The sequence below is a fragment of the Protopterus annectens genome, chromosome 1.part2 (genome assembly GCF_019279795.1).
Source record: "Protopterus annectens isolate FY-2018-M chromosome 1.part2, PAN1.0, whole genome shotgun sequence".
Taxonomy (NCBI): Eukaryota; Metazoa; Chordata; order Ceratodontiformes; family Protopteridae; genus Protopterus; species Protopterus annectens.
In genome coordinates, this window is record NC_056727.1 from 739,462,961 (window position 1) to 739,607,139 (window position 144,179).

The 144,179-nt window shown below is 37.8% G+C and overlaps 1 protein-coding gene across 1 annotated transcript; it reads left to right on the top strand.

Moving 5' to 3' along the window:
- Window positions 1-18,196: 18,196 nt before the first annotated feature.
- LOC122791075 (gap junction alpha-4 protein-like) lies at window positions 18,197-114,882 on the top strand. The gene is made up of 3 exons (XM_044058853.1): window positions 18,197-18,444; window positions 59,126-59,195; window positions 113,823-114,882. Exons 2-3 carry the CDS (start codon window positions 59,180-59,182, stop codon window positions 114,851-114,853), a joined length of 1,047 nt encoding a protein of 348 aa, XP_043914788.1. The 5' UTR covers window positions 18,197-18,444; window positions 59,126-59,179; the 3' UTR covers window positions 114,854-114,882.
- The last annotated feature ends 29,297 nt before the right edge of the window (window positions 114,883-144,179 follow it).

Here is a 144,179-nt window from a genome sequence, read left to right on the forward strand (position 1 = left end):
TTTAGTACCAGTCGGTACACATTTTATATCTTAACATTGTTTATAATGAATTAAGTAGTATATAATTGAGTCAATATGTTTTATTTAAAGTAAGTATGATTTATAGAATAGTCAGACATTAGTCTCATAATGGGTAAGAGCTGTACTACAGTTTAAATTTCAATCTGTATATGTATTGTAGTAAATATTAGAATGAACCATTTTAGGCACTAGCACTTTAAATCCACTAATTATTTTAAGTAATTGGTACATCATGTGATGTAAAGTAATATATTTAAATGAGATTGATTTAGTTATCTGGTTGTTCTGAAGAAGTCATTATTTGATGAAAGCGCTCAGCTACAGTATCTGTTTGTGTGGAATAAAAGACATTTTTTATCGGATGTTCTTGGTGCTGGTGCTTTGAGAGAATTCCATCCTTGGAACAGTTTTGGGGACTGTTTTCGTTTATTTGTGGTGCACTGTTCCAGTATTCTTGCTTTTTTGTTCACATTATTGTACATAGTTATAGACAATATTTCTTTCAGAATAGAAATGCCAGGTGAGAAAAATTTGATAACTGTTATTGTATTGCTGTTGAAATAATATACAAACAGTAAAAATCAATTATTAAAAAGTACTTGTACGCATTTACAGATATTTCCACCAGAGTGGCAATGCAGGGTGACAAACAGAAGGGAGGGGGCAGAGAAAGGGTAGGGAGGGGTGGAAGATGGAGTTGTTTGTTAGTAGAGGGGAAGTTACAAAGATGGAGGATGAGAATGTGTTTAGTTGATCTTGCCTGCAGTGAAGTAGGCACAGTCAGATTTGCTGAGGAGGAATTGCTTAATTGATATCTGAATGCAGGGAAGGAAGTAGGAGGGGAACAGCCATACTTTTGCTACAAGGCTGGAGAACTATAACTTTACAACCACTTGACTATACTGGACCTTCTCATTGTTATACAATGCAGAGTTTGGCACACTCCATTGTAATGCCTGTATTCAATTAGCTTTATTTATAAACTTACACTCTTGGAATACACTAGATTTTCACATTGCCACATAATGCAGAGTTTGGTACAGTCCGTGAGCAATCAATATCACAGTCTTGCATGACTGACTGCTTCAGAGAAGACGCTACTAATAAATGAGCTGAAATGCACCTGGGAAGAATTATAGCCTTTCCTACTCTTTGAAACAAGACTCTATTGATGAGAGTTCTTGAAAATAATCTAGCCTTGACTCAAAGTCACTGAAATCAGCCACAGAAATCAGATTTTTTAAAGGCAGACTAATCTATCTAATAGTCTAGTCACTGCACACAATCCACCTAACGCTTCCTAATCCAGACACTTTTATTAAGCCCTTTCAATCCGTCTGTGTTTGGATTTGTGAAATAATTCCAGACTCCCTGTAGAAAAAAATGACTGGAGATGACAATCTGGTCAATTCAAAATCTACAGTTAATAAAAAAAAGTTCTGATGGGTGTTTGAGTCGTAAATACTACCTAGCACATACCCTGTGTCATGCAAACACCTTAACAGTATTGCATTTCTGCACGCCACATCTGCAATCTGATCCTGTTATTACACACTAACACATTATGGTCAACAGAGCTACCACAACCAGAATGTGGACAGTATTAGTATAATGTCCACTACGTTAAAGCCTTTAAACCAAACATACTATCCAGGAAGATATGAGTTAGCTGCAAAAATCATACCTCAGGAGCAGCAGTATTCAGGAATATCCTGACCCTGACCACTTGCATTCTGCATTACACAGGACTGTGTTGCAGGATTGATAGTAGGATAAATATTCACTGGTTCCCCCATGCCACTCTTTCACTTTCTAATTGCTTGGAAGGGAGAACATTTTGGAAAGATAAGTTAAACATAACATGAAAGAAAGTCAGGTTACCATACTCTTTGAACAGCCAGACTTTTGAGATCCTCCACCCCACAGCATATAAAATAAAATTACATAATGCAGGTCAGAACTTTGAATGTAAAGGTGAACTGTTCCACAAAATGAAATGGAATCAGGTATTTTACACTATATGCCCAGGGGGTAATGAAATGGAATCAGGTATTTTACACTATATGCCCAGAGGGTAATAAAATGGAATCAGGTATTTTACACTATATGCCCAGAGGGTAATGAAATGGAATCAGGTATTTTACACTATATGCCCAGAGGGTAATGAAATGGAATCAGGTATTTTACACTATATGCCCAGAGGGTAATGAAATGGAATCAGGTATTTTACACTATATGCCCAGAGGGTAATGAAATGGAATCAGGTATTTTACACTATATGCCCAGAGGGTAATGAAATGGAATCAGGTATTTTACACTATATGCCCAGAGGGTAATGAAATGGAATCAGGTATTTTACACTATATGCCCAGAGGGTAATGAAATGGAATCAGGTATTTTACACTATATGCCCAGAGTGTAATGAAATGGAATCAGGTATTTTACACTATATGCCCAGAGGGTAATGAAATGGAATCAGGTATTTTACACTATATGCCCAGAGGGTAATGAAATGGAATCAGGTATTTTACACTATATGCCCAGAGGGTAATGAAATGGAATCAGGTATTATACACTATATGCCCAGAGGGTAATGCAATGGAATCAGGTATTTTACACTATATGCCCAGGGGGTAATGAAATGGAATCAGGTGAAATACATGTAGCACTTGGCATACTTAGCATGATGAACACATCACCATGATCCAAAAATTTAAACAAAAGTGACTTTGAGGAGTGCAGTGTCAGTCAAAAGCTTATACACCTAGCTTGTTCCCAGACTGCGACATGTTTAGCTAAAGAAACTTGTTATCCAATCACCGCTCTTAAAAAAGGATGCACTAAGTCAGGTCAACATGAATGAAAAGATTTTTTATGTAAATGCCATCCAAACCTAATTTTGGGCACATGTGTTTAGAAAGAATGTTGTGTACTTGTCAATACAAGGGAAGATCATTTTTGCAGCAGATATATTGCAATATTTGTCTAACACAAGACAGGAATTTTGCCAGATCTGAAATTAAACAGCTCACACATAGTAACATCTGATGTATGTCTGATGGGTGTTAATGCTAGGAGTATTAGCAATAAAGCTCTTTATTGGAAAATTTGCCACATTCCCACAAGATTGATGTTGTTATTAATTGTGAAACATGGTTAGGGAACAATGAGTGGAAACCAGTTCTGTCAGGGTATAAATGTTTGTACTGTAACAGACATTCTCTGCCGCAGTGGTACGGCGGTAGCGTTGTTACCTCACAGCAAGAGGTTCTCCCGTTTGATTCTCGGCTTGGCTTGGGAGTGCTTTCTGTGTGGAGTCTGAATGTTCTCCCCGCGGTTGGATAGCGTTCGAAAGACATGCGTACATAAATGGTTGTGCCTTCGGTGAAGGTTGGGTGTCGATCTGGCACCTCGGCATTTCGTAAAAAATCTACTGCCAATCATTAGCGGACCGGAGTTCCATTGTGGCGACCCCTTACCGGGAAAAAGCCGAAAGACAAACAAACTTTAACAGACATTCTAACAAAAAAATCAGGTGGAGGTGTTATGATAGGGATTAAAGATTGTTAATCGATCTGTATTTATTACATGTTCAATGATAACACCATCACTGTTGATTGTGTAACTGTGACAATAAAGACAAATCTGGAAAATATAATATTTGTTGGAGTGTATAAACCACCCAAGTCAAGTGCTGATGACCTAAAGGAATTCATATAATTCTTGTATGAAACACAGGAGGGAAAATAATAGTCACTCGGGACTTAAATGTACCATAAACAGACTGATATGATACTGATTCAGCAACATGAGTAAGGAAATTATTTACAATATATGTTCAGGAACAACAATTGCTTCATATTGTAAAAAGGCCTACCAGGGAATGGGACATACTAGACAGTGTTTGTGTCCATAAAGAAAATACTGTTACTTCATGTCAAGTTTTACCACTGTTGTTATGCAGTGATCATAAATCTACCAAACTGAAATCTAAACTAAAGTACAGAAGATTAATAACAGTTTACATGTGACCAAAACAGTCAGCATGTAAAAATAATTGGAGTGATGCATTCAGTGGAAAAACTGCAGAAGGAATGTGGGAAGTTTTGAAAGAGAATCTGTTTGAGTGCAAAAAATCAAAAAAGTTTAACATTAAGATCTAGGCACACACGATCATGAGGATGTATTTCCACAAAAATAAGATACTTGATTAAGGTGAGAGACAAAAGATATAAGAAATAGAAAAGAAGTCAAACTATAACTTTGAAAACTGAAATAAAAAGCTGGGTAGACAATTAAACATAGTGTAAAACAAAATCAAGAAAAGCATTGAAGAAAATGTATATAAAGATATTGAGCATAATAGGAAACCACTTTATAGATACATAAGATGTGGTAGCAGTAAAGACATACATCTGATAAACTGTGTAGTTTCTAAATGTTTTCTGAAATACAACCGTCTATAAATATATATATATATATATATATATATATATATATATCTTTACAAACTTTTATGCAAAGTAGTTTGGACCCATAAAGGATGTGACAAATTGTCCTAGTAACATCCAGATAACTTCAGATACTGCAATTAAATTAGATTATATTGAAAAAGAACTAAGCAAACTGGACCCAAACAAAGCACAGGGAGGAGACAGAATTAGTAATAATGACCTGAGAACACTTATAGGATCATAGGATCATACTAGATTACTAAGCTATCGACCTGGTTTAAGCCTAGTGTTTCAACCCAATGTAATACTGTAAATGTACTAGTCAATACCCAAGATTGTATTTAGTGATGACTGCCTATGTCCAGGAGGGTTGTGGGCGCTATCCCTGGTAAGAATTTACAGTGCTCCATCCACTCATCCAGGTTCCTCTTGGACAGTGTCATAGAGGTGCTCTGTTTCAATGAATTGGCAGCCTGTTCCAAACAAGTGGCAGTCACTGGGAGATAAATCTGTCCCTCCAGCATATCCTATTTAAGTCGCAGGCCATATTTAAGTTCCTGGAACAGGTAGCTATAGACCCATTTGATTTATGGATATGCAGTAAGTTGATTATGTTTTGGTCAGAGATTGCTCTGTAAGCCAGGCATAAGTCTTCCCAAAGAAGTCTGTATGATATGGAGTACAGTGACAGGGATTTTATTTGGTCTGTGTAGGGCACATGCTGGAGACCCTTGATTTTCTTTGTTAGAAACCTCTGAGGTGTCTCTAATTGCTGTAGATGCTTAGTACGGTACGTACCAAATGGGGTGTTATAGTCAATTATGGCCTAGATAAGTGCCAAGTATAGGGGGTTATAGCTTCTTTTGCTCTTGAGCTGATGCCTTTACTGACCAAGTGAGCTACATGGTGGTCTACCTGTGATCCCAGGTCCCTTACCACTTCATGGGTACTTAGGGTATTTTTATTTATTTGCTAGTGTGAAAGGACATTGTTTGTGCTGAAGGGAATGATGATGCATTTACTTGCATTCAGTTTGAGACAGTGAATAATACACTAGTCACTGGTCTGTGTGAGACTATCCTGGAGTATACTAACATCATATGGGGATTAAAAGATTGCAACTAGCTTGCAGTCATCTGCAAACTTGGTTAGCCACAACCCTTTAGTTTTAACCTGAACTTCTGAGAAGTGTATACCAAACAGTAGGGGGCCCAGCACTGACCCCTGTGGCACCCTGCTGGTAAAAGGTTTGCTGGTTGATGTGGAGTCACCCACTTTAATAGTGTGTGTCCAGTTTGTGAGCCAGTTGGCAAGCCATCTTACAATGAAGGGGTTTACATTCAGTTCCCTAAGTTTATCGGTAATGTCTGAATGTGGGATTATGTCGAAAGCCTTTGCCAACTCAAGGTATGCTGTGTATACAGATTTGCCCTAATCAATGGCCTTGGTCACACTTTCATAGAAATCTACCAGATTTAATAGGCAGGATCTGCCCTTCGTGAAGTCGAATTGGGTAGGATCCAGGGTTTGGAGGTCACCTATGTCTTTATTTATGAGGTCCATAATGATACGTTCCATGGCCTTACAGATGAGGCTCGTCAGACTTATAGGCCTGTAATTTCTTGGGTCTGTAGCTAGGCCACCTTTGTGGAGGGGAATAACTGTAGCTGCTCTCCATTCCGCAGGAGCAAAGCCTATGGTTAGGCTATGACTGAAAAGGGTACTTAGTGGTGTTGCTAGTTCAAGTTTTAACCTGATAAGAAGACAACCTGGGATGTCATCTGGTCCCATAGAGACCATGTTCTTTGCCTTGGACAGAGCTTTGATGACCTGTTCTTCAGATATGTAAGGGGGGGGGGGTTTGGGGGAGGGTTTTTTGTAAGTTAGGAGAGGAGACGGGAGTGAAATTTTCACCAAACCTATCTGCTAGCAGGTTCACTATCTCTGTGTGGTCAGTGTGTGTGATACTATTGGCCACCAGTTCTGCCCACTTCAACATGAATTTACAGTACGACTATAGCTGGTACTCACTAGTTCATTTAAATGTGTGGAGATTCCTCAGGATTGGAGACACACACTTGTTAAACATATCTTTAAGAGAAGGGGGACTAGGACAAACTCAGAGTCATACAGACCCATGAGAATACTTTCATGATGTGAAAAATAAAGGATAAGGTTATTTTGGATTATTTATTGTCAAGATTTGGACTTGAAACCCAATCTCAGCATGTATATGTTGAAAATGGATCTATACCCACTTGTAACATGATATTCTTTAACTATATAATAAAAGCTATAAATGACAAATTGTGCTTTAATGTCATTTATAGAGACTTAACTTCAGCGTTTGATATGGCCACATGGAAAATGCTGATCAGTAAATTAGTACAGCTAGATATCGATGTGATCTTGATAAGATGGATAGTTGCATGGCTCAAAATAGGGAATGGCAAGTAGCATACAGCAAAGGGACAAGTGAAATTCTTGGTTACAGTCAGGGTGTCCCATAGGGTTCTGCCCTAGTCCCACACGTTTAAGTTGTATCTTTCAGATCTATCTTTTGCATCTGAGGTGTTCTATAGTCTGTATGCAGATGATATGCAGATGACTTGAAAATGGTATGCTTATAAAATAAGTTGACTAAATTTACCATCTGGGCACAGGAGAATAAAATGGTGATAAATACATCAAAAACTAAGCATATGAGATGTGAGAGACATAGATTGAAACTTGAATATTTAATGCAACACACACAGATTGATACTGTAGATTCAATTAAGGACCTGGGTATGTGGTAGATCCAGGTTTGAGTTTTTCTAATCATATTAACCAATTCATTAATTATAGTTATAGAACTATAGGTTGTATAAAAAGATTTATAGTCTAGGAAATCAGAAATTATGAAATCATTGTTTGTTAGTTACATTATACTGAAACTTGAGTATGGAATAACAATATGGAAACTTCATAAATAAACAACCATGAATAAATTGGAAAGACGACATCAGAAATATTCAAGGGCATCTATAGATGTGAAAATTGAAGTTATTATAAAAGACTAAAATCTATGAACTTGTATAGTGCCTCATACAGACATTTAAGAGGAAACTTTATTCAGGTTGTTGAGTCTTTCGGCTTTTCCCGGTTAGGGGTCGCCACAGCGGAACTCCGGTCCGCTAATGATTGGTAGTTGATTTTTACTTGCTGATTTACCAGCCCTGACCCACAACCTTCAACAAAGGTACGCCAATTCACGCATGTCTCCACGCAGAAGACGCTCTAGCTGAGAATCAGACCGGACAGCGTCTTACTATGAGGCGACAACGCTACCACAGCACCACCACCGTGGGTGAAACCTTATTAGTATATAGGGCATTTAGAGACTGTTTAGAGTTATCAAAAAGGAGTAGATAACCATCAGACAACATGTGTAGATGATTATATAGGAATGGGAGGTGTACTATTTGGTTCTCTGAGAGAGTAGCTGATGCACAGAACAGACTACTAAACTGCATTAAAGCAAGCACTCATGTAGATATTTTAAGAACAACCTAGACAATTATTATGGAATAATTATTTTGGTATAATGGCAGGCTATAAAGGCATTATTGCCCATATCTGAAATATCTGAATGAATGTATGTATGCATTTATGTATGTATGTATGCATGTATTTATGTATGTATGTAACCTTCAATGATGCCATCATCACTAAGCTGAGAGCACAGCTAAAAACAAGAATGACTGCTTACCACAGTATTCTGAAACATCTCTCAGTGAGGCCACAAGCATGCCCAGAAGAAGGGCCAAAGCTTCAGCCACCACACAGTGCTGTCACAACTGAACCCAGAAATCATACAATGTGATCTCTTATCCACTTTTCATGCCAGCTATTCGGTGTATAACATGGCACATGCCTTTAGTCACCCACTGCCCTCCACACAGCACCAGGCACAAAGAATTACTGTTATTTACTTACAGACTATGACACTGTGTATAACTAAGCAGACACACATCTATCCCTACATGTTAACTCACTCTGTCTGCAGGATGCATTCTGAGCATTCTGTAAGAGAAGGCAGTGTCATTCCATATACTGGTTCCCACATGTTTGCTTTTTAGAATTTCCACCCAGATAATAGAACAGTTCTGTACACAAGCATTATTCATTTTTAAATTGGTAAGACACAAAGAGTTTGCAGCACAGGCTAATTTGTCCAATTGCTGCTATTTGTGAGTAAAACACTTATGCTGAAACAATACCTTGTTTCATTATTTGTGGTGCTTTGGAGCTTAGTGAGCCATTTCATGGTTTTGTGACTTTTTCAGTGGCTGACTAGAGTCAGGGGTTGTGGCCACCACTGTTTGGGCAGTTCTGCCTCTCAAATCTAAATAATGGAACAACAAAGGTTCACAAAATATTGATCTTATAAACATAGAAAGTGGGCAGATTAGCTCTGTAAATAAATAGCATGTTTGCATTGGCAGTTATTTTCAAAGATTTAGCAGAATATCACTGATGTTGTGAAGAACAGACCAGAAATGTGAGGCAAAAGTAGACATTTAATGAAATTCCAGATATTTGAGAGGAGTGATGCCCCAGAAGGTATTTACCCATTTTTGTCTTTTGCTTTTCCATCCTTGGGGGGATTGGGGTTGTGGCTAGCGGAACAGTGTTTATGTGGTCAACAAACCATCCCTGGTGTTTCACTATGATCATGGCTTCCCATGTTTACAGGGGTATATGTATAAAAAAAAAATATATATATATATATATATATATATATATATATATATATATATATAATTGCATGTAAATGAGGGGGTACACGAGAAATGATTTCAGGATTCAAAGAAGTGTTCTGCCTGAGAATCCTATATGACAACAAACTTGCATGCACAGAGGTTCTTGGATTTTGTAAACATAAACTCCCTGGACCAGATAGTCAATACACCAACCAGGGTTGCAACCATACTGGATCTGGTCCTCACTAATATGGAACATTACGTTCTAGAGACTTTAACATTGCCAGTAATATAAATAGGACCTGCTGGAGAGATATGTATGTATCCCAGAGACTACCCCATCTATGGAACAGGCTCTCCATCCATGTGAAGCAGAGTTCCTCCCTAACCCAATTCAAGTACAACTTGGACAATTGGATGGGAAACCAGAAATGCATCCCTGGTCTGGTACATAGAGTATGTCTCTAATGTACATAGGTAACTTGTAAATGCTTCATCTCCCAGGTCAATGTTTGCACTTATCAAGGGTATCAGAACTTGTCAGAGATTTGGGATGCATGGCTAGGCTTAAAAAGGCCCTTGTGGTTGTTAGCCTAGTAAACATATATGAACATATTTATGAACCTATAAGTATTGCGGAGTGTAGGCGGGTAGCGCCATAACAACTGGTGAGCTGTACTATTTTCTGTGGAGTCCTGGGGGAACTGAGGAATTATACATTTCCTGTTTTCCTAGAAAAATGGCATTGGCTTAGCTCAAAGGGTGGGTGGAGATTGAAGCTTGTCTCTGCAGGGTAGCATTTATGGTAAATTTTTCACAGTTTGTAACGTGCTGTTTCCCCTAACTAAATTCCCACCTTTCACCACCAGCAGCTCATGCTTTTGTATGGGTATTCAAGCACGGGTTGCATGTGTATAAATATTTATATGTGTATAAAATCATTTTATAAACACACACAAATATATATATATATATATATATATATATATATATATATATATATAAAATTAAGATAAAATATTAATATATAACATTACTTTGTTAAACTGAAAGGGTTTCAGCTATTTTCAGTCCAATTGTGCCACAGCACTATCAGGGATTTAGTTGGTCAATACTTTTGGGGTTACTGGTATCACTTCTTTTGTACAGCACAGAAGCATTTGCCTTTGGTTAACAAGTTTCTGAGTTTTTTTTTATTGTCAAGAGGGGAAAGGTTTTCTTTCCTTTTTTATATTGTCTTATTATCTTGTAGTTTTAGTTTTGGTTGGCTGGCTGGTTGGTTGGTTCATAATGAGGGTGTTCTCAGTGTGTGTATACACATGCATGTGTGTGTGTGTGTGTGTGTGTGTGTGTGTGTGTGTGTGTGTGTGTGTGTGTGTGTGTGTGTGTGTGTGTGTGTGTGTGAGTGTGTGTGAGTGTGCGCGCGCGTGTGCGTGTGTGTGTGTGTGGATGCATGTGTGCATGTGTATATGTGTGAATGAGTGAGTGTGTGGAGTTTGTAGGGGACCCTGAAAACACTTCGGGTTTTTATTTCAAAGTCACCTATAATAAAAATATAAGTGTTCCCAAATATTTTATAGCTATACTCTCTCCACTTGCAAAGATTATGGAAAAATGTATTCATAGACAACTCATGCACCACCTAATCCAGAGTCACCTTATGGCAGACACTCAGCATGGCTTCCATCCTCATCACAGCACTACTTCAGCCCTCCTAGCCTTTACCAACACCATAAACCATAATCGCAACAATAATTATATATCCTCAGCCCTCTTCTTGGATCTTTCCAAGGCATTCGATATGGTTGATCACCAACTTTTAATCCACACCTTGCAAAAATTCTGTCTAGATACTGGAGACGTTCAGTGGTTTCAGTCCTACCTGAATGGTTGACAGCAGGCTGTCTCCTGGCAGAACAAACTCTCTAACCTTCTACCTAACACCCTGGGAGTATCACAAGGCTCTATACTAGGGCCCTTGCTGTTCTCCATCTTCATTAACGACCTTTATACTGTCATCCCAAAAGTCAGCTGTATCCAATATGCTGATGACTCTACTCTGATTTGCTCAGCCACATCTCCAGTAGAGTTATGGTCAGCTACCCAGACCACCTTTAATACAATAGAAAACTGGCTTTCTGAACATTGTCTGATCCTAAATCCCAAAAAAACTAAAATGCTGTTATTTTCACCAACACGTAAGTCTACCGCTTTCACCTTTACCATACAATCAAATGATGGCACAATAATCTCCCCTGACCCCTCTACAAAACTATTAGGTGTCATCATAGACAATAACCTAAAATTTGACCTACATGTTAACCAAACTATCAAAACCATCAATAAAAAACTAGGGTCACTTTACAGAATAAAAGCCTTCCTATCCCCTCCAGCTAAAATTGCCATAGCTCGCTCTCACCTTCTTTCAACCCTTCTGTATGCATCCCCTCTACTCTTGAATTTAAACAAGACTGTCCTTAACAAACTCTCAATTTGCTACAACCACATTGCCAGGTTTGCCACTGGGCTGCCTTTTAGGACACAGCATTGCATCAATCTAAATCAGCTTGGGTGGCTTGAACTACCCAGCCTAATCCAGTATAACCAACTGATTAGTAAGGTAATAAAAGATGGAAGAGAGTTCCAGGATCTACTTACAGAGTTTGCAAAGAGAGAATCACCGGCTGTGTTATTAATTTTGCTAGTCTGAATTAGTAGTTTGTTAGAGGATTGAAGAGGTCTAGGATTGTTATAGGGGGTGATAATATTTTTAAGTGCAGGAGTATTGTCCGGATTATAGAGGATTTTATAGCCCATAATCAGTTAATATGATATTGCATCCGTGTCTTCTAGCACACAGTAACATGGATTAAATTTTCTTTTGTTCCTTTTTAGGAACTTATGGCAGTTATTTATGATGTTCTGAGTAGATGGAGGGAAATAACTACAAAAGATGAGGCCTTGTTTGGAGAACGTTTGGCTGAAAGGCTTCCAGAGGCTGTAGAAGCTGGCCATGCATTGTACATGGAATATCCTGACCTGTCCAAGCCTTTGACATCATTCTATATGCTGGCATCATAGAAAAGCTAAATACTTTAAACATTGACCCATAAGTGGTAAGTTGGAAGACAGAACCCACTCAATGTAAGTTGCAGGTACCTCTTTAGAAAGTAATAAAATGACCAGCAGTGCCCCTCTCCACAAACCACATGCAATCAAAATAAAAATTTGCACCCTAACTTGTAAAGTTTGAGGAGAACATGTTTAAAGAATTCATTCATGTTTAGAGTCTAAAGTCATAGTGGGTCCTTTGTTCTCCTGTGCAGAGACAATTTCTTTCACTGTGGTCTATTTAATACAGATGTTTTAAGACCAGGAATGGGTGGGAAAACAAGTTAATTAGCTTAGCGGCCTAACGGATCATCTCTGTATAACCTTTGCCCCTCTTTCCTTTCCTGGGCCTGTCCAAGGTTCAGGAAGTTGGAATCAAGCTGTGAAGAATACTGCACCTGGTTAGTGAACAGGCTTTGCCGAGAGGGCACTGTGGCTATGTCAATCAGAGGAGAGGGAATATGACAGGAAGACCGTTCTGCTGCCTGGTTTGACTGTTGGGATTACTGAGGTCTCTGAGCAGTTGTTTATACTGAGTTATGAGTTGTTTATCTAATATTGGCATTGATACTGAAAATTTCATTCATGTTACATATGGTGTTTCTTGTTATCTATTAAACTGGTTGTAATTGTCCTGAAGAGCCTCTGTTTATTTATTTACAAGGAGTGAAGCAAAGTCAAGGGACAATAAGCAGTTAGCTGTTTAGTGATGAAAGTTGTGCATATTCAAATGAGACCCATGAATACAGGTTCAAAATCTGTGAAGTGGAAGGGTGCATGATCCTAAATTTATGTGAAGAAGTAACTAAAGTCCGCAAAACAGTTTTAAGCAGCTTCATGCTTAGGAATATCTACAGGAAAATCTGTTAAACTCAGTGACCAAGTGTCCAGGAGAAACTTTCTAGAAGAGCAAAGTATGTGGTAACCATTTTTTCAAGATATTTCACAGATCTAATAGTCAGAGGATTAGAGGTAGTACCAATGGTAACTTAGGCTTAGGCTTAAATCACAGGATCATAGGAGGTTACTAGGCTAATGGCCCTGGGGCCCTTACAAGCCTAGCCAAGAGTTTATCCCCAAAAATAAACCTCAGTCAGCACCTGTCGCCCCTGCCATTGAGGAACACGGGGGAACCCGTGGTACAAATTTGTGGTTTCCCATCAACTCATCAAGGTTGTGCTTTAAGAGGGTCAATGAGGTACTCTGTTTGACGTGTATGGGAAGTCTATTCCAGGGACAGGGCAGCATCTGGGAGACAAACCTGCCTTTCCAGCAAGTTTTGTTGATGTCGCATATGAGATTCAGGCCTTTCAAGCAGGTAATGCACGAGGAGTTGGATTTATGGATATGGAGCATCTGTAGCAGGGCAGAGTCTGAGATTGCCTTGCAGGCGAGACACAGATCACCTCTGAGCAATTTGTATGATATCAATTAGAGTGATAGTGATTTGAGCCTGCCATTATAGGACAGGTGTTGTAGGCCACGGATTCTCTTTGTGAGGTATTTCTGTGGCCTTTCCAGTTGGTGCAGATATTTGGAGCAGTACATACCAAACAGAGGGATATACTCAATTATTGGTCTAATGAGGGAGGAGTATAGAGAGGTAATAACCATCTTTTTTCTGGATGAAATCCCTTTACTTATGAGATGAACCAATAAAAGGCTTTTCTGACCACTGCCGCTACATGATGGTCGAATGTGAGATTGTTATCAACTTGATTACCCAGGTCTCTCACCACAGGTTGTGTGTTTAGAGGGTTGCTGTTGATGTGATAATCAGTAGGGGCCATGTTTCTGGTGAATTTAGCTTAAGGCCATGACTTTGGCACCAGTCATTAGTTGCTGTGAGACCCTCTTGCCGTATGTTAACATCATTTAGGGAGCCAATGACAGCACCCAACTTACAGTCGTCTGCAAACTTGGTCAGCCATAAGCCCTTTGTCTTTGCCTGGACCTCTGAAAAGTAAATGCCAAACAGTAGGGATCCCAGGACTGATCCCTGGGGAAGTCCACTAGTGACAGGTCTGCTATTGGAGGTGGAGGTGCCTATTTTGACCTTGAGAGTCCTGTTGGTCAGCTAGTTGGCCACCCACCAGCTAAAATAGGGATTTATGCCAAGTTGTGTTACCTTTTTGATGATGCCCGAGTAGGGAATTGTGTCAAAGGTCTTGATCAAGTCAAGGTAAGATGTATGTACTGACTTTCCCTCATCCAGAGCCTTGGTGACAGTCTCAAAGAAGTCAACCAGGTTCAACAGGCAAGATCTGCCCTTGACGAATTCAAATTGGGTGGGGTCAAGTGCTTGGAGATTGCCAATGTCCTTGTTTATGAGATCCATAATAATATGGCTTTACACATTAGACTTGTCAAGCTAATGGGGCAATAGTTTCCAGAGTCAGTCGTGGCATCACCTTTGTGCAAGGGGATGACAATGGCAGTTCTCCACTCTGCTGGAATGAAGCCTATACTTAGGCTGTGGTTGAATAGGTGCTCAATGGTGAAGCCAGTTCTTGCTGGAGATGGTGCAGAATACAGCCTGGGGTACTATCAAGTCCCATGGAAGCTGTGTTCTTTGCCTTGGATAGGGCCTTTAGCACTTGATCTATGGAGATGTGAGGTGCAGGGCAAGTATCGAGGATGTTAAAAGGGTCTTGGGTGGGACAAGGGGGTAAGGTTTGCACTGATCCTATCTGCTAGCAGGTCGGGTAAGTCAACAGGATCGGTGTAAGTGATACTGTTAAGTACTAATTCAGAACAAACCTGGGCTTTGCCATGGAGGTTCCTAATCTAACTGAAGAAGGCTTTGTGGTTTCCCATTGTTTCAGAGGCTAGATTCGATTCATAATTGGCTTTGGAGTTTTTCACTAGTGATTTAATTTGCTTGTTGAGGCTAAGGAGGGAGTATTTCCAATTTGGAATTTGTTCCTTTTTACCCTTGAACAACAGTTTATTCCTTTTGTTGTAAAGCCTGTTGATAGAGGATGTCCACCAAACAGGTTTGTGTTTCTTTGAGGAGCAGGTTTTAGTTCTGCTGGGTATGGCTGAGTCCATGTAGTTGTACAGGTGTTTGTATACTGCAATGGCATACTGTTCAGCATAGTTGTCTGCATCCTCTAAGGGGGGCAGTGGTGTGAAGCTACAGATACCCTCCCTTAGGAGGTTGTAGTCAGCTTTTGAGAAATGTTTTGCTTGATTATGGCTGGGGCAGGGGGGGGGTTGGGTGAGACAGAAACTTTGAACAAAACAGTCCAATGATCTGATCTCACCAGGGAAGAACATACTATGGGAGTGGTGCAGTGGTCACCCATGATGGTGAGAACCAAGTCCAGAATGTTAGCTCCCCTTGTGGGGGATGAGATGAGCTGGTCTAGTACATTAGAATTAATGAAGTCAAGGAATCATTGAATGAGTGCATTAGTGCAGGAATAGTTCACCCAGTCTATGGTGGGGTAGTTGAAATCACCAAGGATCAGGGTGTTAGGCAGTACCTTTATGGAGTCAAGTAGATCCAGGTAAGAGGAGTGGGTATCCTGAGTCATGGAGAGGGGTCCATAGCTGGCTATAACTTGGATGGGTGTCTTGCCAACTGTCAGTTGCACCTGGAGTAGTTCCAGTGCATCATGCTGGCAGACCAGTCTGGAAGTGTGCCTGTCCTTAATGAAGATAGAGACTCCACCACCCTCAGTCTTCCCAACCTCATTTTGGGGTCAGAATGTGTAGAATGAGGTATAATCTGATAAGGCAAGGGTGCTCTCCACAGCCCTGAACCAAGTTTCTATGACCGCACAGACATGATGGTATCTTCCAGTGCAAGGAGAGCCTCCACTGAGTGCATTTTCAGGTTACGTCTCCTGGCGTTTAGCAGCATGACCTTCAATTTGCTTTTTCACAGACCTTTCATATTGGAAGATTTATCTTTTGTAACTTGCCTAAAAAAGGCACAATGGGGAGGTGAGAGCCTTGGCCAGGATCTAGAATCCCAGTGGTGACAGGTGGAGGACATCTCTGGCAAAGCAAGGAGGTCTGTCAACCATGTCATCCCAGGCAGACAGATACTTGACCCCCTTGGAATGACACCAGAAACTAAGCCAATTGTTGAAGTCAATTAGATTTTGTTGGTATTGTGGTAACATTCTTGGTAAAGCTAGGATGCTGCTTTGGGCTAGGGTCATACCTGCCTGGGACACATACTCTGAGAGCTCAATCATGTATCTCTTCATATAGTCCAGGGAGGTACATTTCAAGTCATTCATACCAACATGGACAATGACAGAATCATACTTGTACTTGTGGAGAGACTTAAATGTGTGCGGGATGTGGCAAATTCTGGCACCAGACAGACAAGTGACTGTGACTTTCTCCTTGTCAAGCGTGGTGGTAATAAATGCAGCAGAATAAAAGCACTTGAACACTTAAGAGCACACAGCAAAAATAAGGTGATAAAGTAGGAAGAACACAATTACAGTAAAAGCAGGTGAATAAAGTGTACATTTTTTAGTTTTTTTTTTTTTTTGAGTGGATTGATATGCCCACCTGACGGCATTTTTGCATTTGTAATATCTCCATGTTAATAGAAGGCAATGATTCTTTTAAGATGAGAACTTATTTTTACATTTTTCATTAGCTAAAGGAGTAACTAATTTTGGCTAACTTCATTCCTTTCTTAGAGCTTCCATCTTCCCAGTATTTCTTCCTGCAGGCCACTGATGCTGTATTAGCAACTTTTCAGGCATTCCATGTCAGTAGCATTGAGTTAAGGTGTCCTGCATTTCCACTGCTTCATCCATCATTGATGGTGTGGTGCAGTCTGATCAAAGCCACTTTAAAGTAGTTAGCATTTGTAACTATAAGTTCATTTGCATACTCCTCAAGCAGAATATAGCAGTTTAGCACTTGCTGCGGGTACAAGATTGCAGATTTCGCAAGGGTGCACCTGCCTTAAAGTTTCTGATTGCAGAAGTCATAACAGAGCCATACATGTGTGAATACATGCACAAGAACATAGGGACATAATAAATGGAAGACATACATCCACAAACAGCAAAGAGACCAGTTTTAAGAAAGAATTATTAGCTGTATTGAATTTTTACCCTCAGTTTGCTCAGTGAAAATTAATAACTATGTGTTAAATTTAGATTTAATAATATTAAGTCATCTGATGTGTTTCAGACTGAAAAACATTGAACACATTCTAATATGCAAGCTCAACAATAATTTATATATATATATATATATATATATATATATATATATATATATATATGAGTGTTAAAAGTTTTCCCAGATTCTTTCCAGAAGCATATATTACATTGCAGTTCAACTAAATCTATTCAAGAACTGCAAACTTCATAGGTAGTTACTAGACATGCAGCTCGGTAGACAGCTGCCCCAAAGCACTGTTAATTGACTTGCTCAAGGTCACACAGTAGGCAAATGAAGGCTAAGGAAATCAAAGCCTGTACTATAGGAAGTCGCACGGCAAATGAAGGCTGAGAGAATCAAACCCTGCACTACAGGAAGTAGCTCATTAATATTTCATACCATCAGTCCCCCGTGCTAACATATGTGAGTTATATGGTTCTTATGTCAGACGCAGCTGAAAGTGACATATCGTAATAAATGTGGCTAACATGCTGGTAAAGCTTTCCATAAAACACAAACAGTACACCCACTGGCGTGTAAAAGGAAGAGTAACTACGAATGAACACAAGTTTCAATATTAGCCTAGGATTCCTCAACTTTTGTTTACTGTACTACTGCTACTTAGCTAACAATTGCTCCATTTAGTTTTAGAAAAAATGTGCATACAGGTCCACAGAATACAATTTATGATAACAAGCAATGTTGTATACCAGTGGGCATCAGCTATGATGGATATTACGAATAAATATATTGCTTTATTGTTCTGAGTGCCAAAGCAAAAGCTAGCTTTAATCTGATGCAGCATCCTGCTTTCTATATCGGTCCAAGAGGAAGTCGTGACATCAGTGTTTCAACATCAGTGAAAGGACAGAGCTGCATTTCAGTTCTCTTGTTTAACTCCAGGGTATGGAGTCACTAACTGGGCAAACATGTAAAGCGGTAGACTCAAAAGATGCACTGGAGATGAGCTGGTAAGTAACAACTTAAATTAATTTGAACTAAACAGTGCCTTTGTTTAGTTCCTGACAAATGAATAATATATATTAAAAATAATGTAAATTAATGTTTTCACTACAAACAAATATGACTTCAGTTTTTTTTAAGGGTTAGGCAAAGAGCTGGTGTAATTAACTAGCAGACAATTCATTTAAAATAGTGAATATAACATGCATAAATGTGCCTGATAAAGCAGTAGTGTTTAAACTGTAGTTCTGCCCTGTGGTCTGACCCTTGTGAACTTGAGTACTGCTTTCATCTCCTGTTGTTATTTTTTTTATGATCACTTTTACCCTGTCCTGCTAAAAGTTGAGCAGTTATGGAAGGGATCAAAGGACCTGATAGACTCTGTGTGTGTGTGTGTGTGTGTGTGTGTGTGTGTGTGTGTGTGTGTGTGTGTGTGTGTGTGTGTGTGTGTGTGTGTGAGACTGAATGCATATAGTGCCTGGTATGTCAGCAGATAACTTTCAAGAAATCAGGGACAAATCTCAAAAGATTCAGGACATTTCCAGATATTATTATGGACAATCAGGGACACTTTTAAAATAGTACTATTAACTAGAGACATTCACCTAATAGGACATATGAATTAATATACATTTTCCAAAGTCTATAACTTTAGTTATTGCTTGCATTTATTAAATGCCATTCATCACCTTTTCTCCAAAAGTCACCAGTTTAGGAGGGATTAAGAGGGGCTATTCTAAAATTTCAGTCAAAATCAGGGACATCCCCCCAAAAATCAGGGACAGTTGAGAGGAGAGCAGTGACGTTTTGACAGTACCATCTATTTTCTTTCATCTGTTTTATGAGATGAGAAGAATACCTAAAGGTCATATCCTTTTCTTACCTGTATACTGCTTTTCTTAATTAATCAAGGCCATATCTGTCTTATTATATGTTCTGACATAGTTTTACTGAAGAACATCTTTATCCTGGTTTGTAATGATCTGCTACTGCAAACAGTGCTCATGCAGAGATATTTTGGGCTGCCATTAGCTGCAATATCCGTTCTTATCAGTTTAATATTATTGGAGTTATTGTAATGATGCTGCCTGTATCAGATGCATACAATGCCATGGTCTATATACAAGTTTAAATTTAAATGCTGACCTTTAACTGTTTTCTACTTAATACTGTTATATGTTTATGCTTGTCTCTGGTGCTGTTTCTACTCCTGGTTATATGTAAGGACATTTCAGTAAGACATACCTCAAGTTCCAGTTAGTCAGAACTTGACTTAGCCTATGTGTAGCATTCAAATGTGTTGTTCCAAATGTAATGTCATAAATGTCTGTACTGTTTTTAATCATTATTCAGCATTAAAACTAATGTTTTCATTGTGTAATAATGTATTATACTACTATCCTGCTATGTCAGCTGCAAAATGCATCCATCCATCCATAACCTCCTTTTCACATTTTGCACATGGGATCAGGGCATCACATCAAGTGACACATCATAAATGTAATGCAATGTGATGTAACATTGTTATTTCATTTTGTATATGCATTTCTTTTTGGATTTTTCCCTTAGGACTCTAATTGCATATGGTCCTCTCAGAGCTGAACTGCCTGCCCAACAAAGTATAACATAAATAAATATATATATATATATATATATATATATATATATATATATATAGACAGACAGCTAGAGGGAATTAAAGTCAGATAAATAATAAATAGAAAAGATAGAGTCCCTAATTTAGGCAAGGCATAACTCCCCTGAGATCTACTACTGATAAAGCTAAACTGCTGTGGTTCTAGCCTGATGAGATATTTAATGGCATGGTTTAGCAGGTTAGCTTTACTGTATTCCATGGCTTTGCAGATGAAACTTGTCTGGCTGATAGGCCTGTAATTCCCAGGGTTAGTGGTGGGGCTATCCTTGTGGAATGGCATCACTACTACTGGGTGTCAAACCTCAGGGACAACACCAATGGCTAAACTCAGGATAAACAGTTTAAGGCCAAACATCAGAGACATACCTCTCAGCTATACAGATTTTGGTAGAATGTCCACATTTTGGCTTAATTTTTGGTCTGTTTTTCATAAAATTGTAGTTTTCTGGCAAATTAGTGGTAAATTAAGATTGAAGTTAGAAAGTAATGACAGACACTTGAGTTTCAGACTTCATATCCTTCAAAAAATTCATGCCAATGCAAAACCTGTTATTTTATCAACTTTCTAAATTTGTAAGAGCAATATTTAAAAATTTTCTGTATTTTTTGGGCTTTGCCCCACTTCTATTTATGGCTTTGTCCAGATTTATTGCTCTAAGAGGTTGAAAGGTATGATCAGGGACAACATCAATGGCTAAATTCAGGATAAATAGTTTAAGGAGTGGCTATGATAGGGCTTTTTAGTATTGTCTATTGAACAGCCATATTATCAAGTCCCATGGAGGAAGTATTTTTTTTTAGTCTTGGAGATCATCTTTGATGGGGGGGGAAGACTGAGCACTTCTGGAATAAGTAGAATTTAATAGTCATCTCCGGAGTGAAGTTTGTACTGAGTTTTATTTGTTGGTATGTTGGCAATGTTAACCAGCTCTGAGTACGGAGTGCCGTTCTGAATAAGCTCAGGGCAATGCTGGGTGTTATTATAACCAAAGAAGGATTTTGTAGTTGCCCTTAGCTTAAGTTGCTAACCTAAGTTCATGGGCTGCCTTAGACTTCTTATTACAATTTTTTCAGGCTTCAGACAATTTTCTGATGTTGTCCTTAGTTTGAGGGTCTTTTTATCTGATGTATACTCATGGGATTTGTTTTCTTTTGTTGTAGAGTTTATTTATGTTGGTGGACCACCAGGGTAGTTTGGTTTTAAACTTATACATCTAGATCCGGTTGGTACTGTCAGTTCTTTGTGTTTATCTAAGTGGGAATAGAACTCCTTTGTGAAGCTACCTGCTGTGGCAATGTCTGGAGTCATGCTGGTATAAGTGAATTTTGAAATGTTGTCATAGAATTTGATGAGAGTTTTATGCCTGAAATCCTTAAATTCCGAGATATTGGTTATCTGCATGTTTAGAGGTTTTTAAATGTAAAAGTCACTAGCTTGTGATTTTATCTTACCGTGCAAGGAGATAATAGGGGAATAGTACATGAAAAAGCTGTAGTCACAAAGACCATGTCAAGAACTGTAAGTCTTCATGTGGGCTTGTTAACATTTTGTTCCAGGGAGTGTTTGTTTATGGAATCTAAGAACCTTTGGCCATACTGTACATTTGAAACATTCATTCTCCATTTTATTGATGGGCGGCCACGGTGGTGCAGTGGTTAGCATTGCCGCCTCACAGCAAGAGGTTCTCTGGTTCGATCCTCGGCTGGGGTGCCTTCTGTGCGGAGTCTGTATGTCCTCCCTGTGGTCGCGTGGGTTTCCTCCGGGTGCTCCGGTTTCCTCCCACATCCCAAAGACATGCTGCAGGTGGATTGGACACTCTAAATTGGCCCTAGGTGTGCGTGTGAGTGTGCCTTCTGTGGAAGGTTGGGCGCCGGGCTGGCAACTCGACACCGTAAAACTCCACTGCCATTCAATGTGCGGACAAGGTGATCCGCTGTGGCGACCCCTAACCGGGAAAAGCCGAAAGAAGAAAGAAGAAGAAGATTCTCCATTTTATTGATGGGTAGTTAAATCCTCCCAAAATAATACAGTTCTTGTTTATAAAAAAAAATCATCAAGTACATATAGGAATGTTACATGATTGTCAGGTGTCCTGTGACAAGCTATTAACTGATAGTTATTCTGGCCTAGTATGAGCTGGAGCTCAAGGAATTCAGTTTGTGGGCCCCCGGGAATCTGTCTAGAAGTGGTATGTTCCCTAACAAGTATCAATATGTATGGTAGGCGCAAAGCCCAAGAATGGACAGAGTGTTTTCTAAGCATTTAGAAAGTTTTTTGTAATTACACAGGCATGGATGCACTCCAAATGCAGGAGGGCCTCAAGGTTGGGAAATTTGTAGCTAAAACGTCCCACCTTAATGTAATCTTGTGTCGGATTTGATATGTTAGTTTCTTATGTTATATATTGTCCTTGTTCAAGGTCATGAATGAGGATGGCTAATATATAAATAAATGAAGATTTTTTTACCTCCTTTTTTAGCTGTGTATGGCATGTCTGAGCTCTAGACAACTGGGACAGCTGACATGGTACCTGTATAGTGAACTTAATGGGGAATAGAAGTTTGGAAAGAAGTTAAAATCTAATTGCAGATAATTTCACACAGACACTAAAAGAAAGTAAACAGGCCACTGCATGCATGCTTTAGAATTAAGGGGAATATATATGTAAGTATGCAAGGATCACGGCTAGCTACAGATGGCAAGATACCCTTCTGTTTATATGTAAGTATGCAAGGATCACGGCTAGCTACAGATGGCAAGATACCTTTCAGTTTACTATATAGAGGAAAGACGTTTGAAGGAAAGCAAATGCTGGTATGCTGGATAGCAGAATGTTGTACAGAAAGAGAGAAGGTTTCACAGAATAGCCAGCTTGCATGGAAGAGGTATGGTGAAAAGAATCTCAGTGAAGATTTAACAAAGCTGTAAGCAAGAACAAGAGCAAACAAAGCCAGGAAGCAGAATCTAACAAACAGGTAGCACTGATAGCTGCAGCAGAAAGGGCATCTGGTATTCCATAACTAAAGTGAATGACTGTCTGTGCATCTGTCTGCATGTCTACTCTACAAGAACATATTTTATCTTATCATTGCATAGAAAACCTAAAATAGAAAATATGTTTTTTTAGTCTCTTATGCAGAATGGATATAATGACTTGAAATAAATAAAACAGAACTCAGGAAGTGTCTGTGAGCTTCCTTTGGAGCAGATAACTTTTTTTGTGATTTAAGCAGTTGCTTTCTGGAAGTAAATTATACTAAATACAGTTTTGCTGAAGTATTCTTAAAAGTTTCAATCCTTACTACGGAGACAATTCTACAATGAAGATGTATTATATTCAAAAAATTATCTGCCCCAAAGGACTGTGATTTTGTGTCTCAGAAATATTTTTTATAATGCTGCTATTGGATCATAACTGCACATCCACAGAGGTTACCCAAACATAAGGAATGTCACACTATTTTAGTGCTTTGATAGTCTATAGTTATCAGATGAAAAAAGCAGTAAATTGAGGATTGCAGGCTATTTACTGATATAACATTCAGAGAGAATATGAATTTACATGATTTAACATTTAGGCTATATAGCTGTCCTTGATTTTCAGGAACATCCCTGAGTCTGACTGAAAATGTTTCCTTTGTCTAGACTGAAATCAGACATTTTTGTTGAGAAAAGTTGATGGACTACATTCAACAAATAATGGCAATAATTACAGTAACAGACTTATTTTACTTCACGTCCTCATATTTTGGAAACTTTCTATAATAGTAATATGCAAATAAAAGTACATCTGATTTCAAGTCTCTGTTCCAGATTATTTTAGTCCCTGCCCCAAACTCGAGAGATAAAAGGTTCAGAGCTGTTCTGCAGACCATTCACTCGTTGAAAACAACAGAAGATACTGGGAACACTAACACATACTCTTGATTCGTTCATTTCTCACATATAATAGTATCTGTCAATATTTAAAAATACTGCAAAGAGACTAACGTGTTAGTATTTTACTGCCTTAATATGTTTTCATAATGTCACTAAAATTACAGGATTGTCTCCAATACTGAGCACATCATAAAAGAAATATGTGTGGTGTTTGTGATGTTTTCAGTTTACATTATTTTCTTATTTTACTTAGTCATTAACTGGGTGAGGTACTTCCCAGCTCTTCTCAGCCACAACACAGGTAACAACAGTAAGGGTACACACACACACACACACACACACACACACACACACACACACACACACACACACACACACACACACACACACACAGGAAAAGAGGGTGATGAAAGAAACTGAAAGAGAAAACTATTAATCAACCACAGTATTTTTTTTGTAGGGGTAGTGGAAAGAAAACTGAGTGCCCAAAGAAACCCTCACAAACATGAGCACTCGACTTTTTTGCTCAAGAATCAGGGACAAAGGTACAATCAATGGGGGGGTATGGCAAAGACCCCAAATCAGGGACAAATTTTAATTCTTATTCTAATTAATTTTAAAAAGTTAACAGACCAAAAGATTTTGCATCAACATGTAATTTCTGAACATAGGAAGTATAATCCTTTAAGATCTGGAATTATTGATTGACTCCTGCTCCTAATTTACTAAAAATCAAAAGTTTTATGAGAGACAGGGCTAAAATATGTGGCAAAATCAGAAACATGCTGCAAAACTGAGAACAACTGAAAGATATGCAAAGAAAAAGTATACAAACTACATACTGACAGAGATAAGTGTTCAGGACTGAATCCTGGACCCTGCACCTCTGAGGCATTGAACTTTATATTAATTTTTGACTATCACAGGTTAGTGGTTGTCACTAAGGAAGTCTTTCAGTTCCTATTACTTTTCTTCTGCCAGATATTGCAGAAAGTGAGCATATACTAGGTTTGCCTTTATTATTTCTAATATGGTAAAACCATAACACCTGTAACAGACTCATGGATCATCCATCTTGAAAACAATTCTTTAACTGCCTACAGAAAATCTTTCTGGCAACCACCGCTGTTGAGCTATAAATTATCTGTATATCGGATGTACGATTCCCTGATTAACAAGGATTGAATGTCCTAAGCACCACACTAATATATTAGCACTCTTTTACCTGAACAGACACAGACGTTCCATGATAATATGAACTAAAATATCAGGGCACACAATAGTAATATAACTGAGATTTAAATTTGTCCTGAATAGACAAGAAGCAGGATAACTAAATGATTCCCTCAACCTTGCCACTACATTGTCTACGTTCTGTTTTGCCTCATGTTCTACAGTTATGGCAAATATTAGGGCACAATTGTTCTAGCAGCATACAAAGAACTCTGATTTAAAACCTGAACACGGCATCCTGTTTTCTTTTTTTTACTGTAGTTAGCCTTTTCATATTTAATGAGCTCCTATGTCACCAGTCTGTCTCTTCTAAACAGTTTTGATCATAAAAGCATTTCATCCATAGTTCTCAACTGCATACATTTTTGCAGAATGTCCAGATTTGTGTCTCAAATATTTGGTCTGTTCATCATAAAATCAGTGGTTTTCTGGTAAATCACGGAGAATTGAAGTCACTAAATAATGACCAGATAGTGACATATTTGAGTTTCACACTTCATATCCTTCAGAAAATGTATACAAACACAAATCGTGTTATTTTAGCAGCTTTCTAAGTTTATAAGAGCAGTATTTAAAATCTGTTACAATGTTTAGGCCTTTGTCCTCCCATTATTTTAGGCTTTTTCCAGATTTCCTGCGTTAAGAGGTATGCATTCATCACAAAATTCATGGAAAGCTAAATATTATTCACACAACATCTCTTTGTATTTTCCAACCTCAAAGCAAAATGTTGAAACTGGCATTTTCTCTTTGTCCATGCACTGTAATAAATGAGAGAGTGAATTATCCATAGCCAGAGGTACGATTCCTGGCGATTTTAGGATGTTCCCAATATTTCCTATGATGGGGATTTCCCTTTCTTAACAGCATACAAGAAATGAATTAGCCCTCTATTATTAATGTAATTTTTATCTCACTGTTTAATATTTGTGATTGATATAGTCCCAGCACATGCATGCATTGCACCACTCTTTGCTAATGTTTAATACTTATAGAATACACATGGATGGCATCAATGGTGTAACATTTACAAGCACGCTCATATCACAGACCCCTGGATTTGATTGTACATGCAGGTGAAGAGGTATAAACATGTGATAGATAAGTAGTACTCTTCTGGGGCCATGTCTCATGACAAGACTGACATGAGTACTAACCCTCCCCCACTGCAGTCCAAAGGTTCAAAACCTAGCAATGACACTTCTTGGGAAAGTATTAACCCATGTCCATGTACATTAGGAATATGCAGATTGCTCAAGCTCGTATTCTAACAGTCCAACACAAGTGAAACAAACTAGGATGAAACAACAAAAGCAGAATGCATAACATCTCTTAATACCATTTATTACCAATGATAAGCACTTTCGCCTGTGAAATAATGCTGTATGTCAAGAAATGGATTCAAAACAGAAGCTTTTTACATGAGTGATTGATGTCAGGCAGTGTGGGGGCAAGCCCCCATATAATAGCAATGTTTTTGTTCTGGTGAAGTGATTGCAAATGTCAGCCATTTGTTTACATTTGCAATCACTTTAGTTCAGTGTTTTTGTTTTAGATGTTTGTGATCATTGGTGAACTCTCTTTTTTTTTGTCGATTAAAGTTCATTGATGATGTAAAGAAATAAATACACACCCAGATACACACCCACACACGCACACACACACACACACACACACACACACACACACACACACACACACACACACACACACGCACAGGTACGCACACATGTACACACGCACACACACACGCACACGCATGCACACACACACACACACACACACACACACACACACACACACACACACACACACACACACACACACACACATATTCATAAGCAAATCATTTTGCCAAATGTTAATTTGCTCAACGGAGTATACTGTGATGTTTTTGTCTGAATGTACAGTATATTGTTATCAAACCATTGCTTTGCCAAAAGAGGCAAGAGAGTTGTTATTAGAGGGTAGGAGTACGCATGCAAGTGTTTAAGGGTTGGGGTTAGTGTAAAGGCTAGGTACAGGGGTAGTTTTGAGGTTGTGTGTACATAATTTGTGTGTGGGAAGTATGCGTGACTGTCTTGTGTAGAGGTACTATTAGGGAAAGATTTGTTTGGAAGGAAAGGTTCAAGGTTAGGGTTGTTGCAGGGGCAGGAATAGGATTACGGTTAGTATGCATGATGAGGGTGGTGCAGAACAGGACTAAGTTATTTAATTTGATAATAGTGTAAATTAAATAGTCTTGGGGACCCTTTTCAAACATAGCCTGAGCTAAACTCAACAAATTTACCTCAGGAGAGAAGCAAAGCAGTCCTGTAGAAGTGACTTTTGATATCCATGCTGAGAACCCTGCGCCCCTCTGAGGAACTAATGGCTTTAAATACTGTTAGATACTCCATTCTACCTCATTTTGTTTAAAGTGAAGCAGAGTAAGACATCCACTGTTATGTTCTATAGTGAGACTAGAACTTAACAGAGTTTACAAGTGCTTAACAAAAGCTTATTAAGCACATCTCTGATGCCAGACAGATGTCTAGCAAAACCTTTTCCTGAATTTGAGTGTAATCATGGTGCTCCATGGACTACATAAAAATAAAGGTTCAAGAAAGAAATGAAGAGAATGCTAGTAACGTCGATAGATTAGTTAAGATAAATGCAGCTTATCCAGTGCCTGTGAAATATTTCCAAGTAGTAGTTTTGATGAAATAGCAATACAACTAATAATGCAAGAACGTTCTTTTTCTTAAAGAATACAGTGTAGGCAGTGAATGAATTTGCAATTGGCTAAGAATATTTATAAAATTAAATACGTAAAATGACTGTACTAAAAACACTTTTGAACAGTCTTTAGACGTCTTTGTACATTATTAAAGATGAAAGCATATATTGCATAATAAAGTGTTTTAGGATGATGGTTTTAGGAATTCAGTTGTTTTATATCTATAAACGCTTTCATTTTCCACATTTTTCTTGGCTAACACTAGTATTTGTAATATGTAATCCAAATGATTCACGATCTGAATGAGTAGAAGAGATTGTCTTTATCTGATGTTTCATTTCTACTAATTTTTTACAGATCAGTAGGCAGAAATAGGAATGTAATCATTTAATGTGTTTGGTAGGACACAGTTGTGTGTTTTTGAATGGGAAAGTGTATGAATTACATTAAGTAGAGAGTCATTGTGGTTCAGATGATTTGGATCGATGGGTGAAGCTGCAAGTTTTATAAGACCAAACATAGATGACAGATGTTTGAGTTTTCTTATGCTGTGGGTCTAACCAGATGAGCTGGGTTGAGTATGATTTTTTTCCTTGTGGACAATTTTGAGAATGAATCTATCAGAGTGTTACAATCTGTTAAGGAAGAGAGGGACTGTATCTAAAAAGAACAAATACTGACATGGGTGGCATGTTCGCACATTAGCTGGAGAACAATCCATTTAGTATGCACTCATCAAAGTACTTTGAGTTGGTCAAAAAAATCACCCGGACTAGTTTTATTTCTTTTTTTAGCTACAGCATGGGTCCTGCACAATTCTCTCAGTCTCTGTCATACGTACACATGCACAACCAATATACACCTGCACACACATGCAGTTAAAATATGCACAAATGCACACAAGCATACTTACATACATGCATACAAACATACATACACACATTCACTTACTTTGACCTTTGCGTTAATGGAGCATATAGAGTGTCAGGATGAGGAGAGAGCTTTATAATGTATTTAAATCATGCTTTCTAAATCAAGATTAGGTCAGAAGATCCTGTTTTTTTTCTGATACTACATGGAGTATAAGGTGTTAATGCAGTGCATTGGCATTTTATACTTGTATGTGTGATGTCTAGTCTGTAAATTTGAATGAATGTTGATTAAGATGAGATGTCTTGACATAGATGGTGTGTTTTGTATAAATGGATTAACACAAAAGTAGACAGAGGGAAGGAAGAGCTGACAGCTAGATAGACAGAGTCATAGATGGCAGCCAGAAGTTTCTAAAAATCTGTTGGACAGTCAGGTTGTTTTGAAGTGTACATTAGTAAGTGCAACTCTTGTTTTGCATAGTACTTGGCTCGAATTACAATGCTATCCAAAATGCTAAAAGAAATATCAAATGCAGTGGTAAGCCTTCACCTGCAATGCTGAGAAAGTGACACTGAAGTTTTCTTAGATTTTTTTCTCAACTTCATCTGTGTTGTGATTTGCTGCACATTTTATGAAACGATCATGGCAGTCTGCCAGGGTGCTGCATGTTTGCATGCAGTACTTAGATATGGATTGTTTTAAATGTCATGGATGATCATGGAATGTTTTTCCCTTCTGACTCCATCAGTGAAGTAAAATTCGGGATACAGTCAAAATAAATTTAACTCTGAGATTTTGCAACTCACATTAAGAATGAATATCTGTGTATGAAAACTGTTGCATTTAAAAGTGATCTGCTTTGAAAATGACCTGCAGCTTGCAGTAAAGTGTGGGCCTAAAAACTCATTAGCCTTTACCATGGTAGCACTGGCTTCACCGAAATGATATAGCAGTAGGTCAGTACTTTATCTGCCTTATTCTCTGTATTCTGTGCTCCAGTCTCTGATTGGTCTAGATATTTATGCAGTGGCTTTTAAAAAATATAAATTAAAATGACACCAAATAATATTTTTTATAGCTTTCTAGTTTGACAAAATAATATATTTTTTAGAATTATGTAAAACTACTCCACAGAATGCAAATGCAAGCATTTCGCTAGGTCAGGACTTATAAAAGTAAACTCAATAATTACAGGGTTATTTTATGTAAAATGATTATGTATATGTGCATTTTTTCCTTTATATTTGTACTGCATATTAAACCATATTCTGCTTTGTATATGTTTCTTAGTTTTTTCCTTTTGTGTAATTATGTGGTAGATATAAAAGAGCTCTAGCGCTTCAGCCACTTCATGTATAACAAAATAAAGTAAAATAAAGTGAATTTCATGAATTCTGAATCTCCCATCTATATTCTGATTTGTTAAAAACGATTTAGTCATCTGAAAGACATTACCTTTTGCTTATTTATGTAAGGTGTCAGTGTATCTGTCTTCACAGTAAAGCTGTCTGGGGAGTTAAAGACCGAAACAGTGACAGAAGTTAGTGTAGACACAGTGAATCTATTTAACATAGTGGGGAGGGTTGGCATAAAGGTTATGTTTTACCCTCACAGATGCAACATACAGGGTTTGATTCTGGCCTCTGGATATTGGATAGACTTGAAGTAGTCTTCAGACTGATAGCCTATCATTTGTATGTGAAGCTAAAGTTCTTATCATTCATTGGAATTATGTTATCCTACTCCTAGAATACAATATCCAAAGACAAGCTAGAACCCTCAAATGTGGTGGAGGACTAACAGTACTATACAAAGACCATTTAAAACTTGAACATCTCGACATCCATCCCCCAGTAATTTTAAACATGGAAATACTAATCACCTGTCTTCAAATAAACCCCCATAAGAATATTATCTTTACAGCCATCTACCTTTCCCCAGGTAACAACCAATCTACTATTGAAGATCTAGTAAGCTGATGCTCTTCAACACTAAGACAAGAAATTATTATAATGGGTGATTTTAACCTTGACTAGGACACATTTGGCTCTAATAACCCCTCATACCATATTAACCTCTATGGCTTTAGCCAGTTCATTTTCAATCCAGCTAGGGCTGAAAAACATATTAATTAATAAGCATTCCATCCTTGACTGGTCCCTTACTAATTCAAATCCAGAATCTTATCTCTCAAGATGTCTTCAAGACAGCCTGAGTGATCACTTACCAACCTACCTCCTAAAACAACACACCTGTACCCCTAGAGAAATAACATACAAACTTATTCACAACAAAACTAACTTTACTCCAGAAACCTTTACCACATTTCTCCAGCTAGTCAACTGGTCCGCCCTAAAACATCTCCACCTCAATCAAGCAGTTTAATACTTCAGTGAAACATTTCTCATTATCTTAAATAGCTAGCTCTCCTTAGAAGAGCATGCTTAAAAGCCAGACACATTCCATGGCTTTCTGCTGATGCAAAAAGGCTCCTCAAACAAAGAGACAAAGTATGGCATAATCTCCAACTCTTAAAAAACTCAATTACCCTACAAAACTACTGACAAGTTCATAATTTAGTAAAAAAAACAAATCAAGCATGACAAAAAACAGCACTATATGACAATCCAAAATAGGCACCCTAATAACCCAAGGAAATGTTGGAGTGCTATTAACCAATTCCTAAAACTTTGTTAGGCCATTACTCCAAGTTCAAATACTACAACCACCTATGACAACATTACCACTCAGTTTAACACTCACTTTGTAACTCTATACTATCACTAGTAAAAGACAAAAGTGATTCCTAGTTTTCACTATCCACAAATTGTGAAACAAATCCTGATTCCTTCAATATTCAGCCCATACAAACTCACTACATAAAAAAACTCCTATCGAAACTTAAATGCTCTTCCACTGGTGCTGACCAACTACTAATGGATACCTTAAACTTGCTGCAGGTGCTATTGCTTACCCCATGTCCATCCTTATAAATTGGTCTATTACCGAGCAATACATTCCATCACTATGGAAAGTGTCCCATGTAATCCCTCTTGACAAAGGCGGCATTTCTACTGATTTTTTTAACTACAGGCCCATACCCATCCTCTCCCCACTAGCAAAACTACTCAAAAAAATGCATTCACTCACAACTTCGCAATCATCTCCTGAAAAACAACCGCTTATCCCATACCCAACATGGCTTCCAACCTAAAAGTAGTACAATGACAGCCCTAATTAACTTCATAAATACAGTGAACCAACACAGGAACAATGGCTTACTTACCTCTTCTATATTTCTCAATCTATCAAAGGCCTTCAATACAGTATCCTATGAGAAACTTATCTTTAAGCTATCCTCCCTTAACCTCTCTCACTCTACCACTACCTGGTTTATTAGTTACTTAACCATCCAGCAACAAGTAATTAAATGGCAAAATCAGCTATCCTCTTCTCTTTCTATCTCTGTCGGTGTACTCCAAGGCTCTTTTCTTGGTCCCCTCCTTCTCACAATATTTACAACTAGACTAAGCTCAGCCACCCATCATGCTACGTTGGTTCAATATGCAATATGCTCCGCTCCATCCCTATCAGTTCTACTCAGCAAAACAAAGCAATCCTTTCTGGACATAGAAAAATACCTTAATAATTCACAACTGATTCTTAACCCTTCAAAAACTAAACTTATGCTTTTCTCCAGTAGCAAAAAAATCCATGGACACTACTTCTTTAACCATTTACTCATCTAACAATACCCTATTTACTTATCTAACAATACCCTTATTGAATCTGTTGATTATACAAAGTTGTTAGGAGTCACCACAGACAAAGACCTCAAATCTGATAAACACCTATCCTTAAGTATTAAGAAAGTGCACTTCAAGCTAGGCTCCTTGTATAAAGTACTTCCTAGCCAACTCCGCCAGACATGTCATCTGCAGAACTCACCCTCTATCCGTCCTCTTGTATGCCTCACCCATTTTCACTAACTTAAGAAAATGCAACTTAAACAATCTAGAATCCTGCTACTACAAAGCAGCCAGATTTGTTTCCAACCAACCTGCAAGAACTCATCACTGCAAGGTACTGCACCAACTAAACTGACTGGAACTTCCCAGCCTTCTAACCTTTAACCAGCTAGTTTTAACACATTTTACCATTTATTACCCTGACAACTGCCCATCAATTAGCAAACTATTTCAGCCTTACTCCAGTAGTAGAACACTTAGATCTCTTAATAAATTGCTGTTAAGGTCGCCAAGTCCAACAATAGCTACAGGGACTCCTTATGTTCATACAAACTTGCCAAAACTAGGAATGGTATACCTTAAAATATACTTAACACTAATAATACTTACAAGTTCAAACAATGAATGTAAAGATCACAGGGTATTTCCTGATATATATGCCTCTGACATATTACCCTTAATAACACTTGAATTTGACCTGTACTAAACCTGATTAGCAATGCTAAACATACCCTTTATCTATCTCTCCGCATTTATTTAATGTACCTTCTACTCTCCCTAACTTTCTCCATCCCTTAACCTCCTACTTCTATACCTCTGTTGCCTGGTTACATTCTTTGGTCTTCACAAAATGCACATTCTTTTAACATTTTTACTTCACTTTGCAGAGTTCCCTGGACAACACTTACTCAATATATAGAAATTTAAATTACATTTTACAAATAAAACATTATTTCATACAAACATTTAAAACTACTGCTGTCTCAGCAAAGTGGATCAGTAAAGATATGGTGGGAGAAAAGACACATATAAATCATTAACCCAACATAAACTCAACACTGTTTGTTTGTTGTTGTAACTCTTATTTATGAAATTGGTTAAATTACATTCAGATTCATTAAAGAATTACCAAGCAGGTGTTTCAGCCTGGAGTGTAAGATCATGCAATGTCTTTACTTATCAAATTTAAGCTGTTGGCATGAAGCACAAGAAGAGGGGCATGCAAAGCAGGGATATATATCAGGAAATACCCTGTGATCTTTACATGAAATAAGCATCTCCCAGTCTGATGTGAGGGCATAGCAATAGTTCTGAAAAGAAAAGAGGAATGTCCCGTCAGCTAGTGCAGTAATATCAAGCATCGACCATGGATTTCCCTAAATGCAGAGAGAGAGAGAGAGAGAGAACTATTAACTAATCCAAATGCATATGCTTGGATGACTGAATGATGACTGGGAAAAGGACAGTGATGGGACAAAAAATGGTCAATCATCTGTGCTTTCCTTTTTTTGTCAGTCATACCTACTACTCAGACTTGGTAGTGTTTAGTACAACATTTATTTCCACTTTTAATATTTAAAGTTATCAGCATTCAAGCAACATAAAAGTATGACTTTATATCTTACTTTTATTTATTCATTCATTCATTCATTCATTCATTCATTCATTCGTGTACTATAAGCCCACTAGACATGATTACATTACTGTATATTGACCAAGGAACACTGTCCAATTCACTGACTTATAAGAACTGCATAGTACGTACGTAGAAAATGAAGAAAGTAGATTGGAGACTACAGGATGAAGCCTGACAGCAGCTTATTGCCTTAGCCCTCTGCATCTTATATTGCAGACCGTATTCTGAGGAGACTGTAGGGCCAAAAACGATTTACCAAACTGAACTGCATACCTACATGGCAGTAAAGTTCTGATGCCAGCTCAGGAAGAGATGATGGCAATGTGTCTGCTTTTAGACAACTGCAGTCCTGTTTCTGGTGTCTGGCTATATCAAAATGTTTCTTGTTGTGAAAGCCAAGAAAATAACATTGTATTTATAGCAAGTTATAGGTTCCACAACATAGTCACCCCACAGCACTGCATTGAAGTTACTGTTCCATTTCCTGAGCCATGGCAAGTAGGCACCTCTATATTGGACAAATGACTCGTACGCAGAACAAGACATAAAGGAACAAAGGCCATGACAGGATGGCTGATGTGGTAATTCTTTTTTATACTTCCCATTCTTGCCTTCCTTTGCATGCTGAGAAACAGGCATTGTCTCAAAGTACAACTTGTAGAATATCCATATATAAGTCTGTGTGGTACAGAAGGCAGAGTTGTAGCACATGTGAGTGAGCATTACTGACTCAAATGTTGCTGTCATCAGCAGGTATCCCAGTCATCCGAATCACACTCAAAATTTTGTTTAGGTAGCACTTGTGTTTCCTAAATGACAATTAAGTTTCTTTGAATCTTTGAATCAGTCATTTACACATCCAGTCTCACTGATAAAAAGAACTGCTTATAAAAAAGGTTAAGTCATTCAGGTATTCTGCTCTCCATCTTGTAAACATATGCTGTGTTCATAGCTCGTAGTCCTCTTCGGATGCCCTGTTTTTCATGCTTGTTACCATCTGCAGTTTATGCCAATCCATTCAGTGCATTCACATTCTGTATGAACATCTGCCATAACCAATGTCTGCAGTGTTAATGTTTGTTGGTGGATGGCTATACATTGTCACACAGAGTCTGGGATAGTACGACATTGTCACACAGCATCTTGGATGGCACTACATTGTCACACAGTCTGAGATGGCACTATCTTGTCACACAGAGTCTGGGATGGCACTACATTGTAACACAGAGTCTGGGCTGGCACTACATTGTCACACACAGTCCAGGATGTCACTGCCTTGTCACACAAAGTCTGGGATGGCACTACATTGTCACACATTCTGGGATGGCACTAACTTGTCACACAGAGGCTGGGATAGCACTACATTTTAACACAGACTCTGGAATGGCACTACATTTTCACAAACAGTCTGGGATGGCACTACATTGTCACACAGAGTCTGGGATGGCACTACATTGTCACACACAGCCTGGGATGACACTGGGATGACACTACATTGTAACACACAGTCTGGGATGGTACTACCTTGTCACACAAAGTTCAGGATGGCACTACATTGTCACACACAGTCTGGGATGGCACTACCTTGTCACACAGAATCTGGGATGACACGATATTGTCACACAGACTCTGGAATGGCACTACCTTTTCACACACAGTCTGGGATGGCATTGCATTGTCACACAGAGTCTGGGATGGCACTGCATTGTCACACAGAGTCTGGGATGGTACTACATTGTCACACAAAGTCTGGGATGGCACTACATTGTCACACACAGTCTGCAGCTGTACGTTTGTCTTGCTTATCAGAAAACTTCTCATGCAGAGTTAAAAACAATCTGTCTACATTTTCTTTCAGAGGAGCACACATAGCAACCTGTAGTCACAAGGGGAATATATATATATATATATATATATATATATATATATATATATATATATATATATATTGAGACTATAGTGAGAGAGGGGGAAGAGAGAGCAAGAGAAGCTTAATATTAAAACTGGGAAATATTTTATTTACAGAAACTGTTGCATGCGGCTTAAATATTTTTCACCGGGAGCACGCAGAAGCAACAGCAGTGAAGGAATTCAAGAATGCTTTATACAAACATAAAGTTGTTGTATTCGGATGTTGGAAGAAAGAAGTTAGTTAGCAATGAATTACATTTTATCCATTAAGTAAGAAAATAGGTAAAACAAGTCGACTAAGTGTATTACCGTGTTTGTTTTATACATCTAAATGATCTGAAGTTCTGCACCAGTATCCATCCCATCTGTCACTTAGGAGTCTGTTAGGCTACAGCAGATTTAAGTATATGTTGTAATGCAAAAGTACAACTTAGACAAAACAGTTGCAAATCGCTTTTCAGGTACATATCTTTTATGAATTAAGTGTTGCAGAACATTTGATTAAGCATGTTAACATGTTGCTAATATGTTTTTCATGTCTTCATCTTTTTGCATAATGCATAGTCCTTTCCGATTTGCTTTTCCCTTGGCCTGTGATGATGGTAAGAAAAGTTACAGGAGGACTCTACTTTATAAGGTCCTGACTACCTAAGTGTATCAGTATGGACTGCAAGGTAAACTTTGCAGCTTAATATATTCCCATAAATGAAAATGTATGGTAGCCTTTACTGGTTATTTTATAAATGAAAATGTATGGTAGCCTTTACTGGTTATTATATATATATATATATATATATATATATATATATATATATATATATATATATACGTGAATTCCCTTAAATATGACCGATACATCACCACTGTTCTATTAAATGCACACATGGGAGTTAAGAATTTCCAGACAAGCAATTGTTTTTTTCCTGCAAGAAATCTGCTTATCATCTCCCACACATGAAAACAAGAAAGTGTATTTTAATTTATTTTTCAGAATCACTTACAGAGTTGGTAAATACTATGACTGCAGTAACAGAATAAAAGCTATTAATAACAAAATGCTTGTTTAAAGATACTTTTAAATACCTTACAAATTTTGTTGTTTTTATTTCAATTTCCTTGGTTAGGTGAGATGTTACAGTAATTCATTTTCAAGTTACTGTCTATCCTCCCAACTTTTACAGCTGAAGACATTGAGGCAATTATTCATTTTTTGTGAATGATACAATAAGTAAGCAGCTTCATTTTATTTCTAGCAACAGCTTAGATCAATGACTTTCTACCTGTCACTTCTAACGATGGATGACCTTTGAGTGTTACTAATCTAAATGCTGTATTGAGAATGAAAACCACTCAAGCTGTATTGCAGCGCATATCTCATATGCATATATATCTGTTCTGTAGTTGCATTGAGGCTCAGAATTCTGTATAATTCATTTCTTTTGCCCACTGCTTAATGTATCTGTTTTTACATTTTCTATTTGGTCTTACTAAATGCTTGCTCATAAATAGTACAGTACAGTGAAAAGAAGAACATTGAATAATCTGAGTGCAATGAACAAGAAATCTCCAAAAAGATAGTAGAAAAGCCCTATGTGTGACAGAGTAGAATTAAAGTATATGTCCAAAATATGATAGCTGGTATGATTTGAAAGGCTGCTCCTTCAGTTAATAAGCTGTAACCATATGGGACAGATCCATTTTTTTTACTTATGCTATTCATCAACATTTTTATTATTTTATACATATGAACAAGAATGTTTTTAGAAACCATAATAAATAAGGGGGCAGGCTGATTGGTGCAAAGGGATAAAACCCTGATTGTGACCTACATGACCTAGGATCAACTAACCAGGGAACCTTGTTGTGTAGGCTTACTTAGGCCCTTGGACCAATGGCCTAGTACCTACCTATGAACCCACCTGTGGAGGACCCAGCGAAGGAAGCTGGGCATGAGACTCCACCACTGGTGTACTTATCCTCATGGAGGCAGTCAGAGTCGACCCATTGATGGTACTTATTGTAATGGAAAGTGTATGGCATGCAGAGGTAAGGGATGAGGTACTGCCAAAAAAAGGTCACAGCTGCCTTTCATTAGAATGAATGCACAAGTAAGCACTCACGCATCAACTGTATGTTTAGTGTATGAAGAAATAGCCCCTAACAATGACCTAAGGATGATACTGAGTCATAGCTAGAGATAATCATGTAGTTCTGTGGCCAGGGGACAGTTAAAGTCTAACCATTAAATGCACACAGTGTCAGTCAAGGAGGTAAAGACAGACAGGCCTTTGGGAAGGAGGCAGCTGACACTCGATGAAAAGCACATGCAGTTTCACACAAAAAGGAGAAAACTCACCGCACTACCTCTTGAAGAATGACCCCTCTGCCCACTCCCACAGCACCAATGATATCCAAGAGTAAAAAATGGACTTGAGACCTATAGGAAGGGACGAAATGCTGCAGTACAGGAGGGAATTGCATAGGAAATGTAGTCTAAATAAAATCTAGTCCATAATGGCAATGGGAATTTATATAATGTTCTAGAAAACAAATGAGTTATCACATCTGAAGTTATTACAGGGAAAATGCACACCACCACACAAATGGAAATGTAAGCTAGTCAAATTTCCATTAACATATTAGCGTGAGGAGTTAGGATTCAACTCAGTCCTGAGGCTTATACTTCAAAAATAACTGTACTGCTGCAACATAGTATATAATACAATGCTATATTATACTGTACTGTACTATATTAACTCTTTATTAACTCTTTATTTGTTGAAAATGTTTAAAGTGCAATTGTGTTGCATTCATTTAATTTTAAAGGAGAATGAAGGTATTGTCAGTATTTTATTTTTTTTTTACTTTTATTTATGCATTTATTTATTTATTCATTAACCGTGTTGATCAGGTTGATCTTTTAAGGAGAAACTCAAGGTGGTATTCATACTGACTAGGGGATATTTGGTCAGGCTACTGAGGAACTTCCTCTTCTCTTCAATAAGTGTTGTGAGATCTTTTATATTCACCTGAGCTAACATGAATTCAGGCAGATGAGGTCTCAGTTTAGCATCTAATCTGTAGGACTAATGTTATAACTTTTTTGTATAGTAACAGTAAAGTATTTCACATCATTTTCCCACTTATTGATGCGGCTGATTATGTCTCTAGGAGCATCCATTGCAGGAGCACACATTTGCGATGGAGGTGTAGGAAACATTACATGAGATAACCTGTAGAAAAGTTTTCTTTTGTGTGCCAGAAAGTATTGATCCTCATGGATTTTTCAGAATTTAAGTGAAATGGCACATGGCCATTTCGATACTGTTACAGAATTCATAATCAGGTGGGACCTGTGAAACTTCTTAGCATTGAAACTGATCGGCAATTGATGTAACATTCTAGGGGATTTTGTTTATCATGGCACTTTTAGAATGCAGGTACAATCTGGAATGCAGATACTGGCATGACACGACAACTGGATCTGTAATTATAAGTTACCAGAAAGTAAACTGATCCTTCAACAAGTTGTCCCCAGTAGTTGTCCCCAGTACATAAAACACAAATAATGCTAAGACTGTAAAGGTTATCTTTTTCAACCTAAAGTCTCCAGTATACATTATAGGACTGGTTAGAACAGAGTGTTTCTAATAAAATGGGGTGAAGATAATTTTATTACCTCTTAGGCAAGGGGCAATAATTTATGGGTTGTCTAATTGTTGGAGGAATTTTGAATGTAGAAAAGCTACCATGCTGTTTTAAGAAGTAGTAAAACTGATTATGTCTTTATCAACATCCTTTCAAATAAAGATATAATTTTATCTACCTTTTAAGCCATTCTGAACACAAATGCCATCATTCAAGACATGTAACATGGCACATTCATTCTCATCTGTTTACGTCATTTCTCACATATAATGTTCAGCTAGCAGTATGATATTACTTCATCTCTTATCTCCCACTCTGACCTTTGACCACTATCTCACCCATACCACCCATTCTCCCAAATTCCTTTCACCTTTCATCACTTATTTATTAAAATGCATTCTTTGCACATGATTTATACAAGTAAATATGTAGCACTATGTGCAGTGGTGAAGTAATCCCCTTTATACAACTATTTAAATGTGTTACTTAACTATATTACATTTCCTGCTTGAATTTTTTCAACTGTAACCATTTTTATTTCCCTGAAAGATTTTTCAGTATGTTCTGTATTTCTGGACAGAGACTGAAACTGGTCCATTGAAATCAGAGTAGTACTTCAATAAACATATTCAAATAATAAGTAAACAGATAAATAGGATGAGATGGTGGATGGTATATTTTATTTATTTTATTTTATTTATTTATTATTTATTTTACATTTGTTTACCGGGAATGTCCGACTGGATATATGTTCCAGAAAGCAGAGTATAAATACATTAGGAACAACAGAAACATTTAGAAATAAGTATAATATGCAGTTTTCAGTCGGGTGACAAACATGGATAAAACATAGTAGACAACATCAAAATCATGCAGCTTCAATTTCAGACAATAATACACAGAGTTATGGCCTAAGTCCCTTCAAGAATTCATACACTTATTAGAGTATAAGATTGAAATGCTTAGAGAGAATTTGTAGGAACAGTGGGTGGTGATTAGTCGGGGTTTAAGCAGGGACACTGTCAATGCTGTTGGAGGTGTAGTTTGAGGCTTTTTTTGAACTGAAATAAGGAGGATTAGTGAGTAAGTTCTGCCGGTAGCATATTCCAAGATTTGCCTACTGAGTTGGCGAATAGAGAGTCCCCAGCCACATTTATGCTCTTAGTTGTTTGTACCAGCAGTTTGTCAGCAGAGTGTAGTGACTTCAGGTTGCTGTATGGTTTGAAGATCTTATTTAGTGCTGGTGTTTTTTTCAGGTTGATATAGTACTTTGTGGGTTACTATAAGTTGGTTGTATTGGAGAAGACTGGGCCACTCCAGCTATCCTAGTTGAGTTAGGTTAATACAATGGTGGGTCCTAGAGGTAGCACCTGTAGCAAATCTAGCAACATGGTTGTAACAACTAGCAAGTTTGGTAAGGCTGGCTTGGTTCAGGTTAGTGAAGAGGGGAGAGGCATAGAGGAGGGTAGATAGTAGGTGGGATCGAGCGATAGTGGTTCTTGGAAAAAGAGTGAGTAAGGGTTGGATCCTGTATAGGGAGCCCAGTTTTTTGTTGAGAGATTTGATGGCTTAATTGACATGAATATCATATTTTAGGGCATTATCGACTGCGATGCCCAGGAGTTTTGTGTGAGTATCTGGGGATATAATAGTGCCATTGTTCGAACTTATAGTAAAGAATGGTGAGGAGGATTTGCAGGTGGGGGAAAAGATGAGCAGTTTAGTTTTGTTGGGGTTTAATAGAAGCTGACAGTTTGCAAACCATTTTTCTACATCACTGAAAGTATTCTGGGTTAGGGTTATAAGCTTAGTTGAGGAGGAGGAGGCAGTACATATTAAAGTAGAGTCGTTCATGTATTGGATGCAGGTGGCCTTGGAAGTGATGGCGGGTAGATCATTGATAAAGACTGAGAAGAGTAGTGGTCCTTGTATGGAGCCTTGGGGGACTCCAAGAGTAATGGGCAGATGTGTGGATAGGGTATTCTGCCATAATACTGCTTGTTGTCTATCAAACAGGTAAAATTGGAACCATTTAATGGAGCTACTATTCAGTGACAGTTCCTTCAGGGTGCAGAGAAGCAATTGGTGACTGACCATATCAAAGGCCTTAGAGAGATCTAGAAAGAGAGCTGAGGTAAGTTTGTTATTGTTTTGATTTGTGTTGATAGAGTTAGACAAGGATAGGAGGGCTGATGTGGTGCTGTGGTGTGGCCTAAAACCATGCTGAGAGTTGGCCAGTAGTTTATTTTGGGTGCGATGGCGCATTAATTGGTTGTAAACGCATTTTTCCATAATTTTGGCCAGTGATGATAGTATGGCTATTGGTCGGAAATTTGAGAGGTCTAAAGAATTCCCTCCTTTATGAAGGGGAATGTCATGGGAAACCTTCCAGAGAGAGGGGATAGTGGCTTCAGTCAAGGTGCAGTTTATTATGATCGGGACAGGGTATGCAATGGCATCCGCCCCTTTTTGTAAATATCCTGGTGGGAGGAGATCAGCTGCCAGGGTAATGGGCTTTAGTTTGTTAATTAGAGATCGGATGGTCAATGTAGATACAGGTTGGAAGGCGAAAGGGAGTGGGGTAGTGGTTGTGGAGGAGTTTTGATAGGAGCTGGTGGGGGGGGTAGTTGGCTAGCTAGTGATTGGTTGGTTTTGGTAAAAAAGTTGTTAATGATGTTAGCAGTTTCCCCTGGAGTTTTAAGGTCGCAAGTTGAGGGGGTGGGGGTGGAGGTTTGGCCAGGGTGGAGCAGATTGTTTATGCCTGCCCAAAATTTTTGAGGTTTGTTCTGGAGTTTTTGCTGAAGGTGTTGATAGAAGTTTTTTTTTTTTGTATAATAATGCGGCTTTCTTGGTAGCATTCCTTAGTTGTCAGAATTTAATATGGTCAAGTGGGTCTTTGGAGGTGCGCCAATTGTCCCATGCTTTATTTCTTGCTATGATTTTGGTTTTGGTTACTTTAGAGAGCCAGGGGGCGGTCTTGCTTTTGGCTCTAAGGGTGTGGATAGGAGCATGGAAATCTAGAATGGAGAGGAATTTAGAATTACAACAGTCTACAGCATCATCTAGTGGAAGTTCTTCAAGTATGGTCCAATTGCTTGCTCTGAGTTTGTTGTGAAAGTCAGTGGAGTTAAAGTTCTTGTTTCTGATAGATTTATAAAGAACTTGGTGGTGGTTATCTACTTTATGCTTAATGATATAAGTGAGTAGGTGGTTACTTATGGGAGTTTAGTCGTGTTATACAGGTCTGGGTGATTGTTGATAAGAATCAAGTCCAGGATACTGCCTTTGTAGTTGGACTTATTTATTCTGGTGGGTGAGGATACAAGTTGGGTATAACTGTGAAGGTTTATATGGGTGATGGGAGATTCAGAGGAACAATTGTTCCAGTCAATATTAATGTCTCCTAACACCATAGTTTCATGGGGATATCTGTTGGAAAGCCATTGGAGGAAGTCTTCTAGGGTATTTGCATTGTTGCCTGGGGCATATAAATGCAGACAGTGAATATAGATTTACTTTTGTTAAGCTGTAGTTTGCTAATTAGGGCTTCTGCATTATTGAAGAAGGGGGTTGCTGTGGGGCTACAGTGACATCTATTGTGTTTTTAAACAGAACTGCTACTCCTCCACCTTTCCTGGTGTTTTGGACTAGTCTAAGTATGTTGTACCCTGGTGGGATAACCTAATCATTTTTAGTTCCTGGTTTTAGCCAGGTTTCTGTAAGACATAGCACATCAGGCGAATAGGTGGCTAGAAGGGCATGAAGATTATGGACCTTGTTGTTAATACTCCTGATGTTTAGGTGACAGGTCAGGAGAGAGATGGGGACCTTCCATTTGGCCGCATGTTGAAGGTGGTAGTGGGCTGGAGCTTGTGGGAAGGGTGGGTTCAGGGTTAGGGTGGATGTCTCCATCCCTCATCAGATTAAGTTGTACCATGATTATTAGTTTAAGCACTTTGTTTATTATTTTATGATAATATCTAGTTTTGCGGGAGATGGTCTGTGGTCTAGTTAGTTGGTGGTTGTTAAAAGTGGAGAGGACAGGTTTGTAGTGAGCTAAGGGTTAGTCTGATTCACTCAAGGTGGGAGCAGAGATGGTATGAGATATGGAGTGGTGAAAGCCACGATAGGGCTGTTTTTCATAGATGGTGAGGAGATACAGCCCAGGCAATATAACTGTGAGGAACATAATTGGTCTCATCTTGGTAAGGAATGTGGGTGGAGAATTAAGGGGGGTTGTTGGCAGGAAGGAGTGGTGTATGTTGGTGCGGGTTATCAATGATAGGTTGTAGGAGAGGGGGAGTGGTTTATTAGGCTTAAAGTTAGCAGTAGTGGAGGCGGGTGGAATTTGGGGGCAGGGAGGGTTGTGGAGCAAGCCCCAGCGAAGCGAGGGTGAGCACAGCAGGGCTATATCAAGTTACAAGGATTTCCAGGGTATGTGAGTATGCAGGCTTAAAGAATACAACTTTACAGCATTTTACTCAGTCCTTTTTAAAGTGAGCTCCAATTTACTCAATTTTATTCAATTCTTTGAAAAGTGAGCTGTGTTGTACTCAATACTGTATTAAACAAAGTTTGTAGCTTAGCCAGACAATTTCACTGACTGTTGGGAGAAAGCAAGCTTTTACCCTGACTTTTATACAGATATTTTGTTACTTCTTCAGCAACTGTGAGATGAAGTAAGCAGGGGGAATGTGTTATGCAGGCTGTTTGAGCTGTAGAATGTTTTTTTATTACTTATTACAGCAGCCTGACTAGGGAGTCTAAGACTGTTAAGCTATCTTTTACTATGGACCCTAAGCTAGCCGTAGACCCATTTCAGCCAAGCATCTATTAACACAACAATTTCACTTAAGATATAGACCTTGCAGTCCTTTCCCTTAGTGAGGGATAGTGCAGGAATGCTTTTCTTTTAGTTTTCAGGATATTGCTTTTCAGCACAGATTGAGCCATTTGAGGTAAGGGCAGGTGGGGTGGAAAGACCTGGCAAGGTACATAGAGTCAGTGCATGGATTCTAAATGGAACATAGCTAACATAACAGCATGCAAACCGTTTTATACATTTAGGCAGGGCATGCATTAATATTAGTAGCACCACAGCTTCTGCATTACTCTATACTCAATTGCAACTATCAGTCAGAGCAGTAGTGTACAGCACAGGCAAGTTCAGTGAATTTTACACAGCTTTTCCTATGTGGTTTTATGCTATCTGTAGTTACAGCATTAACGTAGTACAGCTAAATCCACTTGCTAAATGCTAGGAAGCAACATTTCTGTTCATGAGTCTTAAACCAGCATAATAGTATATCACAGCAAACTATGTTGCCAAACTTATAATGTTAAAATTGCCACATGCAGTTAATAAATATACTTAGACTATCACTCCTGGCTAGCAAACTTTACATGTAATTCCACTCATTTTCTAAACATTCTACTGGTTTGGCGAATTAGAAAATCATTGCTATGCACACCACTTTGCTTTTTTAGTTGTTTCTCTACCACATAATCAGTGAAAAGCACAAAAAAAGACAGTTCTAGATTACCGTTTCTGTAGAAAAACAGCCAACTGGGTCCTTAGGCACTAGGGGTTTGAAAATGGTGGCTGAAGCAGTCCTAGAAGTAAACTCACATTATGGGGTGGAAATCAAGCTTTTGATTGGCTATACCAAGCTACAAGGATTTCTAGGGTCTATAGGGCTATACCAAGCTAGAAGGATATCCAGGGTCTGTAGGACTATACCAAGTTACAAGGATTTCCAGGATATGTGAGTATGCAGGCTTAAAGAATACAACTTTACAGTGTTTTACTCAGTTCTTTTTAAAGTGAGCTCCAATTTACTCAATTTTACTCAATTCTTTGAAAAGTGAGCTGTGTTGTATGCAATACTGTATTAAACAAAGTGTGTAGCTTAGCCAGGCAATTTCACTGACTGTTGGGAGAAAGCAAGCTTTTAACCTGACTTTTATACAGATATTTTGTTGCTTCTTTAGCAACTGTGAGATGAAGTAAGCAGGGGGAATGTGTTATACAGGCTGTTTGAGCTGTAGAATGTTTTTTTATTATTTATTACAGCAGCCTGGCTAGGGAGTCTAAGACTGTTAAGCTATCTTTTACCATGGACCCTAGGCTAGCCGTAGACCCAGTTCAGCCAAGCAATCTAGTAGCACAACAGTTACACTTAAGATATAGACCTTGCAGTCCTTTTCTACTTGTAGGTAAAAACTGAAGAAAAGAAGATCCCAGTCTTCCTTGATCTAAGATTTGGAGATCTGTTACAGGCTTAACATTTCTTTTCCTGAACCCCTCAGGTACTTTACCAGTTTGGCAAGTTAAGGCCTGATGAATACTTATGATGTCTTAAAAAATATTTTCTGTAGTGTAGCTAAAAGGGAGGTTGCTGTTGAGGTTAATTTACTTTTATATGGTAGGAATGTTGTAGACCAGTGTTTCTGTAAAACTCAAGACTGATTTCTAGGCTTGCTTATTTTACTAGATTTTAGTGAGGTGTTTAAGTACGTGCTTTGTAATTTAATGTCTTGCTAGCCTGTATGACTACAACATTTCCTAGTTTGAGTACAGGGCTTAAAACTAAGGCTCATCAGTACTGTTTCATTCAAATAAACTATAAGAAGAAATGTTAGCAAATGACTGTCATACTTCATAACAGCATAGGAATAAAGTGTCCATAGAGGTTGAGACAAGTAATTCACTGTCCACAAAAACAAAATTAACTAGAATAACTGTAAGATCAGAGTTTCTAAGTTGAAATGTACAAGTCATACTTCATCTTAACAAGGTTTTAAAAAAGCTGCCGAACACTTACTTACTTTAATACTTCTTTCATTAATCTGCTAAACAGTTTTGCCCCTCCCAGAACCAAAAGAGTGAAATCCAAAACTGCTCTCTGGTTTTCCAAAGAAACAATAGACCTTATGCATACCCGTGATAAACCATTGGAACTCCACCAAATACACAAAACACCTAACTCCCTTACTGAATATAAACAACTTCATAATAGAGTCAAAAAACACATTGCTTCTGACTGCAAATTCTACTACTCTAAGCTCCAAAATAATCACAATTCCAACCCCAAGAAAATTTGGAATAGTATCTCTGCCCTCCTCAGTCCTGGCAGAAAATATAATTCCTGTCCTGATCCTAGCTCTTCAGATGATATCATAGCCACCAAATGTAACTCCTTCTTCATAAACCCAGTAGCCAAGCTTACCACATCCTTCCCTCAGAACTCTGTAGCTCCTTCCACTTCTGTCACCTACAACTCTTCTCCTTCTGCCACGAATGCTTCCCACCCCTCTCCCTTCTCCCTCAAACCCATCCCTGTAAACACTACAAAAAAATTCCTCCAAAAGTTAAAACCATGCTCCAGTGCCCCTGACAGCCTTCCTTCTGACTTCCTTAAGTTAACTGCTGATGGCATAGCTCTCCCTGTCTGTAGTCTAATTAATTGTTCCATCCAAAAATCCTACATTCCCCTCCTCTGGAAAAAAGCCTTTATCATTCCCTTACACAAAGGAGGCAACAACACTGACATCTCCAATTTCCACCCCATAGCCATTTTCTTCCCATCTCTAAAATTCTTGAAAATTGTATTCACCTTTAGCTATTACCGTACCTTTTAGACAACCACCTGCTAACCCGGACACAACATGGATTCAGACCCAGACACAGTACCACCACAGCCTAACAATCCTTTCTTGATAACATTAACCATGCCCGCGATTCTGGCAATATTGTATCTACCCTTTTCTTAGACCTATCTAAGGCCTTTGATACAATTTCCCATAGCCTACTTTTTTCCAGGCTTTCTTAACTTAATTTCTCCTCCTCTTCTTTAGACTGGTTTTCTAGTTACCTTTCTAACAGACAGCAGGACATCATATGGAATAATTGTACCTCCTCCTACCTTGACACTCTGACAAGCATCCCCCAAGGATCTTTCCTGGGCCCTCTTCTATTTAACATCTTTATTAATGATTTTGGTAATTGTATCCCAAATGCTAAACTTATCCTATATGCAGACAATTCTACCATTATCTGCTCTGCTGAATCCCTCCCCAGAATCATGCAAGTATCCTAAGCTGCCTTCAACAGGACAGAGGCATGGATGCTAAACAATCACTTAGCTCTTAATGCATCCAAAACCAAAATCATGATCTTTATCCCATCTAAAAACACCAAAATAGAAAAGAACTCCTCCTCTATAGTAAGCCAAAGCAAGACTCCTATCAAAATAGTCTCCCATACTAAGCTGATAGGTGTCCTTATTGATGAACAACTAAAATTTGATATTCACCTTCAAATAACATCAAGAAAGCTCACCAGAAACTCGGAATGCTTTATCAGCACAATCGCTAACTTACCTCTTCGACTAAGCTTACCCTCTCTACCACATACCTCCTTCCCTCTCTACCACATACCTCCTTCCCTCTCTCATCTACGGAGCACCTCTACTTACCAGTCTTCAAGCCACTCTTTAAGCTAAACTGGCATCCTGTTACAATAAAATCTCCAAATTTGCTCCCACCTCTAAATCCTCCTCCCACCACTGTGACTTCTTACACTCCTTGAACTGGCTGGAGCTCCCTAACTATCTCTTTTTTCTTCAACTCTCTACTTCTCATAAACTCATTTTCAACCCACCTCAATGCCTCTCCCTCTCCTCCATCCTTACTATGCATCTTCATGATCAAACTCTCAGATCTAATAATCAAAATCTCCTGGAAGTGCACAAATCATGACACACTCCTGGGCAACTTCTTTTGTCTTTTTCCATTGCACAAAAATGGAACTCACTTCCTCCCCATATCCAAGCTACCCAGAACCTCTCCACTTTTAAGACTTTGCTCCACTCATATCTCTCTTCTGCCTGGGAATGCTCCTGCTCTCACCCCCTCCTAACTTTCACCTTATTACTCCCACTCCCACTTCCTTCAACCTTTCTCTCTCAAAATTCTACTATTACTTACTCTATTTAATACCTTAGCTTGTGTAGGCATCTGCTTGCCACATAAAATAGAATGCTTATTATCTCATTATAGTCCTGAAACTACTATTCTGGCATACCACGTAATCTTGCTACTATAACCAAATCAATTAGTTTCTATTAATTTGTGTAAAATTTTGTATTAACCTCTGCTGAGTTTGCTTTTGTAATATCCTGTATTAATTTTATGTATTACTTTTTGTCGATTTTTGTTTTGTATGTATGTACATTGGAGCCTTTCTCCCCAGGCCTCCATTGAAAAGGGACTCACCGCGGCCCAATGGACTTTCCCAGTTAACAAACTGCAAATAAATACATAAATAAAATAAAGAAGTCTTATGCTGTTAGCAACATCAGAGGATAAACAGACATGTATACAATTTCTGGGTTTGTTGTAGTATATTTCAACGTTTATTATATTTCTTTTGGAACTTGCTGTACCATGTGAGAAACTATTCCAAGAATATATGACAATGTAGTGGCGTGAGGAGCAAGAAAATAGTTTTGAATTGCTTAAACAATTAGTGATCAGAGTGCCTATAATGAAGTAGTTTTATGTGAATGATTCAGCTACATTGTAGGCTGATACAATTCAGAACAGAAGTGTTGAAGTGAATCCACATAAAGAGAATCTGGCTGTATATGGTTTGAGAGCATTTTATGACTGCTAGAAAATATATGCAAAAATAGAAAGTGTATGCATCTGTGCTTAATTGAAAGAAATTTCACCAATATATTTAGGGAAAGCAAGTTGAACTTGTGAGTGACCATAAACCATTATGGAATGTTTTTGGGTAAGACATGACCAATTTTTCAAAGAATGCTGCTACAATTACAAACACAGTACCTGAATGTGAAGTATAAGCCAGGAGGACAGTTGGACATAGGAGGTCAGTTGTGATTATTAGATATAAGGGTCGTTCATAGCTACTTGTCCAGAAATATCTGGTATAAGTTGAACTGAAAGTTAGCTGAGCTATACTGTCATTAACCATAATAAAACAAACAAAAATAGTCCTGTGCTCCACAGACATTCTGTGAAAGATCCAAAGATAAAATTGCTAAAAGAACTACGCATGAAGGTTTGGCTAAAAGTAAAAAGTGTCATTGCTAAGGACATTCTTAAGTTTTTCTTTCAAACAGGACATAAGCTGCATGTGAGTCTTGCTGTTTAATACAGATAAACAGTTCCAAATTAGTTGAGAAAAATGTTGAAAGGAATACATGAGTTTAATTTGGGTGCAGTCAACTGTAAAGGAGCATTTGAATTTGCTATGTTGATCAGACATATCAATGCAGATAGAACACACTATGCAAGAACATTATTATTGTAATTAATGCCAGAATAATAATTCAAGAAGGCTGTTGATTCCCATCTGATTCCAGGAACACCGTAACCTGGGGTTAGAACAGATCTTTCATTATATCAATAGAATATTTACATGATATGGGATGTCCGCTATTTGAAGTTTCCTGAAACTGTAAAGTTACATTATGCTACAAACCAAGGTGCAATCACTACACTGAAAGATATATTACAAGGTGTGCATTATGGCAATAACCCACGCCTGGGTGTGGGTAATGCTGGATTTACCCACGGTTGGCATGGTTTGGTCACAAGAGCGAAGCCCGAGTGGCCAAACAAAGCCAACCATGGGTAAATCCAGCATTACCCACACCCAGAAGTGGGTTATTGCTATTATACAATGACATTATTTAAGGGAAAAAAAAATTACTTTTCTTAAATAATGGCATTGTATAATGCCTCCTTGCTGCCCTTCCGCAGCTGTCTGGTATTCTGCGGCAGTTCTGATGTACTGCACATGCATATGCCTACGCAGTACATCAGAACTGTGGGCAAAAGCAACGGCGAAAGCAAGATTTCCGTTGCTTTTTACAAACTGTTTTGGCTATGTTAAATGGGTTTAACATAGCGAGACAGCTTTAAAAAAAGCAACGGAGAATCTCTGTTGCTTTTTTTAAAGCTGTCTCGCTATGTTAAACCCATTTAACATAGCAAGACAGTTTTGAAAAAAGCAACGGAAAAAGCAAGATCTCCATTGCTTTTTACAAACTGTCTCGCTATGTTAAAGGAGTTTAACATAGCGAGACAGCTTTAAAAAAGCAACGGAGAATCTCCGTTGCTTTTTTTAAAGCTGCCTCGCTATGTTAAACTCGTTTAACATAGCGAAACAGTGAGAAAAAAGAGTTATAGTAATGGAAAAAGTCCGGGCAACCTGACCTTTTTCCATTACTATAACTCTGATTTACAACGTGCACGCTGACCAATCAGCGTGCACGTTTTTGAATATTAATGGGGGGCGGTTGTATAATCTGGATGTTATCATCTCAAACAGTGGTCTTCAGCATTAAAGTTAAGAATTCAAGAAGTTTGTTTAGTGAAAAAAAGAGTTTCATCATATTGCTTTGAGTGGCAGTTATGTAGTGTCAGATGGTCAAGTTGAACGGGTAGAAAGAACAGTTCAAACAGTGAAGCACATTCTAAACAAGTCTCGGAGCAGTAACTGTGACTTTCACATTGTTTTTCTAGAATATTAAAATATTGCTCTACAGTAACAAGGTATTGATTTGTCACTTGCCAAATAACCAATGGATTGTAAACTGAAAGGCAGAATTACTATGTACATGCCCCACTGTTGAACTGTCATTTTCCAAACTGCCCATTGGTGTGCTTGCAGTGTATGAGTGAGCGAGAATGTAAATTGTGCAGCAGACTGATGCCCTGTCCAGAATGGGTTTCACAACTATGCACCCACTAGGTGCAGGGACAGGCTTCAGCACTCTTGTAACTCTGCAGTAGATAAGACTGGTTATTGTTGGATAGATGAATAGATGGTCAGATGGTTGGCTGTCTGGTTGGATAGATAAATGCCATTTCAGATTCCTGAGAATAATGTTCAAGTAACAACAAACCAGAACTCTTTCTAATTTGAAGGAAGAATGTAGGGTAAAAATTCAAGAGTTTTCAGGGGAATCAAAGAAAAGTAACTTGTTCTACTACTTTTTTCTCTTAGTCTTATTGCAAGACAAAAAGAGTTTGGTGCTGATAAATACACTTTTAAAACCAAAAGGTATTAACATCTTATTGGTTTATCAAGCAAATTTTAAAGTGCCTTTAACTTCAAGAATAATGTTTTATTCTACCTTGAAATAAGGTGTCAGATGTGTACAATGCAGCAGGGTCTTCCCCTTAGAAACAATGAAATGAATGTTAGTCTCCATCAAAAGTCTAAGACAAACAGATGTCAAGAACTGAGGATAAGTGAAAAAAAACTAAACATAACCACATTACTGTCACTGCAATCCAACAGTAATAAATCATAACAATAGGAAAATAACTGAAGAGAGAAAGACAAGGAGCTGATGTTTATTATTTACAAACCTGTCTTTAACAAAATGCCAGTCTTTGTGGGCTTCTACTTTGTATCCATCAAGTTAAATCACTGCTAGTATAATGACAGGTTTGATTAACATCTTGGACATCCGAGACACAAGCAGTGGACAATGGACATGCCTATCTTGTATCAGAGAAGGGAGAGCACACAATCCAGACACATGGTGCAGTTTAGTTTCCTTAGTGGAGACCAGTGAAACAACAGCAAAGTACTGCCTGAGGCTGGTCAGGGTGTCCTGCTAATATAAGCACCTTGCAGAAGTGAGGAGTGGTGTCCAACACTGAATCTCATTGCATGCCTCACATTTGGTGAATTACTGGACATGCACAGTGTGGAGCAGTTAAAATGCTTCCCCAGTAGCAGCAGTGTGATGCTGTCCCAGGACACTTCACTCTCTGTACTGGCCCTAAATATAATCGGAGTAAGTTTGGGGGAGATAGGCAGATCCAACAATTGAGGATAGGAACATGTGTCAGGTGATGGTTTACTGTGTGGGAGAAAGCTTAAAAAAATTAAAATAAATCAGTCTCTAGTTCTATTAATGATTTATGCATAACCCCAGTCAGTCTGTATTCATCAATTCTTCTACAGCTCTATACTATGTTCTCATCCACTCCCATCTGACTAGGGTGCACTCGAAGTATGATTTTATCAAGTTAAGTCCACAAACACCAATCAGTGATCAAAGTCTAACTATGTAAATTACTCATCTCCTTTTTAGGTAGTATGCATGAAAAGAGAAGAGTTGCAATAGCAAAGAACAAGGCATCAGAGGCTGTCTACCAGTTTCTGGAAAGTGACTTAGTAGACTGCACAAAGAAACTATATCAGGTTGCAGGGCGAAGACAGAAAGACAAAGAAGATAGTCAGACACCCTTCATAAGGGATGCCAGCAACACCCTGCTCACCAGTCCACAGGACATCAAAAGAAGATGGAAGAACTACTTCTAGTAGCTTCTGAATGATGAAAACCCCAATGAAAGTAGAAGAGGAGCCCACCATAGGAGAAGTAAGAACAGCAATAAGGAAAATGAAGTCAGGGAAAGCAGCAAGGTCAGATAAGGTCACAGCAGATATGATAAAGATGTTGGGTGAGATAGGCAAAAGATGGCTCCTGAGGGTACTCATAGCAGAATGGGCAGAAAGAAGTATCCCAGATGACTGGATAATAAACATATTAGTGCCAATGTTTAAGAACAAAGGGGAGAGTCACAACTGGGGGAAGTATTAAGTTAGCATACTACTTTCACACTACATGAAAGTTGTAAAGAGGGTGACTGATAAATGAATATGCAGAGCAGTAGAAAGTAAGATGTGAAATGAGCAGTTTGGATTCAGCACAACTAACCCAAGGTTTGCAGTGACACAGATATGTCAGAAGAAGCTAGAGATGAGGAAAGAGTCCATCTGGGCCTTCCTATGCATGCAGAAAGTATATGACAATTTCCCAAGAAAGATGATTTGGGCAGTCCTGCAGTGTTTAGAAATCCCTGAAACACTGGCAGAATTAGGGCAGGCTATCTACAAAGACCCAATGACTCAAGTATAAAAAGTGGCGAATCTGTCAGAGCGGTTCCCTGTGGGAGTGGGTGTGCATCTGGATTCAACTCTGACCTCACTGCTATTCATACTGGTGATGGACTACTTTACAAAAACAGGTTGCAGAGTACAGATCAACAAAGTTGCTGTATGCATACAATGTGGCATTACAAAGCAAAGGACAGGGGAATGGAATGCAAAACTGAAGGCACATGGGATGAAACTGAGTACAGATAAGACTGTTGTAATGAGAGCAAATGGTGGAGTTCAGAAGAAGCTGAGAGTTGAGATAGAAATGAAAATAGTGGAACAGGTTAACAGCTTTAAGATTGGGGAGGGATGGTTGAGGAGAAGGGAAGACTGAAAGAGGAGGTCAAAGTTAGAATTAGATGGGCTGCAGGCAATTGACACAGAGAATGCCAAAGTCTACAAAACAGTGGTGTGACCAGTACTACTTTGTGGTACAGTAACCTGGGCAGTAAAGGCAGAGCAGATGAGAAATCTAGAGGTGCCTGACATGGTAGTAGGCTGCACACAAGGGACAGATGAAAAAATGGGACATCAGAGCAAAAGCCAAATTAGCTCCAATTGCAGACAAGGTCAAAGAAAACAGATTACAGTGGTTTGGGAACATGTCCAGAAAAACAGAAGAAGATATGATGCAGATTTGGAACAGAGAGGAAGAATGCAAGAGGAAATGAGGGCATCCAAGAGGTGTATGGACTGTGTGAGAGAAGACCTGCAACAGTTAGGCATGAGTGTGTGAAGAAGGTAGAAGAGTGACACTGAGCAGAGAGATGGTGCCAGTTGACATGGCACCCCGACCCCATGTAGAAAATGCGCAAAAGTGGGATGTTATTGATGATGTATGAAAAGTCCATTTTGTCACTTCCATATAAATGCACTCATGATCGGTCCCTGTGATCACATTTGTTACTGATTTTATCTTTAGGCATGCTCGCACAATAGTTGTTCACTTACCTTCCCAGTCTACATTAATGACTCTAGAGATTTGCTCACATTACCAAAGACCTATCAGATCTTACTGATTTTACTAAGGAGCTGGGATGCAGTTTCAATTATGTACCTTCAAATGAGAAACAAATATTCTCTTTTTATAAGATGTAAGCTAGCTATTTCATGCCTTCTTAACAATTTTTTTAATTACTATGTTGGTTTGCAAAAATGTCTTATGTATTTTTCCAGTAAACAAACAATGCCATGTGTTTCACGGTTATATCTGATTTTGCTGATAAAGTTTCAGTTGTATTGCATAATATCTAATGTACATTTATCTATATTTCCTGTATTATACAGGTGTGGATTTGCATATTTCTTGTATGATAAAAGTACATTATATGTATCTGGTTTTATTTTTATGTATATTGTACAGTTTTTTCACTGGAGCTTTTATCAGTTGACTTTCCCAGTAAACAAAAGTTAATAAAATAAAATAATGTCTTGCACTAACTTAGGACTGCGGTGGTGGTGCTGCGGTAGCGTTGTCACCTCACAGTTAGATGTTGCTCGTTTGATTCTCAGTTAGAGCGTCTTCTGTGTGGTGACATGCGTGAATGGGTGTTCCTTCGTTGAAGGTTGTGCGTTAGGCCCGGCAAGCCAGCACATAAAATTCTACTGCCAATCATTAGCGGACCGGAGTTCCACTGTGGCGACCCCTAACTTAGCTTTTCAGTGCATTAGCTATACTGCATGAATTCCTGGAATCACAGAGAGCTAATCTCTCTTTGCAGAATTAATTCATTTTCATCTATGACACATTCCTGTATTCCTTTGTTTAATTCAATGCTGCTTTTGTTGCTGAGCTGTGATGCATTGCACTGAATTGCACTGCATGCATTGCTGAAGTGTTGCTGTGATGTACTGCACTGCACTGCATGCATTGCTGAAGTGTGGCTGTAATGCAGTGCAGTGGTGATAATTGCTTTACTAGCTGAAGGCACTTATTGGAGCTCATGTCAAAGATGGAAAGCCATCACGGTTGTTAAACAGTATCTGACTGTGTACAAGAAAGCCATACAGATATTTTACCAAATCCAAGTCAAATCTTCATTGTTTGCTGAGCTGCATGTTTTTAAAAACTGTAAAATTCTTGTACTGCTGTGCTTCCTAATGGTATGCCAGGAGCACAGTTGAACACTGGAATTTCTAAGTAGCTTCCTGTACAGAGAGCTCTGCCTGTTGACACCCTGACAGTGATGTATTTAATAATTCAACAAAAGCAGTTCATTCAATGCAATCACTGAGAAAAGGGAGGATGCAGAGGTTTGCTGTCAGGCTAGTTAACTTGTTTCCTGTTTCTTTGTTTTTAGTGTGGTTAACAGGTGGGAACATGACTATGAAAGTGGAATATACTTAAATGGAATGATACCCCAGTAATGGAAACCACTTGATTTTCCCTTCATTATCAAGCCCAGTATTCATACAACCTCTGATTTTTTTTCTCTGAAATGGACTACTTCCTCAGACAAACTTAACCTTTACTGACAAGTTTCCTAAATGTTTATGTTTTATTGCATTTTATTATATAATTCTGAAGTCATCTAACTTAAATTTATATACTGCTAGTGTTTTTAAAATTACTACTTGAACAACTATAGAGAGAGGAAATCTAAACCTGAAGGGCCTTTCCCCCAACCTAAACTTTGAAGAAGGACCTAGAATCCTTCAGCAGATAACAGATAATGTAGTGAACCCATTATTTTGGGGAATGGGCTGAACAGGCAAGTAGGGGATTCATGTCTACTCTTGATTACTAGGAGATATCACTGAGCTTTCACACTGGCTTGCAAATGATTGCACCCATAAGTGATGAGGAATGTGGAGGACTGTCAATTGATATAACTTACATAGAGCTCGCTTTTCCGGTACCCTGCCTTAGAAAAATCTAACCGACATGTGGATGCTTTCTATGCTATGCTCTACAATGGCGTATTCCAAACATGAATATTCACACCTTCTCTATTTATTTCATTAAAACAGAAAAGAAAGAAATGGACTTGGGGATCCATGCCTCTGAACTGTACAGAATTCTGCAGAATTTTCAGATTTTTGCATCATATTTTTGGTCTGTTTCTTGTAAGATTTGTTGTTTTCTTGTTAATCATTAAAATTTAAGTTGCTAAATAATGATAATACATTTGAGTTTCAGATTTCATGTCCTTCAATAAATGCATGCCAATGCAAAATATGCTATTCTAGCAACTTTCTAAATTTATAAGAGCAACATTTAGAATGTGAGCCTATTTTGGGGCATTTGCCCCTCTGTTATTTTTGCCTTTGCCCAAATTTCTGAGCAAAGAGGTTAAGAGGTACAGGGATGGCCAATTTGAAGTACATGTGGAAAATCTCAGGATTCTCTGTCTAGTGTCATAGGAAGCATTAATGTGTTTAATGAAATTAAACAAAATCTAAAATTCCTTTCCCTGTTAAATAGAAATACCCTTCTACTTTTCACTAAGCATTACTAATGGTTATTTTTTTCCATTATTTGCAGAACATGTTACTCATTCTCAACAAATTGTTTTCCCCTTGCAATAATGTTTGTGTGTTCTTTTCCCCCTTTCTGTTCTTTTGTAATAGCATGTAAATGTGTGTTTTTGTGTGTGCTTGCGTGTGTGTGTGTGTGTGTGTGTGTGTGTGTGCACTTGTTGCAGGTATTTTTCAACCTAAAGTGCATGTATTTTTCACTTATGTCTGCATTAGTATGTTTCATTTAGTATGTTTTGGTTGCTGTTACATTATTATACTGTATTTCCATGATTCTGTAAGTAAATCAAATGGTATATTGTTACTTGAATTTTCTTCCTTGTAAATGGGTCATGCAGTGTCACATATCTCTGTCAGTAAGTATAAAAAAAACATGCAAACACCGAACATGAAAAACAAACTGAAAAAATAGTGTTGAATTCCAAATGCTAATCCAAAAACCGAAACCAAATGATTTTTAGTGCTTTCATTCACTATTTTATTACGTGAACTTCATCAGAAAAAAGTATGTTCCACCCAAACATCCTTTTATATCAAATACACAGGAAATGACATCATTAACTAAAAACTTTTCATAATTCAATTAAATTATTTAGATGAAAAACTATATGTTTATATATATATATGTAAATTGCTTGACTTTGAAATGTAGAATTTACAAACACAACTTCGCTATTAGAAATAAGAATCCAACTAATTCCCTGGCTAAGCACGCTTCTAGATGTGCTGAGTTTAAAAAGTTTTAATTTTTTGTAGTAGAAAAAATAGAGAAAATTGTGTTCGGAGGGGATTTGAACAATATTTTAGAATGTAAAGAAACACTTTGGCAGTTATTTTTAGGGGCTGATCAAGCACCCGGACTAAATGAGTCTATTAATTTAAAATGTTTTTCATTAAACAAATAGACAAGCAATTTACACATATATATATATATATATATATATATATATATATATATATATATATATATATAAACATATAGTTTTTCATCTAAATTATTTAACTGAATTATGAAAAGTTTTTAGTTAATGATGTCATTTCCTGTGTATTTGATATAAAAGGATGTTTGGGTGGAACATATTTTTTTCTGATGAAGTTCATGTAATAAAATAGTGAATGAAAGCGCTAAAAATCATTTGGTTTCTGTTGTCATTGGATTAGTATTTGGAATTCAACACTATTTTTTCAGTTTATAAAAAAAAACATATGAATGAATGAATGAATGAATGAATGAATGAATGAATAAATAAATAGTGCCTAGCAGGAGCAGTGAAGAATGGTCAGATGACTTAAAACTGTACAGTTCTCTTTATCCTTAAACATAAAAAGCTGATTACAGGACTGCTGGTAGGGTATGATAAGCAGTCAGTGTTAGTTCACTCTCTATATTTTGGGCCCTACAACCACAAAAAAACAGTAAGCTATCTCACACACAGGTGAAGTATATAAAGAGATTTAAGAACATGACACTGTATGCAGTTCATAAAATAGTGTACCTGTGTGTGTGTGTGTGTGTGTGTGTGTGTGTGTGTGTGTGTGTGTGTGTGTGTGTGTGTGTGTGTGTGTGTGTGTGTGTGTGTGTGTGTGTAAGCAAGGATGTTGGGAAATAAATGACTACAGATCATTCAACCAACCACCCTATCCAGCATTGTCAAAGGATATTAAAATCTTTTGGGTTTTTTTTTTTTTTTTAAGCTTTATAGGTAACATTGAACTGATAAATTCATGGTAATCCATGGCTAGAAACACTATATTAATTTGTGCACTGCACTCAAAAATGTTTGTCTGCCTTTTTTTTTTTTTTTTGTAAGCCTATAGATACTTATATTTTTATACATATACAAATAAAAAATATTAGACAACTCAATTTCCCTCAAATCATATTTTAATGTATACTTTTTTATGTTGTATTTTAGTCTGGATTCCACTGCATTGCTGAATCGTCTCAAACAACATATCTTCAGCACTCCATGAAGCATGACTCAGGTAAAATGTTTTTTTTTTCATCTGAACACATGTAGCAGGAGGTGGTATTGGGATTACTAGACAGGTTTGGTTAAAATTATAAAGTGATATGGACGAGCCTGAGATCTTCTTTTATTCTAGGTCTAGTTATGGTGTGGAAGGACCAGTCCCCAGAAAATAAACAAACAGTTGCTAGTTTGAATGGTACTCAGAAATTACTCAGAATCATGTAGACCTTGCTGTTCTTAAATCAATTACAGAGGTGACAAACACGTTAAAGTACGCTAACCTTAGATATGCCTTCTATTCTATCCTTTTATAAAACTGGGCCTATAGCTATTCCAGTGTATGTTAATAACACGGATTATTACATCTTGATTTAAAATGTAGCATTCCTACCTGTCTTTCACAAGTTGGTAGTTACTGACAAATGCAGTAAGTATAGATGATTTCTCTGGAGATAGAATTTGCCTTATAGTCTGGAATGTTCAAAGATTACAAAGTCGTCAATTTGTGTTACTTTTATATTGTCAAAATGTAAATGGGCCCTACAACCACAAAAAAGCACTAAGCTATCTCACACACAGGTGAATTATATAAAGAGATTTATACACATGAGACTGTATGCAGTTCATAAAATAGAGTTGACACATGGCAACACAAACATACAGGTCCACGAATGACATTTCAGAAACGAGTGGCAGAAGTGACCTACCATTACAGGGTTAAAGTACCCAACATCACATAGGTAAATACTCCATGGAAGCCTACTACAACTCAGGATTGAGAATGTGAAACACATGGGACACCAGAATGTATGTGAAAATAGATCAACTTGGTCGACTTTTTTGAAACAGTCACTAAGGCCATTGATGAGGGTAAGGCAGTTCACACAGCCTACCTTGACCTTGCAAAAGCCTTTGACACGATACCCCACTCGGGCATCATAGACAAACTCACCAGCTTAAATGTAAACCCATATGTCACAAGATGGGTTGCAAACTGGCTCAAGGACAGAACCCACAGGGTCAGAGTTGCTGGAGCTATGTCAGACTCTAAGCCAGTCACAAGCGGTATCCCACTGGGCTCAGTCCTGGAACCCCTCTTGTCCGGCATTTATTTTTCCGAGGTACAGGCAAACATAGTAGGACAGTGGCTGACAAAGTTCGCAGATGACTGCAAACTGGGCGCCATAATTGATACTCCAGCGGACACAAACATCCTTCAGAGAGGCCTCATAGAAACACATAATTGGTGCCAGAGCCATGGCCTTAAGCTGAACGCCAAAAAATGTATAGTCATACCCTTTGGGAAAAACAAGGTACCCACAAATTACCACATAGGTGGTAATCCATTAAGTACGGAAGTGGTAATCAGGGACCTAGGGACCCAGGTTGACAGTAACCTCTCATTTGACACTCACATTGCCAAAGTGGTTAGGAAGACCTTCTATATTGCCCACCTTATCATGAAGGGTTTCACATCTAGATCAAGAGAGGTCATTGTGCCCCTGTACTCATCTCTTATCAGGCCAATATTTGAGTACAATGCCCCATTTGGGATGTATCTTACCCGACACCTGCAGCAGTTGGAAAGACCCCAAAAGTTCCTCACCAAGAGGATAAAGGGTCTTAAACATATGTCATATGCTGCCCGACTGAAAAAACTCCAGCTCTATTCAGTCGCATACCACCTTCTCAGAGGTGATCTGTGCCTGACATACAAGGCCATGTCCAATCCGGAATTAATGGACATGCTCCACCTCAGAAAATCCAAATCCATCAGAGCCACGAGAGCAAGAGACTTAAACCTCAACACAGAAATAAATAGGACGTGCTGGAGGGACAGATTCATAACCCAGAGGCTCCCTACACTCTGGAACAGAATCCCAATCCATGTTAGGCAGAGCCCCTCACTAACTCTATTCAAGAGAAATCTTGATGAGTGGATGGGAGATCGTAGGTTTACCCCGGGGGTCATCTTTGTGTCACTACTAGACAGAGGCACAGTAAACTAAACCCTAAAAAGGTGTAGTATTCTCATCCTAAGGGGTGGTGAAAGCCACACACACTCTGGCTAGGCTTATAAATGCCCTAGGGCAGATAGCCTAGTACGAACCTATGAACCTATGAACCTATGAACCTATGAACCTATATGCAAACAGTGAAATAGAAATAACAGTAGCAGCTATAAGTGTGCATTATACAGATGTAATATATATACAGTTGGTATAAAAAGTGTATCTTTGTATTTTTCAGAGATAGGGTGCTACAGATCAGTTATGAAGAACATATATATGAATGAGAAGATGAAGTTAAAGTATTTAGGAGTGAGGTTTGCCGGAGTTCAGGTAGACAGTACAGTAGGAGAAGAAGTGCTGTGAGGTAGTAAAAAGTTAAGAGGGACAGTCAGACGGAAGGGTGCCCCAGTGGTTAAGGTGTTTGCCTTTCTTTGGCAGCTGCTTTGAATTGTTTTGATTAATTAATTAATCTTATTTGAAGTAGAAGCCTATTCCATGCTATGGTAGGATTGTAACTATATAGGTTGCTTCCCATTTTTGTTCTAGGTTTATAGATAAATAGTAAGTCCTGGTCTGAGCTGCACAGAGATCTCGTTGGAGAATAGTTAGATATGAGGGAGGATAGGTTAGGGCAGTAACCAGGTTGATATATGATAGAGTGTATAATCTGAAACTGAGAGAGCAGAAGTAGGTTGGGTAGTTCCAGCCAGTTTAAGCATTTAAGTGAGACACAGTGATGAGTTTTATAAGTATGTTGTGCAGAGAATTTGACTACTTTATTATAGGCTGAGTTTAGTTTTGCTAGGAGTGAGGTGTTAAGGGTTGTGAATATTTGAGAACCACAAAGTAGAGTGGGTAGGAGATAAGTGTGAGAGAGGGTCACTTTGGCTTTGGAAGTGAGGAACTTTCTATTTCTATATAAGTGACCTAATTTCTGATGGGTTTTCCTAACGCAATTATTTATTTGTAAGTTGAATTTAAGTTGATCATCTATAGTGGCACCTAGGAGTTTGGAGCTAGTTTCAGGTACTATTTGAATGTTATTAACAGACAGTATAGTAAAAGTAGATTTAAGATTGGTAAGAGTTTTTGGGAGAAAGCGTAGGAGTTTTTTTTTTTAGGATTTAGGATTAGTTGGTTGTTAGTGAGCCAGATCTCAACTGATGTAAAGGCAGCTTGAGTAGTGGTAATGAGACCAGAGTAAGAGTCTGAGATGGTAATCACAGTAGAATCATCTGCGTATTGAACAAGAGATGACTGAGGACAAGAGGTATAAAGTAGATTGGTAAAGATGTTGAATAGCAGTGGACCCAGTATGAATCCTTGGGGAACTCCCTTTTTATGGGGAGGGGAGGAGAAAGTGCAGAGAGCCATTTCACTAACTGTAGTCTGTCTGAGAGATAGCTAGAAAACCAGGTGACAGTTGCAGCAGAGAAATTAAGATTAGTCAGCTTTGAAAGAAGAAGAGGGTGGGAGACAGTGTCAAAGGCTTTAGAAAGGTCTAGAAATAAACAGGAAACAAGTTTATTATTATCAGGAGCCAAGGAAATAGTGTTGGTAAATGAGATTAGGGGAGTACTAGTACTGTGCTTTGGGCGGAAGCCATGCTAAGTGGGAGTAAGTAGCTTTTCCTGTTAGAGATATTGTAGAGTTTGCTTGTGTATACATTTCTCGAGTAACTTTGACAGGAGTGACAAGATAGCTATAGGTCTAAAGTTAGAGATTTCTTGGGAATTTCCTCCTTTATGGATAGGAGGTGTATAAAATTCTTTCCAGAAAGTTGGAACATAAGACTCAGAGATGGAGTGGTTAATCAAGATAGATACAGACAGAAGGGTAGGGAGGGTGGCCTAATGGTTAAGGTGTTTGCTTTACAAACACAAGGTGCAGGGTTTGAGTCTCACAAGGGATGATTGGCTAAGCTTAAAATAGCTCGCAAGGGCAGTTAGCTTAGTACTAACCTATGAACCTATGAACAAAGCAATGGTACTGGCTGCTAGTTGGAGGAAGTAAGACGGAATGTAATCAGCAAAGATTGAGCAAGGTTTTAGTTTGGTGAGTAAAGATTTGATATTGTTAGTAGATACGGGTTTTAGAGAGAACAGTTTACATGGATCTGAACCAGAGGATAGAACACAGAAAAACATCCAGGCCCTGCTAAAATTTGCAAAACAATACATTAAGTTTCCCAAAAGCATGTGGGAAAATGTGTTATGGTCTGATGAGACTAAGGTTGAACTTTTTGGCCACAATTCCAAAAGGTACATATGGCATAAAAACAACACTTTACATCACCAAAAAAACACCATCACCATGGTGAAGCATGGTGGTGGCAGTATCATGCTTTGGGGTTGCTTTTCTTTAGCTGGAACTGGGGCTTTAGTCAAGGTGGAGGGAATTATGAACAGTTCCAAATACCAGTCACTTTTGGCTCAAAACCTGCAGGTGTTAGCTAGAAAGCTGAAGATGAAGAGGAATTTCACCTTTCAACATGACAATGGACCCAAGCATACATCCAAGTCAACAAAAGAATGGCTTCACCATAAGAAAATTAAAGTTTTGGAATGACCCAGCCAGAGCCCAGACCTAAATCCAATAGAAAGTCTGTGAGGTGACCTGAAGAGGGCTGTTCACAAGAGATGCCTTCATAATCTGACAGATTTGGAGTGCTTTTGCAAGGAAGAGTGGGCAAATATTGCCAAGTCAAGATGTGCCATGCTGATAGACTCCTATCCAAGAAGACTGAATGCTGTAATTAAAACAAAAGGTGCTTCAACAAAGTATTAGTTTAAGGGTGTGCACACTTATGCAACCAACTTATTGTACATTTTTTATTTTTTATATTTTTCCCCTAACAGATTTGTTTGTTTTTCAATTGAATTGTACAGGTTATAGGTCACATTAAAGGTGGGAAAAGTTTTGAAATGATTTATTGTGATCTCATGTTTTATATCACAAAAACCTGGGATTTTAACAGGGGTGTGTACACAGTTTTTTTTACAGAGGTTTCCTTACTGAGAGGTAGGGGGTGTGGATGTCAACAGTGATTAGCTTATGGTCAGACCTGCCCAATGAGGGGGTGACCATAGGTGTGGATCATTGATTTCCCATGTTGGTAATGACCAGGTCTTGGATACAGGAGCCCCTGGTGGGACTAAGGATTAGTTGATCCAGGGTATTGGAATTTATGAATTCCAAGAACCATTGGGCAAAGGTTTTGGTACATGAGTAGTTTTGCCAGTTAATGGCAAGATAGTTGAAATCACCCAGTATTAGGGAGTTTGGCTGTATCTTAATATTTTCCAGTATGTTTAGAAAGGTGTAGTGAGAATCTTGAGGCATGGTGGGGGATCTGTAGCAAGCTACAATTTGGATTGTAGTCTTACCTAGTGTTAGTTGCACCTGGAAAATTTCAGACATATTGTGTTGGGCAACTAGCCTGGTATACATATATATATATCTATATATATATATATATATATATATATATATATATATATATATATATACATATATATACATATATATATATATATATATATATATATATATATATATATATATATATATATATATATATATATATATATATATACATATAGGGTCTATATTACAAGATCGAATGTTTAGGTGATCGAACACCGAAACATTGAACTTGTAATATCGAAAACAAAAAATGGGGAACAGACGATTTAATGCAGGGAAAGATTTCCCTTGGCCATTCACCAGATTTTCCTGTTTTGTCTACTCTAGAGCAATCTTGGAGTTGGTATATTTAGTTAGGGGGTGGGAGGTTTGGGGTGAAGCTCCCCACTTAGTTTGGGTGTAAAGTTATTTTTTTATTTTCATGGCCAACAGACATCTTTCCATGTACTGTTCAATGTTTTTGGTTCAATATTACAAGTTCGATGTTTGTAATATTGAACCAAAAACATTGAATGGTGCAGGGAAAAATGTCAAACAAGTTTGATGTTTATGCCGCGGTGGTACAGCGGTAGGGTTGTTACCTCACAACAAGAGGTTCTCCTGTTCAGTTCTCGGCTGGGCTTGGGAGTGCCTTCTGTGTGGAGTCTGCATGTCCTCCCCACGGTTGGGTAGCATTCGAAAGACATGCATGCGTAAATGGACGTGCCTTCTTTGAAGGTTGAGAGTCGAGCTGGCACCTTGGCATTTTGTAAAAATCTACTGCTAATCATTAGTGGACCGGAGTTCCGCTGTGGCGACCCCTTACTGGGAAAAGCCGAAAGACAAACAACAACAATTACAGGTTTGATGTTTAGGTGTTCGATCACCTAAACATTCGATCTTATAATAAAGACCCATATATATATATATATATATATATATATATATATATATATATATATATATAGATATATAGATATATATATATATAGATATATATATATATATATATATATATATATATATATATATATATATAGATATATAGATATATATATATATAGATATATACTCACATACACACACGCGCACATGAATATATTTACCGTGGCCTGTACATTGGAGTCTAGGAGTGGCTGTCTGCCCATATCATCATCTAGTGCTACGTGGGAAGAGTACCTGCCTGTGCTGCCTCCACAGCAAAACCCAGTTAGCACCTGCAGCTGTAGAAAAGCAACCTTTTCTCACCACTTGCCTGTGACATGTAGCTGGATTTGAGCTCCACCTGATACTGATGAGTGGACACTGGCGTATATGGGCCACCTCTTGGCAGTGTCAGCCATGAGATAATGCTGCTGTCAGGTAAATATTGAAAATGAGCCTAGTGTTATATTGGCAAGGATGTTCTAGTCCCAATATAGGCCATGAAATCCTGTCAGTACCCTTTGACATAGCAGTCCCATATTAGATAGGCCCTGGACATTCCACTGCACTGCCCCCGTGGGCAATAAAATATAATGAAAGCTTGCCCATATGGTCACCAGGAGATTTATCATCTAATCCAAATGCCACAGAAGGGGAAGGAGAGCTCTGCACACACACCCACTTGAATAAATTAGATTTAGAATCTGGAGGCTACTAAAGAGATGTCAGGAAAAATTGGTTCACCTTAGCACTGTCTTATAATGGCAGCCATAAAGATATAGTCTAGGAATGTATTTATTTTATTTTATTTACTTATTTATTTATTTATTTTACATTTGTTGACTGGATTAATCTAACTGGATATATGTCCATTTTCAGTAGAGGCCTGGGGAGAAAAGCTCCATAAAGAAAAAACAAAGCAAATAATAGCAACAATAGATACAATTCAATTACCAGACAAAAAAAATAGCTGTTTATACGGTAACATGATAGATAACAAATCAAGTTTTTTTTTTTGACCGAACAGTCATAGAAGAATAGACTATTTAGAAGGGTGTGAGACATTCCACATCAAGGTTGTGTATGTCAGAGAACAACAGGTAATTATTTACAAGGAAGGAACACATTATTTAAAAGGTAGTGAGTCATCTCTAAGGCAGTGAGACATTCCTAAGGCCCCTGTTGGGTATGATCATCCTAACATGTAATAGTATCATAGAGGAGTGGGTTTTGTACAGTGTGAAACTAGCTAGCTGATAAGATTAAGAGGAAAACTGGATGAGGAATCTTAGTCAGGGTTGGTACAAGGACATAGCCAATGGGTTGAAAGGTATATTTTGAGTTTCTTTTTAAATAGTGTAGTTGAAGAAAAGGATGTGAGTTTACTGGGAAGTAGGTTCCAGATTTTACCCACAGTGTTAGAGAAAAGGGAATCTCCTGCTTTATCATTGGGTTTTTGTCTAGATACAAGTAGTTTCTTTGCTGAGCATAGGTTAGTAAGATTTTTATATGGGGTGATTAGACTCATGAAAATTGGTGTATTGCTTGGATGATATAGGGTCGTATGGGTAATAATAAGTTGGTGGAACTGAATTTGATTTTGCAGCTCAAGCCAACCCAGTTGTTTCAGGTTTAGGCAGTGGTGGATTCTAAAAGGGGAGTCAGTTGCAAATCTGGAGGTTGTCAGCCTGTTGAAGTTGCTTTTTGATAGATTAGTGTATATAGGAGAGGCATAGAGGAGAGTTGAAATGAGGTGGGTGTGGGCAATTGTTCTAGCTGAGGGAGTAAGGAAGGGTTTAATCTTATAGAGAGAGACTAGTTTTATGTTAACTGATTTTATTGTGGTGTTGATATGAGTATCATAGTTGAGGTTGTGGTCTATTGTTACACTTAAGAGTTTGGTGGTACTGTCACGAGGTATGACTGTGCCATTATTAGATCTGATTATGAAGTCAATTGGGGTGGAATTCTGTGTGGGAGTAAAGAGCAATAATTTAGTCTTCTTGGGATTAAAGAGGAGACAGCGCTGTAAGAACCATTTTTCTACTAATTCAAAAACATTTTAGGTAAGGGACTACAGTTCAGATGGTCCAGGAGCTGAGCATATTAATGTGGAGTCATCTGCATATTGTATGCAAGTAGCTTGAGGGATGTTTACATTCAGATTGTTAATAAAAATTGAGAATAGAAGAGGGCCCAATATAGAACCATGGAGTACACCAAGGGTGACAGGAAGGTGGTTAGATAGGCTATTGTCCCAAAGCACTGCTTGTTGCCTGTTATCTAAGTAGGACTTGAACCACAGTAAAGCCTGTGTATCCAGTGAGAGGGAGTTAAGTATATTTAGCAGTAGTTGATGGCTGACCATGTCGAATGCTTTTGAGAGATCAATAAAGATAGCAGAAGAAAGAGTGTTGCTGTTACGGTTTTTGCTAATGTGGTCAGAAAATGATAGAAGGGCAGTGGTGGTGCTATGGAAAGGTCTAAAGCCATGCTGAGAGTTTGCTAATAGGCTATTTTGAAGATGCATTTTTCCATAATTTTAGCTAAGGAAGAGAGTAGGGCAATTGGACGAATGTTAGAGAGTTCTGTTGAATTACCACCTTTGTGCAGGGGAATTATATAGGAGATTTTCCAAATGGATGGGATGGTACCTTCTGTTATGGTTCTATTTATTATGATATAAATAGGATAGGCAATTGCTTTTGTGGCTATTTGCAGGTATTTGACTGGTAATAGGTCGGCAGAGGGGATAGATGGTTTGAGTTTTTGAAGAAGGGTACAGATGAGGGATGTAGGAACAGGTTGCAGTTGAAATGAAGGTGGTAGGTTAGTAGAAGAGGAAGGCAGATTGGAAGGTACAGGTTTTAATGAGTTAGCAAGAGATTGTATGGTTTCAGTAAAGAAGGTGTTAAAGACATCAGCAATTTGTTTGGGAGTATCATGGGCTATACCTGATGGGGTTGGTGTCTTCGAGTGACCTGGATGCAGGAGTCTATTGATACGTATCCAAAATATTTGCGGTTTATGTTGGTTAGTTTGTTGAAGTTGAAAGTAGGAGTTTCTTTTATCTGGTAGTATTGATGTTTAGTAGTATTTCTAAGCTGTTTAAATTTTAAATAATCAGCTGGGTCTCTAGTAGTGATCCATTTGGCCCATACTTTGTTTCTAAGTAGAATTTTCTGCTTAGTTTCCTTTGTTAGCCAAGGAGCAGTTTTTGTCTTATTCCTAAGAGTACAAGTAGGGCCATGGAAGTCCAAGATTTTTAAGAATTTACTGCATCTAGCTGGAGGTATTTTAGGGATGACCAATCGCAGTATTAAACAAATAATTTGGGCAATTGATAATGTTAAGGTAGTACTGGCATTATAAAAAGTTAAAACTCTCTTACTACACAGTGTCTTTCACAGGGACATAATAGTCTGGCTAAACAGCTTAAAATAAAGTTTTATGCTTTGATCACAGCATTATACAAAGAATTTGGGCAATAACAAATATTAAAGTAGTATTGGCAGTAAGTAAATTAAAACCTGTATACTCTATAATGCCTTTACAGGCATACAATAGTCTGGCTTAGTAACTCAAAATCAATGCCTTAAAGAATTAAATCTTAAGTCATTGATAAGTCATAGACTGAGAGAGTTGATTCTTCACTTATGGTTATGTTACATTGCCGTCATAGTTTTTCCAGTTAGGAAGTCTAATTTAGCTATTCATTTTTGTAACTATGGAAAAAAGAGAAACTTCCTGGTCACTCATCAGATCAACAAGCCATGATCATTCAGATAGATAATACTCAGTCAATATTTTTCAAATACTGAAGCCAGCTACCACAGGAAGCCCTAGACCTGCTGCAGAAGAAGCACAAATGAGTCTGTAAATGTTGCGCTCTTAATAAATAAAAACTGTACATGTTTTATTTTTTATGTGTCATCATAACAAACAAAAGAGATAATATTTAATGAATATATGAATGTGATTGCAAATCAGTGCTGAAAAAATAATGAACTAAACTAAATATTGGATATTTTGAGAGTATGTCTTTAATTTGGGCAATCTTTTTTCAGAGGCCCATATTACTTCTCTGATCTGGAAGAGGCTGTAGGACTTTAATTTGAGAAAGACTCAGGGTCTGAGAAGCTCTTTACTATATGTACTGAAGCATATTATAACTAACCTGGTCAACAAAGTGTAAATAAATAAAAGTAAATAAATAAAATTGCAATGACAAAATAAATCCTATTCCAGGCACAAACTCTGAATGGATTATGTCAACAATTCACATGATATTGTACGTCATTAATGCACCATACATGGATAGGTTGCATTTCAGTGCTTTAGTTAATTCATATAACATCATTTATTATTAGTGCACCTTAACCAAAGAGGTTGCACTGTGGTGTTTTGGTTAGGACTCATGGTAGTAGAGATCAGTAGTGCACCATACACAGAGAAGTCACACAGCACTGTTTTAGTTAATTCATGTGACAGTGTACATCCTTAATTCATCATACTGACAGAAGTTTAACTTTAGTTAATTTATATACCAGTGGATATTATTAGTGCACTATACTCTAAGAGGTTGCAGTGCATTCCTTTAGTTAATTCAGTGACAGTACACATCTTTAGTTTATCATGTTCAGAGTGATTTAACTTTAGTTAATTCTTATGGTAGTGTATATTGCGTCTATATTAGAACATCAAATTTTCATTATTTCGAATGTTCTAACATCGACCCCTATTCAGCGAATGCTGACAACATCGAACATTCAGAACAGCAAATTTTTTCCTAGGGAAAAAATTTGCTGTTCCAAAACACATGCACACAACACAAGCACACCAAACAAACAGCAATCCACACACATACACCCAAAATCTTGCAGCTAACCCTACACTAAACTATACAAACACTACTAACTATCCACTTACCTTAACCCAAACCCTAACCCTAAGGTCCGTCACTATCGCACACTCACCTCACCTGTGCCCTAACCCTAACCCTAACTCACCTAACCCGCCCTAACCCTCACGTCCACACAGTCGCACACATACCTCCCTCGCACCCTAATCCTAACTCACCTAACCCACGCCCAATCGCACACTTACCTGAATCCAACCCGTAACTTTCCACCACTGCGCTGAAAATAGTGAAATGACAGAAACGGACAACCAAATTCTTTCCCTAGGAAAAAATTTGGTTATCTGTCGTTTCGCTATTTTCAACATTCGCTAAATAGGGATCGATGTTAGAACATTCTAAATAATGAAATTTTGACGTTCTGATATAGACCCATGTATATTATTAATCCACCATACCAAGATAGGTTATACCTCATTGTTTTAGTTAATAAACATGGCTTGTGTATCATTAGTTCACTGTACACATAGGGGTCTCACTGCAGTGTTTCCATACCCAGAGTGGTCTTACAACACTGTTTTCATATCCAGAGAGATTGTACTGCACTCCACTGTTTCCATACTCCGAGAGGTTACACTGCACTGTTTCCATACCCATAAAGGTCTCACTAATTGTATTAGTTAATGCACGTGGCAGTATATATCATTAATTGCCATAACCAGAGAGGTCACACTACATTATTTTAGTTAATATACATGGTAGTATATGTCATTAGTCCACTGTACCCAGGGAGGCCTCACTGCACTGTTTCCACAACCAGAGTAGTCAACATGCATTGTTTTTTTAATGCACATGACAGTGTATATCTTTAGTGCACATTGCCTAGAGTAATCTTATTACATTGTTTTAGCTAATATATATGACAGTGTGTATTATTAGTGCACTGTACCCAGACAGTGGTCTCACTGCACTGTTTTCATGCCCAGAATGACCACACTGTATTGTTTGGTTAATACACGACAGTGTATATTATACGTGCACTATAACCAGAGAGGTTTAAGTTTATGCACCTGTTGCACAGGTCACAATGCACTGGATTAGTTAATACACGTCAGTGTATATCATTACTGCAGAATAACTAGGCAGGTTGTACTGCACTGTTTTACTTAATCATTTTAGTAGTGTATGTTATTAGTGCACCATACTCAGGGAGGTCTCACACTACATTGCTTTAGTTAATTAATTTAACATTGAAGATAATTAGTGCACCATAACCAGACTGGTTGCACTGCAATGATTTAGTTAATACATATGAAAGTGTATGCCATTAGTGCACCATACCTCAAGAGGCTGCATTGCATTGTGTTAGGTTAATTCATCTTACAGTATAGATGATGTTTACAAGACATTGCACCATATATACCATAAGAGAAACCCAGTCTATAGACAATAGATACTATGAGTATCATTAGATTAGGGGTCAGGAGAGTTTCTGTTTCTCATACCCCTTAGTCCAATTACTGCAGAAAAGTCAGAGATAATTCATATGAAAGTGATATTAAAGATATTCTCTTCTGTAAATACTTCCAATCACAATATTGATCAGTCCCAGAACATGAGGAACTCCTGACAAACATGGGTAATCTATAAACAGGTCCTCAAACTTTCCTGTTAAAGAAACTCATTTTCAGGAGTTTCTCGAGTTCATTAACAAAAATAATAATAATAGTGTAATGGAGCATATCATTAGGGGCACTAGAATGTGAAAGAGCATTTTAACTGCTTTAACAGTTATGTCCAAATAATGCAGCAACTTGGACTACTCCGTATTCATGCTAGATTCAGATCACAGCTCTGATGAGTAAATGAAGGTCTGATTCTGCAGTCTAAGTAATAACTGAAATTCTGGACTTTGAAAAAGAAGATTACATGGATGTAAGCATTGCTCTAGTATACATAAGCAGAATTATTGGTTTAAATACAGAGACATGGAACTGACTGCAGGAATTTTTATGATATTCTTAATGAGTATACTTCCAAATAAGTTCCAGTTGAGACAACATACCCGTGAAGTAAAAGAGTAAACAATTATAGTATGACATGACAAATAGAAAAATAAGGCATCATCAAGCCCACAGATGGATACCAACAAGTGAAAACTATGCAAAGCAAAGAAAAAATACAAAAGAGACCCAGTCCAAATAAAATGATAATTAAAAGGTTGAAAGGAAGACTTGAGGGAGACTTGGCCAAAAAAAAGAGAAAGCTAAGTGTATGTATAAAATCAAAATAAAACAGGAAACATTAATGCAGTATCCCAATCAAAGAATAAGAAATAATTGTGTAACAGATAGCTTAGAGGTATTTCCAAACAAATTTAGTTCTCACTACAGAAACAATATAAATGCCACACAGTTACTGGAGATGGAAGTTACAGTAATACTCTTGACTACAGAGAGAAAAGAATATTACAGAAAATCTCACAAAGCTATTCTGTGCTAGCTGTTAAGCTCCAAATGACCGTCCATCTTTATTCTTTTGTAAAACTAAATTTAATAAAGAAAAAAAAACACCATAATTAACATAAAAAACAAAGATGCCAACAACTGCATACCAGATATATGGAAGCAGAGAACTATGCTTCTGATCCACAAAGTCAGACCAAGATCAGATTTGGAAAGTTTCATACCGATAATCTTATCCTGCAGTCCTTTGTCGTAGTTTGGCAAAAGCTGTTACATACATACAAATATTTCAAGCACAGGTAATAAAGCCCTTCTAGCCTGTCAATATACCAAAATAGTAATTCCCATAATAAGTGTTCAGGTTGTTCTTAAAAATATTTAAACTGTTGCTTGCTTTAATGTAATTTGATAGTCTATTCCATCTTTCATTCATATATAATCTTCAGCATAGTTTGTTCGATGATTCCCTACTACCTTTTCATTACCCCAAAAATTCACAGAGGTATTTGTCTCTAAATGCCCTATATACCTGAATAAGGTCTCCTCTTCAGTATCTATATATCATCAAGATTACTGAGATGAGAATATTGAAATCCCATTTCAGCGAAACAGCAGAACAACAAAGGTCAGGTAACCACTTAACCAAAAAAAAATAAAACCTAAACTGCACCACCCCTAACCCACCCAGGTGGGAGGCTCTACCCCTCACACCCTCCCTAACTAAATATACCAACTCCAAAATTGCACTACAGTTGAGAAAATGGCAAAGTGGATTGTCTTGCACAACAGGTTACTTGCCCTAGGAAGATCTTCTTTATTCCGCTGGTTTGCTGAAATGGGATTTCAATATTCTCGTCTCAGCACTCTCGTCTTCGATGATGTGGGCTTCTGACAATTTCAACTAGATCCCTATATGAGGCACTGTACAAGTTCAAATATTTTAATCTTTCATAATATCTTAAATGTTCACATCCATGGATGCCCTTGGCATATTTCATCTATATTCTTTCCAGTTTATTCATGCTTGTTTTCTTATAAGGTTACCATATTGTTATTACATATTTTAATTTGGATCTAATATAACTTGCAAACAGTGATTTCATAACTTCCAATTTCTTAGACTTTATGTTTCTTTTGTTTTATGTTCTACTGTTTCGGATATTGTCTATTTAAAAACATATTGCCTATAAAATAGCATTCCTCTAAAAATTCATCAAATACAGAAACCATACGGGGCCGCTCGCACCAATTGCCCTTTTAAAACTGCTTTTTTAATATGTTGCGGATGATGACTTTTAAAATGCAAAAACCTATTCGAATTTTACGATGAATAGTAGCTTTTAATTTGTTACATCTAAAATCTTTCTGTAAAAAAACATCTAAATATGCAATACTATTGCTGCTTACTTCATGTGTAAATACCAGAAATTCTGTAGTGGCATTTATATATAACACAAAATTCTCAATTGATTCCAAAGGGCCTTGCCAAATGAAAAATAAATCATCAAGAAAACCACTATACAATTTTATATGTTGCATATATTCAGATGAAAATAAAAATCTGTGTTCCCATACTGCCATAATTACATTGGCATATAGAGTACCTATAGGGGAGCCCATCGCAACCCCTTTGATTTGTATAAAATAGTGCCCATCATGGTATAAGTAATTATGTGTCAGAACTAATTCTAATAAATCAGCTAACGCATTAAGTTAATTTTGTGGAATGGGTATGATGTCAAAAAAGAACTCATTAAACCAAGTAATACCCAATTCCTGTGGAATACAAGTGAACAAATCCTTCACATCCACTGTGACAAACATAATGTCATCGAGCTTGTGAATGCATAAGTTGTTAACTTTTGTGAGAAAATCCCAAGAATCACGTGAGATATACTCTAAATTTTTCATTTTGTCCTTGAGTTTCCAATCAATATATTTTGCTATATAATAAGTTTTGGAACCACCAGCATCCACTATAGGGCGCATCGGTGGATTTTGCTAATCTTTATGCAATTTAGGTGTTCCAAACATTAGTGGAATCTTGGGATCTGTGACTTGCATATATGCCAATGCTTCACTAGTAATTTGCCCCTGCCAAAACATATCATCAAGAATGTAATCTATTCTAGAATAAGAAATGTTAATTTAATTTATAGAGGCTTCTACATAAGCGTCATCATATAAAGCATTCAACAACTGCTGATTATAATCAAAAGCATCCATGATGACCAAACCGCCTCCCTTGTCAGGCTGCATGATACAAATGTCATTATTAGCTTTTAATTCATTTAACACCTTTTGTTCAGAGACAGAGAAATTACTGTTATTATTGTTATAGCGTTGGTATGCTTGCTTTCCATGTTTTAAATGAAGCCTAAAATCAAGTTCACATAACTCCTCAAACAGTTTTATTTTTGGATGTAGCGGTGGATTTATTGAACTGGGAACTCTTAAAGGATTGTACTCATTACTTGGCATTTGCTGATGAAAAACCGCCAAATTCATTTTCCTGGTGAAAAGTTTCAGTTCAGTTATTAAATTCGTAATATGTGCTCTTTTCATTGGCACATAAGTGAAGCCTTTACTGAATATATTGGCGTGCTCAATATTCAAATTTAGTTGGCTATAGTTATAAATATGATAATCACCAGTAGCATTAGAAATAAGTTGATAGTTACTCTTACCTTTTAATAAATCAGCCATATTATACTCTAATTGCAATTGTAATTGCTTTGCGAGCCTGTTCTCTGCCTTCTCCATGTTCTCACACTGTTGTTTCTGGATTTGTAGCCTTCCTTGTTCCGGAAACGCTCCGAACGCCGAAGTGTTCCATTCTCTAAAGGGAACTGTTGATCATTTCCACTGGCATTATTATCTTCCATTTGCATGCCATTATCCTCTATGCAAACAGTATTCTGCTCCACCTCTTTCCTACGCGTTTGACCTCGCAATGGTTGTGGATATGCTCGCCCTTTGGAATAGTCCACTCTATCCCGCTCCAGTTTGCGAGCTTTCCTTTCCACAACTATGTTACTATAAGTGTCTATTTGAGAGAATACTTCAAGATATTGATTTTGATAAGCTATGTATTCACTTTGTTGTTTAATTTTAACATCCAGCTCCTGTATTTTAGTGTTAAGCGCATCCATTTGTATGCCATTATGTTTTATCAATAACTGTAAAAGTTCGCACCCCTGCCGATCGAATAATTGTAATAGATCTTTATGAAGCAAACTATTTTCTTGTAATCCAGTCAGATATTTCCAATATCTGAGACCTTTTGGTACCTGCTGTCTTTTTACACATTCATTAAAATAAACATTTTCATGCAATAGTTTGCGATATTGCCAGGCTAAATCGTGGAATTCATCCACCATGCTTGAAAAAGTAGGAATGGCAGGACATTTTCCTCGACCCTCAGGTTGTACTTGATTTAGCCATTGATTCAAAGGAATAATGTTATTGTCAATAATATTGTTTTGTGTCTCATAATGTTCAAGCACCTGTATTTGAGCAGGAGGAATACTATCCATGCTGTCAACACTATCCAACCGATTATTGCCGAAATCCGGTAATCTTGTGCTAGCATTATTACTGGATAATTGCTGTATTAATTGTGTTAAAGTAGTAACTGATTGCTGCAAAGTTTCAAATTCAGCCCAAGTTACTGTAGTTGCTGCATCTTGCGTGCTTCCTGAGGCCATGCCTGAAGAAAAACAAACCAAACTAACCAAAATAACAAACAAAATTCCAAACAAAGTCCAGAAGCACAATAGCAAAAACGGCACCATAGTGATAGTTTAAAATTCTTTACTGAAAATATATCCAAAAGGTAAGCACTTTCAGCTGCATAACATCAGCCTTCATCAGACAAACTTAAAATCACCATAGTGGATTTTAAATACCATTCATTTGAATCATACTGATCAGTTATTAATTATTCAATTAAATCTTTTACTTAATAGCATTTAAAAAGACAAAGTGCATATTCCAAGTTTTACTCAAAAGTGACATATGTACTTGAATATATATGTATAAACACTAGAGGAATGCTATTTTATAGGCAATATGTTTTTAAATAGACAATATCCGAAACAGTTTGTTGATGGGATAATGAATGAGGTTGTGGCGAAAAGAAAAAGTGGATTTTATAAGCCCTTGTTAGAAAATTTTGATGTTACAACCATGCATGTGCAAGAAGAAGGTACTATTGAGCAACATACATCAACGGTTGTGGATATTAATGTTAATCTTAACAAAACCATAGCTGAGCTTGATAATAGTATATGCCTCAAAAATAATGGTAATGTGGCATTCATTACGACTTATACACAGGATTCGGAATATGTCAAGAATCTTATAAATAAAAATTGGACCTATATTAAGGGAGATGTTCAGTTGTTAAAATTACTAGGGGCACAACCATCTATCACATATAAGAGAGATACAAATTTAAAAGATCTGTGCAACATCAGTTCAGGCAGACATATTGTTGATAAGGCATCTATGAAAAAATGCAATATGTGTAAGTATTGTTCATATATATTGGAATTTGAGCAGGTCCACATAAATGGCAGTTTTATATCAATAAAAGGTAGATATAATTGCAATACCTCAGGCATAGTTTATGCAGCCTTATGTATGGAATGTTCAGCTTATTATATCGGGAAAACCGAACGAAAATTAAGACAGTGAATATATGAACACGTTTATGATATCAATAGGCAATCGGATAATAATGCTTTATATAGACATATTGCCCAATACGCAACTCATAAATTCAAATTTGTAGTTCTTGAACAATTGCTTCAATCACCTAGAAAAGGTCCTTGGAAGATAATTTTGGAATCCAAGGAATACTGGTGGCAAGTTTTACTTAATGCCACACAAGCTCCAGGATTGAATGACTCTATTTCTATTTCTGATATTTTAAAATTAAGGAGTATAAATAGGTAATTTAATGGTATATATTTATATTAACAGTATATATTTGCAGCAATTTTACGTACATAATCATTTATGTTATTTATACAATGTATATGGAAGTAATAATAATTATATTCTGCAATTAAATATAAGTTATGTATATTAATAGTGATTTAGTTAAATGCAGGTGTTTATACATATATATTCAAGTACATATGTTATTTTTGAGTAAAACTTTGAATTTGCACTTTGTCTTTTTAAATGCTATTAAGTAAAAGATTTAATTGAATAATTAATAATTGATCAGTATGATTCAAATGAATGGTATTTAAAAACCACTGTGGTGATTTTAAGTTTGTCTGATAAAGGCTGATGTTATGCAGCTGAAAGCGCTTATCTTTTGGATATATTTTCAGTAAAGAATTTTAAACTATCGCTGTGGTGCTGTTTTTGCTATTGTGCATCTGGACTTTGTTTGGAAGTCTATATTAGAAGAGCGAATGTTTAGGTGATCGAACACCGAAACACTGAACTTGTAATATCGAAAACAAAAAATGGGGAACAGACGATTTAATGCAGGGAAAGACTTTCCTTGGCCATTCACCGGATTTTGCTGATTTGTCTACTGTAGAGCAATCTTGGAGTTGGTATATTTAGTTATGGGGGGTGAGAGGTTTGGGGGTGAAGCTCCCCACTTAGTTTGGGTATAAAGTTATTTTTTTTATTTTTATGGCCAACAGACATCTTTCCATGCACCATTCAATGTTTTTGGTTCAATATTACAAGTTCGATGTTTGTAATATTGAACCAAAAACATTGAATGGTGCAGGGAAAATTGTCGAACAAGTTTGATGTTTATACCGCGGTGGTACAGCGGTAGGGTTGTTACCTCACAACAAGAGGCTCTCCCGTTCGATTCTCGGCTGGGCTTGGGAGTGCCTTCTGTTTGAAGTATGCATGCCCTCCCTGCGGTTGGGTATATATACTCACATACACACACGCGCACATGAATATATTTACCGTGGCCTGTACATTGGAGTCTAGGAGTGGCTGTCTGCCCATATCATCATCTAGTGCTACGTGGGAAGAGTACCAGCCTGTGCTGCCTCCACAGCAAAACCCAGTTAGCACCTGCAGCTGTAGAAAAGCAACCTTTTCTCACCACTTGCCTGTGACATGTAGCTGGATTTGAGCTCCACCTGATACTGATGAGTGGACACTGGCGTATATGGGCCACCTCTTGGCAGTGTCAGCCATGAGATAATGCTGCTGTCAGGTAAATATTGAAAATGAGCCTAGTGTTATATTGGCAAGGATGTTCTAGTCCCAATATAGGCCATGAAATCCTGTCAATACCCTTTGACATAGCAGTCCCATAATATTAGATAGGCCATGGACATTCCACTGCACTGCCCCCGTGGGCAATAAAATATCATGAAAACTTGCCCATATGGTCACCAGGAGATTTATCATCTAATCCAAATGCCACAGAAGGGGAAGGAGAGCTCTGCACAAACCCACTTGAATAAATTAGATTTAGAATCTGGAGGCTACTAAAGAGATGTCAGGAAAAATTGGTTCACCTTAGCACTGTCTTATAATGGCAGCCATAAAGGTATAGTCTAGGAATGTATTTATTTTATTTTATTTATTTATTTATTTATTTTACATTTGTTGACCGGGCTAATCTAACTGGATATATGTCCATTTTCAGTAGAGGTCCGGGGAGAAAAGCTCCATAAAGAAAAAACAAAGCAAATAATAGCAACAATAGATACAGTTCAATCACCAGACAAAAAAATGGCTGTTTACACGGTAACATGATAGATAACAAATCAAGTTTTTTGGGGTTTTTTTGACCGAGCAGTCATAGAAGAATAGACTATTTAGAAGGGTGTGAGACATTCCACATCAAGGTTGTGTATGTCAGAGAACAACAGGTAATTATTTACAAGGAAGGAACACATTATTTAAAAGGTAGTGAGTCATCTCTAAGGCAGTGAGACATTCCTAAGGCCCCTGTTGGGTATGATCATCCTAACATGTAATAGTATCATAGAGGAGTGGGTTTTGTACAGTGTGAAACTAGCTAGCTGATAAGATTAAGAGGAAAACTGGATGAGGAATCTTAGTCAGGGTTGGTACAAGGACATAGCCAATGGGTTGAAAGGTATATTTTGAGTTTCTTTTTAAATAGTGTAGTTGAAGAAAAGGATGTGAGTTCACTGGGAAGTAGGTTCCAGATTTTACCCACAGTGTTAGAGAAAAGGGAATCTCCTGCTTTATTATTGGGTTTTTGTCTAGATACAAGTAGTTTATTTGCTGAGCATAGGTTAGTAAGATTTTTATATGGGGTGATTAGACTCATGAAAATTGGTGTATTGCTTGGATGATATAGGGTCGTATGGGTAATAATAAGTTGGTGGAAATGAATTTACTCTTGCAGCTCAAGCCAACCCAGTTGTTTCAGGTTTAGGCAGTGGTGGGTTTTAAAAGGGGAGTCAGTTGCAAATCTGGCAATGTTATTGTAGGAGGTTGGCAGCTTGTTGAAGATGCTTTTTGATAGATTAGTGTATATAGGAGAGGCATAGAGGAGAGTTGAAATGCGGTGGGTGTGGGCAATTGTTGTTCTAGCTGAGGGAGTAAGGGAGGGTTTAATCTTATAGAGAGAGCCTAGTTTTATGTTAACTGATTTTATTGTGGTGTTGATATGAGTATCATAGTTGAGGTTGTGGTCTCTTGTTACACTTAAGAGTTTGGTGGTAGTGTCAGGAGATATGACTGTGCCATTATTAGATTTGATTATGAAGTCAATTGGGGTGGAATTCTGTGTGGGAGTAAAGAGCAATGATTTAGTCTTGTTGGGATTAAAGAGGAGTCAGCACTGTAAGAACCATTTTTCTACTAATTCATAAACATTTTGGGTAAGGGACTACAGTTCAGATGGTCCAGGAGCTGAGCATATTAATGTGGAGTCATCTGCATATTGTATGCAAGTAGCTTGAGGGATGTTTACATTCAGATCATTAATAAAAATTGAGAATAGAAGAGGGCACAATATAAAACCATGGGGTACACCAAGGGTGACAGGAAGGTGGTTAGATAGGCTATTGTCCCAAAGCACTGCTTGTTGCCTGTTATCTAAGTAGGACTTAAACCACAGTAAAGCCTGTGTATCCAGTGAGAGTGAGTTAAGTATATTTAGCAGTAGCTGATGGTTGGCCATGTCGAATGCTTTTGAGAGATCAATAAAGCTAGCAGAAGAAAGAGTGTTGCTGTTACGGTTTTTGTTAATGCAGTCAGAAAATGATAGGAGGGCAGTGGTGGTGCTATGGAAAGGTCTAAAGCCATGCTGAGAGTTTGCTAATAGGCTATTTTGAAGAAGGTGGTCTAGTAGTTGACGGTGGATGCATTTTTCCATAATTTTAGCTAAGGAAGAGAGTAGGGCAATTGGACGAATGTTAGAGAGTTCAGTTGAATTACCACCTTTGTGCAGGGGAATTATATGGGAAATTTTCCAAATGGATGGGATGGTACCTTGTGTTATGGTTCTATTTATTAGGATATAAATAGCATAGGCAATTGCTTTTGCTGCTATTTGCAGGTATTTGGCTGGTAATAGGTCGGCAGAGGGGGTAGATGGTTTGAGTTTTTGAAGAAGGGTACAGATGAGGGATGTAGGAACAGGTTGCAGTTGAAATGAAGGTGGTAGGTTAGTAGAAGAGGAAGGCAGATTGGAAGGTACAGGTTTTAATGAGTTAGCAAGAGATTGTATGGTTTCAGTAAAGAAGGTGTTAAAGACATCAGCAATTTGTTTGGGAGTATCATGGGCTATACCTGATGGGGTTGGTGTCTTCAAGTGACCTGGATGTAGGAGTCTGTTGATACCTATCCAAAATATTTGCAGTTTATGTTGGTTAGTTTGTTGAAGTTGAAAGTAGGAGTTTCTTTTTTCTAGTAGTATTGATGTTTTAGTAGTATTTCTAAGCTGTTTAAATTTTAAATGATCAGCTGGGTCTCTAGTAGTGATCCATTTGGCCCATACTTTGTTTCTAAGTAGAATTTTCTGCTTGGTTTCCTTTGTTAGCCGAGGAGCAGTTTTTGTCTTATTCCTAAGAGTACAAGTAGGGCCATGGAAGTCCAAGATTTTTAAGAATTTACTGCTTCATCTAGCTGGAGGTATTTTATGGATGACCAATTGCAGTATTAAACAAATAATTTGGGCAATTGATAATGTTAAGGTATACTGCCATTAAAAAAAGTTAAAACTCTCTTACTACACAGTGTCTTCCACAGGGACATAATAGTCTGGCTAAACAGCTTAAAATAAAGTTTTATGCTTTGATCACAGCATTATACAAAGAATTTGGGCAATAACAAATATTAAAGTAGTATTGGCAATAAGTAAATTAAAACCTGTATACTCTATAATGCCTTTACAGGCATACAATAGTCTGGCTTAGTAACTCAAAATCAATGCCTTAAAGTATTAAATCTTAAGTCATTGATAAGTCATAGACCAAGAGAGTAGATTCTTCACTTATGGTTATGTTACATTGCCGCCGTCATAGTTTTTCCAGTTAGGAAGTCTGATTTAGCTATTCATTTTTGTAACTATGGAAAAAAGAGAAACTTCCTGGTCACTCATCAGATCAACAAGCCATGATCATTCGGCTAGATAATACTCACACAATGTTTTTCAAATACCGAAGCCAGCTACCACAGGAAGCCCCAGAACTGCTGCAGGAGAAGCACAAATGAGTCTGTAAATGTTGCACTCTTAATAAATAAAAACTGTACATGTTTTATTTTTTATGTGTCATCATAACAAACAAAAGAGATAATATTTAATGAATATATGAATGTGATTGCAAATCAGTGCTGAAAAAATAATGAACTAAACTAAATATTGGATATTTTGAGAGTATGTCTTTAATTTGGGCAATTTTTTTCAGAGGCCCATATTACTTCTCTGATCTGGAAGAGGCTGTAGGACTTTAATTTGAGAAAGACTCAGGGTCTGAGAAGCTCTTTACTATATGTACTGAAGCATATTATAACTAACCTGGTCAACAAAGTGTAAATAAATAAAAGTAAATAAATAAAATTGCAATGACAAAATAAATCCTATTCCAGGCACAAACTCTGAATGGATTATGTCAACAATTCATATGATATTGTACGTCATTAATGCACCATACATGGATAGGTTGCATTTCAGTGCTTTAGTTAATTCATATAACATCATTTATTATTAGTGCACCTTAACCAAAGAGGTTGCACTGTGGTGTTTTGGTTAGTACTCATGGTAGTAGAGATCAGTAGTGCACCATACACAGAGAAGTCGCACAGCACTGTTTTAGTTAATTCATGTGACAGTGTACATCCTTAATTCATCATACTGAGAGAAGTTTAACTTTAGTTAATTTATATATCAGTGGATATTATTAGTGCACTATACTCTAAGAGGTTGCAGTGCATTCCTTTAGTTAATTCAGTGACAGTACACATCTTTAGTTTATCATGTTCAGAGTGATTTAACTTTAGTTAATTCTTATGGTAGTGTATATTACGTCTATATTAGAACATCAAATTTTCATTATTTCAAATGTTCTAACATCGACCGCTATTCAGCGAATGCTGACAACATCGAACATTCAGAACAGCAAATTTTTTCCTAGGGAAAAAATTTGCTGTTCCAAAACACATACACACAACACAAGCACACCAAACAAACAGCAATCCACACACATACACCCAAAATCTTGCAGCTAACCCTACACTAAACTATGCAAACACCACTAACTATCCACTTACCTTAACCCAAACCCTAACCCTAAGGTCCGTCACTATCGCACACTCACCTCACCTGTGCCCTAACCCTAACCCTAACTCACCTAACCCACCCTAACCCTCACGTCCACACAGTCGCACACATACCTCCCTTGCACCCTAATCCTAACTCACCTAACCCACGCCCAATCGCACACTTACCTGAATCCAACCCGTAACTTTCCACCACTGCGCTGAAAATAGCGAAATGACAGAAACGGACAACCAAATTATTTCCCTAGGAAAAAATTCGGTTATCTGTCGTTTCGCTATTTTCAACATTTGCTGAATAGGGATCGATGTTAGAACATTCTAAATAATGAAATTTTGACGTTCTAATATAGACCCATGTATATTATTAATCCACCATACCAAGATAGGTTATACCTCATTGTTTTAGTTAATAAACATGGCTGTGTATATCATTAGTTCACTGTACACATAGGGGTCTCACTGCAGTGTTTCCATACCCAGAGTGGTCTTACAACACTGTTTTCATATCCAGAGAGATCTTATTGCACTCCACTGTTTCCATACTCAGAGAGGTTACACTGCACTGTTTCCATACCCATAAAGGTCTCACTAATTGTTTTAGTTAATGCACGTGGCAGTATATATCATTAATTGCCATAACCAGAGAGGTCACACTACATTATTTTAGTTAATATACATGGTAGTATATGTCATTAGTCCACTGTACCCAGGGAGGCCTCACTGCACTGTTTCCACAACCAGAGTAGTCAACATGCATTGTTTTTTTAATGCACATGACAGTGTATATCTTTAATGCACATTGCCTAGAGTAATCTTATTACATTGTTTTAGCTAATATATATGACAGTGTGTATCAGTAGTGCAATGTACCCAGACAGTGGTCTCACTGCACTGTTTTCATGCCCAGAGTGACCACACTGTATTGTTTGGTTAATACACATGACAGTGTATATTATACGTGCACTATAACCAGACAGGTTTACGTTTATGCACCTGGTGCACAGGTCACAATGCACTGGATTAGTTAATACACATGTCAGTGTATATCATTACTGCAGAATAACTAGGCAGGTTGTACTGCACTGTTTTACGTAATAATTTTGGTAGTGTATGTTATTAGTACACCATACTCAGGGAGGTCTCACACTACATTGCTTTAGTTAATTAATTTAACATTGAAGATAATTAGTGCACCATAACCAGACTGGTTGCACTGCAATGATTTAGTTAATACATATGAAAGTGTATGCCATTAGTGCACCATACCTCAAGAGGCTGCATTGCATTGTGTTAGGTTAATTCATATTACAGTATAGATGATGTTTACAAGACATTGCAACATATATACCATAAGAGAAACCTAATCTATAGACAATAGATACTATGAGTATCATTAGATTAGGGGTCAGGAGAGTTTCTGTTTCTCATACCCCTTAGTCCAATTACTGCAGAAAAGTCAGAGATAATTCATATGAAAGTGATATTAAAGATATTCTCTTCTGTAAATACTTCCAATCACAATATTGATCAGTCCCAGAACACGAGGAACTCCTGACAAACATGGGTAATCTATAAACAGGTCTTCAAACTTTCTTGTTAAAGAAACTCATTTTCAGGAGTTTCTCGAGTTCATTAGCAAAAATAATAATAATAGTGTAATGGAGCATATCATTAGGGGCACTAGAATGTGAAAGAGCATTTTAACTGCTTTAACAGTTATGTCCAAATAATGCAGCAACTTGGACTACTCCATATTCATGCTAGATTCAGATCACAGCTCTGATGAGTAAATGAAGGTCTGATTCTGCAGTCTAAATAATAACTGAAATTCTGGACTTTGAAAAAGAAGATTACATGGATGTAAGCATTGCTCTAGTATACATAAGCAGAATTATTGGTTTAAATACAGAGACATGGAACTGACTGCAGGAATTTTTATGATATTCTTAATGAGTATACTTCCAAATAAGTTCCAGTTGAGACAACATACCCATGAAGTAAAAGAGTAAACAAGCAGAATTATAGTATGACATGACAAATAGAAAAATAAGGCATCATCAAGCCCACAGATGGATCCCAACAAGTGAAAACTATGCAAAGCAAAGAAAAAATACAAAAGAGACCCAGTCCAAATAAAATGATAATTAAAAGGTTGAAAGGAAGACTTGAGGGAGACTTGGCCAAAAAAAAGAGATAGCTAAGTGTATGTATAAAATCAAAATAAAACAGGAAACATTAATGCAGTATCCCAATCAAAGAATAAGAAAAAATTGTGTAACAGATAGCTTAGAGGTATTTCCAAACAAATTTAGTTCTCACTACAGAAACAATATAAATGCCACACAGTTACTGGAGACGGAAGTTACAGTAATACTCTTGACTACAGAGAGAAAAGAATATTACAGAAAATCTCACAAAGCTATTCTGTGCTAGCTGTTAAGCTCCAAATGACCGTCCATCTTTATTCTTTTGTAAAACCAAATTTAATAAAGAAAAAAAACACCATAATTAACATAAAAAACAAAGATGCCAACAACTGCATACCAGATATATGGAAGCAGAGAACTATGGTTCTGATCCACAAAGTCAGACCAAGATCAGATTTGGAAAGTTTCATACCGATAATCCTATCCTGCAGTCCTTTGTCGTAGTTTGGCAAAAGCTGTTACATACATACAAATATTTCAAGCACAGGTAATAAAGCCCTTCTAGCCTGTCAATATACCAAAATAGTAATTCCCATAATAAGTGTTCAGGTTGTTCTTAAAAATATTTAAACTGTTACTTGCTTTAATGTAATTTGATAGTCTATTCCATGCATCAGAGAATCTCTCTCAGAGAACTATTTAGTACATCTTTCATTCATATATAATCTTCAGCATAGGTTGTTCGATGATTCTCTACTACCTTTTCATTACCCCAAAAATTCACAGAGGTATTTGTCTCTAAATGCCCTATATACCTGAATAAGGTCTCCTCTTCAGTATCTATATATCATCAAGATTACTGAGATGCGAATATTGAAATCCCATTTCAGTGAAACAGCAGAACAACAAAGGTCAGGTAACCACTTAGCCAAAAAAAAATAAAACCAAAAGTGCACCACCCTTAACCCACCCAGGTGGGAGGCTCCGCCCCTCACACCCTCCCTAACTAAATATACCAACTCCAAAATTGCACTACAGTTGAGAAAATGACAAAGTGGATTGTCTTGCACAACGGGGTACTTGCCCTGGGAAGATCTTCTTTATTCCGCTAGTTTGCTGAAATGGGATTTCAATATTCTCGTCTCAGCACTCTCGTCTTCGATGATGTGGGGTTCTGACAATTTCAACTAGATCCCTATATGAGGCACTGTACAAGTTCAAATATTTTAATCTTTCATACTATCTTAAATGTTCACATCCATGGATGCCCTTGGTATATTTCATCTATATTCTTTCCAGTTTATTCATGCTTGTTTTCTTATAAGGTTACCATATTGTTATTACATATTTTAATTTGGATCTAATATAACTTGCAAACAGTCATTTCATAACTTCCAATTTCTTAGACTTTATGAATCTTTTTATACATCCTATGGTTGTTATAACTATCATTAACAAATTGGTTGAAATGATTAGAAAAACTCAATGCCATATCTACCCATATACCCAGGTCCTTAAATGAATCTACATTTTCAATTACTGTGTGCTGTATTAAATATTCACCTTTCAATTTATGTCTCACACACCTATGCTTAATTTTTGAAATATTTATCAGCATATTATCCTTTTATACTCAAATGGTCAATTTAGTCAAGATCTTTTACAGACATGCCCTATCTGTTTCATGTGTAATCAATTTATCCATTTTCATGTCATCTGTGTACAGACTTTAGAACCCCTCAGATGAAAACGAAAGATCTAAAAAATATAGCCTAAACAATTATGGACCTAGGACAAGGCCCTGTAGGACACCCTGATTTTAACCTCAAATTTCTCTTGTCCAGTTGCTGTATGATACTTACCATGTCCTATTTGTAAGATATGCAGCTATCCATCTTATCAAGAGTACATTAATACCTAGTTCTTCTCAATTAGCAGTGTTTTGTGTATGGCCTTATCAAATGCAGACATTAAGTCTATATAAATTACATCTAGCACAACTTTTCCTTTACAGCTGCTACTATATTGTTATAGAACATTATGTTGCAGGTGGTTATACATTTATTTTAACATATGCATGCTGATATTTGATTTCAAGTCCCAGTCTTTCCAATTCTGACAATAGTTTATGCAAAATACCATTCTCCATTATTTTTCCACAACAAGAAAGTAAACTTACAGGTCTGTATGACTCTGGGTTTGTCCTGTTCCCCTCTCCCTTAAAGACAGGTTTAGCAACTGCATGTCTGAGGAATTTTCCCATACTTAAATGATCTAGTGACTAACATATCTAATGGTACTGAAGGCTTGTGCTAAAGTGTTCTGTCATTATTACTAATATCATCTCCTCCCTGTGCTTTGTTTGGGTCCAGTTTGCTTAGTTCTTTTTCAGTATAATCTAATATAATTTCAGTATCTGAAGTTACTTGGATGTTACTAGGAAAATGTATTACCCCTTTCTGTTGAGCCAGACTGCTTTGCATAAGATTTTGTAAACACATCTATAATTTGTTGTGCTTGACAATAAATTTTAGAAACTACACACAGTTACTAGTACCACATCATATATAGCTATAAAATGCTCCCCTATTATGTTCAATATCTTTATATACATGTTTTTCAATATTTTTGATCTTCTTTCACACTATATTTATTTTGTCTGTCCAATTTGTTTATTTCAGCTTTCAAAGTTATAGTTTGACTTCTTTTCCATTTCTTGTATGTTTTTCTCTCACCTTAATCAAGCATCTTGCTCTTTTAGTATATTGTCCTGACCTTGTGTGCCTACATTCTGATGTTATTTTATTTTACTTATTTATTTATTTCTATTCAAACGGTTCACATTCCTTCTGCAGTTTCTCTACTGAGAATGTCACTACTATTAGTTTTACAGGTCTATATTATAACATTGAAGTTCAAAAACTTCGAATGTTATAATATCGAACCCTTTAGAGCAAAAGCTGACAATAGCAAAGCCTCGGAACATCGAAATTTTACCTAGGGTAAGATTTTGGTGGTCCGTGGCTTCGCTATTTACAACAGTGTGGTGCAATGGTTATGGACTGGTTTTAGGGAAGTGAGCTAACGGAGGTTACGGATTGGGTTCAGGTAAGTGTGGTGCGATGGTTACGGACTGGGTTAAGGTAAGTGAGTGACCGGACTGGGGTAAGGTGAGTGTGCGGTAGTTAGGGACTTTAGGATTAGGGCGCAGGTGAGGTGAGTGTGCGGGTTATGTGAGTTAGGGTTAGGGTGCGGGTCAGGTAAATGTGCGATTGTGTGGATGTGAGGGTTAGGGTGGGGTAGATGAGTTCGGGTTAGGGAGCGGGTAAGTTGGGTGTGCGATAGTTAGGGACCTTAGGGTTAGGGTTGGGTTAAGGTTAGTGGGTAGCCAGTGGTTTATGTCTGGTTTAGTGTAGGGTTTCGTGAAGTGTATGTGTGTGGATTATTTATTTTGGTGTGCTTGAGTTGTGTGTCGGAACAGTGTTTGTCGGAACAGTGGATTTTTTTCCTGGGAAAAACTTCGCTATTCTGACTGTTCGTTTTTCTGGTGTTTCGATTGAATGGGGTCAATATTATAACATTCAATGTTTTTAGACTTCGATGTTATAATATAGACCCAGTTTTACATAGTGCCTGTTTTGCTTCCATATAGTCTGTTATTAATCTTCTGTGCACTGGTTTAGATTTCAGTTTGGAATAATTATTTATTAAGAATTTAACCTTTATAACCCCATGTTCACAGCACATCAGTGGTGCTAAAATTTGACACGAAGTATCAGTCATATTCTTAGGAGCACAAAATAAGTGCAGGACTTTCCATTCCCTGGTAGCCTTTTTTACAGTCTGAGGCCATTGTTGTTCCTGAACATACTTTGTAAATAATTTTCATACTAATGTTGTTGAATTAATGTCATTCCAGTTTGTTTCTAGTAAATTTAAGTCCCCAGCCACTATTATTTTCACTTCTGTGGTTCATACAAATGTATGGATTTCTCAGCACTTGCTTTGATTTCCTATACACTCCAACAATTGGTGTATGTTCCAGGGTTGTTTTTATTGTCACAGTTACACAATCTACATTATTTGGTGTTATCAATGAACATGCAATAATCACAGGTCTCATATCAATATTAATAGTATCATAAATCCTCCACCTGTTTTTTCTGATAGAATGTTTGCTACAGTAAAAACATTTATTCCTTGCATAACTATTTTCTAGTCATTGTTCTTTAACTTTTTTCACAAACAATAACTATATTAACTATATTAATCTTGTGGGAATGCAGCAAAATTTCCAATAAAAAGCTTTATTACTAATGCTCCTAGCATTAGCAACCATCAGAGATGCGCTATCTGTGAACTGTTTGATTTCTGACCTGACAAAAATCCTGTCTTGTGTTAGTCAAATATCACAATATAGCTGCTGCAAAAATTCTCTTGCCTTGTCTTGAGAAGTGCAATCTAGCCTGCCTCAATACACGTGGGCCCAAAAACAGGATTAGATTTTCTACTCATTTACACGTTTTAAAATGGACATTTTTTCAACTAGGTATTTATCTAAAAATCTTATCATTCATACTGACCTGACTCTCCTTTCTGCAAGTGATTTATGAAAAATACTTCCTAACAGCAATAAAAGTTATGCTATCCAAGACAGCTGTACGTTCCCTACTAACAGCCGGAGAGTCCTGCAGATTACATCATTTGAACCAACATGAATAAAAACAGTTCCATACTTCCTTACATTAAGGCATTCTGAGGCCTTTCTCACATCCTGTATTCCTGCTGCTGGCAAGCATTTCACTATTTGATGTTCATTGTCTTCTCTGCAAATGTAAGCATCAGTTCTGCTAATAACTGAATCTCCATTTACTAGTATATAATTTCTGACCAGATCTGAAGACTCTCCCATTTCTAATTCAGTAATGTCTGCTCTATCAGTTGTTACACACAAATGATCTTCATCACCATCAGTCTTCTTATTCTCACTGGTTTCATTAGTTCCCATCCAGCTGTCTTTGTACTTTAAAGGCTTCAGCCATGCTGTTAACTACAGGCTTTACCTTTTTTTTATACTGTAGTGGGAGGGTGGCTTAATGGTTAAGGTGTTTGCCTTGCAAGCACAAGGTGCAGGGTTTGAGTATCACAAGGGCTAATTGGCTAGGCTTAAAATGGCTCGCAAGGGCAGTTAGCTTAGTACAATCTATAAACCTATGAACCTATGTAATGTTCTTCAATACTTCCTAATTCAATTTCAGCGTCTTCTTTTTCACCTGCCTCTTGCCTATTTTATCTAACATCTCTTTTGGAAAAATTATGCTATTTTTCTGTAGACTGAGTGTTTTCTGATTATTATTCCTTGTAATCTGTATGTTACATAACAAATCAGTGTCCTTGTGTATATATGTGTGTGTGTGTGTGTGTATATATATATATATATATATATATATATATATATATATATATATATATATATATATATATATAAAAACTAAAGTACATTTAAAGGAATCTGACGTACCTGAGCTGTTTCCACTGAAACGACAGTACAATGAATGCACAGACTGCCAAATTCCTTTCCCTGTGAAAGGAACCACTTGGTCACCATGGTAATGAACCAAAATGGAGAAAAAGTAAGCCCAGTAAAGTGGGGTACTGTGCCCCACACATCCCCCATATGGGGGGCTTCTCCCCCCACACCTCCCTACTTAAATATACCAACTCCGAGATCCCACTAAAAGGAGGAGATGGCACAGTTTATCATGGTGGCCAAGTGGTTCCTTTCACAGGGAAAGAAATTCAGCAGTCCGTGCATTCGTTGTAATGTAGTTTCAGTGGTATCAGCTTGGGTAAGTCAGATTCATTTAAACATACTTTCATTTAAATGAAGTAGATCCATACACACACACACACACACACACACACACACAGATATATATATATATATATATATATATATATATATATATATATATATATATATATACATACATATATATACATATATATATATATATATATATATATATATATATATATATATATTCTCTTTGCATTATAGACATTTTTGTTGTGTCTTTCGGCTTTATAGATATTAATCGGTTTAATTTTCTTCCTTGTTATTTGTTGCAATTTCTTCTTTTCTTTATTTTTCTGTTTTCTTTTTCATGCTGCAAATCCTCAGAACCCTAAATTCTTGTAGTCTGAATTCCAAAGTTGTCCTCTGGTAGTATCATGTGTGATAGGGGTTGAGTGATCTTTACTGACAATAGACACTTCCTTTCCTGTATGTGTTCTATTTGCACTTTGCCTAATAGTGTTTATCTCATCAGTCCAGTCATTGATATATGTAACAACAGTTCTCCAAATTGTGCTAATGACACAAGTGCAATCATCATCATCATCATCACAAGCCTAGAGTTACTAGTAATAAGGGTAAATGAATCATCCAACTTGTGACATGAGGCGCATGTCATCGATATTATCAGGTGTTACTGTTAAATATACATAGCACTTAGTACACTGTACAAGATACTTGTGCTTTGGCAAATCAGTAATGTCATATTCATTAAAGGAATCCATTTTCAGCTACCAACAAATAAAGGAGTCTAAAAGAAAAGAATAAACAAAATCAGTTACCATAGAATTCAAAGAAATTTTAAGTCGACTTCTATAACAAAATCACACAAACAAACTAAATACTAAAGTAACTCAAAGTCATCACTCTGACCTATTATACCAGTTGTACCAGTCACACTAAAATTCTGAAATTCTTTTACATCTCACAGAAATGTGCACAGTAGCTTCTGTTCAATATTGCTTGCAATCGCACCTAATTATAATAGTGAAAATCAGAGATAAAAAAAATGAAATAAAATATAAATCAAAACAAATCTCCTGTTACTAAGCAGTTGCACAATAAATCATAGACCATCATAGGATTGTTTTGGATGAGCTCTTAACTGTTCTGTCTGCAGTCTCCTGGGATGTCCAGAGTCTGCCTGTCTGCAATCTATCCCTTTCTAACAACAAATAGTGCAAATCAGAGGTAAAACAGCAATATATAAATCAAAATTACACTTCATGTCTACAAGCTCTCCCTTCAGACAGAGGTAAATATAAAATATGAAGCAAAATAAAACTTTTCTTGCTAACAGTTTCACAAGCAGTCTCAAACCAACACTGAATTGTTTCACCTAAGCTCAGGAGTGTCCTGTCTGCACTCTATGTGAATTTATATCTGACTAGGCCCATTGGGATAGCTGCAGTTTGCTGTTCTACAATCTGTCCCTTTCTAACAACAAACAATGAAATCAGAGGTAAAAAATAAAATATAAATCACAATACATTTCCTCTTACTAAGCAGTTGTACAATAAATCACAAACCAACATAGGGCTGTTCCAGATAAGCTCTGGATTGTCTTGTTTGCACTCCATATGAATTTATAGCTGATTATGATTCTTGGGATGGCTAGGGTTTGCCTGTCTACAAGCTATCCATTTCTAACATCAAACCGTGAAAAGCAGATGTAAAACAACAGCATATGAATCAAAATAAATTTTCCTGTCTACAAGCTACCCTTTTCTTTCCTACACTGTGGAAATTAGAGATAAAAAAATAAAATACAAATCAAAATAAATCTTCTCTGACCAAACAGTTTCACAATCACAAATCAACAGTGACCTGTTTCAGTTAAACTGTTACCTTCTTAGTTAAAACAAGTCAGTGTAATAGTGTTACTAGATCAAAAACATTATTGCATGGCCCATGTTTACTGAAATGCAATTTTTGTAGGATAAACTGTATTTGCATCAATACAAAATACTTCTTTTTTTATTTTAAGAGAAAAAGAGTCACTTTAATCAAATAGTAGCTTCGATACTTTAATATAGTACTTATACTGTGTTATAGTTTCCTAGAATATTTAGAGAAAAACTAAAAAACTTGTTTCAACTAAAATATCAGAAAATCTGCCAACCGCCTAAACCAGGACTTTCCAGTGAAGAGAAGGATAGAGGGTAACATCATAGACTTGTCTGCTTCCTAAATCTAGTGTTAAAGATTTGTGTTTATCTTGCCAACTGGGTCTTAGGGTTGTAAGTTCATGTGGTTTATCTAGAACTTGGCTAAGGCCTTTTCCATTATTCTTCACAAACAGGCTATGGGATTATAGATGGACTTGTTCTCTTAGAAAACAATTATTGCTTGCATACATAACTGGCTGTGCAGTACAAAAAAATAGATGACACTATGTGGTAAGCTTTCCAGAAAAATCTGATATTTCAGCTGGATTCCATAACAGTGAAAATGAAGGCCTTTTCTATAAGGCATTTTCCATAAGGGTCAAAATTAAGGCCTTTTCTATAAGTTATTTTTAGTGAAGGTATGAGTAATCCCTTATGGTTAAGCAAATAATGTCAATGGCTTTATGTTAGTCTTTCTGAAGGCAACACCCTCATGAAAATGTTAATGTTAAGAAATATACAAAGGCATTGTCAGACCACACTCTGATGGACCTCCTGCATATCAACAAAACAAACAGTACCAGAATTACTAGTTCTAAAAACTTGAACCTTGCCTGTGATATAAATAGGATCTGCTGGAAAATAGGTATGTATCCCAGAGACTACTCCATCTGTGGAACAGGCTCCCCATCCATGTGAAGCAGAGTTCCCCCCTAACCCAATACAATGTGCAACTCGTACGATTGGATGGGAAAGCAGAAATTCATCCCTGGTTTGGCACATATGTCTCTAATGGACACAGGTAACCTGTAAATGGTTCATCTCCCAGGCCTATGCTTACACTTATCAAGGGTATCAGAACTTGTCAGAGAACTGGGCTGCATGGCTAGGCTTAAAAAGGCCCTTATGGTCATTAGCCTGGTAAACACCTATGAACCTATACCGTGTTATCATTTGGAAAAAATTACACTTATACAACACAGTAGTCCAAGAGATACATCATAAACTATTTTATCTGAAGGTCATAACTGATCCTAATTCAGCTTTACAGGGCACTGATAAGGCCTGCCATTGAATAAGGTACAACCCTCTTTACTTACAAATATAAAGACCTAGGACAGGGCAAATGCATCTTAACAAAGAATTGCCACCTCTGTAAACAGGTTATAAATGAGTACGGTTTTCCAGCTATACATTTTATTACCTTTTAGGATTCAGGAATTTCATTTGTGTGGTGTTATAACTCACTATTTTAAAAAAAGAGTTTTGAGAAAAAAGTAATGACTGAGCTCTGTAAGATAAAAATCAGGTTAAAACTCTAACATTACATTAAACATCTTGTCATCTAATTTGACTTTAAGGCCCAGTCTAACCATATGTTAAATGAACCAGTATTTTTAAAACACAATACACACAGGGTTAACAGAATTAAGCCCTTCACTGTAAACAGTCTAATATTAGAAAATGAGAGATAGGTCTGTCACAGTATGAGTTATTCTACTTTCAGATCTCATTACAGCTTCTGACAAAAAAACAGCTGCTATCTGATGCTTGATAGACTTATGTTATGTGATGACTTGCATATAAAAGGCAATTAACAACAGTAATAATTGTTAACAAACTAAAACTGCAGTGGTGGTGCTGCGGTAGCGTTGTCGCCTCACAGTAAGACGTTGTCCTGTTCGATTCTCAGCTAGAGCGTCTTCTGTGTGGAGACATGCGTGAATGGGCGTACCTTCATTGAAGGTTGTGTGTCAGGGCTGGCAACTCGGCACGTAAAAATCTACTGCCAATCATTAGTGGACCGGAGTTCCGCTGTGTTGGTCCTTTTGAAGGTACTCATAGGTTCATAGGTTCATAGGATGATACTAGGTTATTGGCCGAGAGGCCGTTATAAGCCTAGCCAAGAATTTCACCCATGTTCCCACAAAGTTAGTACCTGCTTCCCCTGTCCAGGAGGGACACAGGTGGGATCCCAGGGGTGTATTTTCTGTTTCCCATCCTGTCATCCAGATTCCTCTTAAAGAGGGCTAGTGAGATACTCTACTTGACATGGAGAGGGAGTCTATTCCACAGCTGGGGGAGTCTTTGGGACAGAAGTCTATCTCACCAACAAGTTCTATTAATGTCACAGATCAGGTTGAGGCCTTGCATGTGGGTTGCATGAGTGGATTTTGACTTAAGGATATGCAGCAACTCCATCAAGTCTGAGTCTGAGATGGCCTTGTATGTCAGACACAGGTCACCTCTGAGCAGTCTGTATGAGACTGAGTAGAGGGACAGGGCTTTTAGCCTATCTGTATAGGATAGGTGTTTGAGACCCTGGATTTTCCTGGTCAGGAACCTCTGTGGTCTTTCCAGCTGGCATGTGCTTGGCAAGGTACATGCTGAAGGGGCATTGTACTTGATAATGAGTCTGATAATGGAGGAGTACAGGGATGTTATGACCTCCTTGTTCCTGGATGAAATACCCTTCCTTACTCTCATAGATCTCTAATGCTGTCCTCTAACCAGACCACTAACATGAACAGAAAGTAAAAGACTTCCATCTCTGCTTCCATCTGATAATGACAGAGACTTTTACTTGAAATAACATGTGCCTTGGATATGGATATGGATAATGATATGGATATGGATGTGGATATGGATGTCGTTATGGACGGATATGGATCATTAGAATGAGTAATCTCAGTCATCCAGAGGAATGTACTTCTGAAGAAACAATGAATCTTTACAGGGAGTTATTTGAATCAGATGATAAGGTGTTATTCTTCCCCCAAATAGAGTTACGGTAACATATTAGAAGGGGTGGGAGGCACTAGATCATCTTACTAATTCTAAATGCATTGCAAGGTGGTGAGGGGAGCTTTGATCAGAAGAAGCAGGAATACCAGAAACCTGATTGTAGATTTGCTCAAGAAATAACAAGTGCCTGGCTGTAGCTACTCGTGGAGAGCCAAAGACCTGCTTGTGGATATGTCTGAGAGTTAAAGCAGAAATGTCCTTGCTTTTCCTTTGAGTTTAACATTCGGCATTCAGGTCTCATTGTTTTGAGTTTTCATGATGTGTTAATTTGTTCTTGAAAAAGAGAGAGAGAGAGTTCAGATGTGTGAGGGCTTGCCTCCATACAGGGAGAGCTGTAGGGGGGTTGCTCCTGGAAAAAAATGTTTCTGCTTTTTGCAACCTTGCAAGGGTTGTTGTTTTGATTTAGTAACCTCCCAAGGTTCATAATGCATTGATTAAATGTGATGCAATTACTCAAAGTAACCCGCCAAACTTCCCTTTCAGACATAACCTGAGGTCAAAACTTTGCTAAGCTTCTTTTGTAATTTGAAAGATGAAGCAGTTTTAGTTTAATTTGATGGTTAGTGGATTCAAATTATATAATGGCAAGCCAAAGTCTACAAATCAGATTTGCAAAAAGCAAAGCTAAGACGTGAATAAATGTTTTACTCCCTCATGAAATAAACAGCAGCAACCACATTTTAAAAAGTCAATGCATCTTAATGAGGAAATGAAAACAAATAGTGGTCACTTGAATTTCTTTTCTAAATGGAAAGTACCTTAACAGTACAATAGAAATTAAAAAAATAGACCCATTAAAAACAAAAGCAACCGATGGTGCCAACAGCCTCGACATTTACAACATAACAGCACTGCTTCTAGACTCATCTCAATATATTTCTGAAGCCAAAACAATCTCATTTAGTGTTAGTTCGCTGCAACCCCAACGTCTAAGGCAATCATGCTACTGCATAAACAGCATGCTTTTTGCTTTACCCAGTAACCGAGTTAAATTATTCTAAAAGCACATTTAAAATGGCCATACCTCTCAACTTATTAGTAGATGAAATCTAGACAAAGTCTAAAATAATGGAGGGGGACAAAGGCCTGAAAAATAGGGACAGATTTTAAATATTGGTCTTATAAACTTAGAAAGTTGTTAGAATAACAGGATTTGTGTTAGGATGGATTTTCTGAAGGATATGCAGTCTGAACCTCATATGTATGTAATTTAGTGATGTCAATCCTCACCTCAGTGATTTGCCACAAATCCACAAATTTTATGACGAACAGACCAAAATATGAAGCAAAAGTCTAAATAGTTGAGAGATATGAAAATAGTTTATTTGAGTCATCACAATCTGGGATCCTGTAACTGTCTGACACTGTAATTTTTTAAATAAAAATTATTTGCATCTTTTTGTGTGTGTGTGTGTGTGTGTGTGTGTGTGTGTGTGTGTGTGTGTGTGTGTGTGTGTGTGTGTGTGTGTGTGTTTGTAATTACTTTGTTAGTGCTGTTATTAAAATGGTATATAACAGACTAGTAAAAGCGTTAATTCAAAATGTATACTTATTTTCTATGTAATACAATACAAGAACAAAAACCAACAAGCTAAAAATGTTAATTTTGTAGGACCTATTAATAAATAAAAGCCATGGCACGATAGCAAAAATGCTGTGCTTATGTGTGATATATGCCTGGGATTTAGTCATCTGGTGTTTGGAGTTTGCTCACTTGGTCCTCACCATTAAAATCAAAGTATGACAAGTATGAGAAAGTTCTGGTATAACTCACTCCCAAACATACTATTCTGCTATAGTGCCACCCTAATTGTGTCTGAAGCGGGGGGGGGGGGGCTCTGATTTATTTGCTGCAGAAGAACAGAAATTTAGATATTTTTCTTATGGATTTTAGGGGGTATACATGTAATCTGAAAAATTCACAGTACAGTACTTGAGCTCTCATAAGGGAATTGGGAAACATATCTACTAGGATTTCATATTAGTTAAAGGGGAAAAAAATCTTCTGTCTGTTCCACAGAACAGGGTTTTTTAATCCATTATTTTGCTTAGCTCTTAAATTGCTCCAATATTTTCATCAGCTATAGAAGCAGGCATGTCATATTGCTCAGTAACGCTATACCTGTCTGCATTCTCTATCTGCTTTCCATTGTATTGACTGAGTTGTTTTCACCTCACAGTACATTACTTCTCTACTGGAAGTTTTCACTTAGGCACAAGTGCAACAAGGCATGTGCAATGTACATCATGGTACACACTTAAAAATAATATATTTATTTTGTGTGATATAATGTGCAGCAAATAAAATAAAAAAATGCCATGACATAAATATTATGGTTTATGATGATACATTTTTTATGTTTTCCCCAGAATGCCTGGTATGTGTGTGTGTGTTTTCTTAAACCTTGTCATTTCATGGGATTTATTTCAGCCTTGAAGAAGTAGCCTTCCCTGAAGCATGCAATATCGAGTGTGAGGGTGATGGTAGGGGGCTACATTGGGAGGGGAGTTGCACTCTGGAAGTTGGTGTACAAGTCCAAAAATCATTCTTATGACTCTGATTATCCACCAGCCCCACATACTTAATACATATAAGGACTCGAATTTGAATCTGATTTCTGTATTAAACTTGGTGATTTTTTTATACCTGAAAGGTTATAATTTATATATTGATATGGTTTTTTATTCCTTTTTTTAATTTCTCCAAGTCTTATGGGGTTCTGATACCAGGATGAGAATGGTCCCCTTTCCTAAGTCAAAGTATGATTAAAGTTCATGAAATGAATATTGTTTCAGTCTTTGATGTTAGCCAGAAGTGCTCTTTGCAGCACCTGCAATATGCCCAGTAATGACTCCTTCTGCAATCTGTATGGAGTTACATGTACTGGTAACATATCTAAGTATAATTGTAAATTATTTTTATAAGACCCATTGCTCCTACTATTCTTGGAACTGTCTAGGTGTCTTTCTTCCCCATCACCCTCGTTTTTGCCTGCAAATCCTGATATTTTAATGCTTTGTGTCTCTCTATATGTAAGACACTGTAGTTACTCGGTGTGGCAAGTTCAATGATCAATGTTACCTTTGTCTTCTTTTCATGGACTACTATTTCTGGTTTTCTTGCATCTATTTTTGAACTATTGGTGATGGGTGATCCCATGTGATGTAAACTTCATCACTTTCTATAATGTTTTGTGGCTCATGTTTCCAGTGTTTTTCAACTACTTCAGTACCATAATGTTTGCACAATCCCCAATTAAACAGTCTTGCCACATTATTATGCCTTTCAGTATACAGTCCTTCTGCCATTAGTATATAACATCCAGAAACAAGGTGTGCGACTGTTTCCAATTCTGTTTTACAAAACCTACATTTGTCTGTTTCTCCCACATGTTCAATAGACTTTGTAAACCTATGTGTACATAGTCCACTATCATGGGCTGCCAATATTAATCTTTCATCTTTTGATTTAAATTCACCTTTCCTTAACTATTCCTGAGTTCGATCCTGATCAACATGAGTTGTTCCAAGAGTTTTCTATACTTTCAACTATATTTATGCATTTTCCACATTTCTTGCCTTCTCATCCGATCCTTCACCTTATGTTCTTTCTTTTGTTTTTTGGCATATTCAGTTGCTGCCTGATTTTTTATCTATTTCTGGTTTGATTTCCATTCCCTGACACCATATATGCTTCTGGTAAACTAAGCAGGGAAGTCATCTTAGACTTATTTTCCTTATGTTTCAGAACTTTCACAATGTTTGAATCTTGTGAGGTCAGCAGATATGCAAGCAGTCCCATGATTGCAGATCTGTACATGTAATCTATTTCAAGAAGGCCCCTACCTCCTTTGCAATGGGGAATTTATAATCTTGGTATGCACTGATTTTTAAAAATCATTGGATGGGCATGAAGCATCCTTCTTGTTTTCCCTGTCCAAACTATCCAACACATTTTGTGGACAGTCAGTCATTCCAAAACTGTAAGTTAGGACAGGAAGAGCAAATTAGTTTATAGTGTGGACTTTGTTCCTAGATGTCAACGCTGTTTTCAGTATTAATTTAAGTCTTTTAAAATATTCTTTACTTTTATTCACATTTGTTCATATTTTATTGTTGATCCTTCATCAATTCCCAAATATTTATATATACCCTCTTGCTCAAGTTCTTTTATATCACATTCTTATCCCAAACTGATGTTTTTGTGGTGCTGCAGCTTTCCTGCTTTATAGGTTGCTTTTTCACATTTATCAAGACCAAATGACGTTCTTATATCCTCTGAAAAAGTTTTGACCATTTGCAACTGTGCTTTCAGTTCCTCATCTGATGAACTATACTGTTTTAAATCATCTACAAAAAGAATATGAGAAGTATTTACACTCTGTTGTTTTCTGGGAGCCAAACTGTAGCCATGACCTAATCTGTTAAGCAGACAGTTTAATGAGTTAAGGGCAAAACAAAAGAGCAGCAGTGACACAGAGTCACCCTGGAATATCCCCTTTTGAATTTTTATCCCTGGAATAATAATTTGTCCTTAATAATGGTTTAACTGTAAAGTGGTTAACTACTGCTTCATGGTTTCTGTAATATAATTGATCAGTGTAGGGTGTATCTTACACATTTTAAGCACATTTTTATCCATGAATGTGGTATACTGTCAGATGCTTTTTTGTAGTCTATCCATGCCACACTTATATTCTTCCCCTATTTAGAGTTCTCCATTATGACTTTATTTAACAAAAATGGTCCATTGTTCCACATGATTTTTTTATTGCCCTTTTATTCTATTGCCATGATTGAGTTTTCTTCTGAATGACTAAAAATTCTCTTGGTATCAATTCCATTGTGCAGTTTATACATCATCAGAAGGCAAGTTATTGGTCTATAGCTTTTAGGATAGCTTGCAGGTTCACTCTTAAGAAGAAGCATTGTTTTTCTTGTTGTTAATCAGGCTGGTGTGTGTTCAGGGTGTACATATAAATAGTTCTTACTCATGGCTAAATCGTCATACAAAGGTGTTAATACGTTAGCTAAAAGTTAGGTACTGCATCAGGGCCTGAGGTTTTCCAGTTGGGAGCTTTTCTTAACTTTGTTTTAATCTTTCTGGCCTTTACCTCATTCCATGTCATATCCTGTAAATTTTAACTTCTTATTCTTTCTTTTACATCTTCCATCCATTTAGCATCTTTGTTATGCTCCACAGGATCTTCATAGATATTTCTCCAAAGTGCATCTATTTCTTCTTTTTCTGGTGGTGTTTGAATTCATTTTGCCTTGTTTTCCAGTTCTCTGTAAAACCTTTTTGGGTCATCAGTAAATTGCTTATTTTGTACTTTTTCTTTATATGTATCTACATATCTTCTAAATTTTTCTGTCTGTGCTGATATTTTTACTTTATTATTTGTGGTAGTGCACAGTAGATCCTGATGTGTTATAATGCTGCCTGTTGATTTTATCACATCTATCTTTCTGAGTATTTCTGTTGATCTGTGCTACACTTCTATAGTCTTCTAAAAGTGACACTTCTTGTTTTATAGTTTTCTCTATTCAGTATTTCCATGATGGCATTTGATTTCTCCCCTTCCTTTCCCTTACTACCCTGTGTTCTTGTGGTAAGACTTTATCTGTTATTAATTTAGCTGCACAGTGATATCTCCTATTTACTTCTGTTATATTGCATGAATCTCTATAAACAGTCCTAATTAGTGTGTTCATTTGTTTTATTAAACTTCAAACTTTTGGGGATTTTTTTGACCCTCTGTATTCTATTTCTTTCATTGATCTTAATATGTCTGTGCATCTCTATTAAATCAAGCAACTCTTCTCTTAGATTATTTTCTTCTAAACTGAGGACACATTCTTTGTTCTCCATTTACTGTGAGTATTCTATAGAAAGTTCCAGAGCATCTATCTGTGACACATTCTCTTTAGTTTCATCCAGTGCCATCCTTTACTCTTTCATATGGGAACTCAATGGCCTATCACGCCAGAACATTGACTGTGTCAGAGCTGCCACAGTTTCCTGTTCCTTCCCTTGCTGTCCAACACCAACTGAAAATGTGTCCTGGTTTCCTATGGCAGGCTCTAAAGTATCTTCATATGGCAACTGATCCACCGACTGGTTTCTGCTTAATTTGGGTGTCCATTGCTCTATTCTCCTGTGAGTTAAATTTTCTACACTAAATCCTTCACTTTGTAGTTAATCTATAACCTCAGTTTCTATTTCTTTAACTTCTCCATTGCTAATCCTCTTTTCTACTTTTCCTCTTTGTTTTCTTATTTTTTGTATTGTAAAATGTTCTATATCCAGATGCCTCCCCCTGTATTTCTCTTAAAATATCTTTGCTGCTACTCTTTTTGTACTGATTAGTTTTGTTTTCTCCTTTGCATAAATATTGCACCATATTATATCTCTTTTTATTTCTCTTTCCCATATTTCTTCTTCAGATCTCCTGCTCCTCCTCTTTCTCCTTACCTGGGGGACTTATTTTTCCATCATGCTGTGATATAACCTGTGTTCGACTTTCTACATAAAATCCTTCACTTTGCAGATATTCCATAATTCTGGCTTTTATGTTTTAACTTCTGCTTTACTAATCTTCTGTTCTACATCCCCTCTTTGTGATATGCTGTGTGGATAGAGTTCTGGTTTTGGTAACAGTTGCTCACCAATATACATTAACAAGTACCATGATACAGAGTTCAAAGCTTATTTCCATGAAAATCTGAAAATGAAGTAAGAGAATGCTACTTTTATGGAAGGTTCACACTAGCTCACATCATTAAAGTGAGACCTGCATTGGCTTGTGTGATGAAGACATCAACAGCCAATCAGAATGCACAGCACACTGTGCTACTGAGTATAAGCCCATAAGTTATCATGTACAGTTATAGTGAATTCTCCGTCAAAGATCTGTTGTCATGGTGAGTACTCTCATTTATAGGTTGGTAGGTTCATAGATTATTACTAGGCTAACTGTCCTTGTGAGCCATTTTAAGCCTAGCCAATGAGAATCAAACCATGCACCTTCTGTCTGTAAGGTAAACACCTTAACCATTATACAAAAAAGCAGAAAGGCAGAGAAAGCACGAGTGCACACACCAAAATAGCGTATAAACAAATTTAATCTCCGCTTTCGTTAAAATAAACTTCCTCAGAATACAACACTCAAAATCAAAACATCACTTAAATAAACCAACTAATTAATCAGTACATCATGTGATAAATTACTTAATTGATCAAAAAAATTTTTAAAAAGATACCATTAAAAAACTAACTAAAAATGTCAAGCATACTAATTTAACAATAATTCAAGCAACTTGTTCCTATCTAAGTTTTTAGAAATGGATAATTTACGATGTTTTAAAAACATTTTAAATTAATGGTATCATTTAACCCGGGAGGGTTGTCAGAAAAAAGTTTGATCTGCCATAAAACCTCTCGTTGTTCTACATAATTCTTAAAATCACCAGCCCTACCATCATATGCACATATTTCTAACACAGTAAACATAAATTTTTTAAAATCAGTGCAAGAAATCGAATGTCTAAATAAAGCATTATTATGATTTTTTGTCTTAATGGCATATAAATGTTCTTTAATGCATGTGCCCAAGCTTCTGGTAGTCATACCAACATAGAAAGCTGGGCACACAGAACAGTGCGAACAGGAAACCGAACGAATCCTCTAAATTAAACAGCAGTGAGAATGCCTGCTGTTTCCAGCTTCTTAACCGGGAAAATAATCCATTTTTTAATTTAAACCGGGGCTCCTTTGACAGCAACGACGGAGAAATTAACACCCAGCGGGACCTGTTATTGAGACTTCTTAAAAGGTACAAATCTTTAGAGATTGAAAATCATTATTTTTCAAGGTGTATTGAACTTGGAGTTGTTCCTAAGGGCCTCCGGTTCTTTAAATGTCCTAATGGCATCAACATTGGGCATCCGTTTTTTAGTTCTTTGGTTAACTTTTTCAACGAGGCAGGCATTCGGTTTTTACATTTGCTTATTGACAATAATGTCAACAAAATGTCTATGTTAACCAGGGAGATTAAAGAATCTGAGGATTTCATTAAGCATCGGCTTTCGGAAAGCCGTTTTAGAACTATTTTTGTGCATTTGACCAACGAGTTAAATTTGCACATTAATGAAGTTACTATGAGAAAGAAGTCAAAGTTGGACCGTGATATTAATATTTACGACCAGAAAACAGCTTATAATTATTTTGTTCCTGGTTTTCGTAATTCTACAGCGCAAAAACAAAGGTCCAACTTTGCTCACCAGTCAAGTAGTTCTTCTTTACCTTCATATAAGCGTTTTCACAACCACGCTGACACATTTACCAACAGTAGTTCTGACTACAATACGTCTTTTCCTCCTTTGGTGTCTGGTTCTGTTTTTTCTTAACCAGACACCAATCATGACAAGCCTTTGGACTGTAACAAGACTGTTGTTGCAAACAAACCATCTGGTGGCCACATGAGTAGTTCTACTGATCCTGTGGTCATTATTGCCAACAACAAAGACAAAGTAGTGACCTTACCATCCGATGGTTCTTCTAAAAAGAACAGTTCTAACACCTTTGGTAAGAGCTCTGTGCTGACTAGAAGCAGGACTTTTTTGGGCTCAAGTTCGTCAGGGGACGAGGAATAACTGACTGTACAGAAGACTTTGGCATTATTAACTTAACTGATTTTTCTTTTACTCAGGTTGAATTGTCTGTGTTAAAATACGGCTTAAATTTTATTCCCAGTCAGAAGGCTGACTATAGTAGAACCATTGTAGATATCAAAAAATTCACCAGGCAATTAAATTTGTCTTTTTTGATGCACGGTATTTCTGACAACCATAATATAGTTAGTAAACCTTCTAGTTTTGTTCCTAATTTACATTACACAATTAAGTCTTATGAAGAATTATGTATTAAGGATGTGAATTTATTGTTTAACAAACAAAACTTTTACCACAATAATTTAGATTATTCAGAAAGACAAGCATTAAAACATCTAAAGGAGTTAGCAACTATGTTTAGATTCATGAAAAGTGATAAGGGTTCAAATATAGTAGTTATGAAGCATGAGGATTATTATAAGAAAATGTCGGATATTTTGGACAACACCTGTGAATATGAGATAATTGCACTGTTTGATATCATGAAATGTTTTAATAAGGTACATTCTTACATTTACGATGCTTTAATGTGTGGAGAAATCACTTTAAGCCTTTATAACTTTTGTGTGGTTGATAACCCTAAGATTGGGGTTATTTTTGGAATTCCCAAAACCCACAAAAATGTTATGAATCCTCCTTTACGTCCGATTGTGTCATCTCCACACTCTGTCACAGAGGGCATTTCATTAATAATAGATAGTATCTTGGGGCCTTTGTTAGAAACCCAATCATCTTTCATAAAAGACTCCTGGCATTTTTTGGATAAGGTAAAAACTTTTCAGGAGAAAAAGATTTTTGATCCTACCAAACATATTGTGTTCACTTTAGACGTCAATTCCCTGTATACCTGCATCCCCCATATTGATGGAGTAGAAGCCGTACGCAGTTTTTTAGTTTCAAAGAAACTTTTAAATAGTTCTCAGATTTCTTTAGTGTGTCGGTTTCTGGACATCATTTTGGAAAATAATTTTTTCTTGTTTAGGAACAACTACTATAGGCAAAAACGTGGGGTTGCTATGGGTTCCCCAGCTGCCCCAGCTTATGCCAACATAGTCATGGCTTGGTGGGAGGAGGAGTTTTTGTCCACTGTAGACAATAAATTCGAAATATTATTCTATGGAAGATACATTGATGATCTCATTTTTATTATCGAGGGTAATAAAACTAGTGTGGACAACATGGTACAGCAAATTAATTCCAAGTTGGATTTCCTTCAATTTACCCTGGGTGATGTAGGATTAATTATCAATTATTTGGATGTGCACCTTTGGTGGGATTTTGCTGATAATTGTTTTCAAAGCAAAATACACAGAAAAAGAACTTTCACCAACGGATATTTACATTTTTCTAGTGGCCATCCAAAGCACATTATCAAAAACATCCCCAGGGGACAATTTATAAGGGCCAGCCACATGACCACTAGGGAAATAGATGTTTTACACGAGTTTCATCATATTGTATATTTGTTCAGCCTTAGGGGCTATGATGAGAATTTTTTAATGAATACAGGAACTGAGGTTTTTAACAAACGTGATGTGTTTTTTCCACCAATACTGACAAAAGGTTTTACTAAGAATCGAAACCAGGAGTTTGAAGTTAATGTAGTGGCCAGGAACCCAGTTAATACAGAACACTATTGTTCCTTTGAAATGAGTTCTGACTGCTTTAGGATAAAAAAGATATTAGAGGACAACTGGAAAGTTATTAAAGGGAATCAGGACATCATTAAAGTAGTGGGTTGTAAACCCAATTTCGTGTTCCGTAAAAATAATTCGTTGAAAACTATTTTTGAGAGAGCCAGTACTAATAAAGCATTACCCATTTTTAATAATCAAAACAGGAAAGGGATGTTCAGGTGTAACAATTGCACTGTTTGTCGTTTTATTTCTGAAGGTCCGTTTATTAACGTTGTAACTAGTGATAGGATTTTAGAGGTGACAAGTTACGTTAATTGTGCAAGCAGTGGACTTATTTACATTGCTTTATGTTCTGTGTGCCCAGCTTTCTATGTTGGTATGACTACCAGAAGCTTGGGCACACGCATTAAAGAACATTTATATGCCATTAAGACAAAAAATCATAATAATGCTTTATTTAGACATTCGATTTCTTGCACTGATTTTAAAAAATTTATGTTTACTGTGTTAGAAATATGTGCATATGATGGTAGGGCTGGTGATTTTAAGAATTATGTAGAACAACGAGAGGTTTTATGGCAGATCAAACTTTTTTCTGACAACCCTCCCGGGTTAAATGATACCATTAATTTAAAATGTTTTTTAAAACATCGTAAATTATCTATTTCTAAAAACTTAGATAGGAACAAGTTGCTTGAATTATTGTTAAATTAGTATGCTTGACATTTTTAGTTAGTTTTTTAATGGTATCTTTTTAAAAATTTTTTTGATCAATTAAGTAATTTATCACATGATGTACTGATTAATTAGTTGGTTTATTTAAGTGATGTTTTGATTTTGAGTGTTGTATTCTGAGGAAGTTTATTTTAACGAAAGCGGAGATTAAATTTGTTTATACGCTATTTTGGTGTGTGCACTCGTGCTTTCTCTGCCTTTCTGCTTTTTTGTACCTTAACCATTATGCTAACCTCCCACTACGACAGTAGATTTTTAATAATATTGGACATAACGTGAATCCATTATACACAATTTTCATAGCAAGCATAGTAGATCTCCACAAACTTACTTTGATTCAACTCTGTGCATAATAGCCATTACAAATCGGCAATTACAAAATCCCCAGCAGAAGCACTTAATCATGATGCCATTATAATGTTGTAGCATTTCATACTGTTACCTGTACAGCCACAGTCACAGGGATTTCCTGATTTAAGATTGTGTACCTTGGAATACCTCAGTGAAAATTTAGTATCAGGTTTAATCCTGCTTCTATACTCTTTCTAAGACACAGAAATTAGAGTACTTCTGTTGGATTTGAAGTGTGGAAATATGCAAATGCACATAACTGTACCTGAGCATGAGCCTTTCTTCCAGCACACCTCCTGACAGAGAATAATTCCAAGCTAGTTCCTCACCTTTAATCCCCCTGAACAGTTTCTTACCGTGTCACTGGAGGTAAGGTATTACTGCCTTTTATGACATGCAATGTACTAAAAACTATTTTGTCTTCCCATCTGCTCTCTGAGCACATGTCCTTCTGGATCTTTCACTGTGCTTCCTTAATGACCTTACCTACATTGTTGACAATTTTACAACACCGTAATTTTTGGGAGGGTAAGACAGGATACATTTTTAGTACTTAATTACTTAACAGTGTTTTTTCTTATGTTTTATCAACATTTGCTATCAATCTCTGTGATGACAACACTAATATATATATATATATATATATATATATATATATATATATATATATTTAAAATGCATTCATTTTCTCCATCAGAAAAGGCATCAGAACGACAAAACTCATTTTTAGCTGTGATTCTAATTAGCAGAACTATGTAACTAAGCCAAAAAGAACTTGACTTTCATAATTCAAGCTCGCTTGAAAAGGCCCATTCATAAATCGGAAATTAATGTTCACCTGTCAGGTGACATGGTAGCATACTTACTCATGAAAGGTAGTCAGGTTCATCTTTACTAAAGTTTAAGTTTTCAAACACCTCTTCTGCATGACCCCCCAACCCTTTTTAGCCTTCATTAGTGAGTATATGGAACCACAGATATGCAATTCCCGTCTATCTCTGCAGACAGCTTTGTTGAGATTGGCATAGTGAGACAATGTAGCAATTGTGTCATGTTAAGTGACAACCATCTGCTACTTAAACTGACACAGAGAGTGAGAGATGTAGTTACAGTATATGTTCTTGGGGGCAAAGCTTTCACGCGGAGCGTTTACAAAAAACAAGCAGTCTGTTATTGCACACACTACACTACACCAATCACTCACAGCTCATACCAAACACATAGACCTACATATGCTGAAGCTCTTAAAAGTAACCTACCAAAACTGCAAAGGCCTTCTAAATGTGACCTAAGAAACAAGCACCCTAACCAACCTACACAAACTCACAAACACACAACAAAGACAGTAGTACCATTAAATACACGGGTCTATATTAGTTCATTGAAGGATCACTTTAGCGAACCTCTGTTCATCGAACAAAATCCATTGAACGTTCAATTCAATTAACATTCACTTCACTGAATGTGTTACAGAGGAAAGTAACTACTAGCCCAGCATTTCCCCATAACACAAACCAGAGTGTTGTGTTGTGCCCCTCACAACCCCCAGTGTGGGAGCTGTACCCCCTAACTATATATGCTGACTCCAAGATCACATTACAGTGGGGAAAAGGGCAAATTTCTTTCTTTTGGTCAACTAGTTTCTTTCCCCTGTTTAAATCCTTTGCTGATGTGAACATTTCATAGATTGTGTTCGAGGAACAGAAGTTCACTGACATGAACATTCAATGAACTAATATAGATCCTAAATACACATATAAGTGTCACACTGATTCAGTTCAAAAGCCTATACAGTGAACCACTATACAGGTCAATACACACCGATGCTCCACTCACCAAGCTGTGCAAGGAGAGGGTCACAGATGGCTGCCTAACAGCAACTAGGATTCACCTCATCACAAATGCACTCAAAGCACTGCATCACAATCACACATATGACACACTCATAGCACATGTGGGTTTAAATGACTTGATATCTACCTTCCTGGACTATATAAAGAGGGACATGAGGGAGCTCTTGGAATATGAGTCTGAGGCAGGTATGAACCTAACCTCAAGCAGCATTCTACCACAGTGGCAGCTGATGGTGACTTCAAATCAAAGGGGGGGCTGCAGGAGACAGCTGAATGGGTGGGGTCAATGGGAAGGGTGTGGCCAACTAGAAAGGGGAGGAGCTATGCTCAAAACCACAAAAACTGTAACTTTAATTAAATATGCTGCCCTGGGTGCCAAACCATCATTATAAGAGTCCAATCAAGATAAAATTAAGTGTATTAGAAAAAAATATATTTCAATGCATTGGCTGCATGACAGCTTACTTAATATCTAGATATCTAATATCTAGATGGAAACAAAAAGGTTGTGAGGCATGAAAAAATAAATTACTTTTTGAATACACTACTGGAATGCCAGTCAAAATCAAGTAAAAGAAAAACAAGCAGCACTCAACTCAAACCACTTCTCCTTGCACTGCAGTTCTAATTATAATTTATATTCAGCTTTATTAAAGTACCAAGTAGCATGCTGAAAGTAGCAATCTGTGTGATACCTCCACTTGTAAAAATGTTTCTTATCCAAAATAGACCTGCTGCCTGACAATTATCTACTTGTTTCATGGAGAAAACATGATCAAAGTAAAAAATGAAAAGCAAACAAGAAACAAGCTCAATATACATTGCTTAAAGGATTACTGTACAGGCAATGGACCACACATGATAGATTGGCATTCTGTTTGGTTTACAGGTAAATCCTGCAAAGATGACTGCAAGTCTCCAACAAATGTAACGAGCTTCTTAAAATAATGTAATCCTGTCCTTTATTACAAATACTGTCATATGCATTTCAATACCCAAGGCTTATACATTATCTAGTTATGTAAGTAGTCTCTGCATGGCAGCAACAGAAAGGCTTTCAATGTTGGCAATTCTTTAACAGTATACTTATTAAAGCTTACTTGCATCTTACAATCTCAGCCAAGCTTACCCGATGGTCATTAAAGAATTGCTACTTAAACACAGAGCAACAGGCACTTTCTGAGTAATAATAAGCATAAATCAACAGTATAAAAATATGACAGAAACCAGAACATTCTGCAAAATTATGGACAGAATAAAAGTAGCACTTGTGTCTACCTTGGATGGGGAGATACTCTTTACACACCATAACTGCTCCTTGCCTTGCTTGGACACATCCAGAGTCACTACATGGGGGAGTGGGGTGCAACAAGTATGTCACAATTTGAAATATCTCTGGCTGACTGCGATGGCCTTGACACATTTGTCATACCTCTCAACTTCAGAACAAGAAATATGGACAGAGCCATAGACAGAGGTGGGACAAAGGCCCAAAAATAAGGACAGTTTTTAAATATTGCTCTTATAAACTTAGAAAGATAATAGAATAGTAGGTCTTGTATTAGTATGAATTTTCTGAAAGGTATGAAATCTGAAACTCAAATGTCTGTCATTATTTTCTAACTTCAGTTTTTAATGATTTGCTACTAATTTTCCAAAAAAACACAATTTTATGAAAAATGGACCAAAAATGTGATGCAAAAATATAAATTAGCCAAACAATACAGCTGGGAACCTGTCAAAGAAGGAACGCTTTTTTAATATTAATACTGCTAACTTGAGCAGCTGACAAAATAAAAGAATCTACATGCATTTCTGAAATAAAAGTAATTTAATTATTACAGTTATTTCTTAACTGTAAGCCCTCCACGTTTTCTTCCACAATTGCCATTTTGCAGCGGGATTATTAGGGAAAGAACAACATTTTGAGCCAAAATCGAGGATAGTTGAGAGGTTTGGATATGTCTAATTCTATAAAGCAATTTATTTGCACATACCTCTCAACCTGTTAAGGCCAAATATACTGGAGGAACATATAAACAGTAGTTTAAATTGTTGTATAAACTGAGACAATTGATAGAATAATAGGTCTTGCTTTAGCATTCATTTTTCTGAAGGTTTTGAAGTCTAAAACTCAGTGTCTGTCATTATTTAGTGACTTAATGCCTAAATAATTTGCCAGAAAACCACACATTTTATGAGGAACAAACCAAAAATAAGAAGCAAAAATCTATTCATTCTGTGAAAATCTAGACAATTGAGAGGTATAGTTCAGCCAGGGCTGTCTTTGAGACAAATTCAGCTCTAACTTCACCTATCCTCCATCTTCCTATATTCACAGATCATATAATGCATTTGCCTCCCCCTTAAGTATTCTCAAGAATAAGTACTCACGGCACTATCAAAGGCAACGAATGCTGTTTCATAGGGCCATATAATATATTGGGATGCCTACTGGTCAGTTTGAATCACAACTTGTCAAACCCCCCTCCAAAAGCTACTTAACATCAGTTTCCAAATAGACTTTGCACCTGTTGAATGGAGAGCAGTGGCAGGCAAACCCTTTCCAGAGTTGGAGAGTAAATCAACCTGGGTAATTGTAGACCAATAAGCCTGACCAGACTTATCTGTAAGGTGGTGGAAAGGATTATTACAGAATTAATAAATAAAGACATAGGCAACCTACAAACCCTTGACCCAAGCCAGTTCAGATTCTTCAAGGGCAGATCCTACCTATTTCACTGGGTTAATTTCTTTGAAAATGTTACAGAGGCAATGGATGAGAGCAAATCAGTGCAGAACATAAATCTAGAACTCATCATGGAGTACAGCACCATTGTGGATAAACTATCCCAGCTAAATGTAAATCCCTATGTAACTTGGATAGCAAATTGGCTCACAGGTATAACATAAGAAATTAGGATGGTTAGCTCTACCTTCTTCAGGAGTTCTGTCACTAAATGTGTACCCCAGGGTTCAGTCTTTTGGTTACTCCTCTTTGGCATTTATTTATCTGAGGTCAAAGCAAATGTTAAAGGTTTATGGCAAATCAAGTTTGCAGATAATTGTAAACTTGGTGCTGTTATAAATTCCCCAGAGGACACCAAGATCCACCAAGAGAGCCTTCTGAAAAATGGCTGATATCATTACCGTGGACTGAAACTAATTGCCAAGAAATGTATAATAGAATCATTCAGCAAGCATGACCTGCCCTTGTAACCATCAGTGCAGTCAACTCTCAATAACCCAATAACTGTATATAACCCCCCTTTGTGTATATACCAGTCCAAACACTTGTCTCAACAGTAATGACTACACTGCTTTCTCCCTAAAAAAATCAAGGGCCTAAATCATAAAAAAATGTGCAGACTATCATGAAGCTTTGCCTTTTTTCACAGTATCATGCAAATTAATATGAAGTGACCTCTGTCTCACATACAGGACCCCATCCTGTCAGATCTTTTGCAGATTTGAAAGTACAATATTAGTGTGAAACTGCTCACTGGAGCTCAATCTCAGTCCCTTTTGCAACATTAATATGACATGCTGGGGGGATGGGTATATGTAACAGATCTATGGAACTGTCTGCCACTCCACATAAAACAAAGTACTTTTTTTACTCTCTTTAGACATAATTTGGACAAGCAGATGGAAAACCATTAATTCACCCCTTTTTTAGGACCCATAGCCCTCATAGATAAGGAAAATAAGTAAATACCCGAACTCTCCAGCTGTTCATACACAAAATATAAGGGTTAGTAAAATGCAAATGTAAGGCTAGGCATTTTAAGATCCTCACATATCAATAGCCTAGTAAGTGCCTATAAACTTATGACACCCCTGTGGTGTTCATATCTAGGCAAACTGATTAATTTATCTCCTGTGTATCTTCTTCATTAGCTTTTGCAAAAGCTTTAGTTACCATGTCAGATACAATAACTGACAATTTTGTTTGAAAATTCAGTGCATGTTTAATACTTGACTGTCATTTTAGCTATCATATCAATGAGTGTCATTTGAAAGGTAATTTCTGTTTTGTGTTTTTGAACTTACAGGCATGATGGGAGACTGGGGAATCCTGGAACAGCTTCTGGATGAAGTTCAGGAACACACAACTTCAGTTGGCAAAGTATGGCTTTCAGTCCTCTTTATATTTCGAATCCTGATCCTGGGGCTGGCAGGTGAATCTGTGTGGGAGGATGAACAGTCAGACTTTACCTGTAATACGGAACAACCAGGATGTGAGAACGTGTGCTATGACAAAGCCTTTCCAATTTCACACATTCGTTACTGGATCCTTCAATTCATCTTTGTTTCTACACCAACATTAGTCTATCTTGGGCATGTAGCATATCGCATTAAAAAGGAAGAACGACGTAATCTGAATGACAGCGATCCTAAGGAACTGGAGGAGGAAGACAATGACTCCAAACGTGATGCCGAGGAAGTAGAAAGGAAGTCGTCGAAAGTATACACCAATGAAAGTGGAAAGGTCAAGATTCAGGGTGCTCTGATGCTCACATATGCCATAACTACAATTTTCAAAGCTGTTTTTGAAATAGGGTTCTTGATTGGTCAGTGGTACCTGTATGGCTTTTTCATGAATGCACAATACATCTGTGAACGTCCTCCCTGCCCTCATAAAGTAGATTGTTTTATGTCTCGTCCCACAGAGAAGACTATTTTTATCATTTTCATGCTGGTGATATCTGTGATTTCATTTATTCTTATATTGTTAGAATTATACTGCCTTATTTGCAAATATCAGATAAACAAACTTAAGAAAGCATCTCTGGCAAAGAGATCCCCTCAAGACATTCCTCAGAAATCTCTGCATGACCCCAACTGCTTATATCATACAAAGGAAAACTTGTACTCACCGTTGCACATCAGCAGCAGTCCATATCCAAACTATACAATATGTTACACTGAACAAACTCTCGGAAACATGGATAGCTATATGGCTTCCAAGGCTACAGCTCCAAGACATGTTTTTACACAAAAGACTTTAAACAAGTCTCGGTTTGAGACTGACCCACGACCTGCAAGCAGAACAAGTCAAATTTCCAAAAAACAGTATGTGTAAAATAAAATAAAAGTTCTGTCAGTAATTGACAATGGAATTGTTTTCTTATGTATCATGAACTTTTCAGTTCATCACATATCTAAATGGGGGGTGGACTACCTGTGAAATGTGTTTCAACATCAAGAATTCAGAAACTGCATCCTGCATTCTGATAAATGTTAGCTGTATACTAATGTAAAATGAGAGGCATTGTAATACTTGAGATTAATGTTGGCACAGAGCATGAACTGTGTGACTCAAATGGTATAATGCAGGCATACTGTATCTGTAATACATGGCTCACAGAATTATTAGCGATTAATAATTCCCTAACATATTGCACTAATCCTGCACTCCCAAATACAATACTACAAGAATGTGCAACTGCAATGCAGTGATAAAAACACACAAAAGTCACTTGTATAGGCATCATCGGCGTAAGTTCATGTTCATCAAGAGGTGTACAGAAATGTCTAATTGGTATTATCTTAACATTCTTTTTGCCCTAATCAGAACAGAGGCAGGCATTCCTTTTAAATTTTTTATTGCATTCCATCTTACAAAGATGCCCAAAATGAAAGAGATACAAAACAATACAAATATACACACACACACACACACACACACACACACACACACACATATATATATATATATATATATATATATATATATGTGTATATATATATATATATATATATATATATATATATATATATATATATATTGTTACAATAAAGCAAATAAAGGATAATGTACCAAAAAATAACACCCACCCACACCTACTCCCTCCCCACCATAATTGACTCACCTGAAAAAAAACAAGGAAGAAAAATTCCTGGCAGTCATTACTAACCTTAAAGATTTTCAGATGACGAAGTTAATTTATAAGTATGGGCTGGATGCATCATGACAGAAATATTCTTTTTGAATAATTAATGCTAGATGAAAAAGTCAAACCCCTGTTTCTGAAGTATGTCAGTAGAAAAACACAGTTCATGACCCATCCATAGCCTGCTACTATCTAAGCTCTCTGACTTGACCAGTGGATCCCAGGGGATCACTTCAAATTCTCTATACGCGTGACTAATGACTATTAATACAACGAGGTGTCATTCTGCCATGTGAGACGGTCAACTTCACTTTGTCACTTTGGCCTTCACAGGTTGAAACCTCCATCTTCATATAGTTCAGAGCAACTAAATGCACCTATTTTGGAGCTGCATACCTATTTTCTGGTTTAATTTACCCCTCTCATGATGTTCACATTTTTGGAGGTATGTTCTTATTTTCAGTCCTAATTTTATTCCTTCACACAATTTTCTGACCATCAGGTCAAATACGATTTTGAAGCTATTTGGTAAACAGGAATGCAGACTACGTGACCAATGTAATATTGATACCAATAATTTAAAGAAACAGGACTGATATGTTGCATCTCCCTTTTTCAGAAGCAAGAATAAATAATTCAGTGAGTTAGATTTGAAAATCCTGCAAATAAGTGAAAGCCTACTTTTGAGTTTATCTAGAGTCAAAGAAAATTTTGCAGTGAGTGTTTGCAGTTATTCTGAAGAGGAAAATGACAGAATGATCACTGGTTTAATTCATGCCTACTGTTCAAAATCTGCAAAAAAGTTAATCCCTTCCTGTTTCATATATACTTAGATGACGACCTGTAAATTATGATTTCTAGTATAACCTGATTTCTAATCAGTATATGTTTTAGAGGTAATTACCTATTTTCAGGCTTGATTTATCCCTTTGCAATGATCTGTTTTTCTGGAAAATCACTGAGGATTGCAGTCAGTAAATAATGACATGCATCTGAGTTTCAGACTTCATATCCTTCAGAAAATGCACGCTAACACAAATCCTGTTATTCTAGCAACTTTCCATGTTTATAAGAGCAATATTTAAAATCTGTCCCCATTTTTGGTTCTTTGTTCCCCCCAGTTATTTTAGGCTTTCTCCAGATTTCTCACACCAAGAGGTTGAGAGGTATGACTGCAGTTTGACAGATGTGATTTAGACTCATGAAACATTAGTGATTATGTAGATAGAAAGATAAGATGCAGGACTGGGTAATCAAGTTACAATGTACAACTGAGTAAATTCTCACTTAAACAATAAGTGCATCAAGCAAGAAGTGTATTAGTATTCAGTCATACCATGGAGTTGCCAGTTAAAGTACATTTCGTTGTACAGCTTTTGTCGCAGTACAATGGTCAGGCTCAAACTTATGGGTGGTGTACTGTTCACCAAGTTACAAGTGGCCATACAATTCAGTCCTTGAATTGCACTGACTGAAGAATGCATGCAGTCAAATTTCAATTTGTCAGAGTGCAGTGCATGAAAAAGAGCAGGAGGCATCAAAGAAAAGAAAGCAGGAGATACCATACAAAGGAATGTGAAGAATCAGTGGAAAAACAATCCACGTACATAGCTGGGGGACCTCAACATGCAGATGACATGTGCCTGCTCTTCCTTCTGCAGTCACTCCCCAAATCTGTGTGAAAAGACTGCATGACAAAGAGTTTTGGTCCATTCTCTCAGTTACCAAACAATGACAGGCAATTGATTTGCCAGTGCCATATGCTTCAGAAACCCCATATCAATATTTTCACTGTAAGGTCCGTAATTGTCTAACTAAATAACAGCAATAAGGAAAACATCCCCTGATGTTCTCTCCCCCTTGCATTAGGCTGTGTCCATCCTCTTATAATAAAGGGTTGCGATCTATGCAGAGGCCCACTGTGGTCAGATCACTACCAAGGCAATCCAACATATGAAAAGAAATATCTAAATCCAGGTAAAGCACATCAAGATTACATATGTGTTGTGTCCATAGCTCTCATCCTCGTATCTCCATAATGTGGAGCAGTACCTCCCATGATTTATTTATTATTTTATTTTTATTTTACTTTTGTTTACCGGGATAGTTCAACTGGGTGAGAGCCCATTTTTAGCGGAGGCCTGGGTAGAAAAGCTCCAGATAAAAATTACAGAAAAAGGAATTTCAACTTTAGAAAATAGTATTAACAGTTTCTATGTATTTAAATAATGAACACACGATGTAGAATCCACACAATAATTAAATGGCAACGTTAATGTTAACAATCTCTAGCAAATTTTAAAGGATAGACACATATAACAGGACATAAAATATGTACACTGCAATTTGAAAAGAAACAAATAAGTATGCAAGGTCATAAAGTACACTGAATAGGAGGCATACAAGGGTCATAAAATACATGCACTAGAGAAAAGATTATTTGCAGTGGATAACAGATGCAGAACAACCCAATAATATAGTCATAAAATGCCCACAAAAGGGAATAGTTTGATTTCAGAGTGTTCTAGATGAGAGGTAAAACATACTTAATTCATGTATAAAGATGAAAATAGAGTTATAAATAAATAAGAAGCCTGTTATATTGGGAAATGTGTGGTTACAAGGGTAAATTGCTAGTTGGTAGAATACAGAGAGTAGAATTATAGGCACCATAGAAAGGAGGGAGGGTAGGAACTGAAAAAGAAGGCAACAGAGGTGGGGGAGAGAATGATGAGATGAGACGAGATGGAGAGAAATGTAAGAAAATGTGTGAAAAGGTGATTAGGTGAGAGGAAAATGACTGTGGCAGTAGCAGTATGGTGTGAGATATGAAGTTGGAGGGAAAGTTTTAGATAAAATTAGTGTGTGGCAGTAGCAGTATGGTGTGAGATATGAAGTTGGAGGGAAAATTTTAGATAAAATCAGTGTGTGGTAGTTGCACTATGGTATGAGATATGAAGTTGGAGGAAAAGTTTTAGATAAAATTAGTGTGTGGTATTTGCCGTATAGTGTGAGATATGAAGTTGGAAGGAAAATTTTAGATAAAATTAGTGTGTGATAGTAGCAGTATGGTATGAGATATGAAGTTGGAAGGAAAGTTTTAGATGAAATGGTCGGAGGTTGGCATAATGGTTAAGGTGTTTACCTTACAACCACAAGGTGCAGAGCTTGATTATCACATGGGGTAAATGGCTAGGTTTAAAATGGCCTGCAAAGGCAGCTAGCCTAGTACCAGTCTATGAACCTGAGAACCTATGAAAATTAGTGTGGGGTAGTAGCAGTATGGTGTGAGATATGAAGCTGGAGGGAAAGTTTTACATAAAATGTGTGATAGTAGCAGTATGGTGTGATATATGAAGTCAGAGGGAAAGTTTTAGATAAACAGGGGGGGGGGTAGAGAAGTAAGTGTAGGAGTAAAGAATAGGTGTAGTTGCAGGATTAACCAGAAGTGGTACAAGAGCAAAGCCAATTGAAGAATGGTATTCCATATCTTTAGGATGTAGTTTGAGTAGATGTGGAACAAAATCATGACATTTGGAACAATTCCCTGCAACCATGAAGCCTGTAATGTGAAAATTCACAGCATGGTTAAACTATACTATCAGCCTATATATACATGCACACACACACACACACACACACACACACACACACACACACACACACACACACACACACACACACACACACACGCACGCACGCACGCACACACACACACACACACACACACACAGTCATCTCAGTCCATGCATACTCCTGTAAACTTCCACTCACACTGCCACAAACATTTATACACTGACACACACTCACATACTCACCAACACTACCGCTCCACTAAAATGTTGTTAAGCTTTCCTGCTACATTATCTCTCCTACTGACAATAATTGGGGACAACAGCATTTTAGCTAAGTTAATCAACATAGTTGAACATGCTAATTTATGCATATGAGCACTTCTGCATAAATCACTTACCACAGGCATTTCCAGAGTAAACCACATGTTTAATTAGCATAAGCTTCCCAGAGTGTCGCAGTATTATTAAGTGCAGCCAATGGGATGGTCTACTATAATCATTCTTCCAACCATGGAAAATCACCCTGGTGGACCTGTCTCTGAATCAGAATGGGTTACCTGAAAGGATTAGCCAGTCATGGCAGGGGTATAAATTCTTGGTAACACTTTCTGAATACAAAGAAGTGAGACACTGATTCTAGAAGTCTGTTGATACTAGTTTTCTTCCAGAAGTACACTTGTTCTGGGACTTCAATGATGAAAGCCTAAAATACCCCAATGAATGCATACAATGGTGAAAATCAACAAAAAAAAAATAAAATAAAGAAAAGGAAAGAAAAAAATACAGATATACATATATACTTACATACCTATATTTTTGTGTATTTCGGCTTTTCCCGGTTAGGGGTCGCCACAGCGGAACTCCGGTCCGCTAATGATTGGTAGTTGATTTTTATGTGCCGAGTTACCAGCCCTGATGCACAACCTTCAACGAAGGTACGCCCATTCACGCATGTCTCCACGCAGAAAATGCTCTAGCTGAGAATCGAACCGGACACCGTCTTACTGTGATGCGACAATGCTACCGCAGCACCACATACATACTAAAATACATACATAAATACTGAAAGGCAAAATTTGAAACTGAAACATCTGTTCATTTTCCCATAGCCCATTTTATCCTTGCAGAATCATAGAGATGCCAGAGCCTAATGACTGAACCAGTAGCCACCAGACTGAGAAGCTCATTGTGGACATGACTTCACAGACTAAATGTGCACCTATGGACAAAATAAGAGATCACCTTTCAACCCACTGTTTGTTTTTGTGAAGAAACAGAAACACTCAAAGAAAGCCAAGGACGACAGAGGGCAGACATGTAGAAAAAACATCCACTAAGAAACAAACTAGAGAAACTCTTGTTGTAAGGCTATAGTACTAGTCACTGAACCAATTTGCTGCACAACACAGGTAAAACCTTTTAAAAAGTTTCTCTGAATATAAAAAACATGGTTCCAGACTGCGGAAGTCAGCACCAGTAAGAATTCATCTGACTATTATGGGACATATGAAAAAATGAGGAGGATGTAAGCAAGAATAGGCTTTAAACAGGCTAGCATGAGACTAAAGTTAGTGATATAAAAAACAGGATACATGTAATCTCCAGTCTTGCTATAGGTTCTGATGAGACAACACTGATATATTTCTACTGGAAGGAAGATATCTTGCTCCATCAATTATTGTAAAATATTAAGCTAAATCAGTTACCATCACCCATATTTTAACTCAGGCATGCTATTATGTACATGAAGGGTTTTTCCTTAAACAACAACATTAGAATCACCAGAATGTAATGCCAGCTGCCAGTATCAAAAATCCACAGCTCGATTCTATTAAAACACTACTTTATTGAATTTTACATATAGATTGTGTTTTTGTCCAAACTTGCATCAGTTCTTCAACAGAATCAGCTTACAAAAACATAGCACTCTCCTTTTATACTAATGTGAACGTCACTACAATAATTAAAAACAGTTAAACAATTCATTAATTTTAAAAGGAAGGGTGAATATATTTAAAGGGTCAAAAAAAGTGCATAAAATGCATATAAAATGTAATATATTGTGGCATTCTTTCATGAAGTTTACACATCATTACCAGTAAAGATATATCATAGTGCTATGTGATTTTAATGGATCATCCAGGAAAAAAGAGGTCATTGTTCCCCTCTACTCGACACTCATTAGACCCATTATAGAGTACAACGTCCCTTTTGGAATGTACCTCACAAGACATCTGCAGCAGCTGGAAAGGCCACAGAACAGAAGTACCTCACAAAGAGGATTACTGGCCTCAAACAAATGCCCTATACTGACCACCTCAAAAAACTCCAGCTGTACTCCGTAGCATATCGCCTACTCTGAGGTGATCTCTGCCTAACATATAAAGCTATGTCAAACCCAGAGCTGTTGGACATGCTACACCTAAAAAAATCCCAATCTCTCCGAGCTACACACTCTAGGGACCTAAACCTTGTCATCACAATAAATAAGACATGCTGGAGGGATAGATTCCTGTCCCAGAGACTTCCCATACTCTGGAATAGGCTACCCATCTATGTCAAGCAAAGTTCTTCATTAGCACTCTTCAAGAAAAATTTTGATGAGTGGATGATAAATTGGAAATACACCCCAGGGATCACTTCTGTGTCTCTGCTCGACAGTGGCACAGGAAAATAACTTTGTTGGGTGGCGTAAGCCAGGGAACCTTGTTGGCTAGGCTTACGTAGGCCCTTGGGCCGATAGCCTAGTACCTACCTATGAACCTATGAACCTATGAACCTACCAGTATTATTATACTACTATACATATTCCTCAAACTCCATTAGGTTTTGGCCCTTTAAATGCATTCCCCCTTCCCTTTAAACTTAATGAGTTGTTTAATTGTTTTTTTAATTATTGTAGTGACATTCACATTAGTATAAAAGGAAAGTGCTATGTTTTTGTAAGCTGATTCTGATGAAGTCCTAATGAAAGTTTGAATAACAGCATTTAATCTATATGTAAAAGTCAATAAATAAGTGTTTCAATAGAGTAGAGTTGAGGATTTTTTGATACTGGCAGCTACAGTTACATTCTGATGATTCTTTATTGTTTTTAGTACTGCTATACCTATTTTCGGTGGTATTAATCACAACTATAAAAGAACAGGATTTTTTTTATTTACTGCACATTCCAAAATAAAAAAGAAAGAGGTAATATCACATTGCTGGTTTCTTGCTGCTTTTATGTTACTGTAGACAAAACAAGTAATTCACAATCCTATAGGTACATGAAGTGGATGACCTTTAACTGACACCAACAAGTATGATGGATATCTGGCACCGAACTATGTGAGGGACAGGCACCACTGTCCTTGATTATGTTCCTCTGCCCCAAATAGATCTGATAGTTCTTAGAAGGATGGTCAAGTCAAAGCACTGGTTTCCAGTAAGTTAAAGTAAATAAAAGCATACAAAAGTGTAATTCAATAATTCTCCAAATGCAGCCTGGTCCCAAGAGCATAAAGGGAATATGCAGTGTTGTTCTGGGTAAAGCTTTCAACATCAAGACCGTATTAAAACTTCACACTGATCACTTACATAGCTGAGTCTTTGGCCTAGCACACCAAGACCCTTTCTCAGCACTATCTCTAGGGACCATAGTGTTTTCCAGCTCCCTTTACCATGGCAAACTACTTTAGAAACAAATCATTATTTCCACACACCCACACATACCCACAAACACACACACACACACACACACACACACACACACACACACACACACACACACACACACACACACACACACACAAAAAAATGCCTAGAACAGGTAGACAGAATTCTATGCTCCCCACAGCTTTCTTCTTGGCATGCTAGTACTATTCTGGATACAGCCAAAGAACTAACAATCTACCTACCTGATGGTCTTGACTTAGCCAAATATAAATTCTAAAAATAACAGCTTTCACAGGTAATAGACTCAAGCAAGCAAGCTAATTAGAAATGAAAGTGACAGCTTCCCAAACTATGGAGCTCAGTATCCCTTCTCAGATAATAAATAACAATAATGCATATACATAAATAATAAAGATCAGCCACAACAGATTAAAAGACAATCGGAAAAGGGTTATGTAAATAAGAGAAAACAAGGCTAATAGAGATTAAATATGCATATATCAACACCTTATACAATGAAAAGAAAATTGCAGTAGTAAATAAACAGAATATGTACAGGACAAATGTGCGTCATCTAAATATATCCTAGCTGTATCTTACTAAAGAAACACTGGCCTGAACTACTTTAAGTTAGAGAAACTTACACAAGGCAGACTTCAAATACAAACCTTCTCTGATATGTCCCAAACAAAAGCTAAGGTTTTAGTTAAGGTAAAATAGTTTCAATATTATGCACATTTCTGTTCCACGGAGCCCAAGGTTATCAGATTTCATAATTTCCTTTGCCACACAGAACAGGTATAATTACATTACTTCAGATTACATTAGCTTGTTTCCCCACAGATGAATAATAAAGTAGCTAAAAGTAAACATCTGTTAACTGTTTGCATATTAATAACAGCCTCCTTTTACAGCTCTGGAAAGCTACTTCTTTCAAGTACACCACAACTTTATTTTATGACCCTTGGTCTTCCTGACTTCAACCCCTTGCTTGACTTAATTATATGCAAGCAGTTTCATGTTTTCCTTTGAAACTGCAGCAAGTTACATTTTACATTTCAAACATATTCCTTGTCCTTTCGTGACCATTTTCAGTTAAAAAAGAAAAGGTCACACATCCCAGGAGCACGGAACACACATAGATTAAACCTTTGAACGTCTAACTAATTCAATGAATTATTGACTAGAATCTGGACTGGCTAAGATAAATGCTGACCTCCCATGGCTGGAGGTGTCAAGGGTACCTGCCAGTAACCCTTGGTCAAGTGATTAGTAGATAGATACTTAGCTCAGCCCAGCTGCTTTAAGACTTCACCAGTTCTGGGCATGGGGCAAGCATCTGCCTCTGTGTGACTGTTCAATTTTCTGTAGTCCAAACAGAATCTGATGCTGCCATCTTTCTTGATCAGTAGTAAACTGGTGATTTATAGCATCCTGAAGGTTTTGAAACAGCAGTCTTGTCAGCTGTTCCTCTAGTAAGTGCAACAGTGCTGTCTTCTTCAGTTAAGTAATAAGATGATAAATACATATTCCCAGTCTTTATGCTTAGGTACTTCAGTCAATATTTCAGAAGGTGCATGCTCTTTTTCTTTCCAGTTTAGTACAATAAAGGACTCTAACATACATTTGTTACACAATAAGTCTTAGTGAAAGCTAATTTTTAATCTTGCCCAGTTATGATTATTTAGCTCAAAAAGCTAGTTGTATTAGCTGAAGAAAGCAGAAAAAAGCTTGTACTTCTCTTGCTCACTGATTATCTGTTGGGTTAGTTAGCCTTTCATAACTAGGCACGTATGCTGGGATCAGTGATCATCTTCCAGATGTCAGTATGGAATTACTTCATGCAATATGTGTGTTTTCTTATTTTAAGTTCGGTTTACTTTAATTGTTGTAAATGTCTACCCTTATATGCCCTCAGTTGTTTCTAGCATATTCCACTTAAAAGTTACTGTACTTCTGTTAATGTGATAACTAATGACTGAACCAGAATATGCAAGTAGTCCAGTTTATGCAGATTAGCCACTTAGAGAAATCTCTTTCTTTCTCTAATTGCCTCTTTCCACTGATCAAAGAGCCATACCTTTCAACATCCAAGTACAAGAAATCTGGACAAAGCCAAAATTAATGGGGGAGACAGAGGGCCAAAATCAGGGACAAATTTTAAGCATTGCCCTTAGAAAGTTGCTAGAATGACAGGTTTGGCATTAACAGACTTTCTCTGAATTATATGAAGTCTAAATCTCAAATATATATATATATATATATATATATATATATATATATATATATCATTTTATTGGCTTCATTGTTCAGTGATTTACCAGAAAAACACATATTTTGTCAGGAGCAAAACAAAAATCTGAGGCAAAAATTTTGACATTCTGAGAAAATCTGAACAGTTGAGAGGTACACAAAAAACACATGCCAGAAAACAAGCAAAGATTTCAAAGAATAATAATTTAATATTCAGCAACTGCTTTATGCTGGCATGAACTTTGTGTCCAATTTGCATTGAGAACATTAAGTGGTTTTCAGAATCTGTTATGCACTGTAGCTTGTATAACATTATGGCACAAGTAGTAATATGGTAAGATACCCAGAAGGCAGTGTAAAACACTGAGCAGTTTTTTTAGAACTCTAGGCTCAGATTTATAAGCATGTCATGCAAGCTATGAGGAACTTACATCATGAATAACAAAAAAAAAAGGGGGAGAAGAAGAAAAAAATGCAACTTTACAATTCAGAGCCCTAGTAGAGTGTTCCAAGAGCAGGATAACATGATTGCAGTGTAGTAATTAGTGGATTGTCATGTACATTATGTATGCTTGAGTGCTGACATAGCACAGTTATGTCACAAACCATGGTGTGTAATAAATTTTTGCAGTTGTGAAAATGGCAGTGACCTCACAACTGGATCATCCACACTATGAGTGATCATAATACTCAGAGACACTGACATGAAGATAGCATGCCTGACACTATATTATTCACACATGCATCAAAGCACCTCAGAGCTGCTGCGGAAGCACAGCTGGGAGCCCACACAACGGTCAAGAACAAAGTACCAACTAATTTCATTATATAAAAGGAAAGGAAATTGGATTATAGAAGAATCAGAAATGGGAAAGATTAAACAGAGGAAAACATACAAGTGTAAAGAAAAGGGAGAAGTGATTGGAAGAAGGATATTTTTTGGGGACAGGTGCACATTTGCTTTTAAGAAGGGCAGAACAGGAAGGTAGCATGTGGATGGTATGTGAAGGAAGAAGGGTAAAGGGAAGGAAGTAGGGCCAGAAAATAATGCACTCAAAGACTAATAGGGGAGGGAATGACACACAAAGGGTCAGTAAATATGAGACACAGACTGACAAGGGTAGGCAACTGCTGCTGGGAAGGACTGGACTACAAACAGGGGATGTGGTATGACAAGAAAGGTTAAAGAAAAGAATGAAGGAAGGATTCACTTTACATGGTCAAAATTCTGAAATATCGAATTTCAGAATCTCGAGCCCATAAAGTGGAAATCCTAAAAGATCGAAAACCCAGAAGCGCGAAATTCAAAATCGCAACTTCTATACTACACATACACCACACACATACACATACACACACACCTTCCTCCGCACACACAAGCATACAACCCTATCCTACATACAAGCAGGGGGGTGAGCCCCCATGCACACACCCCCTACTTAAATATACTAACTCCAAGGTCACACTGCATATACAAACACACGAAACACCACCACACAAACTACATTCCCCTCGCACACACACATCACAGTAACAAAACACACTAACACACACTACAGCCCCTACCCAAAAAGCTTAAAACATAAACACTTACCTGAATCCATGAACACAGGGCAACTTCAGACCCACTAATTCTTCATCTCCGAAATGCAAGATTTTAAATTTCAAGCTTCTGGGTTTTCGATCTTTTAGGATTTCCACTTTATGGGCTCAAGATTCTAAAATTCAATATTTCAGAATTTCGAGCATGTAAACTGAATCCAAAAGGAAATAGAGAGGGCTGATGAAGGTCTCCCAAGTCAGCTCATAGGGGAACACACTCAGAAACCAGTCATCTCAGTGTCTGACATCATGAGTTCTGCCTTTGGTCACCCAAAGATTGGGGCTAGCTGGCTACAAGCCACATGAGGAGGTGCTCCAGAGTGCTAGTGTACTCACCGAGTTAGTAGTATGCCTCAGTCACAGATCATCTTGCAACTGCATTATTGTTGTCTTCCATGTTTAAGGAAGGAGAAGCAGCAACAGAGGCCACCATCAAACCATCCAGGTTGTTCTCTACATGGTGACCTTCCTCACCCTTTATTGAAGCAGACTTTGGGATGGCTGAGGTCTAGTGATCTGTACCATGGGTTGTGAACAGTGAAGTTGCCACCAGGTTATCTCTGTGTATGTCATGGCCTATCCTGCAGAAAAAGAAAATAAATGGAATAAAATGAAAAAAAAAACATAAAAAAGCAATGGAAAATTATTTACAAAAAAACAAATGGCAGAAAATAATTCCATTCACTTATATCTGGTCATTTCATTAAAACAGTATAAGTAATGCAAAGTGAAATAGCAATATAATAAGATAAAAAAGAATAACACAAATACAATAGTGCAGTTACAGCTGGTACACTTTGTTAAAGTAGTACACTAAACATGGTAAATAAAGCAAACCAATAAATAATCAATAGTAAAGTGAGTAAATACATAATTATTCAGTTAAATGTTCTACATTGCATTAAAATGTCAGTTCCAGCAGTATAACACACTTACCCTGCTGTCTGGAGAGCCTGCCCAGCCTCCTCTGGCAGGTTGTCTTATTTCCTTAACCTGCTATGTTACTGTAAATCATAAAAGAAACACTAATAAGCACAACATAACCCTGACAGCAGAAATAAATTACAGTTATAGGTGCTATGCCCACTGTACCATGACAATGCAAAAACAGACTGCTTCCAATAAATCTGTGGCTTTATCTCCAAAACCTCTTCATCCTACTGCCTAGAGAAGGTCTGTGTGGCATCTCTTCAGGTCACTATATCATTGCCAGCACAGCTTGCCAGAGTGGGTGATGTCAGTGACATCACTTACCACCCTGGAAGCTGGTGCCAGGCATCCAGTTTATAAAGGGAGTCCTCAAAGCCTCCCAGTAAATGTCACCTGATAATTGCTGTGTAGCAGGTGTAAAAAGATTTTGCCATTCCCTGCTGCATAAGCCAGGAGGTATGCAGGAGACTGAGCCCATTGAGCAAATGTCTACTTGCAAGATTAACTCTAGTAGAAAAAAAAGATAGCCAAGATGCATGGCAACACATTACAGATACCACATAACGCACAACAATGGGCATCTGTCCATCAACAGTAGGGATAGTTATGTGGTCAGTAACACAATGCAAAATGGCATTAGTGTAGGCATGCTCTACTGACATGCACAGCCGACATGACTTAAAATGCTTGGGCAGGTGTGACTAGCCATGGAGTAGCCTGATGTCCATGGTGAATACAGTGATACGAAGTGTAGCTATCATGACTAAGTTCCACAGGCAATCACAATACACATGATCTCAAAGTCCACGAGCTGTGAATGTGCAGAGCACTGTTCATCTCAAAATAAATTTACTGAGACAGAAAATCATTTTGTGACAATAAAGCCCATGTTTGAGCAGGTGTACATTTGTTAGCTCTGTGGATCCAGTTTTGGCATCCTGCAGACTGCAAGAGCATCAGAAATGAGAAAGAGATAGTCTAAGTGTCTCAATTTTTATTTTTTCCTAATTTACTGCTTTTATTTAAACTGTATTTGCTTTAATATTGCTACACACTCAAGTGTGTTAGCTTGCACTTCATTTGAATTGTTTTTACTGCTGTTTTAGCTGCTTTTCTGTAAAAAAAAAAAAAAAAAAAGTTCAAAGCTTGTTTCCCACCTTTCCTGTAACTTGTCTAGTCCTGATACAGATTTGCTGTATCGAGGACTGTTTGTAAGCTTCTGAGCCCCCACCAAGCCTTTCTGTGTTGGAGGGAAGCCTCTAGCTTATCAGTGGGAGTGGTAACCACTAGGTAGCCTATCTACTTCATGAGGTGTGGTGTCTGACCCAGAAATTGTAGTTTATTGGTAATTTGTGCAGTTTTTCCATCACTTTCAACATTCTGGTTTAAAAGCCTGTGTTTGTATGGGTTTGCGCTTGTTTAAGCTCCACACAGCAGTGCCGAGCTGAGGTAAACTATTACTGGTGCTAGAAAGTCTGCTTTTCAGTTTTTCCCATAAATCTTGCCAGTTCTTTCTCATGCTCTTGCCCTTCAAATAGTTTAATCTCTTTGCACTTATTTTGCACAGGTTTTTGTAGCAATTATTGTAGCACACCTAAGTGCCATCAGCGCTAGTCATTCTTCACAGAAATAGCTCTAGTACTTAGAAGTTATGACCACTCCTCCTGGCATGATTAAAGGGCAGTTCCCTATTCTTTCTCTTATTAACCTGGTGCACCTGGACATTCTGAGGCAGTGTAGCAATTGCCTCATGTACACAGACAACCCTCTCCTCTTACCTTCCAACACTCAGACTTATGAGAGATGCACTTATATCACCAAATTGGAAGTTATGCACTGTCCAGCCAAGACCGGACTAGCTGGTCAAGAGGAGAAGGTCAACACCGGCACCACACCACACGGAACACATAGCCCTCCAGAACACCCACCTTCACAGCTCTCACATAAAAACACAAATAACACACCCACCTTCGCAGAGGCTCTCAATAGAAATTTTCCCAAACAGCAGAGACATCCAAGACAGAAATGCACTCAACTACTACAACACAGCACAAACTGCAGGCACATAGCTCACCTTCACAGTGTGCCCTCAACCTAAGCCCCTAAGGCTAAACACTTTGCCCAATACACTAATCATAGGTGACTCAATAGTGAGGCACACAGATATCACACTCACTAAGTTGAATAAGGAGAAGTTAACAGTCAACTATCAGGTGCCAGATTCCTACACATAACACACGCACTCAGGTCACTCCACAACAAGTACAGGTATGACTCTGTCATTGTCCATGTGGGTGTGAATGACCTGAAACACACCTCCCTGGACTACATGAAAAGAGACATGGTGGAGCTCTCAGATTATATGGCACAAGCAGGTATGACCCTAGCCCTGAGCAGTATCCTACCGTTAACCATAATGACACCGCAGTACAAACAAAATAATGATTGACTTCAACAATTGGCTACATTTCTGGTGTCATTCTAAGGGGATCCAGTATCTGTCTGCATGGGATGACATGACTGACAGACCTCAGTTCTTTGCCAGAGACAGCCTGCATCTGTCACCCCTGGATTTCTGGGTACGGGCTAAGGCTCTCTCCACCCCTATAATGCCATTTTTAGGCAGTGCTCCAAAGACCAAATTACCACCATAACAGCTATAAATAAATGCAATCTTAGGGTCATGCTGCTCAATGCTAGAAGTCTAAATGTCAAGATGCACTCGCTCAAAACACTCCTCAAAATGGAGAACATCGACATTTGTGCTGTAATGGAGACCTGGTTTAAAGTGTCAGAAAGCACCCCTGCACTACCAGGCTATAACTCATTTCACACCTTTTGGCAGCGAAACATGGACCTAAGCTTCAAAGGTGGTGGTGTCTCCATATTCATAAAGGATATGCACACCTCCAGACTAGTAGCCCAGCATAACGCATCTGAGATACTTCAGGTACAACTAACATTGGGTAAGACACTGATCCAGATCATAGCCTGCTATAGGTCCCCAACCATGTCCCTAGACTCTCACTCCATGTTCCTAAGCACCCTGGAATCTGTCAAGGTCCAACCCAACACTCCCATACTAGGAGACTTCAACTACACCTCCATCAACTGGGAAAACTACTCAAGCACCAATACACTGGCCCAACACTTCCTGGAAGTCATCAGTTTCAATGCCCTGGACCAGCTCATTCTGACCCCCACTAGAAGACAACATCCTTGACCTGGTTATTACTAACATGGGCGACCATTGCTCTACACCAGTAGTCAACCCCTCCTATGTCAGATCCAACCATAAACTAATCACCATGGAAATCTACATCTCACCCACACCCCCCACAAAGGTAACCACCTTGAAAAACCTCTCCAAAGCTGACTTTGGACTCCTAAAAATAGAGATGGCTAACGTCACAGCACCCATGCCAATGGAAAATAGCTGCATGACTGCCGAATCATACACCAATGCACTGTAAGAACATGTACATAAATTCATGGAACTAGCCATACCCAACAGAACCAAGATGCTCTCCTCCAAAAAAGGAAGCCAGTCTGGTGGTCCCCTGCCATTAATAAACTCTACAACAGAAGGAAGAAACTGTTGCAGAAAAAGCTGAAGTCCCTAGACTGGAAAAACTCTCTTATTAGCCTCAACAAAAAGTAGAGATCTCTCATGAAATCCTCCAAAGCCAGCTATGAAGGCAGAATTGCAGCAGACATTAAAAACAATCACAAAGCCTTCTATAGTTATATCAAAAACCTCCATGGCAATACCCAGATTTGCTTTGAGTTACTCCACAATGGTACCTCCTATAGTGAGCCAACATACTGACTGACAGATTCAGTGCCGTTACCCCCCCCCCCCCAAAAGACCAATCACAATACCAGAAGAATGCCAGGCACCCAGCATTACTGCAGCAGAGATTAAAACTGTATTGTTCAAGGCCAAGAGTACAGCTTCCATGTGACCTGATAATATCCCTGGCTGACCACCACATTGCCACTGTGGTCAGAAAGTCCTTCTGTGTGGCACATCTCATTACCAAGGGTTTTGCATCTAGGAAGAAAGAGGTCATCATCTCTCTCTACTCTTTCCTCATTAGACCAATCATTGAGTGTAATGCCCCATTTGGCATGTACCACACTAGTCACCTGCAACAGCTGGAAAGGCCTCATAAGTATCTCATGAAGAGGATTCTAGGCATTAAACACATGTCCTATGTTAAGTTACACGTTTCCTTGAGAATGAAGACAAATACAGTTCTTTCTCTCTTTCAGTGGCATTTATTAACTACAGTACACACGTGTGGGAGCCTCATGGAAAGCACCAGGGAGACTCCCAGAACAAAGGAATGCATAAGCTTATATACCGTGAATATTGCTGATGGTACAAAAATATAAAATTAACCAATTAGATTGTTATACAAGATAATTAACCAATCAATGTTTTACCCGTAAGCATAAAGCAGTTCACATCATTATATCTCTGGGCAGAGAAAAAAAATCGGATACACTTCCATATAAGGCACATTTCCTGCTTTCAAGCAGACTCTTGTTTTTCAGTAATTTTCCACTACTCACAGTTCGTTCAAAGTCTATAGTACACAGTGCATCTTAATACATACAGACTGTCATGTACTGAATTCCTTCAAACACATGCTTTGACTGTTCATATTCTATAATCCCCCATTTGATGCTGTGTAAGCATCACCACTTAACCTATCATACGTTTGTCCCAAATGTAACATTACCATGTTACTGGTCTTTTCATCATTGGTAAACATTGTCATGTCATCGTCTACATTCATAGTTGCCGGCATATAAAACTTAGGCACCTTTTTCATAGTTTTTGAAGACATCAATTTTAAGATCAGTGCTTTGATTAAAAATATGACAAGAAAAGCAACAATTTCTAATACTGCAATTAATAGAATCAACATCAACAGTCTGCCTCCCCTACCTGAGAACAGGTTGGTTAACCATGCTCATGTTGAACTATCGGCCTCTTTGGCCTCAGAGAGTTCAGAAACTCTTTGAATCAGTTCAAGATGGCTTTCAATTTCGTGCTGATTATCGGGAATAAACATACAGCACTCCTCCTGGATTAAAGCACAAGTTCATCCTTTCGCCACTAGGGTGAAGTCGAGAGCCATACGATTTTGGAGCACTACAGCTCTCATAGCAGTCAGTTCATCAGTCACTAGTTCTAAGGCAGAAAATGTAGCGTTGCTTAATATTTCAAGCAATTTAGACAGTTTTCTCAGTTCCCAAATTGATTTCACTGCTCCGTATGCTGGAATTATACCAGCCCATGATATGACATTATCACCCAAGTCCATATGGGATAGTCCTTTAGTGCCAGCATGAGCTAAATCATGATGATAGATCCATGAAGCATCAACTTGACCTACCAGATAGGTAGGCTTCTTGACCTCTCGAATGTTCCAAATTTTTCCTTGAAGTAAAGTAGATACATGTCGAATAGGTGGGACTAGGTAGTTCAGTAAGCAGCTGCCAGACCAGTTTTCTGGAAGCCATTTATAGGCTTTTCTACCACACACAAAATACAACCCTTCTTCCAAAAGCATAGTGGAAATGTTAGTGGTAACATTATTATTAAACACTACTTGAGAGAATACATCATCTAACTTTAACTTGAGACGTGAGAGTTGTGAGTAATTTGTCATTGTAGGGCTATTTTCAAAGATCCATACCTCCTTTGGTCCTAACATCATTCCAGTCACATTACAGGTCTGCCAATCTGAATAATTCTTGAATGGTGCAGATACAGAGGCCCAACACACTGAATAGGACATAGACCTGTCCCGTGCCATAACATTAATTGACTGTAAAGCTGTGTAATTAGTAACAGCCCATACTCTCTGAATTGTTATAGTGCAATTACTTGAACCGACTTTCTTTATTCCCTTTTGTTTTAGGCATAAAATGCCTTGCTGTCGGTATGCTAAAGTCAGATCTACAGTTCGATTTGAATGCATTTGTTTACACAATCCCCCAGAAGTATTAAAGAGGATGGTTGAATAGTTGTCAGTAGGTAAAGGACTAGCTGTCATTGGCAGGCCATCATGTGAAGTGGGAAGAGCTGCACAGATCCAGCAATCAGAAACACTGAAGATGGAAGCATAGACATGTTTAATGGCCTGGTAGGTGTTGAAACGTGGGTGCCAAATAGCTCGCTTGGCAGAGTGCATTGTTGGAGCAAGAAATAAAAATGGCCACATTAAAAATAACAGTACAACAAGAATAACCACCAAAATAGCTGTCCAGTACTTTTGTGGAAATGGTGGTTGAGATTGCATAGTATCAGGAGTTTGGGGTTTTCCAAACAGGTAGATGTTAGGCATCAGCAGGTGCTGGTACAGTATGGCTTTGAGTACGAGTAGCAATAGGTGGAGAGTCTGGAGTTGAAAAAGGTAAAGGCTGTTGATCTTCGGATGGCTTGACCTTTTTGACATGCGATATGTGAATCCAGGTGGGTGAGCCTTGTAGTCGCGCCGCTGATGATGTCATCAGTAGAACTAGGAAGGGCCCCTTCCAACATGGTTGAAGCACTGTTTTTCGAGAGAAAGACTTGACATACACCCAATCCCCTGGTTGTAGTGCGAAAGACAGGAAAGGATTAGGGATATGTTGAGCCGCTGCTACCTGGCGGTGATGAAACTGTAAAAAAGAGACAAGAGAAGAGTAATATACAAGAATATCATTATCAAATGCATCATACTCAGAGAAAGGCGGTGGTGGTGTCATGGGCATGTGCATAGGGCGGCCCATTTGGATTTCATGAGGTGAAAGTCCTTTAGTAGGATGTACTTGTGCTCTCATAGAGAGTAGGGCTAGAGGTAAGGCCTGAACCCAAGTGAGGCCCGTTTCCATAGTAATTTTAACCAGTCTAGTTTTTAGTGTCTGATTCATACGTTCAATAATACCTGATGTCTGTGGTCTATATGGACAATTAAATTTTAAGGTGATGCCTAACATTTTACACAATGAATCAATCAACTGAGCAGTAAAATTTGTTCCACGGTCCGAATATATTTGACAGGGAACACCAAAACGAGGTATCAATTCATAACAAAGTTTCTTAGCAACTGAAATGGCATCATTCTTAACACATGGGTAGGCTTCTAACCACCCAGAGAAAACATCAACAGTTAAAACATATTTGAAACGAGTACAAGGTGGGAGTTCAATAAAATCCCATTGCAAAGCACAGAATGGCCACAATGGTTTTGGCAGTGGTTGTGCGGGAGCCATAGTGCCTTTTGAAATGCTCAAAAAATGCTGCACAGAAGCAGAAAGTCCTGGGGCAAATCAATCCTTTTGGATTTGTTTTATTAATGCTTGTACCCCTACATGGGCTGGCAAATGATACGCTTTAATAAGAGAATTTAACATGGACATTGGGCAGACCAATCTGCCATCGAGATGTTGCCAAATGAGATCAAAGCATTTAAAACAACCTCAAGCCAGCCATGTTTTTCTTTCTGATTCTGGTACTTCATCCTGTAAAGCTTTTAACACTGTGGTATCAAAAGTAACCATTTGTTGCAGAGGCTGCAGAAAATGTCCCTGAACAGTTTGTGAGAGAGCAGCCTGTTTAGCAGCCCAGTCAGCTAAATTATTGCACTTAGTGTCAAAGGAGTCATTGGATTGATGGGCTGCACATTTAACAACAGCAAGTTCAGAAGGTAACAATGTCTTGTAGCAAGTTATTGATATATAAATGGTTCTTAACAGGTGCCCCGGAAGATGTTAAAAACCCTCTTTCCTTCCACAATATACCAAAATCATGAACAACAGCATGGGCATAGCGGGAATCAGTATATACAGTAACAGATTTGTCCTTAGCTATTTTGCATGCATTCGATAATGCCACTAGCTCCGCAGCCTGCGCGGAAGTGCCTGGGGTAATCGTGCTGATCTTAAAACTTCAGTCGGAGTACAAACCGACCAAGCAGCTTGGAATTCACCAGAGTTTGTTCGTAAGCAGGATCCATCAACAAAAAGAACTAAATCAGGATTTTGCAAAGGAGTGTCATACAAATGTAACCTAGGAGAAAGAACAGAGTTAACTACAAGCATACAATCATGTGGTTCGCCCTCATCTGAAGTTGGTATTAAAGAGGCAGGGTTCAGTGATGGACAGCGTATGACTTGTAGGGCAGGATTATTTATTAAACTTAATTCATACTTAGTGAGGCATGCATGTGAAAGATACTGTGTTTTTGTTTTTAAAAGTAACGCTTGAACTGCATGTGGAGCTGCTAGTATAGTATCATGCTCCAGTGTTAGTGGGGCTGCCATGTCAACCCAGACAGCGGCAGCTGCCACAGCCCGTAAACAGGCTGGGTAACCAAAGGCAACCGGATCCAGCTGAGTGCTGTAGTAAGCAATAGGTCGGTAGCCTCCAGTGCGTTGCTAGGCTAAGAGACCCAAGGCAGTCTTGTTTCGCTCACAGCAAAAGAAAACAAAAGGTTTGGAATAATCTGGCAACCCTAAGGCAGGAGGATTTACCAAGGCTGTTTTGATAGCCTGAAAAGCCTCTTCATGCTTTGACATCCAGGGTAAAGTTTCCGTAACATCCTTTTTTAGGAGTTGTAACAGGGGGGATGAAATCTCCAAAATATTAGGCATCCACTGTCTGCAGTATCCTGTTAGGCCAAGGAATCCTCGAATCTGCCTTTGGGTTACAGGGCGAGGGGCACTTTGAATAGAAGTTATGCGATTTGGGAGTATTTGAGGAGAACCCATTACAATTATATGTCCCAAATACTGCACCTTTTCCTGACAGAATTGTAATTTTGATCTATTTACTTTAAACCCTCATGCAGCTAAAAAGTTTAATACTAAAAGGGAATCCTCCATACATCATTTACTGTCTGGTGAAGCTATAAGAATATCGTCCACATATTGGACAAGAACTGAACGTGATGGTAGTTGCAGATCCTGTAGCTGTCTATGCATCTCTCTAGAAAATAAGGTTGGGGACTCTACATATCCCTGGGGCAATCAAGCCCAAGTATACTGCTGACCTTTATAGGTAAATGCAAACAAATACTGACTATCAGGATGTACTGGAATAGAGAAAAAGGCTGATGAAATATCTATGACCGTAAAACATCGTGCAGTAGGTGGGATACAGCTCAAAATAGTAGCTGGGTTCGGTACAATTGGGAAAACAGGCAAAACAGCTTTGTTGACTTCACGCAAGTCCTGCACAAATCTGTAAGCCTGTTTGCCAGGTTTTTTACTGGTAATATTGGGGTATTACATGGGCTTGTGGTGGGTACTATGATCCCTTGCTGTTCCAATGCAGAAATGACAGGGGCAATACTAGTTATAGCCTCAGCTGTCAAAGAGTACTGTGGCACTCGTGGCAACTTTGCTCCTGGTTTTAGAGTTATTTTTACAGGAGTAGCTGAAGTCAAAAATCCCACATTATTGTCATGAGTAGTCCACAGGTGAGAGGGTAGGGAATGTAAACACCTGTTTCTATCAAGATCTGACTGGATACACATTGTCTGTAATGTGATAGTTTCATCTAAGGCTGCCAGGGTACTATCCTGTTGCTCTGAAGGTACTTGGAGATAAACTCCATCAGCTGTGCAAAAAATGGTGGCCCCCATTTTGCAAAGCAAGTCTCTCCCTAATAGATTTAAAGGTGCTGAGGGTCCTAATGAAAATGCATGGTTATCTTGTAGAGGTCCCAAAGTTACTGGGACTGGAACAGTTTTGGAATACTCAGTAGGTATACCAGAGACACCCACTCCTCTAGTTATTTTGTCGGAGAGGGGAACATTCATTGCTGCTTTACCAGCTAGCATAGATTTAGTTGCTCCGATATCAATCAAAAATGGATATTGTTTATTTTTAACTAGTAACATAACATGTGGTCCATCCTGATCCACATGAATAAAAGGGCACAACTGCTGCTGTTTCTGTTCAGGGAACCTTCATTGTGGTTGCTGTCGATTGGACAGAGTCCAATTAGAACTCCACTGATGTGACGTATCAGTGGGTGGGGCAGGTTGTTCAGCTAAATACGGATATTCATTCCTCCAGTGACCTGTTTGGCCACAGTTGAAACACTCTGTCTGATTACTAAAATTCTGGGGTGGGGCCGACTGTGTTTCCTGCCAGTTTTGTCTATTTTGATTTCCTGCCCCTTGGCGTCCACCCCTTCCTCTTTCTCATCCTCTGCCTCGCTGACCAGGCAGCTGGCCAAAAGCGTTACACATTTGAATTTGTGCTTTTACTAGCTTTTCCTGTAAGTCCTTCTTTTCTTTAGCTAAGTGGTCAGATAGGTATTGTACCTGCTGGACTAACTCATGTAATCCTAAACTAGGCCAGTTTAAGCACACTTCCTTTAACTTATCCCTCACCTGGGGGCGTAACCCATCTACGAAAGCAGCCGACAATCCGCTCTGTGCCGGTCCTTCGGTGGGCTCTGGGTACCCAGAATAAGCCTCAAAGGCTTCAATGAGCCAATTTAAATATTCGTCTACTGTCTCATCTTCTTTCTGTATGACTGATTTAATTTTCGACCAATTAGGAGTAGGCAGGACTATTACGGCGATAGCATCGACAATACGTTGTCTGACCGCCTCAAACCCATTTTCCCCTTGTGTATTGTGCTTCGGTATAGGGGTAGGAACATTAGCATGATCCCAGATTTGTTCCATTAAATCAGCTGGGATGGCGTATTGAAGGACTGCTCTAACCTCTTCTATGGTAGGATTTTTCAGACAAATATGTCCTGCTAGTACACGCTGGAACTTTGCTGGGATTGTACGGATGGGTGGGAGTGACTTAGTAATAGCTTGAAAATCAACTGCTGACCACTCCCTAGGTACTACTACAGTTGCCAGTTGTTCCGCATCCCTAGCATGCGCTGGGTTCAGAACTTCTCTCAAGGGAAACATTCTGTCATCATCTGATGACTCAGAGTCTGAATCAGGATTAAATTTATCAGGGCCATAATAGCTGTTGCCATCATCTATCATGGCAGGAAACTGTCCAAAATGTTTATTCCGATGTAAATGAAGCCTTCCTTTTTTTTCCTGATAAGATCTAGGCTTAAAAAACATTTGTACCTTTGTCTCCTTTTTTACCTTACTACGAGTCGTCATGTGTGATGTCTTTTCCTTATCCTGTTCCTCAGTGTCTGATTCACTAGACTGACCTCCCTCTGCACGATCTCTGCTCCCGGTACTAGCATGCCCCTCTCCCTGCTGGCTACTGCTCCCTGTTGTGGAGCTCGCAGCTCTTACCTGGACCAGTGGGGACTGATACAGTGGTGGGGCTGTGGGAGGTGGGGGAAACCAAAGATTATCATCTTCAGATGATTTAGGTATTTGTAATTTACTTAATTCTTCTACCGGATATAATCCCTTAAAGGGCGGTTCCTTCAGTCGCTTACCATCTGCTACATCTAAATTACTCGCAGTTTGTTGAGTTCTTTTAACTGTTCTTTTAATTTCTGCTGATTATCTTTAAGACTACTAATTACTGAATCCTTTTCCCTTTCCTTTGCCTCTGACATCCAGTTATTGAAAGCTGCCCAACATAACCCTGGTATTTTTCTTCCCTTTTTTCTCAATTTTCCCTGCAAATTTGTCAGACTATTTTTATTAAAACTACCATTTTCTGGGAAGGCTAGATCACCATCATTTTTAGTAAGGGCGATCCACTGATTTAAAAATATGCAACTGTCCCGGGACACACAAAAAACATATAACCAGCTGGTGTATCTTTTACTGGCTCTTTTATTCCCACACTCGCTCCCATTGTCACGCAGAAAGCTATACTGCATTTTACAGGTTTAGCTAAGACGTTGTGTAAATGTCGTTTTCCCCACTCTCATATCTCCTTTCACTCTTATGTCACCAGTGTTTCGTTTTAACCCAGACTCATACTGCAGAATCGATAGCAGAAAAGAAATGCATGCCACTTACCTTAAGACGACTGAATGAGAGAAATCATGTCATTTCTGCATAGTTAAAAATACCAAATCTTTAAGGCAGACAGATGCAGAAAAATGAAAGCAACACCACAGAAACATAAAAATTTGTTATGGGCCCTTTTATTAGCAGTATTTCTTTCAATTCCTGACTGCTGCAGCTTGTTCTCAATTCAGATCCGAGTAAACGGCACCAATTGTTAAGTTACACGTTACCTTGAGAATGAAGACAAATACAGTTCTTTCTCTCTTTCAGTGGTATTTATTAACTACAGTACACATATGTGGTAGCCTCATGGAAAAGCACCAGGGAGACTCCCAGAACAAAGGAATGCACAAGCTTATATACTGTGAATATTGCTGACGGTACAAAAATATAAAATGAACCAATTAGATCATTATACAAGACAATTAACCAATCAATGATTTGCCCGTAAGCATAAAGCAGTTCACATCATTATATCTCTGGGCAGAGAAAGAAAATCGGATACACTTCCACATAAGGCACATTTCCTGCTTTCAAGCAGACTCTTGTTTTTCAGTAACTTTCCACTACTCACAGTTCGTTCAAAGTCCAGAGTACACAGTACATCTTAATACATGCAGACTATCACGTACTCAATTCCGTCAAACACATGCTTTGGCTGTTCATATTCTACACCTACATGAACAGACTCAAAGGACTCCAGCTATTCTCTGTCTTATACCGCCTACTTAGAGGCAATCTCTGCTTGACTTACAAAGTCATGTCTGACTCAGCTCTGTTAGAAATGCTACATCTAAAGAAATCCCAATCCATTCACACCACATGCTCCAGAAACCTCAACCTCATTACCACAATCAACAGAACATGGTGGAGGGATAGGTATTTCAGCCAGAGACTGCCCATGCTCTGGAATAGACTTCCCATACATGTGAAGCAGAGCACCTTGCTGTCCCTCTTCAAGAGAAATCTTGATGAGTGGATGTGTAATAGAAAGTTCACCTCAGGAATCACTCCAGTGGTGCTACTTGACAGAGGCACTGGGAACTAACGTCGGGTGACACGATGCCAGGGCACTTCTATGGGCTAGGCTTGTAAGGTTCCAGGGCCATTAGCCTAGTACATACCTATGAACCTATGAACCTATGTGTTTCTCCAGAATAGAATTAACAACTCAGTGAAATATTGTAAAGCAACTGAATGCCAATCTAAAATGGCAGACTCCATTAGTAAATTTATATACATGAATCAAAGTATTCTCAGCTTAGGTGGCATGCTTTGGAATATTCTTTCCAGGCATAACTCATGCCTTAAAACTGACAATTGACTAATCTAAGGGGGCGGCGAAAGCCAACACATTCTGGCTAGGCTTATAAATGCCTTCAGGCAGATAGCCTAGTACCTACCTATGAACCTATGAACCTATGCTGTGCATGGACAGTACAACTACCATGGGGTTTTCTTCGTTCAGAAGCTGCTAGAAATAGTCCTATCCCCTACCTTTGACGCTCTCTGAACTGGTAAGCAGACTTTTGCTGGCACCTTTGCGAATGGGTTTTGATGAATATCTTCTTTATCTTTCTGTTGCTGCCTTGCAAGCTAGTAAAGCTTCTTTGTGCCATCTGCTTGTCACTTTCCAGTATTTGTTAGCGTTTCTCTGAAGTGAACCTCATTTTAGGGTCATAAAAATGGAATGTGTCAGTTAATTGTCACCTGTTTGAGTGAGTGGATGAAAACAGCTTTCACCAACAGTAGATTTCTTTTTTCTCTACTGTTGGGTGACCTTGGAGTAGGTGTAAATGAGTCTGGGGTGCAATGAGTCTTACCTTCTTGAAAAATAACTTTCCCTTGAGGTTTGCTGGAAACTGTTTTGCCTCTTTTTGATTGATCCACACTTGATCAAAGAGTTGTCAATTGATCCACATGGACCCAATAAAAATGCTGTTACTATTTTGTGGGAGACTGCATTATAGGAAGCAATGTAGAGAATTGGAATACAATGAATATCAGTGTGCACTGCCATCAAAGGAAACTGCCAGCAGACATAACAACTGATAATGCACTTCAGGACAGCAGTCATCATACAAGGAAGAATGGCACCAGCAGACTATCACACAACAGGGGAGTGAGGGGGTAATACTGCACAGGAATGACAGGTTGGGGGTGAATAAGACAATGTGCAGAGGATAAGCAAGAGAGGTTTCAGTCCCACTGTGGGGGGGGGGGGGACTCAACATGTCAAAGCACAGAGATATAGCAGGATATGCTGCAGTCCTGTTGTGGGGTGACCAACACTGGAGTGCATAAAGGCAGACGTTTCATTCCTGTTGTTGTTGGGTCTGTATATGACAAGCATATGGATATGGTAAGCATGCTGCAATCCTATTGTGGGGAGGCCCTCAATCTGCCATGGCACAAGGATGCAGGCTTAGTAATCATCCTTGTGTGTAGCAGGCATCATACTGTGCCACATGTCTACATGGAGAAAGACATGTAGAGGTAGCTGTGTTTGAGGATATCCCTGCTAATGTCCTAATAAGGAATGATTTTGAAAATGCAGTACCTTATGGTCATGCTGTTATGTGCACCCAGTCTTGGAGGCAAACAAAAGGAGGAGACGGTAGGTGAGAGCCACCCATAACAGGTAATGTGGCTACTCCAGAGGGGGAGCTGATTAGTAACAGTTTACTGGAATCTGATCCTCCAAAGGAGTAAAGTGCTGATCTTCCCTTGGATGGAGTACTTCAGGAGGAGAGACAGGTTGCAGAAGTCAAGCCAAGAGGGATCCTGATACTCAGAGGCAGGGGGGAGTCCATATACAGGGATAAGTGATTGTTGCACAGGGAATGGATCCCAGGATGATGGTTAAAGGGAAAAGAAATACAGAAATTTGTTGAGCCCATGACCTACCGACAGGCACTACTGGCTATAGTGCACAATATTACTTTTTCAGAATATATGGGCATTAACCATAGTAAAATATGGTATATGCAGAAGTTTTGTTGGCCTGGTGTTACAAAGGATATAACAGGGTATTGCAGGTTCTATATTCAGTGCCTAAAGATTTTCATGGCTAGAGAAAAAAACAAAGGCTGCTATGATACCTTTTCCTGTTATTGAGGAAGCATTTTGGATAGCAGCTATGGCTATTGCTGGATCTGTGAGTGCCCCAAGTTCCAAATGTAAGAAACATATATTGATGGTAGTGAATTATGCCACTAGATTCCCAGAAGCAGTGGCTCTGTCTTCCACTGAAGCAGGAAATGTGGAAAATGTTTGCTAGACATTTTCAGCAAGGTAGGTTTTCAAGAGAAATACCGATAGAGATGCTAACTTTATGTCAGACCTGCTGGCATTTTTGTGTAAGCACTACAGTGTAAAACATTTGAAAACTACCCCAACCATTCACAGAGAAATTATTTGATAGAGCTGTTTGACTCTACATAAAGATCTTGTGAACAGAATTTGCAGTCCTAGAAGAAGTAGGACAAATGCCTGCCCCATCATTACTTTGTATCCAGGGATAAGTGCCAGGAATCCACAGGTTTTTCACCCTTTGAGCTACTCTATTGTCACAGGATTTGGAGGTTGACATAATGGGGTTGGGGTTGGCATAACTATGGCTGGGGGTTGGCATAATGGTTAAGGTGTTTACTTCACAAACACAAGGTACAGGATTTGATTCTCTCCTTTGGTCACTGGCTAGTTGTACAAAAGAATGGGATATAGTTGCTGTTAAGCCAGGGTATGCCAACTTGGTGGACATGGGGCCCCAGCAGCCCATAATGCATACCACTTATAGAGCATCTTAAAGAATAAGGCAAGCCCTGACAGAGAACTGTAGTACATTTTGGAAATGGAAGTAATCCAGACCCCAACAGTCTCTAGGCCTCACCAGTAATACCGCTACCAAGTAAAGATGGCACCACTAGGTTCTGTATGGACTACAGAAAACTGAACAGTCACACACAGGAAGATGCCATTCCCAAGACTGATGAAGCTTTAGAGCAGATGGATGGGCTATGTATCTAACCACGACTGATTTGACCAATGGTTACTAGTAGGTACCCTTGACCATACCTCTCAACCTCTTAGTCCTAGAAATCTGGACAAAGCCTGATAAAATGGGGAAACAAAGGCCCAAAAATAGGGACAGATTTGAAATAATGCTCTTATAAACTTAGAACATTGCTAGAATATCAGGGTTTGCGTTAGAATGCAATTTCTGAAGGATTTGAAGTCTGAAACTCAAATAAATGCATGTCATTATTTAGTGACCAGTTCTCAGATCATCCCAGTGATTTCCCAAAATATCACAAATTTTATGAAGAACAGAACAAAAATATGAGGCAGAAATCTGGACATTCTGCAAATATCTGGATAGTTGAGAGGTATGCCCTTGACACCTACAGCCAGAGAGAGTTCAATATTTGTGCCCCCATTTGGGTATACAAGTTTAAGAGAGCGTCATTTGAGATGAAGAATGTTTCAGTAAATCTCCAGAGGCTGGTAGATTGCATTGAATCAGGAGTGGGGGG